Source organism: Onychostruthus taczanowskii, unplaced genomic scaffold (genome assembly GCF_017590055.1).
Source record: "Onychostruthus taczanowskii isolate IOZ18803 unplaced genomic scaffold, ASM1759005v1 scaffold32, whole genome shotgun sequence".
Classification (NCBI taxonomy): Eukaryota; Metazoa; Chordata; class Aves; order Passeriformes; family Passeridae; genus Onychostruthus; species Onychostruthus taczanowskii.
Window position 1 is genome coordinate 6,958,320 of NW_024500572.1, and position 128,307 is coordinate 7,086,626.

A 128,307-nucleotide genomic window follows, 5' to 3' on the forward strand; every position below is an offset into this window, starting at 1 on the left:
CTTCTTGCTCTTTGTTCTTTTTATATGTGTTTATATTGCTGCTATTTTAATCCAGTTTTATTGTGTTGTATTTCATCTGTAAGCAGAAAATCCATCTAAGAGGATAACAACCTGCTGATGCCCACTAATGGAATTATTCTGTTAGTGAAAACAGTAAATGCTTGTGCTACTGATGCCATAGGTCCAATCCTCAGGGATGATTCCCAGGGGCTTATCCCATTTCTGTGGTTTGATGCAGAGATGCCTTCAAGGAGGATGCCCAAGGTTAGGGCAGCCTCTGAACTGTGCTGTGGCCAGAACAAAGAAAAGAGAAGTCAGAAAGCCAGCAGAAGGTTTCAGAAAGGTCAGCACAGGTGGGGCCCAACAAATGGTTTCCCCTGGCAGGCAGAAAAACCCTGTGGCTAAAGCAGGCCCAGCAGCCCTCGGGGTTAACTTCACCAGGAATACAAACAACTCATCCCTGGATGGGACTTGGATCAGCACAGGGATGAGTCAGTGTTTGGATGTTTTACCAACAGCTACAGGGAGAGCAAGGGCAGGTCTCTAGCCTACAACTGGCAAGCAAAGTTTATGAACTTTCAGGTTTGTTTTTTTTTTTAGACAAAACAGAGTAATAAAAGGACATTTGGAACAAGGAAAATGTGGTTTTGAAAAGCCTCTTCCATGACCTCAAAAATTCTTACTCACCATGTATCACCTTCCCACTATTAAAAAAAAAAACCTCAAAAACAAAAAAGTGAAAACTTATTCTTGAAAGAATAACAGAGAGAGGAAAAAAGTTAACATTATGTCATCTGAACCACATGTATTCAGACATACGCTGAGGACTTACTGCTGGCTTTCTTAAAGGAAATATTGATGTCATCCTGGCCTGCTTCAGATCCTGCAACATTTAAATGATACACTAAACTTTTGAGTTATAAAATGATGCTACTTAAGTTCACTTAATTTTGTTTTTATGGAGCAAGAGAGAATACTGGCTTTAAGCAACTCTGGATTATAGCAGTGATTCAGATCTTGAATTTAATCTAGGTAGTGTGAATCACCTACTAGAGGATTCTTCAGATTTCCTTTGACCAGGAAAAAAATGAGAAGCACATTTAAGGTGAAAGACTTGTCCTCTTCCCCAGGCACACTCTCTATAAGCATATTTAAAAGCAGGCTTTGCCTTATCTAAAGCACACAAAGTCTTTATATCATGAATGATTAATCTGTTTCTTAATTTTGCTCTCACAGTCACCATCTTTCTAACTGAAGTAGATTGAAAGAATTCTTTTTAGTAACAGTGGGCTTCACTGGTAAACTGAAATACACCTATAAGGAACTGCTCTTGTTTCCTGGGACTGAATCCTTTTCCCTACTCCTTTAGTAAGGAGTGAGTGAGCCTCTTCAGTACACTGGGACTGAGAATTTAAAAAAAAAATCTCCTTGCAAGGTCTTGTACTTCTTAAACTGTCCCCAAATGGTTGAGACTGCAGTGACAGGACAGTTCTAGGACCAAGGCCAGTCTTCTGTCTATCAGCATGTGAAGCTTTGCCTCTGACAGAAAGCTTAAAAAAAAAAAAAAGAGTTTCTACAGAGGACAAGAATGAAAATGTAGAAAATTCCTTCAGATGTGGGGTATTACCTGCCAGATCTTTGTGTGCTCTAGAACTGCATGGGGTGTGCCTTGAATGCTACAGGGCATTGGAGATTTCTGGAAATGGCTGTCACCCCATCACGTGCAGGGACTGTGTTCCCAGCCTCAGGTGTCTCACAGTTGGTTGCTGACAAGTCCTTCTCAGCACCTTTGCTTTCAGTCATCTGAAGTCAGAAATTTTCACTCTAACAAACGCATTAAGAGTTGCAGATCAAGACACACCAGAAATGTAATTGTAAAGACCTATAAAAAAAGTAATTTCTGAACTGGAAAACCAATTTTATTAACAGTCTCTGGCCCTTTCATTAAGTAAACACCTCAGTTCTGTCCCTGAAGTCACACTCATGAAGCTAAGGGTTTATAACAGCCGTACTAACACTGCATTATCTAACGTAACGCTCTAATAAATGATGATGTATCCTGCCAGAAGGGTTTAATTTGAAACAGATGGTCTAAAGAATGGAAACATAAGCAAAGTATTTCACTGTAATCATTCTCCAGGAAACAAAAGGGGATTTGATATTATTGCCTCAAGGACCACCTGCCCCCCCAACGTTTTTGTCTTAGATAACAGTAAACTTTGATTTTGCTAATGAAGCACAGGTGCTGCTGATAGCTCCCAACAATGAAACAACTCAGGCATTTCTTCTAATCCTGATTAGCAAGTGAGAATTTGCTTTTGCAATAGCACATGCTGCTTTTACAAAGTTGAACTGATCTCCCTTTGCACCGTTTTATTTCTCTGTTTTAGAAAGAAAAATAAATAGTTGTTGTGGTCTTGACAGTGTTGGCTTCTATTGTGTTTGATAGTAACTGTCACTACTGAGCATTTAATATTTAGGCACTGCAGTCTGTAAACCCAGCACTGCTTTTAGGTGCCCTTGCAAACCACAAAAAAAAACCCTGTTCTGCAAAATTCCCTTAGCAGGAAAGAGAGTGCTCTGCCTGCAGAACCATCTGAAACACCGTGACGTACATAATTACACACTTTAAGAGATTTCTAGTTCTAAGGATCCTTTAATGCTTTACAAGAAATACAAAGGCAAAATTCTAGCTCCCTCAAATATTCTTTCCTATCTCTCTGCCAGGAGCTGTTTTAGATATTCCCTGCTTTACTTCAAAAAAGTCACCCTAGGGATGAGCTTGGCACAGGCTGTCTAAATCCTGCTGATTCTTTTTTTGGCAACAGCATTTAAATGCAGTGTTTTCACATACAGGCTGCATTGAGGATGTGTCGGCAAAACCCTGGGATGAAATAGTTTTGGGGGAAGTGATGCTAGCTCCAGGTCTGGAGAGCCTGGGAGATACTCAGCCACACAGGTGACATTCTCTGCTGGCCACAGGGCACAATTAGCAGCTGGGGCAGCGATTTAGCCAGACCAGCTCTCCCAACACTCCCCCTTCAGAGAGACCAAGGCCCAGGCAGAGCCAGGCACTTGCTTACACTGCACCCACCTTTAAATACATGAATAATGTTTCTGAAGGCACTGGACCCTGTCAGTATTGTGCCAGAGTTTAAAAAACGCCACACTGTGCAGGGAAATAATGACCTTTGGAGAGACTCCATATTTGTATTTCAAGCTTCTCTCTGCAATGCTGAAGACTATTTCTTCCCCTCGCCTCTAATGAAAAACTCAGAAACCCCCAAAGCAACCATTTACTTGAGACTGCAGGAGCTTCAGGCCATAAAAATCCCAAGCACTGTGAGACCAGTCCAAATAGCTTAGAAGTAAGAAAAATTAATGGGATATTCAAATCTTTTAACACAGATGTGTGCTTAAGTGTCTCCTACACATTAGTCACACTATCTAGTAAGCTTGGTAGAAAGCCAGGAGCTAAGAAATCTTTAATATTAATGGCTATTCTCCTGAGTCACCGTGTGACCACTCTTCTGTAGTAACTGGCTGAGAGCATTGTCCTGGGTGCTGTGCAGTCTGTGTGAGCATAGACCATGCAGGGAGGAATTCCACACTGCACTCACTGCATTTTTACCTCTAGAGAGAACACCAATGGAAAGGTGAATTTGTCCCAGTGATGGTATCTCTTGAAGAAAAAAAGGGATGTAACATCCATCTGCATGACTGCTGGAACACAGACATAGCCTTGCCTCTGCTGACAGAGGTGATGAGCAGAGCACCAGGCAGCACAGTGCTCTCTCCTGACGGTGTGGTTGTGAGCACTGCTTACACATAAAAGGAGTTACTGCAGTTCCTAGGTCTGATCAGGGTTTGTTTTTGCCTGAACACAAGCTGCAAAGTCCAGAATGGAGGAAACAGAATGTCATTTCAGTTATGACAGTCAGCACCTGGATCCTGTGGAAGTATTCCAAGCTTCCACTAGTCTGAGACCTCTCCTACAGCATAGTACACAAACTCCCAGTCTGAATCTCATAGCTGGGAGGAGCACATAGTGAAGTTATTTCACCTGAGAGGGTTTTTAAAAATTTTTTCTCTCAACAATTGGAAAATCATGGAGAGCATCTTCTCATATTACAACACTCATTACTACACATGCCGTCTTTCTGTCTCATCCTCAACACTAATAAGCACAGGACCTAATTATCCCCATTTATAAATAACTTTCCTCATCCTATCTCTGTCCAACAATGTCTTGGCAGGCATCCTCAGCAGAAGATTTGAAATTATATCCCTGCCAAAAACTATTGCTGCTGATGAATCACAGCACACACAATTGAAAGGCTGTGGTTGGTTTTATAATTATCTGGGCCCATAAATATATATGTAAATGTATGTGTATATTTATGTATGTGTGTTTGTAACAACTTGGAAATTGCTATAGGTATAGATCAGACAAAATGGCATTGTGGCTCTTCCTCTCTTCCAAATTATGTTACTGAACTTATTCCATCAAATTTCCATTAATATATTCATGCATTTCCTATGGAAATGTTAAAGACCCTCAGGTGAAAATCAGCCTGCTGCACTGAGCCAGTCTGAGCGCCACATTAGTGTAAGTTATTCAAGTCACTAGTTGTAGGATTGAAGTGATTAATTTATCCTTAAGCCTAGGATTAGGCAGTCATGGAGCATCCAAGGAACTCAGCTTCAAAAATCAAGTCATGTCAACCCAGGCTAAGGAGAGCACTGCTTTCCCAACCCATGCAGGGGATTGCTAATAATAGTTGCAGAGTGTATATGTATTCTTATACATATAGAACTGAACCAAAAGCAGAGAGCACACCCCAAGTCCCTTATGCCCAAAAAGGACTCTTTCCTTCATTTGTGTCACAGTGCTGAAATGCAGTCCTGCAGCATCCAGGGCTTCAGAGATACATAAACAGAAGCTGTATAAATATCCCTAGAACCATATTAAAAATTCTGTTAAAATGAGGGAGAAATACACTAAATTTCTATGATATCGATTCATATGACGGCTTTTACATGTTTTAAAAAATGTAGCTATTTTGTTGTTCAGTCTAAATGGAAACAATTTTTTTTGCCTTTACTGTTAAATAAACAAACTCGTGTGACTTCTGTTTACACATGGACACACCTATTTTTTCCTATTCCCTAAATCAGGATGTGCTTTCCTTTGTTAAAATCTCAGGAATTAATAATTTCCATCTTATTCCTGCTCCTTGAGTGAAAGACTATCCTAGAAAAGGAATAATTTTGTGCACTAATAGACATTATTCCTTCTTTGACAAGCTTTATGTGCTGTTAATTTGACAATGTAGATAAATGGATACATACTTCTGTATAACACTAAAACAGACACCAAAAAAGACAGAACTTAATAACATTTTTCACATGGCAACACAGCAGCTCAGTCATTGCCCTCAAGAGATGTGAAAGCCTGGGTTTCCTCAGCTGCCCACGACATGTCAGTGGCTGTGGAACTCAGCTCTTGATGTGTTCTGTGCCTCACCAGCACATCACAGTGTCCCCCCTTCTCGAGGTCACTCCCAAGCTACAGCAAATTTCTTTTACTGCATTTCTGCTCAGTCATTTTGGATATTATTATATATATGTACAACTGTTCCAAGAAGCAGGCAGGGGAGAGCAGAACTGCTTAAGGCAATGAAGCATATGGTCTCTTGGAATGAGGATTGTGCTGTGTGGGTAATGTGCAGAGGCTTTGGATTATAGGGAAATATGCAGGGAGTCAATGGAAGGATCAAGGCAGAAATGTCTTTATCTGTTTACTAAAACAGCTTGCCAAAGTCAGCGTGAAATACCAAGATTATTGTCAAAACCACCCATCACAAACATCCAAAAACTTCCTCCTCAAGTACATGACCCAAGTGATGCTTTCATTTGAGGCTAAATGTGTCTCAAATATGCCCTGCTGCTCCAGGATACCTATGGGAGGCATCTGCCTGTCTTCAGCTACAGAGCTGCTTGCAGAACAGCAGGGCTTGAGCCTCTCACAAACACAACACATTTGTGAGTCAGCAAGTCACATCCCCATCCAACATGGAGCAAAGAGGCACAGAAAGACAAACGAGGCAGCAGGAATCTGCAGTGAGTCAGGAAGTGGTGCCAGAATGCCTGAAGCCCATTCCTGTGCCTCACGTGCAGCCCGTGTTTGGAGAAGAACATCTGGCTGGTACCTCTGTCACTGTGAGTCACAGCTTGAAGCTGAGGAGCTCCCAACAGCAGCAGTGCAAAGCATGTGAGTTGTGATGGAGGAGATTGTGGCCAACAACAGAGCAGTTTGTCTCCACTGTGTCACAGTGTGACCGAAAAATTAGTCATAACCAAGTACTACCTATTTATAACTATTTACTTCTCTGGTTTTAAGTCTGTTATTTTAGGTATCTGTCAATGAGACAAGAAGGGCTGATCCTAAGGCCAGATGGATCTATAATATACAGGCTGCAAAAAATGAATTATGCTGTTACTCACTGAATTTACCCAGACACTGCAGTTTCTAGAAGATGAGTTTTTCCTAAGAAAAAGTAGCATTGCTTGTATTTAAAAAAGACCCTCAACAATCCTTTCACCATCTGTTCCAATGACTGTACAAGAGAAAAAGCTGACAGCAAAGCTGTATTCTGCTAAACCACCTGTGCCTGTGGCTAGAACCAGAATATAATGCAATTTTATGAGCTTCCACAGTCAGCTCTGACCCAAAGATCCCCATGGGCTCTGCTCCTATGTAACTGAAAGAGGCTTTCAAGATATATGAGTGTGCAACTGGCACACCAGGAGTCATCCACCTCATATCCATGGGAACAGTGAATGCCGGAGGAAACCACTGCCCAGGAGCCAATCCCCTGCACACTGCATGAAAGGACAAGCCAGAAGGCAGAAGAGCCCACACTGCTGCTCCACCACTAATCCCAAATTCCTCCTTGCTGCCTGCCACTCAAAAATCCCTCCATGAAGACCATCTCTGTTCTGTGGAGCAGGGACAGAAGTTCCATTAAAAACAGAGCTGACCCCAGAATGGATGTATTTATGAAATTTCACTTTTCCCTTTGTGCTGTTGTGAGAAAAAAAAAAAAAAAAAAAAAAAAAAGATTGCAAGCATTTGATTTGCTCCAAGTCAACGGCTTGAAGAAGTCCTAATGTCAGTGAACTACAGCAGAGAGAAAATTCCTGCGGGTGCCACTCCTAATGGCATGTAAAGTATAATGAGGCATTATTAAAGGAAAAACTACCACTGATTTCAGGGGAAGTAAGATTTCAGTGTGAGCTAGGCATGGCACTAATGAGCTCAATATTATTGTTATTCTGAAAACAGGAATTCTCGGCTTAGGGGGTTATTTGGGGTATCAAATCTTGTGATTTTGGTGCTGAAAGCCCTACTTCAAGTCCTCATGGCTGACTGTGGGCAATGGTAAGATTTACTGAAGCCAAAACCACGAGCATGCTTTAGTTCCAAAACAACAGTGCTAACTAAGGACAATTCTTCACTTGTATGGAAGGCAACTTTTCCCTTAGAGAGTTCCAGGCATTGCCATTTCTCTGGCTAACCACACATATCCTTCCCATTATTTCTTTCAGTTACCACTGAACTCAGTGGGAGGGTTTCACACACACACAGACAATGCTCAAATAAATCCTTGAAAGTCCTGCTCTTACCCCATATTGAAGAGATAGATGGATAGTCCAAGCCCCATGTGGAGGCTGGAAGTTAAAAGGTGTGAAATAAACCTTAGAAGGCAGTACACAACCTTTATGGCTTTTACATGGCAGATACTTCACCAAGTCTGCTGAAAGAAAGGTTTTTGAATTACTAATGTTCATAAAAGAATTTTATTTCAGAAAGGGGATATTTTTTAAAATAAAAGACTTACCTGTGGTACTCCTTTTTTTCTACAATGCAACTAAACCCCTTGAAAAGCTCCTGGTTGGGCAGAATCTCCTGCCTAACCCATGTTGTGCACTTCTGCCATGTAGTCTGATCAAACTGGCCCATGCCCACAAAGGCAGAAATTACTTCCATTAATGAGGAGCACATTGACAGAATATCTTAACACAGTCTAGAAATGTTATTAAACCTCAGCATTGCCCAGAGTGCTCACTGTCCATCCCAGGCCAGGGGTATTCTACATCCAATATCAAATGGACAGGCTATGCCAGTGCTTTATAAATTACTGTCTGAAAAATCCACACAGGGGATGGATGTGGAAAAGATGAACAGGATTGCAACACAACTGCTAAGGCAATTTGCTCTTACATATTCTCTACTTTCTCCAAGCTTCCAGCACTGTTTCCCTCCTCTCTGAATATCCCTTAAAATGGTGAGTCTGTCTACCAGTCTTCCACAGCCTGGAACATAACCACTGGCAGACACACTGTTTCCAGTCTACTTTATTTACTTACATGTTTTAAAAGTAATTTTGGTTTTGTATTTTGGTGCTGCTACAACCATTTTTTTTCTATCAAGACAGATCAGTTCTATTTAAAATATATCAGAGAGTGACACCTGTAACTAGTTTTACCTGACTCTATGTACACAGTTACATATACATTATATACATATAGGCATTATATATATACATATGAATATATACACATATATATAAGGCACTGTAAAATGTACCATCACTTCTCCAGGACTGTTTTAATCTGTAAAAGTAGATCATATTTCATCATATAATTTGAAATGTTTTTAAACATTTAAAAAATGTTTCAGGGTTAGAGATATCAGCTGTGAAATAAGCCTTATGTTAAATTTCAAGTTATTGTGACAAGATGAACAAAACCAATTTTGACAGTAATTCTAATCTATTTATTGTAAAACCGATTCTCTTTTTAAAAGACATATTCACCTGTATAAATAGTTTCCTTTGTCTCTCCTTATTATGTTCCAAAATGTGAACCTAAACTTGTCCTGCAGAATGAAAAATAACAATGAAAAAATGAAATACAAAATTGTATAATTTACCCATTACTTAGAGAGAGGAAAGCTGAGACTGCTGTAAACCAAGATATCTTTAAATTAAATGTATTGAAACAAATCATGGCCTTATATAATCCTGGTTGATGTTGGCAACACCCATGGAGCCTGGTGATTACAGTTTGGGCCATTTTATATAAAAGGTAATCTCTGCCACATGAAGACACAACAGCACACAAATATGACTGGCATTTATAATGAACATGCTCGAATGGATCCTTGCTTAATGCAATTAGCCTATATATGCAAATTATGGCATCGAAAATCCTGCAGCAGCTGCAGGGCTTGGCAGCTGTGTGTGTTGTAAGACAGTCTGACAGATCAAATGGACATATTTCCAAAGACTAGAAACAGATAGACAGATGAAGACAGATTAAGAATTGCGCGTGTTTGGGATTTATAAACCCACATGACCTGGACAGAATGTATTCAACAAATACCGATATAAAAATTTTTCCAGTTACTCTGTGGCAGTGATTCAAAACTGTGCTGGACCACAGGATCCCTATTAAACCCACAAGTTAAATAAACAGTACAGAAAACTTCATTTAGTGTTGTTTCATGGACCACTTGCTGTAACCTCCCAAACATGATTCACTGGTCACAACTGGGACACACTCTTTTAAGACTCACTATATCTCCTACTCTACCACAGGCATCTTGAAAATGAGATTTAACATGCAGTCACTTCTTTCAATATTTTGTCAGTTTTGTCCTTTGCACTGGTACTGGCATTTCCAGTTCTGCTCTTCCAGTTCAGGTTTTGCACAAGTGGAAGTGAGAAATGGCAGCGCACCGTGAACCATCTCAGCGCACAAACACAGCTGAGGCAGAAACAGACACTTGAAAATACTGAAGTGACTCAAAGGTTTAAAAAATATATATGTATTACGAGAGCCACAAAAAAGGTTACAGACAGAGCTCCACAAAGCCTGCACAGATACATTCCAACAATTCAAGGTGGCAGAACAGGTGAAATACAGACCATAAAAATGGTTTGACATTAACTTTCCAGACTGTCAGAGACAGAAAAACTTGACCCCATCTTTCCCACACACACAAAAAAATATTGACTATATATATATCTCTCTATATATCTCTAGTCTGGACCACAGATATAGTCCAAAGAAAACCACATTGCAATTTCCATATTAGGCTTGTAGGAGAGTAGGCATCATCTGAGGAACGTCCACTGGAAGGCCCGGGAGGGATCCTCGTGGGCCGAGTTGACACAACATCACGCTTGGTTAGAATCAGAACAGCAACACCCCACAGCTCATGTGCTGCACATGGCTACCAACACAGAGCTCTGTGCAACCCCCCGAGCTGGCTGAACCAAACTGAGTAAATGCATTTGTTTTGCTTAATTAAAAAAAAAAAAAAAAATTAAAAAAAAGAGCAGATGTAAGATATTAGGGCAGTTCCTGCTATCACCTTCCTTAAAAATTCAAGACTTGAAGACTTCTTTAATGTACTTGCTTACAGACATGTTTTGAGACTGTATTAATGATCTTCAGGAAAATATGCCACCCTGAGGCTTTTTCCCTTGTTCACTTCAGGTTATGTCTGCATCCAGTTTTGACATGGGGGCCAAATGCTGGTTGTCTGTCAGTGCAGTATTTGGCCCGGAGTTTCAAAGTCTTTGCTATTCAGACTTTCCTATGAGGTCAACAAACAAAGTAGTAAAAAAAGAAAATATTAAGGCTTCAAGTAAAAATATTTTCTCTCTCTCCCACCCATGTAGTAAGGTACATTTAATTCCATAATACTCAATATATTATACAACTAAAGATATAGAGATCCAACTTTTCAAGGCAGAAAAGTACTACAATGAAAACCTGGAGGCTAAATGGGAGCATATGAACAGGGAACAAACGAATAATAAAATGCAATATGCAATGAAAACTGATGCGTAAACTAAAAAAACCTATTGCTCTTCTTTAAATAAGTAATACAATCCACAGCTACAAATAAAAACATGTTGAAAATATTTAAGACTTTTGAAACATGAAATAAACATGACAAAAATAAAGAAGCTACTTTACAGGATGTGTTAACTCGTGCTGGATTTTCATGGCTGATCCCCACCTACTATAAATTAGCATCAATTAAATGAGTTTTCATGGAGCCACACCAATTTTTACAAGCTGAAGATTTGGCCTGCAGTGTCCATAAAAACAGGGTGTTTTGACAAAAGAACCTTACTGCTGATCTGTAAACTGCTTAAAGAACTATGCTTTAATATGGGCTGGATTCTGCTCAAAAATTAGATTTAATAAATAGGTCCCCAGTCCCACAACAGGAACTAAGGAACAGACACTTACATTTATGAGTAAATAGCTGCAGGTTCAGTGCCTTGGATGGAAATGAGGCTGGATTTGCTGCATGCAATCTCCTGTTAACAGTTCTGCTTAGATTATTCTTTCAGAAAATGTGAATCATTTACTCCAGGCTATGTGCACTGAATTAAATGCAAACCTCAAAAGGAAAAAAAAAACAACTTTGGTACCATTGTAAACCTATGGAAAAGTTGAATGTCTCTCAACTGTGGGCAAAACTACTCACAAAATACGTAATCCTTACTGCTGAACCTGTACTGACACAGTGCATCTTTTTTTTCTCCCTTACCCCTTGTGAACTATGTCAAAATAACCCTGGATATTAGTGCTTTATACACACAATACTGTGTTTAGTCTTACTGAGAAATTCTCTCATGAACTAATGTAGTTAACTTCAAAGGCTCTTTGGCCCTTCAAGTTCCTCAGTAGCTTTTTCATTTATAAATGCAAGAGAAAGAACGATCAAAGTGGAGCATCACTGGGATGCAAATCTCAAATATTACATTGGTGCAAATTTTCAGCCTTGCTTGCATGAATTTCATGTACGTATTCAAAGATACATGATAAAATGTGCCCTTGTCTCACTCCCTAATCCCATGTGTTTCCTACCCTCTCTTTTTAAGGGCTTACATATGGCATACATGATACTTTAAAAACAAGTAATTTTGTGATACTCTATGCACCAGAGTGAATTCCAGTCCTTAAAGAAGTACTGCATCTTCCTGAGGAGTTAACATCAGGGTAGACTGCAGATTAATAACAGTTAATAACAGTTAAAGATGGAAGAAATCTGTAAGGCCATCTGGTCTACCCCTTGTCCCTACAGATTCACCTCTCACAGAAATTTTTTAATGACTTGTCCAAATACAGTTTGACTGTCCTAAACAGTTTGTCCAAAACTCTGCTTGGAAGACTATTCACTGTCCCTTCCTCTCCACCTTTTCTGCCCCATTCTAAATGTAGACCATTGGTTACCAGTGACAACCCTTGGATTTACCTTTGGTTTTACAACTTTTAAGTAACATATTTGTAAAGTTATGATGTTCAATTTCCACTTCATTGCTTAGCCAGTGGCATGTTTTAGCCCTTTAAATCTTCTCATTAGCCAGCCCATCCAGTTCTTTAATATATATTGCTCCATCTATACCTGATCCAGTTTACCAGCATCCTTCTGGTACCATGGTGCCTCCGACTAAAGACAATGTTCTACACACACAGAAAGACTATTGCTTCTCTGCTCTGCAATATCCCTACACCAGGCATTGAAAATACCACCAAGGCAATAAAATGCACACTGATTTCTACTTCGCTCTCTCAGAACTTCAGCCTATTGCAGAAGCATTGCTTTCCATGTTTCTTCCTTCAAGCAACATAGAGCATTACACAGAGAGATGATTAACTTTCTTATGTTCTCTTCAACCTTTGTCTCCAAAAAATAATGTGATTTACAAGGGACATAATAACCATGTATTGCAGCAGATGTCAAGATTCATCAAATCAAAATATAAATTTTAACCAGGCAAAATTAAGGTCAATATTTGCCTTCTGGAATAATTAACCTCAACATACATGAAAACAAATAAGATATTATGAACACATTCTGAATTGCTACCAAATACCTGGAGAGCTTTCCGTTATTGTCAAGGACTGAAAAGGATTTAATCCCTTGAAATTAATATCCTGAAAAATGATGGATTTAGGTCTCTAATCAAAACTATTCACCAAGAGAACCAGGTGGGAAGTTGAGGTCTTGTATGCTGACTGACTCAGTGGTAAATAATAATTTTTAGTGACTTTGGCAACAGTCGCTCAGGATATTCTTAATTGCACACATGATCTGGCAAGTTAGCATTGGTCCAGATCTCAGTACTTTTGACTTCTGAGGTGATAACTGAATGTTAAGGAGATAAGGAATAGAGAAATAAAAATCCATTTGTCCCAAAATTAGCTTGGCCAGAGTCCTCCTTTGACAAAAGTAATGCACCCCTTTCTTGTTTTTTACGGTAAAGTTGTCCTTAAATCCAACAAAGTAAATGTAGTTTTCTGGAGACAGGAGAAAGAAACTTCAAAATGTTAAATAGATTTGATTGATATTATTTTTAAAAGTTGTTCCCCAGGGGGGAAAAACCCAAATTGAAAATCCTTTGTCTAACAGTATTGAAGACCAGAGGGAATGTGCTAGTAATTAGGCAGACAGAAAATTTATATCCTTTAGATGCACGCTTGGCTCAGTTATACACACTGTAAATTCGACAGCTTATGATAACCTTGCTGTGGGATTACACTGACGGCACCAGGGCAAGGCAGTAAACTCTGTTATTGCCTAAATCCAACAGGTAAGGAGGGTGCAGAGAAAGCAGCTGATGGCTGTTTAAAATATGTTTCCATCTGAACATTTCCTTTCTTATCTGCTTGGTTTTGTTGCTGGGTCAGAGAAGCCTTTCAAACCCAGAGGGAGCAGGAGGTCAGAGTGGCAGATCCTCGCCGGTGCTGCGGTCCTTTTCCATGGAGACAAACACGCGCACACACACACACAACTTCACACACAGGGAGGCCAATGGCAGACAGGGAGAAGCTGTTGCTATCCTTTCTCCTGCCCCCATCCGGGACCAGGGAGGCTTTTTAAGAAGACATGGTGTCTGCAGCCCACGTGGCCTTGCCTTGTTCCTTCCCAGGAGGAGGAACCTGAGCTGCAGCGCCCGGGGGATGAGGAGAAGTTCCTGCCCAGTGCAGGAACCCTGCTTTCCATGTCAGCAGGAAAACAGCAGTTGGTCCTCTGGCTCCTGCTGGACACATCGCTGGCCAGAAGAACTGGGAAGGGGCATGGGAGAACTGACTGATCCTGGACTGACTGAACTGTTTCACAGCACAACTGGTACACAACAGAGTGGTTGGACAGACACGCGCGCAATGGCTTTAGCGCTCTCTTGCAGGAAGGAATTCCGCTCTGTGGTGGTCTTAGGTCGTAGCCAGTTCCCGCCTGTCGGTTCAGGAAGAGTCTGATAGACTGTACAATTTTATTATTCCCTCAAGAATAAGGCTGCAGCTGGTTTTTGGCCAAAAGAGAAAGATGAAAACAGAACAAACCCAAAACAAGAAAAGGAGAGTGGCCGACTGCTGCTGCTCCTTCTTTGTTGTTGTTTGAGTCTTCACAGTGCTCCTAGCTTCATGGCTGGCTGAGTGGATGGCTCTTTGTTTTTAATTCATTTTATTTTACACTGAAATTTCATAGGTTGTTCCACCAACTCCAGACACCTTCTTAACATTAGAGTGTCTAGCAGGGCTGACTGGCGTCCCCTGGGAACTTGATGTTGAACCCAACCTGGCTATTCCTTTTGGCTGTCCATTTATTTTACTGTGAGGTGTCTTCAACTGCATGTCATCCCTGCATCAAAAGAAATATCAAAAGATGCAATATTAGTGACAAAGTGCGACAGCAGAATGGCTTCATTCAGAATAAACAATTACCCCTGTCACCCTGAGTTCCCAGCACTGCAAAATATTCAAGCCTGGGAGCAAGCTGGTTGAAGCCAGTGCATTCGATGAGAAGCCACTGAAATGAGAGAATTAATTTGGCCATTAGGTTAGTGGACCACGCCTGAGTAATATTTGTTAATTTAATTACTTGCTTAAATACTTTGTTGTTCCAAACTAATTGCATAGGCATTTGTAGGACGCAGAAGAGTTTAACTGTTACCACTGCTCACCACTGACCTCAAGATAAACTGTTTTAAAATCAGACATAAATGCTCAGAAAAAACCATTTCCCAGTTAAATATCCAGGTAAACAAAACTTTGTTGCTCATCTCTGAAACAACTTGTTTGCACTTAACTTCAGGAGGTCTACAATAATGGTTCTCCCACATTTCAGTAAGTTTTCCAAAACTGTTGGATAACAGGAGAGAGAAACCTGGGACCTTAACCAAAGGCCAGCACAGCACAATAAGTACCAGACACAAAGGAAACAGATATCTCTGAAGAGCAGCCCTCCAGGTCCCAATTAAGCTGAAATACTGCATCCTCAGTGGGATCATGATCTTTTCAGGCTTTTCAAGCTCCATGGCTTCCAGAAGGAAAACAGAAGCACATGGAGAAGCTGCAGCTGAGCATCTTGCTCAGGTGGCAGTTACTGAGGCTTTCGGCACAGCAAATCCTTTCTCTCCATGCTTTCTCACAGAAAGGAAGGAAGCAGCAAGGTCTTAAGGTAATGTCATGAAGCTCTGTGCTTTTATCAGCAGTTCTGTACTATGGACACTCAACACTGCTAAATACAGAGCTCTCTATGCCACTCACTCTCTCACTGCAGGGTATGTTGCACAAGTAGGATCCCAGCTCTGCCTCAGTACCCAAGCAATGTCAAGGTCAGCCTCCCTTCAAGCTACAAAGTAGAACAGTTCCACCCTTTTCTGCATAAGGGGAGGAGTAATCTGCCTCACGCCTTGGAAATAATTTCCCAGTTCAGCTATGACAATGTATCACTATGAATTTACAGAAAAACTGACCACCTGCAGTTCAAGGTACAGTAGAAGTGTGAACATTTTGTCATGGTGAGGTTGCTGTGGGGGTGTGACAAAAATGAAGAGCACCCACAAACCTCCCACCGTCATGGCCCACAGCAAACACCTCATCAGGGTGTGCCTCCAGCGCAGCTCCAGCTCCAGCCCTCGTTCACAAGCAGATTCCCACTGCTCTCAGCCCCTCAAGCAGTACATACCTCTGTGCTCCCACTGACTGCACCTCTGTAATTTCCACAGTGTTTACAAACGACACAGCCTTCGGGCCTCCGTAAGAGGGTGACCTAGGCATCCCTGTGGGGGACGATGGGACCTGGTGGCCTGGGGATTTGTAGGAACCATTGCTGACCCTGCCCTGTAGTGCTTGATGGGACTGCACATTATTATTGGCTAAATCAGCTTGCAGAGAGGTTGTAGAAGTCCTTGGGGCTCTTGTCATTGCACTTGAGAGTGAAGACACTGAGGACTGCAGTATAGGGTTCCTTGTGCTAAAGCTGGTGGCAGCCATCAGATTGTCCCTGGATCCGTATCTCATGGCCATGCTGCGCGGGTCTTCCGAGAGCGTGCTCACTTGCTGCAGGCTGTAGGAGCTGGGCGTGTCATAGACCCCTGAGTCTGCAAACACCGAGTCAGGGTGCGAGTGGAGGAGCTTCTCCCTCTCTTCCATCTCCTTCCTTTCCTGGATGGATGCCATAATTGTCTTGGAAAGGTTATCATAGCGCACTGGGGAGGGGTCTCGCTGATGCGGGGCTGGGCTGCCCAGCACCGGGCTGAAGCTCTGCGGGGGCTGGCGCTGCAGCTCGCTGCCCCGGAGGTGGCACATTTTGGCTGACAAATATGGGGAGTGGTACCCGACAGAGCTGACTGCAGAATGGGCAATGCACTTCCTCCCCGAGGGAGACATGGGGTTCAGCAAACTGTCATAGGAAAGACTCCCATTTCTGTTTGACAGGGAATTGGGAGAAAAGATGCTTTTGTAAGGGGTGGAGGCTGCCCCTTCGGACTTTATTGGATGAAGGGGCACTTTGTCTGTCCCTCTCCTGCCAGCAGATTTCAGGCTCAGGGATCGTGAATTGATGGCAAAGGAATCTATCTGGAGTGGGGAAGACTGATAGGTCTTGTGGAGGGAGCTCTTCCGGTAGCTGGGGATGTCCAAGCTGGGTTCAGACTGGTAATCAAGGCTCCTGCCATCCTCTTCTATCAGAGCCCCTTGACTGTGTCCCTCCTGCAGGGTGATCTAAAACAGAGGTGAATATGAGAAACAGAAGCCAGTGGCACGTAAGTACAGGTTTTCTCTCTCGGTGAGTGCATGGGAAGGACAGAGCTGAAGGTCTTCCCTCTGACTGTCAGCCCAGGTTCATTACAAAAAAATCTCCTGACTCCTCTTCAACATATGGATTAGCACCTTAGAAGCAAGGAGGAGTTATTCACGGCAAGTGCTAAAGAATATTGACATTAAAAGTAAGCTAATACATGGACACTGAAAACGCTGAATGAGACCCAAGCTGAGACTCAAGTCTCAGTCAAGGTAAATCAGATTGCTATCTGATAATACTGCCCTTGGAAAAAGCACTGCACTTCACGTTTTCTACAAATAGCTCTTGAGTTGAGGGATGTCTGGTCTTGTGTGCTGAGACAGAAATACTCTGAGCTTCATTTCAACACACTGGGGACCAGCACACTCTTATCCACTCTACTCTGCACTGTGAATATTCAGTAATTCTGAATTTCTGGTCATAGGTCTTTAAAATTAGGCACTTAACCTTAATTAAAGCAGAGAGGCTCCTTCCCATCATTTAGACAATGAAAAGAAGCAATTTTCTCTTTTTTATTGCCTGTGTAGGAGAAAGTGGCCACATCAGAAAAGGAAACAAAGCTCATAGATTATTTATGTGCTCTGAAAACAGATAGGATTTAATTCTGTTTTAGTGAAAATTGCTCAGAGTTCTGTTCACTTAAAATGCCATTCTGTGCTAAGCAAATATTTTTCGCTGTTATTTTTAAGGAAGAGTTTGCCATAATGCACAATAAATTGGCTACACTGGCTCTGCAAACAAAGAGGTATTATCAGTCACATATTTAATCAAAAATGCAGTTGGCACAGCTTGTTCTTTAGTTTCTTTTAATGGAAAACTATTGAAAAAAATAAACTGAATGACAAACTCCTGGTTTATTGTGGATGTTTTTAAAACGCTTTTTCCTTTCAGCTAGAAGATAGGAAATATGCAAAACAGCTCACTCTCTTCTAGAGCATGGTGCTAAATTTGGCCTTCTCTGGAAAAAGGAGACCAAGTGACAGCCTGTAAAGGAGGATGAGAGCAATGACGTAGCTTTTAAGAATATTTGTGCTCCTTATCCTTGTGTCCCAATGCCTCTTTCCTAGCAGCTTTCACTGCTCAAAAGCAGAATTACACTGACAGGCTGAAGAACTGATACAGAACAGACACCATGGCATTCCTCACACAGCCCAGTTTCTTTCCCTCTGTACCTCCTACTTAGGCTTGGCAGACAAATCCATGCCCTCCTATCCCCTCACCACGTGAACCCCATTTTATGATACTCCCAGCTGACTACTAGAGAGTTGTGACTACTGTAAAACTGAACAAGGCCCCAGAGCCTGCACACCACAAGCACTGTTTTGGGTTAGTATTGAAACAGCAACCCTTAGAGTGAAGGTGCTGTTCCTTGTTATCATTTCACAGCACTGCCCAGTCCCCTGGCCTAATCAGAACCTGCCCTGTATCTATATTGCATCTCTGGCTGTGCCCTGAATGAACACAACAAGCCTACCTTCCTTGGCTCTCTGACTTCTGGCATTATGACTCAGAATGCTGTGGCTTCCACAGCTCAAAATTGCTAGATGATGCCTGTAAATAGACTATTTAGAACTGGATATCAAGCCATTTTTCATGTAATAAAATGAAAATGGTAGGATATTAAACAGTGAACACACTGTTGTTCTTGTGTTCCCTCTCATAAGCCACTCGTTTCTTTGTTAAGTGGACAAATCCAGATAATAAGATTTACTGCAGTAAAACTAAAACTTAAACTTGGTCATAGCTGGAATTCCACCATCACCATCTTTCTTTTTAAAATGAGAAGGATTCAGGAAAAGCTTTCCTCATCATATAAGGAACATTCTGTCTTATTACAGTGGTGCTACAGTCAATTGCTTTTATTTACCATATTTTCCTTTCCTTACTTCTTTCGTAATACTCCTTCCTATAACCCCATTCTTGTTATTCCAGGAGTGATACTGAAGGGCCTGATGAAATTAATTCTGAGAAAACTGCACTGTGTGTGCTATGTGTTTTTTTAGAGTGTCTCCACTGGTGTGTGAAGACTTGGATACACATTGCAAATATACAAGTTAGACCAGTGATTTTCCAAATGCTGTTCTCAGGTCCCAGGGGCCAAGGAGTATTTGCAATAAATCCATGAGAAATAAGTTTCATAACTTCTAAGCAAAAGAGAAAACTGTGAAAATTCCAGAGCAAATCTGTGTAATTGTTTGGACCTCAGTTTTCTTGGTAAGTGAAAATGATGCCAAGAGTTAGGAAGGTGTTTTTTTCCATATAACCCAAATGTACTGAATAGGTGCTAAGGAGGGTCAAACATGAGGAGTCTTCTGTTAATTTTCACTAAAATATCTCTTGGGATGCTTCAAAAGTTCTTTCTATGTTGCAAGCTGACATCTTAAGAAATCAGTGAGTACACTGAGTGTTGGCTAAAGGATCTGATCCAGAGAAGCACTCAGCATGCCCAGCTCCCTCTGAAGGGAATGTGAGGTGGCACCTCTGCCAGGAGAAGCCAATGGCAGGTGACACTTCTCAGCACCCCAGGATCAGGCTGAGACACTGCAGCAGCGGCAGCGCACGCCTGGCAGCGGGACAGACGTGTCAGCAGGGGGAAGCTGTGAAACCAGACATGTTTCCATAAGGAGCACAGTGAAAATAATACACTGTCACACAACAGTGCCAAGCTTTGTTATTTACTTTTACACTCTGAATTCACTAGAGCCTTGCAGTGAATTCCTCCTCAGCTCCACACTGCCTGCTGCTAGCTGGGAGCAGAAATTTGTGGGCTCACCTGCTCGGCCGTGGCGTGGTAGTGGACTTTGGGATTGTTGCTGAAAGCTGGTCGGTATTTGTACATGGCAGGAGTGGGAGGGCTGATAAGTTTGGGTGAGAGGCCACCTTCTGCAAAAGAAAAAAAAAGTGCTTTCTATTAAAATGTGTGTGGACACAAAGCTGTCAGCCGTAATTCCCTGCCATCCATCGTCCTCTGCAAATGGATCTGCTCTGGAGAGAACTTGCAGTACTTTTGTGTAGCATTCCACCAAAATCAATGGGGTCCCTATGGCAGTAACAGCACATTGCTGCCAGATCAGCCATCTACAGAGAAGAAGAAACACAACACAATCTATTGAGTGGGGTGACAAGTTTGGTGAGTAGAAATTTTGCTTAATTTGAAATACTAAATGTTTGGGTTGGATTCAGCTACCAGTTCTGTCTGAAAAAAAATTAAAAGAAGTTTTTTTTAACAGTATCAAAGCATGAACTTCACATTCTTACAAATGAAATAATTCAGTTTGCAATGCCTAAAAATTTCATGCTAGTATTTCTGATTCCTTATATTCCTTAGACATTTATAATTAAAAAATTGAATTAAGAAGGGGTTTAAAAGAGTTTATAAACACTGTAAAATTGACATGAAAAATTCAGCCTAGGCTTGCATAAACCACTTCAAGCTGGCTTTTCTCTCCCTTTCCTGCTGTTAATTCCCCTAGTCTGGAAATCTTATAAATAGAAAAAAATCCTTCACCCAGATCCCATGTTTTGAAAGAATACAAGAAACATTTCCAAGAGGCTAAAATAGTTTCTTATAAACAAAAATAAAACACTGATCATGCAATTATACCTTCACTGGTGCCCAGCTGCCCTTTTATCTCAGAGTACTTGCTTGGATCTCCTTTGGGTGGGAGAGGTGGTTGCACATCCATACTCTTATCCTCCAGACCTTCCAGGCTGATTTTAGACTGAAAAAATCCAAAAAAAATCAATCACTACATGAAATTTGGTTAAATAACAGCATGTGGCAGAGTGCTGAATATACCAAAGAACCAGAACTACCTATACCTATAATTACAAACAGGATTTATCATCCACTGCAGGCAAGGACTGTCACACGTAAAATTAGCATTGTCATAACCAGCCAGTAGAATTTTAAATGCACTATCCTGGTCTACTTGGCAGGCTAAGTACTATAATCATCATGCTAATTAATATGTGGTAGAAGACAATAGTGCTTTCTAGCATTTTTCAGCAACTTTCCAGGTAGCTCACAGCAAGTAACTATCCAAAGTTACTTCCAAAGGAGTAACTATCCACAAAAAACAAGTTGGCTTTGTTTGAATCCACCACTTTTTATGGGACTAAATAAATCCTTCTCTATTATTCATGCCAGGAGAAACTGAAAAGAGGAGAGAAGAGAACTCAGCTTCTGAGTCAATATTCCTTGCCCTGGACCACAAGCCTGCCTGCAGCCTGGAAGCTCAGAGCGTTCTCTGAAGTAGAACAGCTGATCTAGTCTGGTGGTACAAGGGTTCATTAAAATTAATTTGAACACCAAGAGGTGACAGCTCTTGGAACAGAAAATAACTGCTGCAAAGAACATGCAACTCTTCCAAAAGAAGCCCAGAGGGATTCCATGACAGGGCTGCCTGTTACTGGATCAAGAGCTGCTGTTACTGAACCTGTATTACTTTCAGAGCATGAAGTATACGACAAGGACTCAAACTCTAGTTTCTGCAACATCTCAAAGAAATTTGTCAGTGACAGACTCATTCCCAGGCTTGATAATGCTCAGTCCATGCCCTCCAGAAGCAGAGCTTGGAGCTTTCCTCACCTTGCTGCGGTTGAGGTTGGCTTGGATGCCATTGTCACTGATCTTCACTGTGATCTGCCGCTCAGACAAGTCCGGTCTCAGGAAAGGAGGCTTCACACTCACAGCTTGCTTCTTCTTGGGCTCAACCACATACCTGATTAATTGTGCAACAGTCGTCATTAAAATAAACAGTAACCTGAGAACAAGGCTTAAAAATCTTCCCTCTTCCAGGTTATGATTTAAGAATGTGTCAGAATCTAGGTAAGAACCTCCATTTATTTCAATGTGTGTAATAATTAAGCAGCAATAAAAAAAAATAAATTAGTGAGCAAAAGGAGAGGATGCATTAAAAAAATCAGCAATTCTTGAAGCACTAATGGACAAGAGCACGAAGAGAGCAAGAGAAGCCTGCCACCAACAGAAGTGTCTGACTACATCATCCCAGTCAACATGAAACAGCTGCCTGTGGTGGGAGTCAGTGACTGGGGAACAAGACCCAGCACATGGGGAGCTACCATGGAGAAGATGATGTGCTGCCAGTTCTAACTTACCACATGGTAACTTCTTTCATGTTTAGTGTTCAAATAAATAGAGGTAAAAGAGACTGCCAAGTCTATAGGAAGCAAAAAATCTTAGAGGAAATGGCTGACTTTAGATACCTAATTTCCCTCCAGTGGAACAGAATTCTCTAAGTGCAATTGGCCAGTGTCTGTACAATGCCTAAAAATCAATACACACACAAGCTTTCTCTGTTTTATGTAGCAAACAGGACATTCTAGTAGTGATGGCTCAGGGACCTTCAATATACAGAACAGTCTGAACAGGTCTTCACAAAACACAAATGTTCTGCTTGTTACAGTTCTGTGAATAGCCATGACGATGGTACTCACAGCCCCTCTCTTAAGACAAGTGTCTCACAGTATTTAATACCCAGCTTTTCTCATCCACCTTGACTTGATTTTTATGTTTTGGAAGGTTTGAGAAGCAGCTACTCCAATGTCTTTAACAGATGTAACAGTCCTTTAGGACTTATTTGTTGTATAACAAAGGGGAAAAAAGGCAGATAAGAGTGTCAGGGTCTGCAATTGTTCAACACCCTAAAGAGGCTCAAATAAGTCTTGTAGTAAGATTATGAATATGTTTGCAGTCTGGACAGCTCAGGACCTAGAATTATTTATAGTCCATCTGATCTACTGCATTAAGATCCTGATTTCAAAATGTGAAACGATAAATCCATTTCCCCAAAAATAGAAAGCCATATATAAAATAAGTTCCGTGTTGTAGATCTCATTGATAATCTGTTTTATGATAATGAACGTGCCAGTGAGATTGAAAACTACAGCAGCCTTAAATTAGATTTAAATCTTAAAGGCTGATTTTAGCTTCCTTCCTTTTACCCAGCAGACTGGACATTGCCTGTACAGTGTAAGAAGTAGTGTGGGCAATATGGTAACATATGGATATTTACCTTATTACTGAAATCCACTGGGTAAACAAGCTGGTGAAGACAAGGGTATGAGCTCAACATAATGTGACAAGCTCATTCCAAAACAATATTTCTGAGATAAGGGTGGTAAATTACAGATTACAGCCATGCAGCAGGAAAGCAGCTATCACAGAGCTCTACCTTCAGGACTGCTTTGCTTTGCTTTCCTCTTATTCCATCAATGATCCTTGGCTTGTGAGCCCAGCCAAGCACATTTCTTACCCTGTTCCAACAGGGACTCTTGCTCCCTCATTCCCAGCTGAGAGCATCTCTCTTACCTGGGAGCCAAGGGGCTGCAGAGCACATGTTCCACATTTCCACAGCATCCGCGAGTAAAAGGATTCACTCCCCCACGGAATTTCCCTGTCACCTGGAAACATGTTCAGGAGAGTGCTCAAACCTCTGGTTACATAAAAGTCATCATCCAAGCCTCAGAAAGCCAAGAACAAGTCTGACCCTTCTGTCCTTCCCAAACAGATCGTTTTTCTTTGAATGCTGCACTTTTTCTCCCCAGCTCTAATACACCACCTCTGTCAGCTAATTCCAGCTAGGAGGCACTCAACTCAAGATCCTTCCCAAAAGGACATGGCTGAAAGTGACTGGGTTTCAAAGTGATGTGATCACCTCTCCATGCTGCTCCTGCACTGGATTTGTGTCTGCTCCCAGCCAGACATCCTGTTTGGGTCTCTTTCATTCCCATCACTTCCCCTCCTCTGCCTTGGCGAGTCCCCTCCAAACCAACAGCAGTCAAATCAGCGTTCCCAAATGCTGGATAAGAGCAATGTTTCCTCTCTCTGAGATCCCATCCTGAGCAGCAATCACTACAAACCACTGCCTTATGTGGGAGGGTGCCAGGAACTCCCTGGTGATTACAATGTTTGCTTGTAAATGAGCAGGTTTAATAAAAGCCAAGCCTCATTAGACTGGCGGGATCCATTCAAGGCTTCATAAGCATTATAAAGAGTTTGTACTCTACAGGCACATGCTCAAAAGTCACCATATGGGGATAAATGCCAATAAAGCCTGGGAGATTAATAGTGGTTGCCATTAAAAACATTACTGTTGTTGTTGTTTGCAAGTAAAGCATTTTAATCAGCTCATAGTTCTGATCTAGCAACAAGTTTACAGAGCACCAGAAATACTTTAATAACTTGCACATAAAATAACAATGATTAAATGATTCTGCAATATATTATGCTGCCTTGCTGATATAACATAAAGCTCTTTAAGAGGCCGAGAGAGAGGCTGGAAGAGCTGAGATTTGGAAAAGCAACCTTTTGATGAAAACATGGGCCTGGGACATTTGGCACGTCTGCATTCAATCCTAGGCTCATGCTGACTTGTGCCAGATGCTGGCAAAGCACTTCATATCTCTGTGCCCATTTTCTCAAACACAGTATGAAAATAAAATTTCTCCAACTCACAGATTACAGTACTAATTATATCAGTTTGGTTTCTAAAGTAGTTTGAAAATCACTGCTAGAAAGCAGTCTAAGAAAGAAGGGTATTTATTTACTCTATTCAGAAACTAAAAATACCAGGATATGAGCAGATGTTGGGTTATGGGTTATTTTCATTCCATAAAAGAATTTCAGAGGCATTCAGAAAGCTCAGAAACATCTAAAACTAGCCACTATCCACTTTTCAATCACAGTCTGCCTACTATGAATGCTCAGAACTTACAAACTCCAGAATTAATAAATACCAAAAATTTATAGTAAAAACCAAAAAAGGCTGTACCACTGGCCTATAAAATGTACTGGGAAAAGTGAACAAGATAAGCTGAGCATATTGCAACTGCAAAGCTGACAGTAGATAACTACCAGTGTGAGAAAAGAGACTGAGACTGCAGGAGAAAAGAGAATGTTTTAGAACAGTGGCAAAGCCAGGAGCAGATCTCATATCCATCTCTCCTGGTCTGGTGCTCTAATTACTTAGATATGCTTCCTCTGAAAGGACCTCAGGGCTGGCAACATCCATCCTTCAGTTACAGATAACCTCTACATATGACTAAGCAGAAATTAAGACCAGATTATATTTAATTTTCAAAATGGCATGGGAAGATGTAATAAATCTCAAGTGGCTTGGTAGCTCAGGAAACCAAATCAAGCTAGGATACATTTTCCAACGGTTATTTTGATCACAGAAAAATCCTCAACCTTTCTAAATTTTAGTGGGCCACAAGCATATGAAGTTAAATTTTACATTTTTTAAAGTTAAATTTTTCCTTCTTTTTCAGCCTAAAATTTTCATGGAGAGTTTATATCACTGCACTAAGACAAGCCTAAGGCAAACCATCATTTGGGCTATGAGACCAAAATGCCCTGTGTTTCATGCTACTATTGTTAGCACTATCAAATCTAATACTTGGCCAAAATTAATTTTAAAATGAAGAGCAGATGATTCTGAGCAGGACAGAGAAAAGCATTTGAAGATGACAGCTATGGAAGCTTGCTTTGTTCAAAGGCCATGTTAGGCAACTGTTCAGGATGACTTCAGATTCCTTGCTTATGTAAACCTCCCACACTCTTCTGGATAAGAGTTTTTATTGTCTCTTGTGGGATGGAGACAATGTCATCTCAGTTTACGAAGGCCTGGCCTCAGACAGATGTTTTCAATGCTCACAGCCTGCCCAGGAGCCAGACAGCTCCACAGCATGGAGCCATCAGCCCCCAGGACAGCCAAAACAGCTCAGTGGGAGCTGCACAGCACCCATGGGGGCAAGGGCCACAAAAACCCATCTGAAAAAAAAAAAAACCAAACCACAAGGAAAAAGAAGTATGGTGGGGAAAAATGTGAAAAAAGCCCAAATGCAAGGGACACTTTGGAGCTGGAGCTGTGGAAGGGTAAAGCATTGGAATACACAGAGTTCATGAACTTTGGGATGAGGGCTGAGACCAGTGCCACACCTGCAAACTGTCCTTGGGGTGGCAGGGGCCTGTTATTGATGCCATCACACTGATCTCTGTCAGCCACACCAAGCCATCAATGTGCACATGAATGCAGGTCTGCATCAGCCACAGGGACTGTGGCTCATGGACAGTGAGTAACTGCAGGGGAACTGGAGTTTTGCAGGCTTTTTGGCACAAGGTGTCACGTTGGCACTTGGTTTAGAGAAGCAAAGCAAGCTGGGACCAACAGCACTGTCTCTGTGTGTGTGTGTGTGAGTTCTCATGCATGAGAATAAGAGAGAGACACAGAGGGAGACAAAGAGCTAACTCAGAGCCTGTTATGGGCAGTGAGGGCTTGCTGGGGGAGTTCAAAATACCAGGAGAGAGGGCAAATGATTTCGTCTTTTCCTTTCTTTCTTTCACTCAATCTCCTGGATTGTTCAGTCTGACTCATAAAATTTGCACTTCTGGGGTTGATGGTACTTATCACATAAAACCTATTTCAAGGCCATGAATAGATTTTAAATAATAAATAAGCCTGGGGTGATGCTCTGTGGCTAAAAAGGGGAAACCTTTGCCTGCAGAGTATTAAAAAAAAATCTGAAAATAAAAAAATAAGCAATCTTCCTAGATCTTCACAAAAGCTCCAATAAGAGCATTACAGGTAAGATTTGGACCATCTTTTGCTTTACCCAAGCTGACTTGCTGACTTCCCTTCCCACCTCAACACCTCAGCCACAAACACAGAGAAAGGATTGCTTCTTACCTGTTCATTCGTTGTGCGCCCTCGGGCCACTAGAACAATATGGAAGCCAGTGAGACCAATGACTGGGATAAAGAACAACCCAGCCACACACATGACAGCCATTCTGTATCCAAGAGTTAAAGAAACTGGGATGAGTGAAGGGAAAAAGAGTCTGTGAAAGACAGGGAGAGGAAAAGGAAAAAAAAAAATGGGGGAGTGTGACAGTGTCATAGAATGGTTTGGGTTGGAAGGGACCTTAAAGATCCCCTAGTTCAAACTCCACTATTGTCAGGACATACTTCACTATCCCAGGCTGCTCCAAGCCCTGTCCAGCCTGGCCTTGGACACTTCCAGGGATCCAGGGGCAGCCACAGCTTCTCTGGGCATCCTGTGCCAGGGCCTCACAGTGAAGAATTTTATGCTACTATCTCATTTAAACTTGCCCTCTTTCAGTTTGAAGCTGCTCCCCCTCATCCTTTCACTCCAGACCCTTGTCCAAAGTCCCTCTCCAGCTCCCCTGGAGCCCCTTTAGGCACTGGAAAGGGCTCTAAGGTCTCCCTATAGCCTTCTCTTCTCCAGGCTGAATAACATCAACTCTCCCAGCCTGTCTCCAGAGCAGAGGGACTCTCTGAGCACCTTCGTGGTCTCCTCTGGACTTGCTCCAGCAGCTTCACATCCTTCTGATGCTGGTACAGCACTCCAGGAGGGGTCTCATGAGTGCAGAGTAGAGTGTTCCTCACCTTTAGCAAGGTCTAACTAAATTTCATCTCAAAGTTAAGTCCATTTGCTCCTAGTCTGGGTCCTCACCCTTGAGATGGTTAAAAAGTAATGTGAACTCAGTGATTCTGGCTCTATCTTTCTACCTTGTAAAGAATATTTTGCACTAACCTATGAAGAGCACTATCACCCCTCAGAGCCAGCAACTCATGTGCTACACCAGCATGCAGGGGGCTACTTCCAGAGCACACTCCCTTTCTACCTTGTAAAGAATATTCTGCACTAACCTATGAAGAGCAGTATCATAAAGATACTGCTCTTCATAGAGCAGTAATCAGCAATTCATGTGCTACACCAGCATGCAGGGGGCTACTTCCAGAGCACACTCTGCTCCAAAGCACAGCAAGAGTTTTAACACAGCAAACAGCAGTGGGGAGCTACACCTGCTTGTAAGTTAAATTCAGGGAGGCAGCTCATCCTTCTGCTGGGTTGTCATGACAAAGACTGAGAAAGACAAAGGGTCACCTACAGTTTCTGGAGCAATCCATGCTCACACAGGTACAACGTGAACAGAGGAAAACCTGCACTGAGCATTCAGAGGAGGAGAGCAGTGGGGGATCAGGAGAGGCTCCACCAGCTCTTGGAGGACAATATTCAGATTCATTCTTGCCCATTTTCCTCAGTCACCTTGAGTCTGGAAAGACCAACAGGAAGGATACGTAATGGTAGTGTGAGCTGCTCCCAGCTTTTCCATGTGGTTTAGTACGAAGATGAGCCCAAAGGTGAACACTCCAACCATGTGCGTACTTAAGGACAGCAAGAAGAGAAAAAAATAGCGGTAGTTCCTCCGTCCTATGCAATTGTTGACCCATGGGCAGTGATGGTCAAAATCCTTGTAAAGAAAGGGAGAGATAGGGAAAAATATCCAAACAGTGAAAGAAAATACATTGCCTTAGAGATGAATCTGAACCACTGTCATGTAAAATTACACCAGACTAGCTCTGCAGCTTAACAAAATGCTTGACTGTCTTTTATAAGACCTTTTAGGTCCAAGTTGTTTCTCTATCCATGAATGGAGAGGTACTTGAGTGTTTATAGGGTTTGAAGAGAGGATATATCAAACATAAAGGACAGGCTATTTATCTGCTAGCAGCAGAAGCCCTAATTTTTTATCATCCTTAGCATGAGTCAATTACAATGAAGTTATTATAACCTAGAATGGTTTGAAGATGCAATAGTGCTGCAGAATGCCCTGTCCCACATTTCAGTATTTATACACCACTGAATGAGTCCACTGTGAACAATGGACATCAAAAAAGTACCTTTTTATCAAGCAGGTCACAAAGAAAAAGAACAGCAGGATCAGACAGAGGCAAAGTTATGCACAGGTTCATTAAGTTATGTATCCAAACCTATTTGTCTCAGTCACAAGTCCAAAGTCCCTTACAAAGTCAGATCCCTTTTAACAGGAGATTTAATAATGAGGGCAAGCCACAGACACCCTCCAAGTGCCTTTACACAGTTTTGTAAGCATGTAAATCCACTGTCTCCAATGGGATTATTCCTGACGTGAAGACAAGATCAGGTGCAAGAAATAAACCCTTCTTACCTCTGTGTTCTTCAGAGCAGATATTACACATTCTTTGCAGCAACAAATGAACTGTTTATTCTTCACTTTGTGGCAATGCTATTTTTAAGCACTGCTCAATGATGACACAGGGGGTTTTGTATTTCTAAGTTTTGCACAATGGATTTACCAAAAATTTACAAAATACAAAAAAAAATGGATTAGAGCTTTCTCAAAGCACATTAGAAAATGATAGGGGCAACTTAAATATTAAGATCATTTCAGGCTATGTCTGAAATGCTGACATAACATCTGTCTGTTATGCAAATCTGGCTGTATGCAGCCCAAAATACCTATGAATTATGAAACTATGTAAGAACTCACTGCAAACATTTCAATTAAGAAAACAAAAATCTGACTCCTTTTGTCACAGATTCATTTTTGGGTCCCTCTGGTAAGAGCATGCTTTAAGTTTTAATTTGTTTTATTTCTGCAAGTGTTGTCTGCTTTTGCTGTTTATTCATTTTTATCAAATTGGTTCAGAAGTTTTATATTTGGGAAAATAATTGATTGTACATTCTAGACTGACAGTGAAAATATGTAAACTACAACCCTGAGTACATGTATCCTACATGGAAAGCCAGCAGTGTCACTCCTGCTACTGTCTCAAAGCTCTTCTAGAATATGACAGGTGAGTGGGAAATAAGCATCACAAGAATCAATAAAACATGTTTAAGGCCATGATTTATTGATTCAGAAGTCATTAATACTTTTTGCCTATATTCCTCCACAGCAGTAGTAATTTAATGACAAGCAGAGCTCTTTACTTGTGCACCAGAATAGTAGGGAACATTCAACTGACTCGACTATGAATAGAACTTGTGGAGAGCTAGCCAGAGTCACCTTGCCTTTTGCTATTTTATGCAGGTTCCTTTTGGATTCCCTCCCATTTTCATTTTTGCTGCAGAACTGACTCCCATGGAGGCCTTACATCAGCATGAAACTTCAAGTGTTTATACCACTGAGTTTTGAGCAATCTTTTTCTGAGAAAACTTCATTTCCTGAAAATGAATTTTTATGCTGAGCCACCAGGGAAGGTGGAAGAAAGAAACTCCATGGGGCAACTGAGAATTTACCATCATCTAAACAATCCTCAGAACCTACAATTAGTGAAGACATTTATGTTTTAAAACTAGTAACATACGATTCAGGTTTTCTACCAAAAATCCAGCTCTGTGCAACAATTCACAGCAGTCTGAACAAACTGTGTGTCACAACTTACAAATAGCTGTGGCTATTTCCCTCTACCCAGGGACCTTAGCAGCTCCTCACTCTCAGGCTTCTAAAATCCCACATCCTGCTAAAGCCATCCAAAACAGGACAGCCTTGTCCTATTTATCAATGGTTACTAGGCACAGCCCTGCTTCCAGATAATTATAACTTAGATATATGACTGACACAAGATAAATCCAGGCAGCCTTTCTCTCACTTGTAACTGTGCTGCTCTCTTTGGGACTATTCCCTTGCTTATGGCAAAGAGGATTAGGACAAAGGTAGTGTATACAGCATTCCAGCTGACTCTGGTCTTTTTTTCCCCTTCTGATTAGTAATTCCGTTCATTTTAATGGCACAGCTGAATATATTTTAGACATATTAAGATTTCATCTTTCTATTGAAAAAAAAAATAGACCTTGCAGCAGAAATGATCCTTTAGAAGTAGAGTTTTTAGCTCAGCACTAAAAAGTCCCCTGGCAATATACTGCTGTGAATACAGTGCTCTGTACCTACATGTCTGGGAGATGCTTATAGCCTAAAAGCACATCATACTGTTTAGGGTTATTTTTTAAAAATCCTGTGTGACTCACCAAGACCCTAAAGGTAACAAGAATTAAGGAAGTCCCCTAATTCAGAGCAATCAACATTAGAAACATGAATGAGTTCATGCTGTGAGCTTAGGTGTTGAAAAACACATGGGCTCCTTCTATTGACTGGAGAACCATTTGCTGAACCCTGAGTTTGGTTCTCCTGAACTCACACACCATTGTGGCTTCACTGCTTGTCCACTAGTGTAGGCACCAGTTTGCTCCAAATTAAATGATGAACCTTAAGCTCACACATGACAAGTTCAAACGGTTCACCCCGAATTTCTCGCTCTCTTGAACTCTGCACCAACTCTCCCATTCACCCCTTTTTTTACACTCACAACCCCTCAGCTACTTCAAGGAAGATGCAGCCAGCATTACCAATTTTTATTTTAACCACCACTGGCGACAGGGCTGACAACAAGCATCGCTGCATTTGCCACACACATCACTGAGGGCCGCGCTTCGAATGGCACAGCTCAGCGGGCGGCACTGCACTGTGAGCTCCCAGAAGCGGAACTCTGGGCCAAGCCAACAGCGTGTTCCCAGCAGCAGGGGCACGCCCGGCCCGCGCGGGCCAGCCCGGCGGCGTTACCTCCACGCAGTTGTCGCAGACGCTGCAGTGGGAGCAGCGGGGCGGGCGGTAGAAGTGGCAGGTGGCGCACCACTTCATCCGTACTTGGATTCCTTTGATCTCCACGTTCTTGTACAGCGGCGCGCGGAAGTCGTCGTCTTTATCCTCGTCTTCGTCTGCTGCTCAAGGCAAACCTGAGAGTTAGCGCAGGTAGCAGAGGGCAAGGAGAAAAGAGCTAATCCTGTCAGTGCCCGGGACACAGGGACACTGCACAGTCCCCTTACTGGGACAATGCAGAGGACAGATGGTTTATCCCCTCTGCCCTGTTTAAGAAAAGAGTCCATTTAAACATAAATGCACAAAATAAAACCCAGTCTATAACAGACAAATATATACTGGGAAGAAAAAATATTATTCTAGATTCCTGAGATCTTTATTTGTTTCCTCCTGACAGAAAATCTAAGAAGTTCACATCTATTTAACACCTGGTTAAACATTATAGTGCAGCTGCCATTGGTTGACTGGCTCCAAATTAGGTGGAATTTGATAATGTTGTCCCAGAGGAGCATCAATTACTGTCATGCAGTTCTATATTAAATCTTCTCTAGATGTGTTATCATGATCCAATTTCCATTGACTTCAGAGGGAATTTCTCCCTTCACCTAGATAAGCTTGGGATCTGGCTCAGCTACAGTATTTATCTGCAAGAGTATTCTCTGGATTAACATTTGCGTGTGGAAGCTGAGTGCTGTACTGGCACCATTCCCTATAACTTTCCTTCCTAACTAGTCAGTGGGACTCTTAGAGAGAGCCAGACTCTAAATCCCTTAGGCACTTCTATAAATACAGTCTGTAGGTTCTCCAATGCCATTATAAACCTGCCCAAGCTGTGTAATACATGTGGGCAAATGAAAAAAAGACACCGCAACAGCCAAACCATTTAAGCTCTTATAAAAAATCTGACTCTTACAAAAAATGCTGACAAAAAGCCCGTACATTATATATACACCTACATGCATTTAAGCATGTTCCTTTTGCAGAATTCAAACACAGAGTTTGTACAAAACAGATCCACATCAAAAATACTGAAAGCCAATTGTAGTTGGTATAATTAGCCAGCAAAAAACATTGCCAGTCTCAGCTTAGACTGTAAATCAGATTTTTCAAGGCAGCCCCAGTTTCAGTTACTTGATACTTCCTTCCCTACTCATTCATTCTGGTGTATTACTAGAAATTCACTCACACAGAGCCAATACTGATTCATACCAGAAAGATTCAGAGAGCCAACAAATTTTAAAAAAAAAAGTAACAGATCTGGGAGTTTGATTAAGCTGCTCTTCAACAAGCTGGGTTTCTGCAGCCCAACTTTTATAATTTCCCCCTACAGGCCAAGTTCTATCTGCCAGACCTGCAAGCTCATATAATATAGCTAGAAAGTGCTTATTTCCAGTTTCCAGAGACCTGAGCAGAAGAATACATTGACAAAGGAATGTATCTTACTACACATATTCTCATACAGTGATCCACTGACATGGAGCAGCCAAGTCTCATATTTTTCTAACAGACTTTTGGTGGCTTCCTTAAGAAATTGTGCTATTTCATTAGAGTCTCAGCTTTTGTACTAATTATTTATTGTTTTGGTTTTGAAGTAAATTCCTAACCATCAGAAAAGCTAAGAAGCTTGAAAACCAAGAAGACTAAACCTAATTTCAACAGCAGAAAGCAAAAGGAGTGATTGTGTATTCATTTTAAGTCACTCCTACAATTCCTGAACTCCTTGCGCTGGCAGCTCTGCGGGTGGCGTGGGGTGGTGATAAGCTTTTTTTCACATGCACACTTGTGATCTGAAATAACATCTGCTCCTCTTTCCTCCCAGCACTGGTATTTATAGTCTTTTCCATCTTTTCCCTTATAAGTTTGCTTCCTTCACACATCTAAACTCCTACTCCATTACCTTCTCCCAGGACGAATGCCACGTCTTTTCTCTCCCCTTGCTCCCAGCATCTTCCTGACAAAGCACAGGCACAGAGATGCAAGGCCAAGGCCACAAATAAAGTGAAAGACAGTAGAGGGGTGAACTTTAGGAACTCCTCCTCTTCCTGCTTTGCTCCTGACTCCCTTGTGTAAAGGGAGATGGGATGGGAGGGAAGCTGATGAGAAAGTTTCTATTTGATTTCCCTGTGTGTTTATTCCGTAAATGCAAAGTCCAAAATGAAGAATGTGTTTGCAAAAGGAAGTTAGAGAAGCCCAGAGGAAGGTATGAACTGACAATACACCCAGCACTGATCACTCCCAGGGCCTGGTGATGTCCAGCTCTGCTCTGAGGGAACTGTCCTGCACAAACACAATGGATTCTCAGACTGGTAATGTTCAATGTTTAATTAGCCACTGCTATCTCTGCTGTGATAAAGAAACTAACAAATCCAGGAAACTCCTTAAAACTCCACCTGAATAAGTTATTTTAAAAGTCACTAGCATTTGTAGCTTTAAGTACCTATATACTTTACCAGTTGATCTTACACAAGTGACTGAATCTTGCCTCTGCCTTAGACTGCCTTTACACACAATAATTTCCTTAACTGGAGTGCTGCAACACTTAATCAGGGGTTCAGAAGCTTCAACTGAGAGGAATGGCAGAGAGATGCTCATCATTAGACCATGCTGCCTGGAGAAACCTGGCCTTGCTATTCAGGGAAGCCAGCAGGACTGGTACCTTGCTCTTGTCAGGTAGCAATTCAAAACAGACACTGAACTTGGTGAATAGAGGTGAAGAAGCACAGCTTGCAGACAGCACAGATCCATTGGTTTAGACAGACTGCCTAGAGCAGTCTCTGCTGCAAACTGCATGTGAATAATTATTGGAAGACAGATAAAATGAGGTGATAATTCTCTCATTAGGATGTGTTAAAAGAGATAGCTGCACTGTGGTTCCCATTACAAAAGCTGAGTGATCTCTATCCTATTTAATCAGCTGTGAATCAGTACTAATTTAAGCAGGAATATCTTTCTAAATGTATACATTTTTAGACACTCTAAGGCAAGCCTTAATCATTATCTGTTCTAGCATTCAATGCTTCTGCATTTCTTTTAAGGTACTCTGGAAGGACTGCTTTGATGAAACTTGCAGGAAGTTTAGCCTCTCCCCTCTGCCATGCTCTGCTACCTATTGTGAAGACAGTGACTTAAATCCAGTGTGCCAGCATGACAGAGGGGATAGCAATCAAAATCACATCACTCAGGAGAGCTATCCAAGGAGAACTGTTCTACACAACCCTGTGTCCTCGAGTGCCAGCCTGAGCAAGTGCGAGGACACCCCGGAGCTCAGAAGGGAGCTGGAGGGTACCCAGCATTTCACTGCCATCCCACTCCTACTGACACTCAAGTATAGTAAATAAATAAATAAAGTCTACAAGATTAATCAGCAACTTGTGTGTTTGGATACCTAGCACCTCCTTTGGCTTGGATTTTCAATGTCCCCTCTCCCCCCACCCCTGCAACAGTCCCATTTCTGTTACCTCGTGGGAAAACTCCAGGGTCCATGAAAGTTGCCATGCTGAAGTTTGCCAGCACAAACAAGAAAACGAGTCCATTGTACACTGGGATGGCTGGGGAGATGGCTTTTGTCAACCAGGGGCACCTGTGGAGAAGAAAAGTTATGGGTAAGGGCTGTTTCAGCTGTAACACATGGTTTGTTCCTACTCACTACCACCACACAGAGAAGTGCTCTGGGCCACCCCAGCCATGCAGCAAGGCTGAATTTGCAATGTAACAGAAATTTCCACGGAGCCAGTTTCAGTGATCACAGCAACAACAGCCTCTGTAAAGCTGCTTTGTACCAGAGCACAGAAAGCCCTGATTGTTCACAGGGCTCACAGGGCTTTGCCACCCTATTGCCTTATCTGCAACCTGGCGTTTTACTACTCTGTGTAGCAGCTTCATCCCATTGTTGCAATTCTTTTACCTTCTCTACTGCCTTGTTGCAGCTGGGGTTACTTTCAATTTTCCCTGGTGTAAAGCACAATAGGATTCAAACCATTGATCCCCAAAGCAGGGGCAAAGAGAATCACATTTGCTTCTCACTAAGCTTCCATGGTTTTTAACACTCAGAACCAAAACTACAAAACCTCTCCTTGGGGGAAAGCTTTGTCAGACCAGGCTTTGCAGGTGTCAGTAGAAAATGCAATATCAAAAAGAAAGTAGATGGCATATGCCATGTGAACAACGTTCAGAAACACCAGAAAGATTTGTTGCTTACCCATTGAGTGTAACTGAGAGGAATTGAAGATAGAGGGTAAAGGAGAAGAGTAGGAGACTTTGGAAAGAGGATGGGGAAATGCCTGTTAATTAGAGGAAAATTGTTCAAACTGCAAAGAACACTTCCCACCAGCAGAGAAGGGCATGATGAGGCAGAAAAGAGCCTGCCTTACAGGCAGCTTCACCAAATCAAAAGCAGTGTGCGTTCACTCAGCCGTTCACAATCTCTGAACACCCCACCAAATGCATTTCTCCTGTCTGCAGGAGGAGGTTTGGTGTTAGAGGGCCACTGAGGAGCAAAATCGGATCAATCTCATGATACTTGCAAATACAAATAAGGAAGAATGTGGGTCACAGTATGTAATTGAAAAAAGGACCCCTCACTGAGTTGCTCCTTGGATTTCCACTTGTCTTGACAGCCAAGGACTCTCCCAAGGCTGCTGAGCAGGCAGACATTCAGCAATGCCTGCTGCCATTAGCATAAATCTGGCCCATGTATTCTGGTATTTTGCCTGCATTACATCTACAGTTGGATCTGACTGTCTGCCAGGCTGAAGCCTGTGCAAACAAGGAGAAAACAACAAGCAAGCAGCCTTCTTCCACAAATTTGCACTGGGTTTGCTACCAAGAGGCTGTTTTGAACAGCTGAGAATGGTGTTATTGACCTTGAAGGGACACTGTCAAACCTGCTCTTGTGACCAGTGTTAGGAAGTCACCACGTTTTCTTCTCCTGTTTCTTCGTGGGCAGGCAAAAAGAGATTGTTTTGCACTCCCCACCTTTTCACAGCTGGGCTTTTATCACTGCACTGCTGCAAACTACTTTTTAAAGGACCTTTCCTTGTATATGCTTCACTCAGCCTAGCCTGGAGTGAGAAAAAGATGGACAAGTCCTACCCAGGGTGAATGAACTGTAAAGCCACGAGCAAGACACGTGTGTGGCCACGGCCAAACCTCCAGGCTGACTAAGGGAGAAGGAAAAAAAACCAGCCAAAGACAGCTTGACTGCAGGAGGTACCTACCCTAACAACCTTATGTTTCCCAAAAGGTGGAATTTCAACAAGTAGTGAGGTCATACTGACTTGCTGCCTTGCTCAGTTTGCCTCAGAGCAGCTGCTGATGACTGAAAACCAAAGCAAGGCACATGTTTCTCACTTGCCAGGAAAGGTGCTGCTGCAGTGACCTTGCCAAGCAAATTGCAGGCCTGCCACTAACAACAGTTTCTGCCACATCCTCTGGAGGAAAGCAAAATAAGTCCTGAAGTAAGCGGTTATAAAATCAATTCTACTCAGGGAAGAGTTCTTCCCTCTAAATTATAGTAAAATTAGATTCAGTAATGGGCATGACTGACTTAATTTCTTCCCATGAAGAAACTGCCTACACAGAGAAAGATTATGAAGTTACCCATTGCTTGTCAAGCATGGAGGAGAGATGTCCTTGGCAGTAAAGTCACGTAGGTTGGCAAATCAAGGGACAGGAAACCCTTTCTTACAGATAACTAGTTACTCTGAACAAGATTATAATGAGAGAGACTGTCTCAGATGATTAATGTAAGCATTTTTTAACATTCTCATTTGTGATTTATTTTGTCATGTTCCAAACAAATATATCAAAATATTAGGAAGAATTTTAGCCATAAAATCAACTGCACAGCTCATTTAATGGGTAAACAGTGTATCTGAAAAGACCTCACGGAAGTTGAAATAAAGAATAGAGTGAGTCACTGTACATACTAGCCACAAGGTCAGTTCACAATCCTTCCATTTCTTCTTCCCAGAATTGTTATGCAGCATCACAGATTACATAAAATTAGATGGGACAAAAGGGGCCTCATTTGTAAACTAGACTGGCCAATAAAAACAGATGTGGAGATCAAGTCCTGGCTCATAACTGTAAAGAGGTTTGAAAAAAAAAATTCCAAAAGGATTCACCAAAATGATGCAGCCTCCCTGCCCCTCCCTAATGCACATATGATTTTTGGCAAAATAACAGAAATTCTAATCTGAGCCTAGCAGGTTGTTTTATCACTAATCCATCATGTGAAAGCCTCACTTCTGCCCCTCTGCCACAAGTAGAAAGCTGCAGAAGTGTTGAAGCAGGACCTGTAGCAAGTTTCTTTTTACTCTGTGCATATTCTCTCTCCAGGAGAGCTACTTCCAGCAGCAATTATGCCTATTATATAGGAACAATTATAGCTGAACTTTTCCTTTCCTTTTTCCTAAGAGAAGTTGTTATGAATCCAGACAAACAGCACAGAGGATTTAAAACTTCCTTTGGCTGGTGACCCCAAAATTTCAAGAGGCTACAGTTTTGTGTCTTTAAGTCATCTCACAGAGGAATTATGTATCAGAAAGGGTACCACAAATGTTATAGGGCTACATGAATTACATAGAGCCAGGACCAGTGTACAATCCCCTAATGGAGCACCTACAGATTTTTCTCTGAGAGAAAGTAAGTGTACAATGTGTGTCCTATTCCAAGTTAATTTGGATCCCTCCCTTGAATCAGAAGACCTGCAGGATAATGCTGCAGGTACCAGCCATACTGCATCAAGGACTGCTCTGAAGAGAAACTTCCCTTGCCTTTGTTTACTGCAGATTCAGAGCCAGCACAGGCCACCATGGCATGCTGGGGATAATTACAGATCTCAGATTTTTCCAAACAAAGCACACAATTACACAGGCAGCATTTCCCTCATAATTATACTTCTCTGACACAGAGTGATTCTGTTCATAACTCAGTGGAGAGTAATTCAGGGCGACAGATTTAATCTCATTTATCCTATTTGCTCTGGAAACCCTATCCTAATAAAACGGAAAGTTAAAAAGATTAACAAATAGGATCACACAACTTGCTAGGTGTCAGATAGACTTAGCATGATCAGCTGCCTTCCTCTGCTAAATTAAACAACAAATAATCCTTTCTGCTTTTTTGCCTGGTGCTTTGTAGCAAGACATGTTTGTGTCTTACAATTATAGTTCACCTATGATTAAGTAATTGAATAGGACATTTTTCTTGAATCCTGCTCTAAATTAATATTTTGCATTTTTCATTGAAACATTGTTAAGAGAGACAGTAGGACACAGAGAATGGAGCTGGGATTTCAAGAACCAGGTTCTAGTCTTGGTTCTGACATTGGCCCACAAGCCACCAAAAGTCACCTACTCCCCCCAGCCACCCCAGTAACATATTCTGCAAATGAGACCAAACCCCTGTCAGACCACCTTCCCCACTACAGGGCAGAGTGTCTGAAAGTCTTAAAGCATTTCTGTTAGGGCCAGGGTGGTGGTTGTGGTGTTTGTGCCCCTGGAGGCAGCTCTGGGCATGCACCAGCCTCCCCTGAGCAGGGCAGTGGTGTGAGAATGGGTCTGTGATTTACCCAGCAAACAAGGCTGGTTCATTTTGCAGCCTGCCTGCAGCACCACAAGCACATGTGAGCACATCTGGAGGCCACAGACAAGGAGCAGGACATGAGGCAGGAGGCCACAACCCTGCCCTTTCCTGAAGCTGCTTGTGCAGTGCACAGAGATGTGGGAACCTCAAGAGATGGGCATCCAAGCTTTGGACACTTATCCACACCTAACAAGAAGACCCTCCAGGATTGTCTAATTGGCTGCTCAACTACACCTAATATTCAATCTGAGATTGCCACACATCCTTCCCCTCAGCCTCTAACAGATGGCTGATGCACAACAAAACAAATAATTTCTCCACAAATCACAAGGCATGGGGTTACAACACGGAGAAGAAAGCATTTCTCAGCTCAAATGTACTTCTGCCACCATTACAGTGGTAAAAGAGGAATGTGGAATAGCTGATTCAGTGCACACAAGTAGAAGCAGCTCAGCAAAGTAGGAACTAATTAGATAAGAGGGGTCAACAAGCAAACATAATTTGACTAAGAACAAGTACAATTTCACTGGAAACTTTCAAACAATGTCCACTGACTGTAGAAGCCTGTCCCTGATTCCTTTCCAAGATTTTCCAGCCAAACCCTGACTGCTCAGAACATGTTTGCACTGTAAAATCCATATAAACAATTTCTAATTATCTAACCAAAGATTTAACATTTCTAATATCAACCCTAGGAGCTGGAACCAACATCCTGGGCTGTCCAAAAGCTGCCCTGCCCTGTAAGGCAAAACAGTCAGCAAGGCTGAGAGCAGGGACAGGTCCACAGAGGTAAAAGTCCCCCTCAACCAGCACTGCACCAGCTGGAACATAAATGAAAGGGCTATCAACTGTCTGATTCTGAACACCCACACTGCAGAAGGATTTGGAGTTGGATGTAAACTCTCTACTTCAAAAATCATTCCACCAGTTTGAATGTGGAACAGGGAAGGTGCAAGACACATCCTGAAGGCTGTGCATGGCCCAGTCTGCACCACAGAGCAGAGAAGGGCAGAGCTCTCTTAGTCTTTAACAGTTTTAATCTAAAACATTTCTCACATTTCTCAGTCTGGGCGAGATTTTTCTATTTATGTGCTTTTTCCTACCCTGAAATTACAGAAAAGTACCTTTCTGTAATAGTAACAGAAGAAAAAAAAAATTGCTCATTTTCCATTTTTTGTCACTATCAAAGACAGCATGAAGATTATTGTACATCTAAAAATATTTTCCAAGGTGCTGAGACATCTGTATGTTTAACAAGGCATCACTGGAAACAGTCAGAAGAGAATTTATGTGAGTGTCATAACCAATGTGAAACAGAACAGCAGGTCTTGTGAAAATAGCAGGAGGTTCTGGACTGCCAGGTTCTTTGCTCAGCTCTGCACATCAGATTTTGATAAGTGAACTAATTTCTGCACCATATCTTACTCACTGGCAAGACTGCAGATAATACATCGTTGCCATAGCACTACACTCTCACTGTGAGTATGGCAGTTGTGCTGACAGAAAGTGATATCAAAGTAAAGGATAACAAATCCAAATGTTACCAAAAAATGAGAAAAGGACAAGTAAATACTGGAAAATTTATTACTGAAAAGCAGTAAATTATGAGAGCTGAGTGCTACATAGAACAGCTCATCCTGGTGATAAATAGGACCGACCAAAACATCTCCCCTGAGTTTTCAGGTGCAGTTTTCCAGCAGAAGAGGCAAAAAATCACCCCAAATCCCACCACCAAAAACCTCATAAATTTCATGAGTCCCCTTGCTCACTGAAATACAGACGAACACTAGAGATAGAGGTTCAAATCCATCACCTGCTTAACTGTGTTTAATTAATCACAAGAAATGTGCTGGGCTGGAATTCACTCAGGTTTAACAAGAGCTGATGGGGTTTCAGTGAACTTTCCATTACACTCTGGACTCAATCCAAAGGCTAGTGGTTCATGTCTGGCAACTTACAGATCAGAGGAGCTATATCAATTAAAAAGCCAACTTGAGATGTAATGGTCCTTGGTGAAAAATCTTATCTGGGCTATACATCACCCCCAAAGTAAAACACAATCTACCCTTTTCACAAAGCTGCCTGAAAGCTCTGGATCATGTTCCCTTCCTCCCTTTTTTAACAGTCTCCAAATATCTGAGAAAAGCCAGTACTGTCATGTGAACTAATGTTGGAGAAACACAGAAAAGGAACAAGAATACCAATAACCCAATCTGAGTGAGACCACCACAGGTGTGAACCCACCCATCAGCCTCACGTTCAGAAGCTGTCCAGCCACCCCAGACCTATTGTCCAGGCACAGGCTGACCCTGCAGCCAGTGGGCAGCAGGTGCTGTGTGACACTGTGTGACTTCACATCGTGTGCACGGCCAGCAGACAGGCCTGGGCTGGGCTGGACTCAGTGCTCAGGCCTTACAGAGATGCTCTCTGCACACTCAGTGAGCCCAGGAACCTGAAAGAGCAGCCCCAGTCACAGCCAAGCCATTGGCTACTGCCAGGAGCTGCTCTCACACTGCTCAGAGCAGGGCTTGGGCAGGCAAGGGCTGGGCTCACCTGCAGATACACAGCAACCCAGCAAAATCCTCCTTTGAAATGTGCTCCGTCCTGCAGGGGGTTAAGGACCTACTCAGTTTGCACTTACTGACATACAGGAAGGCCCAGGACAGAGGTTTTGATGTACTTGTAAAGGAATATGCTGTAATAGTGCAGCAGCACTTGAAATGCCCAGTTCTTGGTTTGCACCTCAGATGGAAGGCACTCACTGCACACTGATCTGTGGTACAGCCAGGCTGCATTTCAGAGCACACATTTTTGTATGAGGAGAAGGATGATGCTCACAGCAAAGTGAGGGTGTAAGTCTTCATGGCACTTCAAGTGTCTAATGGGCTGTGAGCAGCACCACTCCAAGCAGCAGAGAATGCTCAGGTGCCTCAGGAAAGGAGCCAATTGCCAGTGCTTGGGCAAATCAGAGCAGATTCTGGGTGCAGGCACATGGGGTGAGCACACAAATCCAGAGACAAACACCTTTTGTTTGCTTTTTCAATCCTGGACTTTGTGAAGCCTAAAATGCCACACAAGCTGGAAGAGGCAAGGACAAGTCTAATCCAGGGCTTCTCAGACGTGCATCAACCTTTTATTAGTACCATGCTGGGCAGCTGGAAATGAACTCTGATTTTTGCAGCAGCCACTAAGAGAGCTGAGTGTATGGGTGATGCTGGGTCATGACAGAAAAGAAGGGCAATAAAGAGTAACTGCAAACTAACCACAGCAGGAGATACTAGTTGCCCTGTCACACTGAAAGTTTTAAATCCACCTGGTTTATAAAAGAAGGAGCTGCTACTCAGTAACATTCCTGTGCAGTCCAGTCTGCATAGGGCTGGCCACAGGCATCGCTGCAGTGCAACAGCTGAGTGACTTCCAGCCCATTCTAAAGGTCACACAAGCAAGTCATCAAGCCATGGAAACCTTGCTAAATGGGAAATCAGAGAATTATCTCCAAATGATGCTGTATGAACCAATAATTCATAACACAGAAGATACCTCACAGTGTCTGAAAGGGACACACAGCACTACACAAGCTGACTTTTTCTGAGCATTTCTGAAAACCCATGTGGAATGCAAACCTGTGCTTCCAATTTGTAAACATCAGAACTATGAAATTAATGTCACACTGACTGCAGCAGTGCTAAAAAGGACAGCCCCTCATCCTGAGTCCTCCAGAGTCCCATTTCCCTGAGTAATGAAGAACATGGATTATTTGGTCACCACTAGTGACTCTCGTGACCTTCCAGACCTCTCAGCAATCAATAACACAAGTTTTTGTTGGATAGAAGGAACTGCATTTCCATATCCCAAGATGGAAAAAAAGCACAGGATAGCTCCTCCCTGGCTGAAGGATGTTCTCCTGTTTCTCTCTTGTCTTCATCCTTGTCAATACACACACAATTCCAGCAATGTGGAAAGCTAAGGAGGGCTGCTGCTACAAAGCTGCTTTTAAAAACAAGTTTAAATTATCAGCAGCCTAATTCAGACACACTTGAGGTGATCCCAGCTACTAGCACTCAAGGATTTGTACACTTGCTCACTGTATTCCCCAATACAGTGGTAGAACTTCCAGTACACATTCAGTACTTGAATTCATGAGATAGTGGGGTAGTAGAAACAAATCAGCTCATTTTAAGTATGTGGTGATGAGAGAGAGAGAGAGAAACAAGAAATATTATGATATAAGGAGGGAGGTGGTGACATCAGTGAAAAGGCAGTCTATATTACCCTTGTTGAAAAGTTAATTTGATTTTTTAGATATTTCTTTTCCACATGAGCTCAGTAGAAAGAAATTAAACTTCACAAGATACCATCCCTTTACAGCTACCGGAGAAATTACCTAACTAAAAGACAGCATCTATTAGATTAAAGTATGTGCCACTTAAATTAACAATGAGCCCATATGCATAAGAAGCATTCAGTGTGAGCTCTGAACTCTGTGATCATGTCCTCAGTGGATTAGCAGGGAACAGGGTAACACGATGTGCTTTCAAAGATGCAGGGAAAAAGAAGAAAAGCAGGAACACCAGCAGAGCCAGCCCAGGTGTCTGAGCTGATCCTGGGCAGGCTGGGTGTCCTGGTGCAGTCACAGGACTGCCTGGAGGAGAGGGCACTGCCAGGGAATATCTCACTGGAGGATCTCCCCTCTCCACCACAGGAGCCACTCCTCCAAGAAGCAGCAGTGAGAGCCCAGCCAGCCCTGCCAGGGATGTTGCATGACCAGCCCTGGAAGGACAGGATGGACCATCCACTGCAGGTGAGGTCTGACACTGCCCCCACCACCCAGGTGTCTGACAGGGCAAATGTACCAAATGTACCCAAAACCCAGCTGGCTCTGACAGATCTTCTCCTTGCAAAGGAGGGCCAGGAAAATCCTGCCAGGTGGGTGATAACAGTTAAATTTCTTCCACAACTGGAAAATGCTGTTCAAGAAATTTACAACTAATTGAGAGCAGAGGTTCTTGCAGACCTGTCTGGATCTTGTATTGCCTTTGAAATCTGGAAACAATACCTGTCCATGGCCCGGGTAATGCTTCAGAGCTGCTACACAAGGTCATTCATCTATGCAATTGCTTGCTTATGTGGGGAAAGGAAACCAGTTCCAATGTGAACTCTTGTTTCAAGATTTCTAGACACATAAAGCAGCAAAATTACTGCAGCTATTGCAGGCTTCCCCTGTGTGAACCAAAATGATTAGGGACTTCATATTTTACAGAAGAGATGAACAAAACAAAGAGATAAAGGGACCTCTATTGCAAATAGATACAGAAGATAGGGTAGAAAGTGTAAACATTCTCATATATCAAGTACTGGAGCAAATATATAATAATAAAACAAAAGTCTCTCTTAGAATCCCATCTTTAATTTCCCTCTGGAATATCCTCTTGAAGGGGTTTTATGGAAACCCGAACTGGGAGCATGACATATTTATACCTCATTCTCACCACACTGAACATTTGCACAGCAGGTATAAAGCCTTAATATAATAAGATTTTAAGAAGGGAATGAAAAATCAAAGTTATATTATTTTAGCTGATTTAAGAAAAGTATAATAGACCATCATGTTTCAACATATAAAACTTTGCATTTGGAAAGAACATGCTCCTGTGGCCACCTGCTTTGGGATGTTTCACCCATTCTTCAAGCCACCAGCTTGAAGGTACCAGTCACCTTTTGAAACTCGACATCAGAGGAGAATCATCAGTGATTCAGCCTATTTTGGTAACACCTTTAATCATTAACTGGAACAGACCTAAAATTTATGGCCAAGGTAACAAAACAGACCAGGACACAGCGTCCATTCAGCCCCCTGCTACCACAGACACCACGTGCACACCTCTCCTGGCCACGCACTGTTCTGAAACCCAGCAGCACATTTTTATCTCTTAAAAATGTTATTATCTTAACCCACATCTCTTCCCTGCAGGGCGGATGCCAGCAACAGCAGGGCAGAACTGGGGTCCTCCCAAACTGCTCCCCAGCCCATTTCTGCTGGAGGTCTGGGACTGTTTTGGGGCTCAAGGACAGAGCTGAAAAATCCTCATTTCTTCCAGCAGAGGGTAGTGGGACACACAAGCCTGCAAGTAAATGTGTAAGATTATATTGCAAGTGAGAGATACACACCGTTCAAACCAAACCAAGGGTGCAAAAACACAACTCCACTGCCTAAGCTAGTGGAAATGTTACAAAACTAAACACATTTCTTAATTTGTTTTCATCAAATGAAGAAACACATCAAACTCAGCTTGTTCTCATTATCTCCACCCTCCCCCAGTAACAACATCATCTTCATTCTCCTTTCTAATTTTGGGAAGGACACCCCCAGGCAGCAGCAGAATCAAAAGAGTCTTTTTCTAAACATCTCTACTAGAAATCTGCCTTCTCCTTCCCTCTGTGGAACTATTCTCCTTTCCTTGGATCTCCTTGACTTTCAGACACTGTTTCATCTTCTCTCCCTCCGTTTGTCCTGTTCTAAATCAAATGACTGAGCAGTCCCACACGTCCCCCTGCAGCAGAGCAGCACGATGCAGTTGCTGCTTTAATCTGGGTGTGTGGCCACTCAAGGGCATTCTCAGGTGCCTCCACGGCTCTGGAGGCCCATGGGCAGAGCTGCACACAGATGTCCCAGGCTCAGGGCAAAGGTGACACATGCAGAGGACTTGTGGCTCTTCCCATGTATTCTCTCAACAGATACCAAGAAGAATAACTAAGGGAGAAGAGTCACAGCCTTCTCAAACTATTAAATCACTGTCCCAAGACTCCCTTGCCTGCACATCAATGACTGAAACATCTCTGCTTGCCATCTAACAGGATTAGGGCAAGCTTCTGGAGGCAGCTTCTCCTGCAGGGAAAATCTTATTACAGAACCCATCAAAAACGAAAATGCTTTTGGGGAGCAATAAAAACCTAAAACAGACCACAGTGACTGTCACATTAACAGTCATTTTTTAATTTAAATGATGAAACCTAGCAGTATCACCACCTTAGCTCTAAGTGTCTCTGTCAACTTAGACAAAATATAAAGCCAGTCTTCCAATATTTGTGCTGGAGCACAGGTATTCAATTCAGGTTGACAGAAAACAAAATTACTTTCTTAGAAAACATCCTATGAGGGGATAGCATCTTAATTACAGAGACAGGGAAATGGGATTCAGGCTGGTATATAGATTTGTTTCTTGTCAATCCTACTCCAAAGTGCACAGGGCGAGGATCCACCCCCAGCAGCCACAAAGGTGGGGAAGTGTCACTGCTTTACTTTTGTATTATTGAATACACCCCCAAAGTCAGAACTTTTAAAGGCAGAAGAATAGCTTGCTCACACAGTGTAGTGGACACAGGGTAGCTGCTTTCCCTATTAATCCCTCACTGTTCACTAAAATCCCATAAGTTTTGTCATTTTGGGGTGCATTTCTTTGGCAGAATCACAGAGTAACCAGAAAAGGTACAATTATGCACTGGATGTGATGAATGAAAACCCTTCCAACTCTGTGGCCATAATTCAGGAACATAAGCTAATTACAATTACCTGAGATGCATTAACAAAGCTTAACACTCCCAAGTCAAAATGGGACAATTAGCAGCTCCTGTACCAAAATAGAAAACTATGGAAATGACATATGTGCCACCATCTGCTAATGATATGCAACAGGCAAACCAATTCAGGGATGGAAAAGAAAAGAAAAATAAAAAAAGAAACAGTTTCTTGATGAAACTTGTTCCCATTTCCAAGAATCAGAGTGAATATTCAGCTTAAACATTACACTTTCCAGATTCCCAGCTGGGCCCAGAATGAGGAGCGTCAAGCATCTTATGATTTAACTGTTGGGAAATTTCCAGGCCAAATTTTCAAGCAAGAGGTCTGGCTACAGATCTGAACTGTAGGAAGCTTTGTCTGGAGTTCTGTCCTTGCTTCCAGTGGCAATAGCTTGCACTAGTATGTGTACTTTTTAAATACCCAGCTGTTCCTGAACTTTGTTAAGTTCTTAATTAATGGGTTTTTTTCCTTTTATTTAATTTAAAGAGTAGGGACCATCATTCTGCTTTTCAGAAAAAAAAAAATGAACATGTACTTCTCGCTGAACAGCTGTCACATAAAAATAATTTACTGTTCAGTTTTTCTGAATGAATCCCTTATCCCCTCCTGTCCTTTCTTCCTTGAATATTTCCTGAAAGTCATAAACCACCAGCAAACTAATTTTGGCTTATACTAGAAAACTTCTTTAACTCTGGGATACCTCACTGCCCTTTACATTCCTCTTTAAAAGCAGATGAGTCTGCCACAGTGGACAGGGGAAGTGTGGAGCTGCACATCACAGGAGAACAGCCACAGAGACATAAGCAAAGCTTGCTGAGATGAAACTTCCCCATCATCTCATCTGACCGGGGGAACAAAACAAAAAAAAAAGAAAATCAGAGTAATCAGAAAATCCAAGCACGGAGCTGCAATTCATACTCTGAGGAAAACTTTGAAGAAAACTTGCAATTTTTGAAATTGTAGTACAGTGCACCTGATTCCACAGGTCAAGAACAAGGTAGAAATGAACCATGTTCTGGGGAGTTAAATCCCTGAAGTACCTTTGGTGAATATGAAAAGCAATTTCTTTTTCAGAGCCAGAAGAGTGGCTTTTTTATGTTTTAATTCCAGGATGCACATTTGAGTCATCCAGATAATACTTTTCTCACTCACCCAATGGACCAAAACCAGGCTCTTGCTTATTTACTTGAAGAAGCACAGTCAGATATTTTGAGTGACCTGGTGGGGGGTTATTTTTTTCACCAGTTTGTTTAGATATTCCACAATTCAGCACGGTTTTATTTTTCCTCTGGAAACACCTCACTTTTAACATTAACTTCAGCATTTTTGGGAAGTTTTCCATTTAAAACAAAACACAGATATGACAATAAAAATTAACTGGAAAATATTATAGCCTGTCCCAAGTTCACCAACTAGGGACAGAGATTTACTAAAAGAATGGCTGAAATGAATGACTCATTCAAGAGAGTCCTTAAACAGAGTAAATCCTTAAACAAGAGATTTACACTGCTGCAGTTGGGCATGGAGATGCAGGTGAGGAGTGGGGCCCATCCTCTTCCTCATCTTCTGTCACAACAGCCCTCCCAAAGCTTCTTGCTTGTGGTATTAATTCTGCCATGCTTACAGGCCTGCTTCCACACACTACAGAGAGGAAAAGAGCCTTTAACATTGTTTATTCCTTGGACATGAGTGACACACTCATTTTATCAGCTCTTCAACATCTGCTGTTCAACAATAAACAGAGATATCAGCAGGTTTTATTTTTTTTTTTACAATACCAGATCCATCAAGTCATTGACAAGTTAACAAATGTGCTTGCTTTTCATGGTGTTTTGCTTTGATTTTTTTGTAATTAAACATAAGATTGTTTGGATCTTGTCTTTTCCCTCAAAATGGAGCACTGCCATACAGCAGTTTAACTCTGTATTTAACTTCTAAAGCATCATATTTTCTCTTCTCCCTCCACACAACAGCTCAAGGCAAACCACAGTCCCTGGGACATCTGGAGGTTGGGGTTTGACTACATCCCTTCCTGCCATGAACAAAAGCAATCAGCTTTGCTGAATTAATAATTATTTAGGAATTGTTAGTATTTCTGAATTGCAAAACTCCATGCTTGCAAAGGCTGTAGAGAACACAGCCCTCCTTCAGAAGGTTATTAGAAAGAAAATAAAAGCTCCATGTTAGTTGTCTTAACTGTGTAAGATGAGAAAATCCATCTGCCTTGTTTCTTTAGTAACTACTATGCAGCAGCTCCTTTGGTATTCCTTGCTTCTCTCAAATTCACATAACCATGGCTTAGTTTAACCAGGGGCTTTTTGTGGATGTTGGAAAAAAATAACAACTAGAGAGAATGATATGGTTATGCTAAAGATACAGTAAACACAGCCTGCAAGAAAATGCAAGTATCCTCATTCTGAATAGGAACAGATGCCAGGACAGCAGAACCCTGCCTTGAACTGGAAATGTTTTCAGTTATTCACAATTTGTGCCAGCGAAACAAAAAAGAGGTTAAAGTGAATTCAGAACATCCTAATAGATGTAGAAAAAGCAGAGCCTGTGCAGAGGGTGTGCTCCCACTGGAGCCCCTGTGCCAGTGCTCCAGACATTGAGGGGCCTCTCAGTGATGGTTTAACTGATGGTTTAACTGTACCCGTGCAGTTAAACCATCCTGGCAAAGCTGTGCCCTTTGGAAAAGCCAAACTGGGTGTGCACTTCTGGCAGAAGGGCTGCCCGGGCAGAGGGAGGAGCAGCCAAGGAGAACAGATTCTCTTTCTACCAGGACTTTGTTTCCTACGTGTTTGATTCGACTGCGAGCCCTCGCCTGCACAAACACGCGGGCGTTGAATTGTTCAAATTACACAGCTTTGTGTTGCTCATTTACAACAGCACAGCCAGTGACAAAGAAAAGAACTTAAAGTGCTCAGCGCCCTTCAAACAGGAAGAAAGCCCGTGGTGACAGGCTAAAGAATGCGTGACTTGTTTTTCCAGCACCCCACGATGCACACACACACCACATGCAGTCCAGAAAAGTCTGCACTCAGGCTCACAGCTGTCTGCAAGAGAGTTAAACCTCCAGCTCTCCCTCCCCGAGTTAGAAGCACAAGGCACGAAAAGCAGAACCTCTCTGGAACATCTCTCTTGCAAATTGTTGTAATTTCCCATCTGTCTTCAGCTTGGATGACTTTGCCAGGTCCACAGGGAACGATTTCCAGCATTGGTTTTGGATTAAGGGTTCCCTCGCTGTGACTCAGGAGGCAGAGTAAATGACCTGCAGCTGCCTCACAGAGCCATGCCAAACGGTGAAAGTGCCAGCCCCAAGGGGCTCTGCTAGTGGGTCCTAAGCCAGTTAAAATCCAGCAGTTACCACCTGATCTCAAATTATAGGAACCAATGACTCTGTCAAGTTGATTTGCAGACTGATAACAATGTGAAAGATTTGTTGGATAACCTCCATCAGAAAGGACAGGGTTTGTTCATGCTTTTTTTTGTATAACTAGCGAAGTTGTTGGCTGAACCAATCCGATTCATTTTTTTCTACTAGTGAAATCTATTGTTTGTCATTTGCTTTTGTGCTGAAAACGACTTCTAACACCACACCTTGCTTTGTGTGCAAACAATATTACTAACAGTTGTGTTTGGCTTGACACCTAGTCTAACTGCAGTGTGACTTCACAGAAGTTCACAAAGACTAACAGGCATAATAAGAACAACATCTGCTGGATCAAAAATTGTTTTCACAAAGGACACATAAATTTGCTCATTATTTCTCTGGAAGCTTCTGGGTTTTGGAAATTTCTGGACTTTTCCTACTCTTTGTAGGCACAAAGTCCTTTCACTTTTTCTAGTGAATAGGAAAAACGTGTTTTACCTTTGTCTTTTATGATGGCATTTTCTATATACTCAGTGAAAGCCAAGACTACAATACTGTGTTACTGTACCTTCCCCTCAATTTTCAGTTTCCATACATTTTAGCCAATCAGTGTTGCTGTCTCCAGTGCTATATGGACTTTCCTGTACTGTAACACTCACAAGTGAAGGCCAAGGCTGTGAGAGTCACCTTGAAATGTTTTGCTCCTTAAGCACCCCATCTCTGCAGTGTGGATACACCCTCATAAGTGGATGCTGCCAGCCAGTATTGGGTAATTAACTGCAGTCTGGTAGAAAAATTTTATTAGCACAGCCAAGCCTAACTTCGATCTACCAGGTCAGTGCAAATCTGCAATGCAGATGCAGAAGTCTATTTAGTCAATTTGCTTAAGTATTTTAATTTCAGTAACTGAAGCAACTCTATCAGTTTGCTGCTCAGCATCTTCCACACTGTGGCAGACTCTGCAAAACTGACCTTAACTCTTGGTCACTGAGTGCTCTGTGTTGAAACATCCGTGTTTGAAACAGAGGCAGTGCCTGCAGTGTGTGCAGACTGCTCAGAGACTCAGACACAGCAACTAAATAAGTATCAAGAAACACAGTGCTGTGGGTATTATAATCATTTAGTGCTCCCTCATCTCCTGCCACTACAGCTGTGTGAGAAGAAAATGGGTCAAGGAAAGATACACCCTCAACTTTCAGATATTTCCAGTTATGCCCTGTCTTAATGTGGCTGCAAACTCTGGCCCCTCAAAGCTTTGGCAACCACTCACTGTAACTCCACTGTGTCAAACTCTACTCCATATTCTCATTTAAGCCAATTGCAATGTGGACTTTGCAATTCATTGACAACATAAAACAGACTAAGAGACTAACATGTTGCCTAAGCACAAAAGAAGACAATTTTCCCTGGGTATAAGTGCATCCCTTCCTTCTGATCAAAGATCTGACAGGAACAGGACTGCAGTACAAGCACAGGAAGCAAAAAAATTTTTTTTTGCACAGCTGGAACTGAGCACCAGCTGGAGCCAGCCTTGAACCCGGTCAAAAGGACAGACAGAAGCCTCAAAGCTTTGCCTTTTAGAGAAGATGGGCACCAGCACTGTCACCAACATCCTGCTTACCAGCTGGCCCTGTCTCCAGAGGAGCACACAGAAAGGAAAGCAGGACTTCTATAGCTTTTCCTACAACTTCCATTTGCATCAAGGAGTGAACTAGTTAAACTACTGCTCCATGCCAGGTGATAAATTCTATTCAGAAACCAAGTAAGCATTTTGAAAAAGGTTTGAATAGAGCTGCCTGGGGGCCTGGCAAGATGCAGGAAACTTATGTGACCCACTTATATTGCTGATCAGAAGCCTCTTCCTAGCACACGGTAAGATGGTGCAGGAGGAGAGAAACTTCAGGGAAAAGCTCTGTACAGAAATATTCTGCCATTCATTGTCTCCAACTTTCATTACCATCATCACCATGTAGCATCACAACTCTTCTGGGCCTTTTTCCTCATGCAATTCCTCTAACTTTTGATTTGAACTTGTTTCCTTCAATGGAGCTTTTTCTTAACTCTGAAAAACTCAGCACACTAATAATGTTCAGGAATCCTCCCTGTGCATAAAGAATTTACATACTATGCAGCAAGAATCTTTTATAATTGTTTACTTCTGACCAGAAAGAAGGCTCAGAAAGAAGCCCCTGATGGCTCATAAGTGGCAGCAGTGGTGAAGTAGGACTAAAATTCTGCAGCCATGAAAGAGAAAAATAATGTAGTTGAATCATGAAGTAGATGCTTGGAACATATGTCAAGGCCAGATCAAAACAGCCAATTGTTGCTATTATCTACTTAATCTTCTGTTGTGTGGAAAAGGGAGTTAGGAAATTCTTTTCAGCCAACGTGTCTGTCTAAGCCAATGCCCAAGGCAAATAATGCTCTAAACAATAAGGCATTTTGTTTAACTCTGCAATAAATATTAAATTTGCAAAGACAGCTGTTTGGTTGCAGTCTACTCCTCCAATTTCCAGTCAATGTTTCATATTTACACAAATGCATAACACAACATAATCCCCCCATCCTCAAGTCTCAGCTCCTTGAGAGAGCAGGCAAAAGGGTGGAAACTGGGGCTTAGAAATTTAATCCTTGAAACAAAAAATTAGGTCTCTTCCTTGATAGCTGCCACATGGTGTCTGTTTGAAAAAGTGACATTTGTAAATTTTTACTTTAGAGTTACTGAAATCTTTTCACAAGATTATCAGTCACAGAACAGTTTCACTGCAGAAGGATCTCTAGCAGAAGAAGAAATTGCCAGGAGCAGCTCTTGTGGCATGGGAACTTGGAACAGCCATAGGTCAGGGCAGCAATCTTTAACCTTTGTTTTCAGGGGAGCCTGACCTTGACAAATTACCAGCAGCATCTGACTGTACCATGAAGTGATCCCTGATCTTTTAGCACTGTATTATTCATACAGGAGATCAACATTATTGTTTGCCCTATTGTTTGATTGTGAAAAGCTAATAAATCAAATTTGGCTGGAAAAGTTACATGCAAATCCATGCTATTATACTGAAGATGTCAGTAAAGCAAGTCAAATCCAAAACCAGAAATCTTCATTGAAAGGGACACTACCCTGAAGGTACACTTCTTCTAAACTCAGTAAAGTTCTATCATCTCTCTCTGACCACTGGGAACACAATATTCATTCACAGGATACAATATAGACTGTAGAAAGACAGAAGCATGTAAGTTTTAAAATATTTAATAGCCCTCAAAATGCAGGGTTTGGAAGCTCACAACTCTTTGCCAAACAGTTATCCATTCTTGCACTCACACCAAACTCTGCTAAGTTTTCCATTGTAAGACCACCAGAGTCCCTTGAATAAAGATGAACAGACATGGCTGTTTGCAGACACAGGAGCAGACAGACAGAGCCTCTCCACCATAAGCATTCCCACCCATGAGGAGATTTCTGCATGATGGCTCAGAACACCAGAGATGCTAATCAAGTCACTGCTGAAAACTCTGAGGATAAAGAAGTTTTGAATCTAACATCATCCTTCTGAAAAAAAAATAGTATTTTTTTTCTATGTGATTCAATGCAAGGCACAAGTCCTTGTATTCAGTGGGATGAGTACAAATCTTTAACTTGATTTGGATCCTCTGCCATTTCCTTTTAGAAGTTAACTTGCATATGGCCACACTAAGGCTAAAATAAATACATTCTAATGGAACCACAGACTATCCATGGACTGGATCTACAGCACAAAAACTCAGGTGTCTGATGTGCTACTGAAACTGCAGATGCTTGAAATGTGAAAGGAGGAAAAGCACGTGAGCCCTAGCACAGCTCTTGCTTCCCCTTCCCTCCTTCCTCAGCAGGCACACAGCCCATGCCTTGACAAGAGAGTTCTCCCAGTTTGCTTTCCTGGGAGTCTCTAAAGGCTGCACACCAAGCCAAATTTTCACTTTGCTATCAACATAGCCAGGGGGCTTAGAAATGCTCGCCAACCCTTGTTCAACCACTGTTTCTGTTTTACAACATGTCATGCTTGGTGATACTGAAAGGAAAAGCCAATAAAAGGAAAAATTAATCTTGTGATTAAACAAAACACTTTGGATTGCTGGCTGCTGACACTGGCACCAAGCCACCTTCTTCTTCGAGGACAGAATAGAACCTGCCTTCTGTCTTCACCAACAAAAGGATTTTTACAAAATAAGGGTGTCTTGCTATGAATGATCAAAATGAGCAGCTTGGCAAATGGACCTGGCCAATCCTCAATTACAGCTTTCTTCGACCCCATCTTAAAAGATAATTTTGCTCAGTTCCAGAATTACATGATCCTGCTCTTGCAGAATTTCTGCATGCCATATAAGTTACATCTAAATTAAAAAACCACAGAATTATAGCAAATTTGTAAGAGAATAAGAGTCTGAAAATTTGTTTTTAAGGTATTTGCATGTGTCAATGCAGTGTGTACAGTTTGGAAATCAGAATCCTCAGGGCTTGCTAAGCACCTGCTCCCTCAAATGCAGGCTTATGTGCCATTGAAAGATTTGTGCTGGCCCTTTGGAAAGGGATTAACTCCTTTTCAACTAAGAATATTTGCATAGGGTACTGTGTTAGTTATGCCAAAGTCCTCTTTGATACTTGCATAAACTGTAGATTTTATCATCATTTGTACAATGTTCCTTCTTATTCTGGCAAATGCTAAAGTTTAATTTAAACACTGCTTAGTAGGTGTCTCTTAGGCAAATTCAGATATGCAAATAAAATTAATGAAAACAAAAGAGCTCATAAACACAGTCAAATCAGAACATGCTCCTGACTGGCTTCTCACTATTGCTGTGCTAGAGAAACAGGACAGAAACTCCACACTATAAACAGCAGGGGCTGGGTCTGTTGTTTGAGATAGAAGATCTTTCCCAAATTCTATGATCTATGTTTCTATCCACATCAAATCATGTGAGCAACCAATATAACATCACCACCAGAACCATCAACACCACCTTCACACAAAAACATTTAAAATGTTATTAAATCCAACTCCCAAACACTCTAAGACCTCTCATTTTTTATTTCAATATGGTTGCTGATGTTGCAGTGTACCCATTAGTCTTGGCAGCACCAAGGCCCTTCAGTGGATCAGTGATGAATGTCACTTCTTACAAACCAGCTTTCTAAAAACCAGTTCCATCCAGCAGCTGTACACAGCTGTCTCCCAACAAATGTGATGGCGAAGTTGCTTTCCAGTAATAAATGGTAAAGATACCACTGCCTCCCCAAACGAATGCTATCTCTATGAAAACCTCTCCATTTGTTTTTTTTATGATCTTCAGTCATTCCTAAACTCATCACAGGGGACACTGGGAAGTTTTACTGAGATGCAAGTTTATGAAGACATAAATAATTTGATCAGAAGAAAACTTTGACCAAATCTTTGATGATGAATAGCAAAATACCAGTTTCTGGAATCAATGTCTCAAACTTGAAATGGTTGTGGCAGACAGAAATGGTTCAGAGACATAAATCCCATAATCTGACATGGAGTACTACCTGCCTGTTTGTGTGCTTCTCCTACCAAAGGAACTGTAAGAAGCTTTTCTGCAGCTCACCAGGCAGGAAAAATCATGTGTTGATAGAAAAGTTGTGCTACCTAATGCTGTGAATCTATAAAGGTGATGAATAGCCCAAATGTTGATGCAGCTGGTGAGAAGATGCTGTCAGATCATTAAGCACAGCCAGGTGATTTGTCAGTGTTCAGAGACGCAGAATTTCCTATCTTCCGCTTCCTCCCTCAGGCTCCTTGCACATGCACATGTCCTCCAAAGCCATCTTTCATTACAGCCTGAAAATCATATTTTATCTCCTCTTCACCCAACTCACAAATCTGCCAGGTTTTCAGGGATGATTTTCAGCTCAGTCTCTGCTTTCACAGAGAGGCTGGGTCTGAGCACAAACCTTTATTAGCTAGTTTAGGCTAAAACACCGCACTGTGATTATCATGTTCACTGCTCTAAGGAAAGTCTTTGCTGCTGCAGTAGCTGAATGCATGTGGATTTTTTTTCTCCCTCTCTTATGGCTACAGACAATAAGCACTGCTGATGTGTGCTTTTTACAAAGCAACAGATTGATGTTAGATTAATTCTAAAACCTATTTTATCAGATTAGTTTGATTAGCTTGGATTTCACATCTGTTCTGCAAGACATACACAAAATCTCTCTCCAGTTTAAGTTCTGTGAGAAAAAGCAGTGAATTCACAAACGTATCCTAACAGAGACATAAAGCTCCTCCCAAAGAAAAATCCAGAAGTGAGATGCACTGAGGCAATGACAAATGGAAGGAGTAAAAGCACAGATAAGCATGAGGAAAGCTCCAACAACACCCTACCATCACCAGTGTGCCCATGACTTTGTTGAAGCACTGCAAGATCACATTGAATTTTTTTATTCATGTAAGCAGTCCTGCTTGGGCCAGAATGACTGAGCAACCTGGCAGGGATGTTCATGGCTTAGTCCCACAGACATGGGTAAGAAGGTAATTGGAATATTCTCCATGTTGCTCACAGGATGGATGCTCTTCTGACTTATCCATAATGCTTTAAGTGAAACATCTCACTGGAGACAAGAGGAACAGATACAAATACAGTGTGAGAAAAGGATCTTCAAAAACACCATACAGAGCAAGTGTTTGTCACACTTGTGCAACTAAGGTGATTTCTACTGGAAAAATCCATCCCTCCTGCAGGCTAATATATTACACATTATATATATATTATATATCATATATATTTTGCATATAGTGAACATAACCATGAACATGGAAATTTCAATTATGATGCAGAAAAACAGATACCTTTACATTCTCAAAGCAAGCAAAGTTTTGACTGGCTAGGAGAGAACTGAAGACACAGGAACCTCATTTTTTGGTCTCAACTGACTGCCTTCCTGTAACTCAGCAGCAGCTCTGCACTGCATTAATCTTACTTTGCAAATGCTCCACAACATGGACTGGCTGGGCTTCAGGACAGTCAAAAAATGCTCAAGTGGAAACTGCTTGTGTTTGCTCAACACTTCATTTTCAGGCCACTTGTCATCTTGCTATTAACAATGCCATGGTAATTCTACTGTGGAAAAATTTCTTATAAATATGGATTTCCAAAACTGAAATGCTGAGATAATAAAAACAGCAGAGACACAAACCCACAAGTAGGATCATGTTTAAGACTGGTTGCAAAATGTGACTTTACTGACAACTATTCTTAACATCTTTATAAATTTCACATATAAGAAATATGCATTTAGACAATACAGTGAATTACAAAATAATTGGAAGACTCAAATGAATGCAAGTCACAGAAATGTAAATAGAGTATTTTATTATTGCACTACATTTTCAGGCTGCATAAAGAAGTGTACATATATTGGTGGCTGTACTAAGCCACTGTGACAACTATGACTTTATTGTGGCAACAAAATGCCAAAAAATCCCCGGAGATTTAGCAATATTTTCTGACACCACAATCCTGCAGCGATCTCCACAAGCAATTAAATGAAAATGCTGCACTGCCTCCTGCTACATTCCAGAGAGCTGTATCAGGCAATTCAGCCTGCCTAAGCAAAACACTGACAATGTACAGCCAGTGACTGACAGCTGTCAATCAGCCACAACATCCTGAAATGGTTCAGATAGGCTGGCAAGAGAAATACTACACTGCATTACCCCACAGATGTCAAGAATACCTTCCAAACAGGTTAAAAGGAAAACTATATTCTTCAAGGGGAAAAAAATACAGTTGTGGAAGATGCCACGTTGGTTTGCACTTTCTGTGCCAACCCTCCCTGCCATCTCCACCACAGAGAGAGAAACTGGGCCATGGTGTGGAGAGCATGGCAGCAGCCACCAAGAATATCCAAAGGGAAGATGCTCAGCTGAGTTCAGTCAGGCACCCATTCTATTGCTGTCAACTTCTTCCTCAGCTGGAGGAGAGGGAAGCTTGCAGTTGGCTGAGATGCACCAGTGCTGGCAGTAAAAGAGACCCTGGGAAGGGAACAGAAAGGATATAGATGTTTCCCAGGGAATAAAGCAAAAACCCAAGTTAGAACTGACTGCCTTGGATTAAGTGCGTAAAGGAACAGTAAGCAAAAACAGGGAGAGATGTAGAGGAGAGAACAGTGAGGCCAAAGTACAGAAGACAGAAAGGACAGAAGGGTAAAGGAGCTGGCTGAAAGAGCTGCAAGAAAACAGTAAGCCTGTTTTCCACAGCAGTGACATACTGAAGCCAGTGTGGGTAATTTTTGTTCCAGCAATGGCTTTGGGGAAGACAATCCTTCCACCTTCTTTCCTTCCAGTGTGATACTGCTCAATCAGGCACAGTAAAAAACCTCTGCCTCAGAAGGTCTACTGGGAACCATCTAAGATTGTCCTTAGAATAAAGCAGAGAGCTGAACACAGAATGGCTTGGCATCACACAAGACAAGTCATTGAATGATGGTAAGAAATCTTGCACATCCTCAAGCTCAAAGCTACCAAGGGCACTTCCACAGTAAATTTACAGCATTTCAGTGGTCAAGTCAGAATCATGTAGCCTTTAGCTCTTAGAGGTTATTCAATATCCAGCTGCAAATTTTGGCTTCTCTTTTTTGGGAGTGTTCTCCTGCCTAGTTTTGGCTCTGTGTCCACTGTGAGTTAGGTTAAGCCTAAATAGTTGATAGCTCTGCTTTGTCATTCCAGAGCTGGAGTTCACAGAGGTGCAGCTTGTATGTGCATGACAGCCCCTTCCTTGGGTTGTTCAGGCAATTCCTGTGTACCAAAGGACATTTGCTATGCAGGAATCTGACACACAGGAATTGATTCTAACACATTATCTAGGATTATGTCTGTTTTCATCATGCGTTTCTATTACAAGCAAAATTACTTTCTGGAACTATTGAAGGACCTGGCATCCTAAATAAAGCAGAGCCTCAATTCCTGCCTGGAGGATCCATGCTGCAGCACAGACTCAATCAAAAGGCAAAGTTTGCTCATAGACAGCCAGACTTTTAAACTTCGTTTGCTCAGGCTGTACCAGAAGCATCCAGCACTAATACAATTCTAACAAACATAACAATCATTTGTTCTGCTTGACAAAGGTCACCAGACATCAGCTTGAATCACTGAAGTCCTTTGACCAAATTCTGCTTTCAGTGGCAGAACCAAAGCTGGTTCACAATGAGCTGGGCCCCATTTTTTACAGCAAGCAGTCAAGAACGTTATGTGTTTTTTATACTATGCAATTTTAAATTTACAGGGTATAATCCTGAAAACTAGGATTAAGTTTAATATGCTTTGAATTCACATGATCTCATTACAGGATGAGATGATTCTAGACAGACTCTGCACAACTGCATGGTGAATGTACTCAGGGGCCCAGCATGTGACAACTACGCACGTAACTGAGCAATTCTGCCTGGAAAGGAGGGTTTGTATCATTTTACTCAAAGAACCTTTTGATTTCAGTCTTAGTCTTTTGGCTAACTGGCAAATTCTGAACACTAAAGTAGCCTGCCATTTAGCAGCAACTTCCCTTAAAGCTCTTAGATTTTATTCTGGGGCACAAAAAGGCACACAGTTTTAAAGAACTTTAAGCTGGTGTCTTTCACTATAGCAAGGTATCAACTTGCTCTTATCTTGTAGTAGGATTAGCAAGGTTACAGCAGGTTGATACCTTGTCTAATTCACAAGTGCAGAGTTATGTGGCTTGTGTGTCTAAGTTATACATGGACATTTCCAACTTTCAAAGGGGAAACTGTGATTTAAGTACACGATTGTCTGCCAAATTCCTCAAACAATCACAGATGTTTCATATATGTCTGACTTAAGAGGGCTGACTGCTGAAACCTAGACTTATCCAAACCACTACAAATTCCTCTACAAGCCATTTGTCTAGAGGCAAAGGACGAGATCTAGATTTATGGATCATGACACAAACTTACAAATCTTTGCTCTTAGTTTACGATTTAAAAAACATTTAAATATGGAGTTTGTCAGTCGAAGCAGCTTTTGGTCCTTTAATTCTGAGCTCCAGTTTAATGGAGCAGAAGCAGCACTTGTGTTTCCCTGCCTTAATGTGCACTTACAGGTTTTGTACAGTGCCAGTGTGCAGCATGAACACAAGTAACCAAACATGCAGAGCTGTGGGAATGCAGCTGCCACCTTCACCGTGGGGAATAGCAAAGATGAGGAACCTTTCCCCCCCCAGCCTCACCAGTGGGAGGAAGAGCCTGCAGGGTTCCCTGCAGAAAACACTGTTGCTGCCACAGCAGCAATTGCTTCTCCATCCTCCTGAGGAGGTTGCCTGGCATGGAAGGAGCAGACAGGCTCCTGAAAACCCACCTGCCCAACACACAGAGTCTGTGCTGTGTCAGTGTCACTCAGCTGAGGATGGGGTTTGGTTTTTCAAACTGCTTGTCTTGATAACTGTGGAGCAATCCCAGAGCTGCCTCATGTTCAGCTTCTATTCTACATCAAGTTGCCCTCAAATCACTGTTGCTAGACAATTCAAAAAAAAAAAGAACCTGCCTTCAGTTTCATCTAATGTACCAAACTTCAACAATTTTGGGGTGACTGAACATAACATTTTCAATCTCTGACAAATGTCTTTTTCAGTTAATTTCTTCAATAAGCAAAAGAAAACCACTTCTTGCCCAGTTAAAATCCAGTAACTTAATCTTTATGATACTAATGGTGATGATGTTTGGGGCCTAAAATTTGGCAGGGTGTTGCCACTGATTTCTTCAAACCAAAACTTTTAATCATATATTATCCCAAATTTAAAATAGCTTTAGCTGGTTCAAAACACCATTTTTTCAGTGAATGAGCTATTCAAAAATCCTAATCAGGGACCCATTTTACTAGAAACTGTATAAACACAGCTGCTAGAAAGGCTCTGGTACAGATTGCAACATAATGGTTTGAATTCTGTTTGGAGAAGAACCTCACAGTGGCAATTTAAACATGTCAAACACACTTCTGTGGCCCCAAAAAGTAATGTGATATGGTTTGATTAAAAATAAACCATAACAAGTGAAATATAATACTGAAATACAAAGAGCAGAAGGTGGAGCCAAAGCAACCATGATGTAAGTTTATGAGAATTTGCTCTTGAAGAGCAACACCCACGAGTAGAAGCGGAAGAAGACGAGCTGGCAAGGAAAGACAGCTCTGAGGAAAGAGAAGTGAAAATAACCTGAGGCAAAACCAGAGCCAAGGAGGCCACCTGAGAGGTGCTCTGCTTGTGAGAGCACTGCCAGCCCTGGCCATTGAAGCATTTGAGGAACCACTAATCCTGAAGGGAGGCTTTCAGGATATAGCATAACATGTGGAAGACTCTTCAAATTGCATTCTGCTTCAGTCAGGTCATTTTCATTCAAAAGAATTCACTGCTTTCAGGGTTCAGGAGAAATCCATTGTGGAGTCAAAACCAGATGGGAAAATGCTTAACAAAGTGCAGAGTACTCAGAAAGGCCCAATGCAGCTATTTGGAGACAAGGCTCATGAGGCTGCAGGTGGAAAACAGTGAGAGGGCTGCTCCAGGTAGCTGCTTCCACAGACTCTTCTGGATGCTGCAAAAAAACCATCAAAAACAGGTTACACACACTCTGCAGTGGTTTTTACTGAGTGGGGTGGGGAATGGGAAGGTTGTTTGGTTTATTTGCTCAATGTTGAAATAGCTCTCAGTTGCAGCTACAGAGAGCTATAATCCCTGCAATCATTTTATTGTGTCACAGAAACATATATTTGAGGTAGTCTGGCTGGGATTTATTCAGTACATATAACAGCAGCAAAAAGGGGTTTGTGGCTGGATTGATGGACATGTAATCACTTCGGAAGGCAAGATGAATCACTCAAACTAGTGGGGTGAAGCAGAAATACACACTGAATTCCCCTCAGCCAAGGAAACAAAAGAATAAATTAACACATTCTACATGAACTGGGTAGAAAAAAAGGACCAGAAAATTTTCCAAGACAACTGACTTCAATCAGCATTTGAATTTCATATCCAAAGGATTTCTAGGAAGAATCGTTTTGGAATGGATGTGAAATTTGTAATAACTCACTATACAGCTTACCTTCTTGCTGGTACTTTAGTTCTCATTCCTAGGAGAAAAGAGGAACGTATCAGTGTTGCATCACTGGACTGAAGCTGGGGGTGTACTTAAGGGAATTTTCAAAAAGATCTACTTACCAAACTCTGTGCCTCTCAGGAGAGCAAAGTCCCTGTAATTTGGGGTCTTTTGGTCATCTTCAATTAAAAAAAAAAAAAATAAAAAGGGGGCTGCATCCTCAGATTGCAAATGCTGGAGTTACCCCACTTGAACAATCAGCGTTGGCTGCTGCAGATGAAATTGGCTATGGCAAAGTATGCACCTTGCATAGCAGACGACTTAAATCTCTTCTCAGGCCCGCCTGTACCATACAAAGAGGGGGCTGCATTCAATTCAATAACCAGGCTGGGTTTCCTGAGCTTTTCCTTGGGTATTTCTGCTTGTTCCTTAAACTTATCAGCTCTTTTGACTGGACAATTTTGTACAGAATAAATGGTTCTTCCAAAATATCCATTATAAACTATGGATTCCCTCCCCTCCCCAAGATTCTACTTCTACTGAAGTCCAAGTCTTCTCTTGGACTTTCCCTGCTGGCAAGGCAAGAGATCATTGCTGTCCTTTGGATTGTTTTTGCTTGCTTGTTTATAGGAAGCAGTCTGGACTTCCTAATAGGCTGCACCTGTGAGAGATTTGCCCAAGCAGCAAAATCAGTCCCAGGAAAACAGTTCTTAGCCACAATACTTAATAATGATCTTTGGGATGCACTGCCTGAACTGTGGATTTCAGCATGCTGACTCACAAAATGTTTCCATGAAATGGAGCTTTTGGTCTTATTATGAGGATATTTCTTGCTGGGAATGATCTTGATGCTCATTTTCTTTATGCAGAGATTGCTAATTTGTGGAGGGAGATGAGGATAGCCAAGGAGAGCTCCAGAGGTCAAATCAAGGACAGGAGTCAGGCCACATGTAGGGTAACTATAGATCCCTGTATTTTGTACATCAAGCACTGCATTAAGAAATCTGACACAAAAGCCACTGTTCGATTCTGGCAACCTAAGTGAGCTACAGAGCCCAAGCCCAGTAGGAGGAAACCTCTACAATATGTTTGACAGATGTTTGTTCTTACACAGCCCCTCCCTGTAATGGCACCCATAGACTCCAGTACTTGAGTGCACGGCTCTCTGTTTGAGTTCAGTTTTGGAAGGTATTTACAGTCCTGACAGAGGATCTTATTCCTACCCTAACAGCTACTCAGACTCTCTGACAGGACACAGGACAAGATGATTTCAGGCATAGATTGACTACAGGAGAGATCAATGTGTTTATTTTGCAGCTTTATGAAGAAAACACTGATGGATTTTCAATGCCTTATCACATCTCTTCCACGGCCATGTGGCTGGCATTACTTTGGACCTTTAAGCAAAGAAAACTTTCAACTCCACTAATAGATATGAGCCAAGAAATGTTTTTTGGTGACCTCACAGGACTGCTTACCTGTTAACTAAATGCCTGTAATTACTGATAAATTCTTATCTGGGGTTGAACATAATTAAGATTTCTGTTGATTATCCAAATCCTTGGAGACCTCTTAACTTTGCACAGTGTGTTTATTCCAATTGACATAAGTCAGTTTTCTTGAGCCTGTAAGGAAATCCTTCTGGGATGGATGCTGAGTTGGTCAGAAGTGTTTGATTTGATTGTAGAAGCTGAGGACTTCTGCCTTCCTCAGTGCAGTAAAATACAGTCTAAGTTCAAGTTTCTATACTTGCTGTGACAATTTGTCCTTTCTATCCATTTTTTTCTTGCTAGCAGTCTTTGCATGCTTTCTCAATCTCTCCTGAGATTAAGCTGCTATACTTTAACAGACAATACAAGCAATATTCAAACCAGTAAGTTAGATATGATGGGACTGCTTTGCTAACAGGATTTTTCAGGAGGATAATGGAGATATTTGTTCCAGTCTGAAACTCTAAAAGTTAAAACCTGCAAGTTAAAACTTTCTCGTAACTTCTCTGACTCTCAGCCACTGACAGCACAACCAGAAGTATTGGGGGTGTACAGTTTGATACTGCAAGGGGAGAAGATAAAACTGTGTGGCTACAGTCAAGTGCCTTTCCATTTTCATAAAATAGACAGAACCTTGTCTGGTTGATTCTTTAAAGAACTCACCTAAGGAATTAGGTGAAAGATTAAGTTATACTACCTTCTGAAGTAGAAGAATGAAGTTACAAGTGGGACATAGATTGTGTCAAGTTTTGATTTTTCCCTATTTAAATCCTCTTGCCAAATATAATTAAAACATTGTTTAGGTTGCACTTATCTTTTTTTCATAGTACCAGAGTACAAACACAAATATAAATTACCTCACAGTTCTCAGTATTATCTTAAGATGGAGCTTAAAACCTTCTTTCTAATATATACCTTTGATTATCTTAGGTTTTGATTATTAACAGCAAAGTTATTTTTGGAGAAGTAAATGTTAATTTCCAAATTAAAAAGACAAAAAACGTTGCTACTAAACAAATTGCTTTTCTCAGTAATCAAATTCCCCCATCTAGACTGACTCTCAAATGAATGACCTCTTCCATCAAGACTCCAGCAATAAACAGAGACAAACTGACCATTGTCACAGCACAGAAAGGGTCAAGTTTCCAGACTTTTTTACCACCCCATTTCACAAATAGAGAAGGGATGCACTGAGGATATTAAAATACTTATCAAGTATGAAGGTAATACAAATAAATCTTCTTAAAATGTTGTGGGCCAGCTCCTGCAGCTGGGATTTAACTTTTATGTTGAAAGACCTTGGTTCAATCCCACAAACTCTTTTGGGGTCACTGCATAAGTGCTTTAAGTTTCCAAAGATAAGTAAAAGATCAGGTTCATGGTCTGTTCTCCTTAATAAATAACAGTAATAATATGAATCATTCTCCCCTTTCTGAGTCAAAGCTTCCCAGAATCATTCCAAACTTTCCCCCTCCAGCCTTATTTTCTAATAGAAATCCCTAGTAAAGTAAAATGAGGAAATTCAGTGATTATTTGCAAGAAGTATTCCCTCCCACAGAGCCAGCATTTTTCCACCCTTGGAAAAACACTGCTTCCTAAAATGGGGCACTGCATTACATCAATATCCCTGTACATGAACAGGCAGAGGCATGAATTCCCCGTTTCTGGAGGGCAGGGCAGCCCCCGGTGTGATAAAAAGCCTGAGCCAGCAGGTGTCCACTCCCAGCCCAGGATCAGCCCAGGTATCTGGGGGCAGAAGTGCTGGAGCTGTGCTGCTCTGCCAGGGAACTGTGCAGGCCAGTTCCCCACCAAGCCTGTTCCACACAGGCACACACAGTCAGTCTCCTGGGAAACCTCTTCCTGCTTCAGTTCTGAGAGCATTTGAAGCTCTTAATGGAGTGTTCAACTCAGCCTTAACATAATCAGATTGATCAGATGAAGATGTAGAAAATGGTTACCAAAAACTATTAATTTCAGTGTTTTCTCTGGCAGAAACAAAAATAAATTCTGGTAAGGATGAAGATGTCAGGGGAAAACATCCCCAAAGGATGAGAGAGAACTGGAGTCATAAAGGCAAACACATGGTAGAGAATCAGAAAATCCTCTACTGGCTTCCAGCTCCTAAATTAACAGTTTTCTGACGCACGCCGGAGAAAGGCTGCAGTGAGACAATCTGGTTGTTCCCTTTATGAGATGAAAACAATCTCTTCTCCTTGCTCAACCTTTCACAACAATCCCATAAGGAATTGCTCCAGCCAGGCACACGCAGAGCCAGCACACCCACCCAGCCAGGCTGCATGAGGCAGGTTTTCCCCACCACCAATCTCCTGGGTCCAGAGGGTCAGTCCACAACCTCCCAGCTCTTCCAGGGACTGGAGTGTGCGTGGAAGGCACAACTGTCAGACCTGTAAACCCACCTGCAGGACTCCGTGGCATGTGGGAAGGGGAGGAAGGTTATCTTTTGACAGTAGAAAAGAAATGCAAACTTTAATTGCTATATAGGCAGTGCCTAGCACATGTGAGCAGGGATGATAAGGAAAATACCTATAGCAGTTCAAATTGGGTTTTAAATAGAAAGGGCTTAATCCATTTCTAATTAAGTCCCACGAAGTAGTGAATTGACATTCTAAGTGTATGTATGCAAAAACAGCTGAGAAGAGAAGCTGGGTAACTCCTCTCAGCACAAGTTGGATCACTTCTGCAATCTGTAACTCATCTACGGACAGCACTCACCGTGCCAAAACTCCACGTGGCCACTTGGAACTGGAAAAGAAGCCAAAAGCAGAGGACAGGCATCCAAAGGGAACACAAAAGCAAGATTCCAGCAGCTTTGCTTAGGGGCTCTATTCACGCTGCTTAACCCCACACAATGCAGCCTGGCAGCCCTTGCCTGACCAAATTAGCAGCATGTCCCTAATGAGCCTGACATGTCAGGATGCTGCCATTAACCAAGGAGTTGATGAAACTTCCCTGCTGCCTGCCCAGGTGACAGACCTGTCCCTCTCACACATGGCCACTTCCTTACGGGCAGGCTGGTGACCTGTTACAGAGGGTTGTGATTCTGGATTTTTACAGTGGTGTTTTCAGTTTACAGATAACTACAGCCTTAAGCCAAAGGGCAGAGAAAGAACTCAAATCGTCCTAGATTTGCTGGAATTACTTCTGCCCAAAGAACTGTGCTTAATAGAAAGATACAGAACGGGAATACCCCTGCCTTGATCTCCACTCAGACACTGCTCAGCCAGCAGCTGTCCAGGACTCTGGCAGCCAAACATCGTGTCCTTCCTCAGGGAAGCAGCCCTGTTGCTTGGTCTGATGTTTTTTGTAGGGACCTCCATCCCTCCACCCACTCCAGTTCCAATCTCCAATGTCAGACACTAAAAAGAAGAGCCTTCTTACAAGCATTCCCAACAAAAAAGGAACTGATTGGTAGATCTGAGCCTTCTTGACCTTGAATTTTTTGATGGACATATGATTCAAGATGGGCTAGCACCACACTACTGAACTCCAAATCTAAGCTGTGAAAAGGCTTGGATAGAATTGTTCAGTATTTAATTACAAAGTTTAGTCTCCTGATATATGATGTTATCTAGATTCAGAATTCCATGGTCTACTTCTATTCACCTCTTTCCTCCCTAGTATGTATTCAAGGGTTCTCACAAACAAAATTTTCATAAAAACAGAACCATCAGCCTAAAGGACACTTCAGCTCTTACAAACCTCCCTAAATGTTTACAGTGCAAATGTAGCATGGGAAGCTTTCTTCTCTAAATTAGAATTCAGCTGGGTTGATCTCTAAAGCAGTTCAGACAGAGATTGTAACCCCGAGGTTTTTCCTAGGCTTCATCCTACAGCTGGCTCTTTCACTGAAAGATGAAGCGTTATGATACTGCACTGCAAATTCAAAAGCAGGATACTGGGCATAAGATACACATTCAAAGTGCCTGCAAGGATCAAACATAAAAGATACAGAGCACAGTGCTGCTTTCAGAGATATGAAAGATGATGATGATATTTGTTCTATGTTAGATTAAAATCTTCCAATATCAGGTCAGCAGCACAAGACTTGGGAATGCTGTAATGACACTTTACTCACACTCTACACACTGGGAAGGCAATTGCCACAGTAAGGAGACCTCAGCTATCCCAAACTGCAGCCTCTTTAACCTGCATTAGTTAAACTGCTTTCCAGCCTGTGGTTCTCTCCTCATTATTCAAGCACAGACAGGAGGAAAGTGCACAATTTCAAGCAGGATGGAAGTTGAAATAGCTCACTGAAATCCAGAGTGACTCCTGGTCATCAGAACAGGATCTTCATATCTGTGTGAAACATGGGCTCCAATATGTCAAAGCCAAAGTTTCCAGCTCTAAGAGCCTCATTCTCCAAGAGACAAATTTCACGGATAAGAATTGCTTCTCCAGACCATGACTGTCTTTCTTTCTCAAATCCTTGTTTCATCTCACTAACAAAGCAAACAGTACTTAAGCAGCCTGGAGATGTCATGCACAGAGAGTTAGGCAGTCTCATGGAGCTATTTTACATTTTAAAAAGCACTTATATTTTTACATGTCTAAATGTTATGACTTACATTAAGAAAATAAAGTCAATCAACATTTCTATCTGTTAACACTACAAAAATGTTTTTAAATTTTACATCGGATATTTTTTCTTAAATTCCTTTGAGCAGCAAGTTTCAAAACTAATCTCAGTGAAATTCTGGGCGGACAAAATTCTGAACAGAAGACATTTTGCTATTTGCCCCAACACTGACAAAAGTGTGACAACAGCAAAGCATACAACTCACTCTGTCCAAATGACACTTCTGCTCACCTTTTTTTCGCACTTTTTAAGATGCTATGAGAAAAGTTGTAAAAAAAGTATCCTGATACATAAATCCTAAGTAATACCAAAAATAAGGAAATATTCCTTCAAGGTAGAGTTCTTAAAAAGCCCCAAGCAAATCCTTCAGTTTCACCTATATGTGAGCTTTCTAAAAAGGAAGCATTATTGAAGAGTCTTATCTCTTATAAAATGATCTGCAATTAAAGCAGAACAATAAAAAAAACCCTCAAACACTAACAAAAAAATCCTCTAAACCACTTTTGTGACCTTTTTGCACTGCTGGCTCTCCAGAGGGAGGACTTCAAACTAAACACATCCATGAAAGCAGCAGCACACATTGGTTTCAACTGGTTTTGAAATCTCACCTCCTTTTCTACCAAACAAAAAAAACACCCTTTTTTGCTTAAGCCAACTGAACAATAATTTGCTTTCACACAAGCTCAGATACCTTACAATAATTGCAATAATAATTCGAGTCTTGATTTTAGAAGTTAATTCCTCAGCCATATTGCTTGGGGGAGGAAAAAGGGCAAAAGAAACCTCCAAAGCACAGATAATAGCAGTAACAAAGATATTTGGGTTCAGATTTCTCTGAGATTGTCAAAAGGGTATGTGAGGCACTAACCTAACCTTACTCTTGCTGGTTTAATGGCATTGCTCATCCTTGCTTCCTACATCTTGCAGAGCAAGAAGATATGGGAGGAGATGCAGATTTTTGTCTCAAATCTGCCACTGTGGACTTTAGACCAGAAAGAACTTCTGGATGGAAGACAGAGAGAGAAGATACATCCCACACGACACAACCCAACACCACACAAAATACAACCTTACTTAAGGGAGAAAAATACAGATAGGAAGCTGTATTTAATTCCTGTTCATTTTACTAATTATTCCAAAGTGTATGTCTGTGCTCAGTGCTGCTAATCAGAGTGTTCAGAAACAATACCCTCTCTGCACTTAGAGCCAAATTTAGAGGTCTGCTGTCCAGTTCATAAAGTTTAGGGTTTCTATGAATAAGCTTAATTAAGCCTTGGAGAATATCCAGCCTTCAGGGCATAATTCCCACACAGATTCTTTGAACAAGATTTCAGCATCATTCCTCCAGGAGACAAATGGATTTGAGTGATATGGCATCATATTTTTTTCTCCTTTAACCTGAGATAGCTTAAAATGGAACATTGTTATTGAGCAGGAACCAGCTCTTCCTTTATGTATTTTGTGTATTATGTCCTGGAATTTATCCAGATCCATCATTAGAAAGCATCCAGAAATAAAATGAGGAAAAGAGTATATGAGCAGCCCCAGGCTACAATGAATAGCACCTTACACTTGTTTTTAAAAAAATTCATCCCATGTACCACCAAACTGCTGGAAAAACTCCTTCTTCCCAAGCCCTCTCTTCTCCCTACCTCATCACAGTTTTCCATTCAAGGCCAGTGACTCAACACCTCAACAGGGAAAACAGTCCAGGCTGAAATTTATACCCAACAGCATGGGAGAATGTTAAGATCATTTCAAGGAGGAAGGAAGGAAGGAAAAGCCATTAACAGTCAGAAAGGAAGCACATTTCAATAAGGCTCTTTTGTCTTTAGAAAAGGGAAAGCAAGCTAAGAAAAGTTCTCCCCACTACACAGTTGTGCTTACATAGACTTATTGCTTGGAAAAATCTTTGAATTTGGCAAAAACAACACAACAGAAGAAAAAACCTAAACTGCTTAAGAAACCTTCTAAATAACAGTAACACAGATCTGTTCTGGAAGAGACCTAAATATTTGCACCTTCCAAGTAAATAGGAGGAGTCAAGGCCTGAAGGTGGCAGATAAAGAACATGCACGGAGTCATTTTTCACAGAAGCAATGACAGACTGTCAGACTGGCTCTGGGTGAGTGGCAGGGCACACACCAGGGACACGGTGCTGGTCCTTCTTTTCTTTTCTGTCTCACAAAGAACATAAGAAACAACTCCCCAGCACACCCCAGAGGCTTCTCTGGTTGCCTCTGTGAGCCCACCAAGGTACAAGAACTCTTTATCATGGAACTGTCCACTCCAAAATGCAGAATTCAGCAGGGACACAGGGCAATGAGGTGCTGCTGCAAAGGAGGTAAGGCTGAGCTCCCTAGTACAGGGCCTGCAGCACACTCCAGAGATGTAAGACTTGGAAACGTAAGTAAGTCTTTGATGCACTTTTCTTCTTCTACTACAGTGAGCAAATCCTGGAAACAGGCAAGCGTACAGAGCTGGGAGAAGCGCCAGGCAGGTTCCTCCCCGAAATGGCATCTCCCTGAGCTGCAGGGGCTGTGGGACCATCCACCCACTGGCACGGAGCTGAGGCCCTGAGCAGAACAGCACTGCTGTCCTGGTGCCCCTGCTTGCAGCACATGCCTGGGCAGCTTTTCCAGAGAAGTTGCAGCTCCTCCTGCAGCTGTGCCCGTCCATCTGTTTCCTGCCTTTGATGAAAACTCTGCAGCTTGGCTACACTGGATTTGAGCCTTAACAGGGATTGTTTTACTTTCCTCCAACCCTCTCCAGTGGAAATCAGATGCGTAAGCACAGCTATCTCTCAAGATCACAGAAGATAAAGTATTATGGGTTATCATATTAGCTCCCTTCCATCTGACAACTCCAAGAATAGGAACATTATGTACCTGTCACTGCTTGTCCCCATTGAACAAAGCCACAGTACTTTATGCTTTCATTGATAAGTTTAGGCCAAGAAGAACAAGTTCAAAGCACCCCCAACCCAGGCAGTCCAAACCACCCAATGGTGGGTGGCACCAGCTGCAGCCCAGAGCACCTTTGCATGCACTGCAGACACAGCTTGGCCTGGTTCGTGCCACCGCACATAATGTGCTCTTCAGAAAAGGGCCAGACAATAGAAGATTTGTGAGATAATGTACTGGAGCAAAGCTGAGTACTTAACATTTTGAAAAGTACAAGGGCCTGATGGGGCTGAGCAGAGGCACGCACTGAACAAAACCTTTCAGAGGCAGACTGGAGCTGCCCACATGTTACCAGCTACCGGCCTCCGACAGGCACGAACTGAGGCTCGATTGTGTAACGCAGATCAGAGGCTTTCACCACAAGTCTGGCAAATTGAAAAGCTCTCTTAAGTTTTCAACAGTGGGGCTGTTAGAAGGAAACACAGTTCATATGACCCTCACAGCCTTCCCAGGAAGAAAAGCACCAGCATAGAAATGCAATGGAGAGTTGGGATCAGCACTTCTGTGACAGTAAAACAGATCCTAATAACATCTGCTGCCCTTTACTTTATTTGAGGAGGCTTTTCCTCTGCATATTTCAACTGCTTTAGCTGAATAGTTTTTGACTACAGAAGATATTCTTATTTAGCATAATTACAAAAATTATTTAGACTAAGAACCCATTATTCTTCAGTTATGCCCAAAACATAATATTGCTTGAGCTCAGGAAAGCAAATTCCCTTCCCAAGCCTGCTCCGAGTAGCTGTGGGGTGGGACTGCTGCCCAGGACCTGCTGGGGATGAAGCAGCCACATGCTCACCTGAGCAGACTGTCCCTCCCAACCTGGGACCAGCACAGCTTCTCCATGGAGACAGCTGGGGCTGGATCTCCTCACTCCACACAAGGAGCCAAAAGCTGGCAGCCCCAGCCCTGGCATGAGCTGTGCTGCCAGGGCACTCTCTGCAACACACTCTGTGATCCTTGCCTGACACTGTGCAAAGAAGACACCACTGCTGATTTAAGAGCACTCTGGGCTGCAGTTGTGGAAATCAGGGACAGTATTCTGGCCAAGCATCTCATCTGGCTTGTTCCAGCACTCCTTTTCAGGGAACTGCTACTGGCTACACTCACAGACAGGATATAGGGCTAGGTGGACCCAGCACAGCTGAACTCATAGTTGCAAAAGAGCTGTGTAAGAGGAAATACACATCAACACAGATTAAAATTTTAGGTGTCATACTGGGAATAATTTGGCCTGCAGAACTTTGGCAACAAGGGTTGAATAGCATGCTGTGACTCCCAGATCTGCATGCCTGACAGAGCTCCTCAGTCAAACAGCAATTCTCATCAAGAGCCTCTCTGGTCATTCACTGTGAAATATTCTCTTCAGAGGAAAAACTACTTTCAAGTTAAAGCAGGGGTTTTTAATTTAAAATTATTTTTAAACCTATTGCTTTTTGGCCTGAAGCCAGTAGACAAAATTCCATTTGTATTTATAGATCAGATTACCTCCTCATCATTCACACATCCATCTGTTTAGAAGGTGCACTTTTCATTTATACCTTCTTAGGGGAAAAAAAACAACAAAGCCCTTTAATTTTTTCAAAGCCTTTCAATGACTATAACTGAAATTAACAGCACCCACTTGTGCATAACTTCATTTCATTGCTATTTGTCATATAAGCCTACATACTGTAACTACAATAACTTAGATGACAGCAAGAAGTAAGGAATTGGACAGAAACCTGTAAAAATATGAACAAGTCTGTAGAAAGATGAATAAACCTGGGGTGGCTTTGGGCCATCTGATTCTGAATGGATGGGGAATGGAGCTCCTGCCTGCCAACACCCTGCTCGCTTCCCACGCTGCCACAGCTTAACACCACACCACAGGCTGTAAAACCCAAACCAGGAAAAAAGGAACAGGCCAACACACTCCTGTACAACTAACAATCACTTTTAATAAACAATACCTTGGATGGATGCTACAATCAGAGAGTTTTAATATTTGGGTTTGGTTTTAGGGTTTTTTAAAGTAAAAGCTCATCATCTGCCTCAGATACATAATGGAAATTCATACCACAAACAACAAAAAATGTTTGGATAGTTCTCTCTTCAGGTGTACTCACAAACAAGAACAGTCTATCAGTATCGCTTCACACAATCCCTTTGCAGTTATCTCAAAATAGTTCAACCTGTAGAAATTCAAACTTTAGTATCTGCTGCTACAGTAAGCAAGAGAGAACCATGTCTAAAATTGAAATGTTGATTATCAAAGTCATTCATGCTTTGGCCCAGATTTTGGCAGTGGCAGCTTAAATCCTGCCTCCAATATCTCGCTGCTGCCCCTGTTTCAGCCCTGGCACAGCCCCACTGAGCAGAACAGCCCTGAGCCAAATACCCAAAAGCCAGGTCCCCCACTACAGCTCTTCCCAGAACCACTGTCATTCTCCATTCCCCAGGCAGATGAAGGATAATAACACTAACATAAAGGAAAATATTTACTTAATGCTGTAACCTCAACAGTGATTGTTCTGGAACGAGCAGTGGTAACAATGCCTCGATCACGGTGAGCAAACGCCTGTTTTGCAGAGCAGCCTTGGAAGCCCCACCTGCAGCTCTGAGCTCACCTGCCAGCAGCTGCAGATGCTTAGTCACCTCCTCAGCACAGCAAACAAGCCAGCAGCCTCGTCTGTTCCTGCCTCTGATTTCATTTGCAAAGTTACAGATGTGCCTACTCAAAAGCACCCTTTACAGGCAAGCTCCTCACAACATTAAAGCCCCTTTACACCTTCTGAATAATTCTAGCTGCCTGTACAGCAGGGATGTTATTTGTTATCCCATCCTTAGGGATTACAGTGGAATTACTTTGCTGTATATTATCCTCTGCCTAAATATGCAAAAATCACGCTGACTGCTTGTCTGTGCAGGAAGTAAGAGTTTCAGCTGTATCAAAGGGGAGGAAAAATCCAAGCTGTGTCTACAGTGAACCTCCTCTAACATCCCTCCCCCCACCTGGTACTGTGCAATTTCAATGTCAGCACTACTGTAGCTCAGCCAGACTGCCAAAGCCTGCTTAAAAACTGAGCAATGGAGATTAGAGATGGAGTGGCTCAAAAATGAAGTTAAGCAAAACCTTTATGCATTTATCATAAAATGATAGGCTTCATAGTTCATGAGGATATTATTTGGAAAACAATCTGCAACTGTGATGAATTTCCTTAAGCTTCTGCAACCACAGGTCTGTACAAAATGGGATTAATTCAAAACCTTATCAGCAAAAATTCATATGGCCCAGTTCATGGATCCTGCTTTACAGGGTTAAAATTTAAGCTGTGTGGTATACTATGGAAGAAAAAAATTGTTTTTATAGCCACACTTATGATTCTCAGAGCACAATTCTGCCCTTGAGCAGGTTTGGTATTTCACTGTTAATAATGAAAGGCTAAAGGAAAAGCTCAAAGGAACTAAAAGGAAAAAGAAGAAATCTCAAACTATTTTTTTTTTTTTTGCATTTAAGTCTTCTGCTGACATTGCCATTTCCCCAAAATAAATATTTATTATACTCCTTAAGCAAAATAAGATTTAATCCATGGTTCAGGTTTGAGATAATACTGAACATGCTATGGGTCTTAGTTCCAGCCTTGTTTTCTTGAGGTACAAGCTGTAGGTGAGAACACCCTGAACAAGTGTTTCTTTTGCTGCTGATGTAGAAAACAAAGCTTGGGCATCCTGGGGGACTTTTTTCAAGTGCAGTGAGCCACATGCCTGTCTCTACAGTGATATGACAGCAACGGCCTCTCCCATCACTCAGAGAGGCAGATCCATGAAGCAGCAGCTTGTGTTCATGGGCCATCAATTGGATTAATCCTGCTGTGAGCAGATGGCTCTCCCTCACCTTACAGCATGGAGGCTGTGATAAAGACATCAGTCATGGATAATTCAAGTTATCAGGAGCTCCATCAGAAGCACGTAAAGGGTGCTGACTGCACACCAGCTGCCTTCAGGAAGTGGGTTTTGACTCAAGTTTGCACAATTTTGATTTCAAACCAGCCTTTTCCAATTTTACAGAAGGCTAGCAAGATTAGTAAAGGCAGATTAAGATTAGTAAGGATGGATTTATGCAAAACTAAAATAGACTTATTTTAAACTCCATGACGTTCTTTCCACAATGTAACAGATTCTTCTTTCAAAATGACAGTTAAGTGATATACATTTGCAAAGAGGGAAGCCCTTGAATATTCTGAAACTTCCCCAATATTATCTTTCAAGCAGAAAAGTAATCTCATCAAATCAGCTCTACTTCTCCTCCCAAACCCTCAGTGTGTGATGTTAACAGTGAGATCCTCTTCCCAAGATACTGAGTCCTGGGAAGCTGCTGAAACAGCCACTGAACTTGAGAATCTAAAGCAAGAGATCAAGCTGAAATCTGCAGTAACCCCAGTTTAATTTTTGGTTACGATGCCAGGCCAGTTTCTCCACTCAAGGAGCTCTAAGATTTAAGAAATGCACATTAAGTTTAGCTGAACTGTGATGAGCATTCCTATTAAGAAGTGCATGCTGAGTTTAGCTAAACTGTGATGGACATTCCTACCTGGGAACATTAATTAACAACATCTCTTTCCACTGAAGAAAACACAAGAAAAAACTAGACTTGTGAATCAAAGTATCAACAGACTTCAAGTACAAACACGGTCCTTCCCAGAGATGCTGACCTCTGACAGGCACTTGGAACACAGAAGCACAATTACAAGAGTCACCCATGTCTTGATGGAAGCCAGCAGCCTGTGATCTATTTGAAAGACTTCCCTCATCCAACACTTAATATATCAGCTCCAAATTTTCCAGTCTGTTTGCAGTTTTTAACAGCATTAACCAATACTCAGCCTGCAATGAGTTCCTTTTTAAATGTAAATCTCACTGTATGCAATTCTCCATGGTTCCCAGAAGAAATGACTTCTAACTTCATGCCTTGGCCACTGGAACCTCATTTGTCCAAAACCAGTGCTGGACTGAAACTGAAAAATTTGCATAGGCTTCTATTAAAGGACAGGAAGGCAACTAATGGCAATCTCAAGGGGTTTATGATACCAGTATTCAAACAGAACTGATTTCAGAATTTGAAATCATACGTTTGGCTGGTAGAGTTGATTAAAACTTTCAAGGCACGTGACTTACACCACATGATATTCTGACTACAAATTTGGCTTGTGTCAATAAAGCACATGCTAAATGGATTAAGGTTGGCTAACTGACAGATCTCAAAGTAGTTGACAGTATAAAGTCACTGGGGAATGAAATTGCTTTAGTTTGGTTTTGCATTTATCAGAATTATTCAAATGCTCATGCAGATACATAAACATGCTTAAGTCTAGATATAACCAGTTCCTTGGAAGAAATGTTCTGCTAACACACAGATTGGCAGAATGAAATAAAAAATAAAAGTATAAAGAAGAAAGAAAAATGTGCACATATTCAGTTCACATCAGTTAAAACAGGCAAAGCCAGAGACAGACCCACACCTCTGGTAACACAGAGCAGAGCCAACTGCTCCAGGAAAGAGGATGTCTTAAAGAACTACAGCATCCTGGCAGGTGAGTGACTCAGGAGCAGCCACTGCCACAGCACAATGAATAAATGACTCACAGAGCCTTCAGCTTTCTGAAATAAGGGAACAGAAAGTCAGGATGTGATTCCATGGCACCACTGATGTATTACATTCAAATCTTAGTATCCAATTTTTAAAATTTGCATTGGAAAACTGAAGGTGACAGAAAAGAAGCCATCATGAAAAAAATCTGTGTTGAAACTGTAAGTTTCTATAGGAGGCTTTAAACATGCTTTCTGATGGGAAGTGACCATTATAAACAGCAAGAAGTAATCCTGAAGAGATGCTAAAGGACTCCTGATACAGTGGGGCTCAGTCCCACAAGCTGCTGCACAGTTCAAGCAAGACAAATTACAAATATGATACCAATTTATGGGTGAGGCGAATTAATTACTAGAAGAAAACAAGAAGTAAAACAGCAAATCCTTCACTTGGTGTCATCAGATCAAAACAATCAGCTTTTCAGAAAACTGTACTTTAATCAATAAGGAAATGGGAATGTCCATGGGTGAGAGATGGTGAAAGAAGATAATTGTTCCTTTTAGCTGTACCTTTTTTACATCTGTGCCAGATCGTGCAGAGACTTTCAGGTATACTTGTGGGCATGCACACCTGTATCATTCTAGTAAGGGATGGATATGAAAGAAACATTGAGTTACTTCAATATTAGATTTGAGAATGGAGAAAGAAAAGGAAGTAATTCAAGGCTATGATGATGACAGGGACAGAAACATTAAGTAATTAAATTAATATTGACATTTTCTAAACAGAATTAGCACTTGGGAATACCAAATCAATATTAAAATCTCCCCTGAACACTACAGGGGACAAGAAGGTATTAAAGCTAGCTGGATTTTATATACACATTTACATAATCTTGCAGTCATTCCCTTAGACCCTTATCACACTGTACCTTTAAACATTAAGTTAAAGAGCTATGTTTTCCAAATTTCACATGCATTTTGAAAGCTTCCTGTACCAGAGCCTCTTAATTACATATTGTATGCCTACAATTAGGTATTAAAACAAGTAAGAATGAAACAGGAAGAGAAGCAAAAGCTATGCAGAAAAAACCCAGCAAAACTACCTGCACTTATTCAAAAACAATACTGCAAGGCAACTTTTATGTTTAGACTACTGGGCCTCAAATTTCCATTATGTGAAGTTTCAATTCATAATTCAGTAGCCAGTAGTCAGGTTTTGTTTGCAGCTGAGCTAAGTCTTAGCCTCTTCTTGGATTAAATCCAAACTCTAAAAAGGGCAAGGAGGCCATCTCTAAGAAGGCAAAAAGACATTTAATCTATTCAGGAGCTTTCAAGACCTGTCAATATTAAAAAGCATCACATGTTCCTTGTCCAAGGCTCATCCAATATGATCCCCTAAGGAGTAATGGAAAAGTTTAAGACCCAAACCTACTAAACTAGAATATTTACAAAAGAAAAAAATTAAGAAGTTTAATTGAGAGATTATTCCACTCATATCTACCCTGGATATTAAGATACAAAACACTGCCTCCCTTTATTTCCTTATTAAATCAGGAGTGGACTCATCATCCAGTTAGAAACAGATGCACCAGGATTATGTAAATGTTTTTACTGCTCATGAAGCTCTAATGTCAAGAGATAAAGTGACCCCATATGTGTGTCTGTGCAAGTGTTTGTAAGATCAGATTTTTAAATTCATGAATGTTAAAGTCAGGAAATTTTAGACATTCAAATTAATCAAGGAGGGAAGAAGAGCAGTGAACCAATAAATCAGCAAACTCAGAAACTATTTATGGTGAAAACATTATTATTCATAGCACCAAGCTTAACTTGTTTATTTGCAATTTCAGATGTTCAAACTGGTCACATTTGCACAAGGGAAATCTAGAGATCTCCCTAGAAACTCAGATATTAGATAGATGGTAGATTCAGTCATTTACAGTCTTAAACCTTGTATATACAAGTCCCAATTCAGTCTTTTTCACATCCAGTCATGCCTTCCAAGCAAAACAACAGAATCTCTGGTTAAGATACAGACAAAGCTTTAGCTTTGCAAAGTTAAAGATAAAACCAAACATTTTATTTCCAAGGTGGTGTGTAATGAAGCTCTGATCATCTCTCTGCACACCTTTCAGGTCTCCTTCAAAATATGAGCATGATGGAGCAGCCTCCCATTTCCACAGATATTCTCTGACACTTGAGCACAATGGAGGAAAAAACCATTTGCCAAAGCTGCTTCCCTAAGAAGTCCAAGGGATAGGGGAGCACGGCTGACAGGAACAATGTGCAACCATCAGTCCTTGGGTGAAGGGAGCCAGCATGAGGCAACATGAATGCTTTGTATGGAATTGCAGCCCTCCTCTTCAGCCCAAGCATGATGCATTACAGCAGCCCAGTCATGCAGGACCCCCCTCCTTCCCCTCCTCTGCTTCAGAGGGAGAGAGGATTTTCAAAATTCTTAAGAAAATAACACTTGTTTGATACCAGAGCACGAGTTCAGCAGGCTCAGCCTCCCGTCTCTGACAGCAGCCAACAGCAGATGCTTAGGAAAAAACCCCTAAGAACTACTCATTCATCACTTCTTATCTATTCCAGCATTCTTGTGCCACTGACAGTAAAGCTCAGGGCAGACAGAGTCAGCAAGCTCATAATTTAGCACCAACAGTAAAATGTTCCATTCTCATTCAAAGCAAGACATCTGAGCTATCAGAAATTTGAAGCAGTTCAAGACACAAGATGAAGGGCAGGTACATCTATCAATTGTGCTTTTGGTTGAATGCATGTTTTTCATAGCTCTGGATTTGATGACCCATGAAGTTCCTCCCAGCAATAATATCAAATCAAACAGCACTTTGTTTTCTTTGACTTCAAGCAGTGAGACGAACCCCAAAGAAAAACAACCCAAGGATCACAGCTATATTTCAGAGGAAATGTGTTTCAGGTTTGAGGTAGGCTCCTCTTTGTCATTTGGTCTCATTTGACATGCTCAGGTATTTCTTACAGCTCTTCCCACTGTTTTAGAGATATATGTGTATATAGTTAATATATAAAGAGACAAATGTGAGTAAAGATGAGCTGTCCACACTGGCCAACTCACTGGTCAGCTCCTGCCAAAAGATGTGCAACAGCTAAATGCTGCTGCTTCCTCCTGAGCAGAAATGTTCACTTGTGTCACCCTTCCATTTCAGAAAGAGCAATGCTGTTCTCCAGGCTTCCAGCTCTCTTCTCAAACGTGAAATCTGCCCAATGAATTCAGAAATTATTCAGCTGACAGGCCAACTGCAAAATCCTGGCATTTCCTTAGGAAGCAGTCAAAACAGAGTAAATAGCCTTATACAGGATTCAAATTCAATCTGGGCATCTTTGGTTGGAATACCAAAAATAGTAAAGAGAGATAAGAAGTTGCTCAATAGAAATGTCTTTTCAAAAGCAGAAACTAGGAATGTAACATTTGCAGATATCTACGAAGCTGGGAAATACTAATATCTGAATCATCCCAACAGCATCCAAGCTCTAACATTCAGTGGTTTTCAGCACCAGACCTCTGGCAGGTTAGTTCTTACCATCAGAGAGCACCCACCTGGACACAACTTGCCCTTAGTAAGCCATTTCAAACCTAACAGTATATTAATAGTTTCCATTGTCTTTTAAGGTCAATTTTGATTTAATCTCTTCTGCAGAATCGGATGATTAGAACCTGCTCAAGAAACATTTCTCATTAAAAAAACCAGACACCATAACTAGGCTTCCTACAATAACACCACACAGCATGCCCAGGTATTCACATCTGTAGTTTTCACTTCTTACACAATTATGTAGCCTGCTTTGTGTGTTACTAATTAGGCGATTTTACCATTCTACTGCATTTTATATAAGGGCCATTTATATAACATCTAATCTCACTAAGTGTCAGAACTAAAAGCTCATTGTTCTCAGGCAGGAAGGTAATAAAATGATCCCAGCAGAAAAGGCAAAGGCCTCCAGGGTCAATTGCCAGGGGCCACTAACCAAGCACCTCCAGGGTTTCCACACACCTGAAACAAAGCTGTGCTCTGGAAATGGGTCTCCTTACCAAGGAAACTGTGCAAGGTCAGAAAGCAATGGCTGCCTCGGGACCTCAGGTTATCACTACAGCAGAGGCTATTTCTGTTCTTCTATTCTTTTCACTGAGATGAAAGCAGTTGATGGAGACACTGATTAAGCCTACAGACATTTTGTACCAGTTATATCACAGGTTGTTGTTCTAAGATTTATGGCACATGAGCAGTAATACAGAGACACTGACAAACTATATCAAAGAAACAAAAAACATTGTTAGTGAAGGCCATGATGAAGCAGCATCAGCCATTTTTCTGGGTATGCAAATTTTAAAAAAATCCTTCTTTCTGTTGTGAAATAGGACACAATTTAACAATTTATTTAACCAAATACTTTCAGCTCAGGAGAGAAGTTGTATAGGAATCAGGCACTCAGATTCCATTTTAACTTACAGCTCAGCAAGTGGGGTGCAGGTGTGGAGGGAAGTTTGAACCCAGATGTCTATTTGTTTAGATAGCTCACATTTTGGCATTCCTAAAGGTCTCAAATACCCACAGACAGTGAGCACTCAATCTTGCCTTTCACTGCCTTCCTGCCAACACACAAAGCACAGCAGATATGACCTCCAGAGCTGCTGCTTATTGTATCAGTCTTGCACAGTGGAAGTGAGAAGCAATTGCAAACAGTCCAATATGTTGACTTCCATTATCAAAAGTGGAGGCACACCCTCCATTCCCTTCGAGCATCCCTGCTGGCAAAAAAATGGCCTTGGAGGGCAATGTCATTTTGTAGAGTCAACTAGGAAACAAAATAATCCCCAAGTGAGGAAAGCTTGCATCAAGAATCTTTCCCACCTCCAAATCTACATCTCAAGCACCAACACCAAACATATTTCAGAGCACACATCAGCTGTTGTACAGAGAATTCAGGCTTAGTCTCCTAGCAGCACCACTATTAATAGAATCTGTTTAGATTAATCTTCAGTTTCAACCTTACCGAACTCTGTGGACTGAATTCCAAAAGCCAAGATAATTTAGGTATCCATAACAAATTTTTCCTCCTCAGTTCTCTGCAATTGATGTATGTAATGTCAGAATAAGTCTAAACAACAACATCCTCAATAAGTGGCTGATTAGTCCAAAAGACCAGAATAAGAATATTTCACCTTCATTACAGATTAACTGGCTCACAGGAGCTTGTGTTTTTGCCAACATGCCTGTTCTATGGCAGAGATGTTTAGGAATTGTATAGTTCTACAGAGTTACTTCTAGAATTAAAGCAACTCTAATGCTAGCGTGATGCCTTTGAAATTAAAAATATACACATGCTGACATGTTTTCAAACTTGTCAGTTCCCATCTGGAGCCGCATTCACTCATCTCTGCCTTCAGCTTTAAAAAGAGTGCTGTTTGTGGAACCACAAATGGAAAAGCACTGTGTGCACAACCCTGGGCCACACAGCCCAGGGATGGGATCCATTTGAAGAGTGCAACAGAGACAGCAATTGCAGCTGTATCACACTGATAGGGACTAAGACAAGTCTGACCTCGTCCTACCCAGGCTCCCAGACAAAACTCTTTTCCAACTGCTCTCTAATGCTCCCAACTCCCAGAAGGACATGTATTCTAAGCTCCAATGGCTTTTAGGTCTTTGGGAAGCAGAGTTCAGTGGAGAGGTACTAACTACAAACAGCCAGTTTCTACTTAATAAACAATTAAAACACATGCACACAGCTGCTTTTCCCCCATGGTTTTAAAGCACTCAAGCCACTACAAAGCCTTCGTTCCTTACAGCCTCTCGAAGTGTCTATCCCTCAGCTTAACCATTTACATATTGCTCAAAACTGTCACTAATATCTCTTTGTTTTGGCTGTTTCCCCTTCAGTTCTACCACACCTGAATACCATTTATGACAGCTAAAAATATACAGAGATATTACTGTTCTCTGAAAGAATCTCAGAGCTGCCTCTTACCTGCAGTCAAGCGTGCAGGAGACAGTCATGGATCTTTTCTTGGCAGCTGTTTTGCTTACTAAGCTACTTTTGCTCCCCCTATAAAGAAAGGGTTTCTTTCTTCCACTCCTCTTGTATCCTGAATCTTGAAACGTTGGTACCCTCTGTGTCAGTGTCACCATGACTCTGGAGCCTCCAAACCAGCACATTCTGACCATTGGTATCTGTTGGTGCAAATGACTTTTATTGCATTGCTTCTTATTCAGATGGATTTTTCGTTATATCTGCAGTGCTCTGTGCATCTTCAAATCCCACCTACTGCACCTCTTATATCTATGACACCCTCATGGCTCTCTTTGGTGCCTTACATCCACCAAGCATTGGACATTTCTTTAGGGTAAAGCATATTCTACCTCTTATTAGGCACAGGATAAATTATGATTACATTTTAAAAGGGACACTGTCAAATTCAGGCCCTCAAAATTTTAGACCATTTTCATATGATCATGAACTAGTGATATTTCTTTTGCATTCTTTCACTGTTTTACCCTCTCAATATCCAACAGCACCAAACACAGACTCACATATTAAAGATGTAACCTACTCCTGGGATCACTAGTTCCTGTGATGCAGAACATCAAGCTCCATGAAAATCTTATGTTGTTTTAGCTGGCCACTGAATCACAATTCTAGAAAATGGCTTATTGGTTATTTTATACTCACTCTTTAATGTAAAAGATAAGCCTTTCTGTAAGTCAATATTTATGTGAAGCATTAAATGAGCTCCCTAAAGGCTTTGGACAGGTCCTTTTATTTTTTTGTTGTTGACTTATACAGCCAACATATGACAAATGCAAGTAATTAATTCAAATATAAGTCTATATGAATAGCACCTGCATTTTAGGGGTGAAAAAAACTTAGCTCTATAAGACTGACACTAACTAGACACAAAAACAAAGGTGTTTTTGATCAGCCTCCAGCTTAAAGGCTTGACACTGAGAATTTCAGTTTAAGTGGGGACACAAATCACTGGGTACGTTTAAGTACTATCTGCTTGGCTGCCTTATGCCCCATGGAATCTAGGAACTGACATGTTCTGAACCACTTGCAAGCCTGGTCGGATTGTATAGACACAGAAGAAAGAGTAAAGAGCAGAAAAACACCCCATTACAATCAATTCACCATGTACTTTCTATCCACTTCAATTTGCAGGGTGGCACTTTGCTCTGAAGAGGAGGTAAAATAAATCAGCAGCCACCTATACAAAATCCCCCTTCTTCTGAGTTCAGTTTGAAGCCTAGGAAATCCAAAGGAGAAGAACACCAGTATTTAAGCTGAAGAGTGAATCTCACCCTAGATAAAGCTAACCCACCCCATCAGGTCTGACTTTTATCCATAGTTGAAAAGATACTTTGAAGAGAGAATGTTTTGTATTTCAAATGCATCTGTTTTGTATTTCAAATGCATCTCAATTCATACAAAAGACCATGCAAGGCAGGATGTCTCCTCACCCTCTCCACAGAAGACTGCTTTTCTTTACAAATCAAAATGAGGACTGAACTGAACCCTGGGATGTGGGTAAACCTGAAGTTCAGACACTTTGGGGTTTTACTGCTCATGAGTAAATCACCTCCTGGGAAAATGGGGAAATAATGCTTCCTATTTGCTGTACTTCCATCAACAGAGAGTTCGGTTTTTCCTGTAGTGGAGGGACAAAGGAAGGAAAAAGCCCTCAAAGAAGTAGGTGGCGAGTAGAAAGAATTGGGTTTACCACTTATCTATGCTTAGTGGGACAATGTGCTAACACCTACTGGACCCACATAAACCATCCTGAAAATCTCTCAGGTGTTTGCCTGGTATGTTTGGTTCCATTTTCAGTATCTATCCTGTAAACTCTGTCCACCTGACTAAATGGCTGCCTCCCTTTCCAGACCTTTCTCTCCCGTGCTTTAAGAGGGCTACAAGCAGAGGATGTTTCAGAACATCAACAGTCAATTACCACAAGCATTTCCTTCAAAAGTGTCACCGTGGCACACTTGGTAAAAGCTAATTTTATGTTGAGCATAAACTATTTTATTGACAGAATAACAAACTTCAGCTTTCAGCTTGTAAGACTCACTAAATTCTCAAATTCTACATTTGCATTTAGACATTGCTGGCAAGAGACTTTGTACAGATCACCTAATGCAGAAAGTTTTGTATTTTGCAGGCACACTTCTTGGGAAGGAGAAATTAGGTCCACCAGTGTACTGTCCCTGAAAGGAAACAACTGGGGAAGTAAGCAAACATTAGGCAGACTGCATCTGATCACACCTTATGTCATGTGTTTCAAAAGGCCAAGTTATTGCATTATTTTGGGGGAAATATTAGGGAAATAAGGCCTGCAGTTTTGAAATGTAGGCCAAGTTTTCAATACTTGAATGTTAAACTAAGGCAGTGTTCTATATTGTTTCAGATATAAACTCCAGAAATAGAATATTCAATTACGTGTATGATCGATATTTAGTGCCAGGGAAAGCCCATTGGGTATTTTATGGAATTTAGAAACAGATTTACAGTCTTTTAGGAATGAATACAGAGATACAGACTCTCCGGAGAAACTGATGCATGCTGTGGGTACTCCACAGGACTGAAGCACAGAATTTGGGACTAAGTTTCAGAACATCTGAGATGTTAAAAAGGATCTATTAAGCAGTTTTCAAGATTTCAAGTCCAGTGAGTAGGGATAGCAGGGAGAAAGTATGAATCCATAAGAATTTGTTTTGTCATCACCCAAACACACACACAATGTTCTGTAGAATCTTACCCAGCCATCTTGATAAGTACCACCAAAAAATGGCCTAAAAGTTCACTCTAATCTGCTTCAAAAGTTTAAATATATTTAATTTTATATACAGATACCTAAATAAGCAGTAATTTTGGCATTATTACTCCAGTGTATCCCTGATTCAGCTCTGCAACATTTGGGATTCCTTATGGTCCAGGTCTCAGCACGCGAATAAGACAGAGCGTTTGGTCTGAACACATTGGCTGTGACTGACACCAATTTACTGTTGGATCAGCTTTTCCCAGGTCTAAATTAATAATTTCAATTCCAGAAACAGGTTTAAACCCATACTGTTTGAGAAGGTTTAGAAAAAGACAAAACAGAAGCTGAGCTCTGAAGGAAGCAGAATTACTACAGACTCAGAAGCCTATGCATGATCTTATTTGGTTCAACTGCATTGTAAATCCACCCACCATCCCACAAAAATAACAGATTGCACTATTCTGCTCTTGGACGAGATTTTAAAGTACTTTTTAGTTGGCCAAAACACACTCCAAGACTTTTACTAGCAACTTTACCAACAGAAAAACTGACACGCCTCTGGTAGCACTGAGAGCAGCCCCAGTACGAGATGTGTAATAAAGCACTCGGCCTTTCAGCCATGCAGGCAGTTCAAAGTCAACACTGCCAAATACCCATCTTGAATGTGTTAGCAAAAACACTCCCGGCCAGCAAATGATCTACAGAGTATAACTGCATGTTTGCATGAAGCTTCCAGATTTAAAAAGTATCCACAGGTTTGTTTCAATGTACTAAAATTGAGTAAAAGCCCTTTTTTTAAGTATAGCACTCCTTATAGATGAGACCTTTCATTCCTTTATTATATGGCTCATTATAAAATTATACACAGCTTCAATTGTGCTAACTCATAAAGCATACATTTGATTTCCTGAACACTAAGATCTGAAACTATGGGAAGCTGGTCAGCAGTCCTAAACCAAATCCTTCCCACTATTACACCTTCCTGAGCTCTTCTGCAGAATTTTGCCACCACAATAAAGACACATTTTGAAAAGAGCTCCTTTTGAAACATCTCTGGAGTGGAAGCTCCCAGGCTAGAGCTGTGTGAAAATACAGGAGTCCTGTAAAGTGTCTCCCTAGGCCAGTACTATGCAGTGTAAACTGCAAACTTCTACAGAAAACTGATGAAGAAATAACACTACTTGGTACCTAATGAAAGCACAACCTGCTATTGAGCCAATGAAGTCCTGTATTTCTCCAGATCAAAAGGCAGCAGCTGGTTATGCTCATCTATTGACTGAGATTTGGTTCAAGCTTTGCAGAGGGCAGCCTTCACAGCCTAACACCCTTCTGCTGCATTCCACAGCCAGAAGATTAATACAGCAGCAGGGTCTCTGCTAGGTTAGGAAGCCAGAGTAATTACCAGTCATTTACTGCTAATGGCTATTCAAACTCTCAAGGTACTGTCAGAAAAGATATTAATTCAACTCCTGCTTTTTGCTAACCAAAGGCCAGTGAGTCTGCCCTGTGTTAGAGTGAAGAGTCTATTTAAATCCCACTGGAAATAATGGGGCTAAAACACGACAAAGAGTTAAGGAAACAGAACCCAGACTTTAAAAGAAGCATAAGTATTGCTTGAGCCTTCCTTGAATGCAGGTTTTTTTCTTGGAATGTCATCAGCCTTGCATAGCAGTCTGAGAAAAGCTCACTACAGAAAAAGACCTCTGGAAGAATTCCTACCTCTAGAAATCAAGACTTCAGCTCAAAGCCCTGATATATCAGGGATATACAGGAAAGAACATGATGTGGCTTTGAGCCATTTCCCATTCTATCACCGTTTCTTCCCACTGATCCTGAGGAGTTCAAGTTTGCCCAACAGTATTTCAGTTATTGCTTGAATAAAAACGCTTTTGCCAAAGCAGAACAGAGAAATCAATCTTGCAGATTTTTCTATAACTTTGTCTAGTACAACCACTTTCATTGCAGTCCAACCTGAAATTACTACCCAGGAAACAATAACCTTTTGAGAAAGTCACTGTAGAAGCATATACAGTCTTGGTGTGTTTTAGGACAAATTGCAAACAAGTTGAATCATCGTCAAGAGTGATTTTTTAAGAATTCCATTGCTTAGTTGTCCTGTAGCATCTCATATTCATGGACTCTCCTTAAAACCATCAGGGGAATTTTATCACTGACAGAATATTGAATGTAATCACAAAGATAACAACAGCCTGTGAAATAACCTGGAAGCAACTACAAACTATCTACTGGAAAGTGTTAAGGCCAGTCAGCCAGGGAAGGGGAAGAAAAAACTGAAGCTTTTTTGTATTGCATACAAAATGCAGTTCATCTGGGTCTACTTTGCTGCCAAGATTTTATCACGGCTGAGTTTGGGTTTTGTTTTTCTCTTCAAAAGATTAGTGTCCAAGCATATGAATACATGGTATTTGTTTTGCTGTCAAAACATAAATACCATGTGTTTTATCCAGCAACACAGTTCACTTCAAAGATTCATCAGAAATCGAAGACATACCATAGGCTAAGCCATTCCTCAATAAGGCAGCAGAGTCTGAGGCAAAATTTCTGACTTCCAGCTCAACCTCTAAAGGCTGGTTATTTCATACTCCACAAGAAAGTACTGATACATTCTTTGCTCTTCTGTTGTTTGAGATCCACTCAAAGTCTCCCAGTGCATGTGTTTTCTTTAAAATTTCATCCCCATCCTTAATTACGTTCTCAAAGGCAACTGTCAATGTGAAGAGGCCCATATATTTGCTCGATTTATAGCCTTTTATTAGCTCCCCCTGCATGTGATGCCAAAGGCTTTTTTTTGCCAAGTCTCTTCAGTCCCTGCTTAAAGCAGAAGCAGATGCTGTGCATTGTCAGCACAGAAATATATGTTCTGATTTAAGCCACCCTATCCTATTATTTATAGGTAATTTCAATTCTTGCAGAAGCTTGAATACCACTTTCTCATGGATAGGACAAGAATGGCTTAGGAGTTTAAACTGACTTGTTCCCAGATCCCCTCTCACTATGAATTATTCCCTCTGCATCTACAAGCAGCCCATTTCAGAGCAGAGCTGAGCAGAGAAGGATTTCCCCCAGCAGCACAGCCCAGACCTCTGACTATACTTCTGCTGAGTGTCTGGCCAAAGCCCTGCCTTTTCCCCAAGTACAGCACAATTAAACCCTGAGGCCATTACATGTGCTGGTAGACTGGAGAGCCCTAAGTTACCAGTGCTGCAGGTGCACGCTGTCCTCTAATTTTCTTTTACACAGGTAGAGTTCCACACTTCCTGCAAGTTCAAGTCTGCTCAAATTTCTTTCTCCTCCTTCAGAATTGATTTCTCAGTCTTGGTACAGAACAGCCATGATAAAGAGCATGTGTCCATCCTCAAGGACACAAGAAGAGTCCCATTCTTTTCAAAATCTGCTTGCCAAGCAAAGCCTGCAGCTTCAGAGCCAGCAGCATGCAGCTCCTGGATTAGCAGTCAACCAGCTCCCAGCCACTGGTAGACAGCATTGTGCACATCCATTCAATGGATTCCATTCCTTTCCTCAACCAGACAGCAAGTCCACAGCGCATGCCAACTTGGGTATTGTTCATTACTCCTCTTTTCTCTGTGTATCCTTCTCATTTAGTGATCCAATTAGCTCCACTCATAAAGAACAAGTAATTTGTAGCACAATCCAAAATAAAGATATTAAAAACAATTACTGGGTATGTCCAGTAACATCACGATCATGTTAGAGCTTTTTCAGTCAAGTTTCCTATCCAGCATATTGTCCAGACACCCACATCTTCTTGTACCCCTCTGGACCAAAGTCAAACTGTACATTAAAACGATGAGCACCTGAACACACCTGTAACACTCTGCTACAGCCTCACTTAAAAATTTTCCATAGGATCAACACAGTAGCTCCAGTTGCCTTGGCAAAAATCTCAGTTACACAGGCTGAATGCTTAAACTCAGAAAAACAGACCTCAGCCATCAAAATTCACCCTGGAGATTTTATTACTAAGAGCAAAAAACCCCACAGCTTCCTTTTCCAAACCAAACAAAATCCTGGAGTAGTTTCAATGTACTAGTCCAACACCTGAAAAGTTCAAAACATTATCTCCTGTTTGGACATGGCTTTCACTCACACATCCCTCATAGGCAAATTATTTAAAAAAACCATTTAGGTGCAGCAGAAGGAGGCAACAACAAACTGTGCTGGATCAAACACAGCAGTGAAGAAACAAAGTAGAGAGAAATGCAGGTCCTGCTTGATGGGCTTGAAACTGCAAAGGATGAGGAAAAAATTGAACCGCTGACTCTTCTGAACAAAGTATAATTGTCCTACTTCTATTATGGGTGTTTTTATCTACATATATACATGTGTATGTATATATTTCATATATATATGTGTGTATATGTATGTGTGTTAATGCTGCATAAAACACGGAAAACACTACAGAGAGAAGTTCATTTTCCCAGCTCCCTACCCAGTTACCTCAAACCCTTACTGAAGAATCTTAACAAGTCCCAGGAAGGCAAAAGGCATCCAAAATGACATTTGCTTAAGTGTTTTAATTCCAGAAACATCACCACAAGAATCGGGGTTCTATTCACAGCCCGTTTAGACCTCAACCAGTGGATCTAGCAATCTTTTTTAAGACACAGAGAGTCATGAGAGACAGGATCTCTCGTCATTCTTTAGTAATACTGAGGCTGCCTGGAACTGAGCTCTGCAGCAATGCATTTCTACTGATGCTTTATTGGCCCAGCAAGCTATTTAAAGGTTTTGACAGTTTTTGACAGTTATAAATTTGCAGTAATTTCTCCCAGCAGCTATTTTCTGATCTTTTCTGCATTCTGTCCCCTTCCTTCCCACCTGACTCCTCCAAACATCCCAGCAGCTGAACAGCAAGTGTACGAAGCCACATCTTAATCCTGCCTAATAGACTCTTGAGCAGGGTACTAAGAACGAGTGGCTCAAAAGCAGCAACCTTCAGGAAGGCATTGCAGAGGTGTTTACGCAACAGTGCCTCCCTCAAAGAACATTATATAAGCACAGTGATCACAAGGGCTGCCAGAAGAGTGAGGCATCAGCAGCTCTTGATTCCCCAGTCCAACACATCTGTAAGCTAATTTTACACCCAAGACTGTTTAAACAGTTATGACATGTGTGAGAATACTCACCAGTGTTCCAGCATTGCCTTTGATACAACTCAAACCTTATGAAATTGTAATTCTCAGATGTACATTGAAGACATGCACTAATTCATACCCAAACCCACTTGACTGCAAAGAAACTATCAAGAGTGTGAAATTGGCCTGGTCAGTCAGGCCTACACAGATAAGAAAACAGTTTCCTAAAACACGTGTCCTAAACACATCCTCCCACTTACAATATACTCGCAAAACAATCTGATACGATGGAAAAGGAAAAATTAACATCCTATCTGGGCAAACCATTTCCTAGCTTTTTTTCCAGCAAGGGAATATATTGCCAGTTTTGTAGCTACATCTATGCTGCTCTTTGTTAGAAACACTCCTCCAGTATCTCAGAAAAACAGTAAATATGTGAGAGACACAGGAGGGAGACGTTGGCAAAAACAAACTTAAGAAAAACACACAAAGAAAGCCAAAACATGCAAAGTCTGGAAGATCTTACAGTTTTTATACCAGTACTTTGTCCTGCTTGCTTCATGATGGGTGTTGAAGAAGAGGGGAAGGATGTGAGTATAAAAAACAACAGAAGCTTGGGCTCCTGGCCCACAGGAGTGGAACTGAAGTCTAAGATAAAGCAGAAGCAAACTACAAAAGAACCCAGATGTGGCCTTGCTAGAAAGAACTGACAGATGCTGAGGTACCGCCCTTCATCATCTCTCTGCTAAAAATATGGGCCAGATCCAGAACTCTTTCAAAATGACTGGAATCACTCCACTTTAATTCAGTAGGCTTTAGATCAGATCTTTAATTGGGCCAAAAGCAAATTCACCATTTGCTGATCAAAGCTGAATAAGAGCTTTCAAAATACATACTTTCCTTGGTAAGGGCAAACAGCTTCTAAATTCTCAAAGTTACTACTGAAAGCAACTACCAAGGCAATTGTTGGCTGATTCATAGGTGTCCCCTCACTGTAGCTCAGGAATATACAAAAAATCTTTGTGTATCTGTTCTTTAGCGCTATTATAAGCATATTGACTGCACCATTGCCATTAAATTGAAGCAATAAATAAGAACTTATTAATACAAATAAAATTTTTGAAACCTTAGAATTGTAAAAATCCTTTAAAATTAGTATCCCAATGAAACATTTCTCCAAGCTGTAACTTGGACAAAAGGCTCCGCTTATATAGAGTGGCTTTCTTTTTATTTGTTTAGAAAGCTTTACAACTACGGTCTGTTAGAAATCTTGAAAAAGCAGCCTCCCCATAATGCACCTTTACACATAATTTACAGTCCTGCTAAAGCAGGGCCTTTTCCTGCAAACACATTCTTGTGCTCCATACCTAAAGAATAGGATATTACTGTAAAACATGTGTGCACAAGGAAGGAACTGTTATGTTTCCAATACAAAGTGAAGTGCCAAAGACTACACAGAATATCCTCCCAAAAAAGAAAACACTGTTTAGCTTCCATAAGAACCCACAATGAACTTTGCCCAGTGGACTGGCTGGCACAGAGGTATATGACCTCAGTGATACTAACACAACATCATTAGTATGAGAGTGAAGCCATTTCTTCCATTGGATATTAAACAGCAAAATATTTCACTGCCTCTAGTCCTTCCCCTAGAGGAAGATAAATCACTGCTGATGTGAAGTTTTCCTCCAGAAAATGTTTTATAAAGCATACTTTAAAAAAATAAAAAAGTGCTGCTAAGCTGTCTTATTTCTACAGCTCTGCCAGAGAAACTGCTCTTGCTATAAAGCTCTTGTTCCCTTGGACAAAATATTCATTCTTAGCCTCAAAAAGAGGGAGAGTTTCTTACCTGCACAGTTTGTGCAGGTATTAAAACCAGTTTAAAGCTCTCTCACTGAAAGGTGAAACAGCCTGGCAGCTGGATCTGTAAGCAAAACGAAGCAAGTCCAGGAGCAGGGTCTTCTAGAGAATCCTCAAGTTTAAATGGGAGATGCTGCCAGCCTGCTTTTGCCAACTTTTGAGGGGGAATCAGACCCTTTCCACAATTAGGCTGTGTAACAGCAATGCAAAATGCTTTGGTCAAACCAAAAGTGGTGTGGCCTTTATTAGGGACACACTGGAAGAGACTTAAGGAAAACAGCATGTCTGTCCTTCCCCTTCTTTCGTGACTGAGGAATTGTTTAATTGTTTCTACAGATAAAAGTGTTAGAAAAAGGAGTCCAAAGTTAGTCACACACTTGTACAAAATTGTCTGACTACCTCCTAATAAGGCGAATTCACAAGTGGAGAGGAAAGATGAGCTCTCTGGCCCACACCGCTTTCAGTAACTCAAGGGGAAAAAATCTTCATCAGTAACCCACAGATCAGAAACAAGCCAGAGAAGGGGCAGGGAGGGCTATAGGGTCTGTAAAGCACAACCCTGCCAAGTTTAAATTTTCTTGGTTCCAAACCACTCCAGTACTCCAGGGTTTTCACCAGAATAACTCATTTCCAATGAACAATAGCATTCTAACATTTTTATGGTCACACCTGCACACACATTTAGGAGGTTCATTTCCTGCCTTACTGTATACAAGCACAGAGAAGCTCCTAATTTGTTTATTGCTCTCCAGACAATATTTTTACACTTATGGAGAAATAAGATGTCCAAAGTCATTTAAAAAAAGAAAATAAAAATAAAAATAGACAGGAAAGATAGGAATTATTCTAAATGCTGGTAGCTCAGGAAACGTCTGTGATTTACAAGTAGGCAGCCCAAATACTTGATGTGGAGACAGCCACCTTTGCCAGGAGTCCATTTTTTAATTGAACTACCCAAAACTCAGGCACTGCAGGACCTCCAGCATTAGAAGAACTGTCAATCATCCAAAATACTACACAGCACCCAAGAGATCTTATCTTCCAGGTGTATGCAAGCATCTTTTGCTTAGTTCCTCCAGCCTCAAGATTCCTGAAAAGAAAACTGGCCAGGGGAATGCCTCTCAGGATTCTCTGCTGTGCTTCTCCCCAGACTTTGCCTGGCAGACTCACACAGAGAAGGAGACTTCCTTCCTCTGATGGAAGAAGAGCAGCACAGGAGCTGGACATCACCTCATGGCTGCAAGAAAGGAGAGATCTTGGCTTCTTTCATATTCCCTGCACAGGAAAAGGGATTTCCCTTTGTTGATAGAGACACATGAAGTAGCCTGGCAGCTGGGAAAAACTAACTGCAAGGAAAAGGGAGGCTTTAGAATGGTGGTGACCACAACCACTACCTAGATAAATGCAGAGAAATCAACAGCACATAGATGCTACTACTGAGCCTCAAAGCAGTTGCAGTGTTGCTGCCTCTCTACATTTTCCATCACGATTTCTTAATACTCCTCCACTCAGAACAAAAATAGCCTCTTCAATATGCCAAATGTGCATGGCAAACATATTTGGCTTCGACATCTCATTTTATAAGCAAAAAATTAGGAAATGGGACTGATCTGTGACAAACAGCAAGACAGTCCAGTTTAGCATGTTCTCTCTTCAATGTAAATTTTTTTGGGAGACTATAGATGTAAGGACTTAGGAAAGGATATTTTAGCATAGCATCCACAGAAGTAGATTTTTGACAACAGCAATAAATGAAATTAAAGATTTCCCTGCCATCAAAGCTGTCAGCCCCTTCTAAAAATTATTACAAAGACACAATATTTTCCAGGACGACTATCATAGCTCAGCTTTGCGAGACAGTGTCATTCCCTTCTCATTCCTCTTTACAAACACAGGACTATCAAGTTCACTGAATTTTATTAGTTGTGCCTCTAACCCCAGCTACCTGACTACCATTCTTTAAACTCAGTTCAGATAGAGAGCAGCAAGTTTGCTTTAGGGAGACTGAAGCTCTTGCTGCCCAGCTACCCTGCACTGTTCTGGAACCTCAGCATTGGCTTACAACAAGACAGGATGAAGCACAGAGTAAAAGACAGGAAAGTATCTCCTGTGGGTGGCCACGTGCTTGGAATGAGCAGCTCATCACTTCCTGGAATTCTATCATTTGTCTCATCTTGTTTTCCTCAAAGTCACAAATGAGCTTTAAACTAGATTTTGTCCTTTCCTACTTTTACAGGAAGTCACACCTCCAGCTGGTTAGTATTAAGCAATTCCCCCATTTATAACCCAGGGAAATCATTTCAGTAGCGTAGCTGCATTCACAGTAAGAAACTAGCACATCTTAATATGGCTCATCCCTTACGCTATTTTTAAGGAAGTCTTTCCTTCTAATTTAATTACTTGGAAGTGACTCCAAGTTCAGCTCCCTCCAGCAAGCCTGAACTTAAAAATACCTCAGACTGGTCATTCATCAGTGGCATTTCTGTTGCTCTGCAAGGCACAACAGCTTCTTTTTATCATTTCTGATTAAGTTGGAGGCTTCTTTTAACAGCAAGCAAAAGAGAGTTGTAAACTGAACTGATGCTCAAAATCCAATTAACATTTATATTCACCAGAAATACACATGAGCTCTATTTGTTTTTACCCTCCAATGTTGTTCTGTGTCATGAACAACCCACCAGCCAAAAAGTAAAATATTTCCACTTCTAAAGCGCTGCAGTTTCCCTTCTGGATTGCCCACAAAGAATTTCACACAATAAAACAAGCCTTTCTGCATGCCAGACAAAGAAAAGAAGTATGAGCCCTTCTTTCAGCCATTCTACACAAGATCTGATGAAAATTTGGAACCATACAAACCAAGACAATTATTTTAAAATACTGCAGTATGCTGTTACTCAATGGAAAAAGCCATGCAATTCTTAGTATATTTGGTACAAGTTCAATGATTATTCCAGGCTGTGAAATTTTTACTCTACACATTCCTGGAATGAGTTCTTTTAGAGGTAGAAAGTTGCCATTTGTTTCTGCTAGAAAAAAGGGATGTTTCCTTTAGCTGAACCACTTAATGTTTGCAATAAAACACTCCAGGGTGCGGTGACAAACTGTCTAATAACCACCACACCTACCCCTGAATGAAGTCAGTGTGTCCCAGCACACATTAGGTGTGGCCAGACTGGACAACCTCATCGTATCCTGTTGTAAATGATTACTTAATGAAAAAAAGCATAACTGGGGGCAGGGAGGGTTAAGCGGTGTTGGAGTCTGAAACAACTCTACACATACAGCACCCAGCATGGAAAGACATGGACGCAGACAGAAGGATCCATGTGCATCATTTCCATTTGCAAAGTTTGCCAAAAAAATCCTTTCCTAAGTGTAGACTGTGCAGACTTTTTCTTCCTTTTTCCTCCTCTTCCCCTGTTAGAAGAGGTTAGAATAGGTTTTTTTTTCTGGTGAGATGATTCAACACTTACTGGGCTTTTACATTTCAACAAATAAATTACATGAGAGGGAGGAGGACAAGCAATAAACACACGAAACTATTACAAACCCTCCTGAAGTCAAAGCAATGCTTAATTTGGTATTGGAGATCATCTTGACATTGACCAAAGCTCATTATACTTTTTCTTACTAAAGCCAAACCAGGTTTAACGTTTATATGAAATTTAGATTAACAGCAAACTCCTGACATGCAGGAATTGAACAGAAAAACCCCACAACTATGGAAAGGGTGGCTTGGCATCTTAGAGAATATTGTGCTTCATTCTGAAACTTTTCTTTCCAAGAAAAGTCACCCTTCCCTGAACTGTTCCTCTAGCTCGAGTTCTAACAATCACAATTTGAACTCTTTACCCATAATCCTACAGAGAAAAGAAACAGGACTCCTACTAGAGCAACAGTGATTTAAAACTTGTGACTGTTTCACAACAGACGTTCTCAGTCTAAATGTTCTTTTTCAGTGTCATAACATTTTTCATATGTTTACACTTGAATCAATGTAATAGTGTCAATTTTAAGCGGCTGCTTAGAGCAATAATTATCTTTCAAAGTAAACGGTCCAAACATTTTCTCCTGCCCTCTGGGAAATGAACAAGCTTCAAGAAGATGGTGGGTTGCTCAAACAGCCAAGAGACATGGAGGCGACAGCTGTCAATACAGACAGAAACCCACAATTCTCATAATGCAAACCAACAAACATTAGGATATAAAGAAGTCTAAATATAAACCAATTTGATTTCTTTTCTTCCCAAGCTTCTTTCTTGCTATAGAATAAAGAAATTTTGATTATACTATTCCAGACTGGAATTGTAACCACTTTCTCAGCAGACAAGCCCTCCCACTCTACTCCTGTCCATCCTTCCCACTGCTGCTACTAACCCCAGTTTGATTCCTTTGGGAACAAAGTTCCTTTCTTAGCCATTTTTAAAGACTGGAATTGCATGGAACCCAAAATGTTACCAGATTTTTAGCCCATTTAGTCTTCTCGTACACACTACATTTTTTATTCTAAAAACAATTCTGAAGATTTTTAGAGAATTACATTTAGACAAGAAAATATTTATGCTTATCTCAAAGACTGAGAGACATAGAGTTTGGCTTTTTCTTTTTCCCTAATCCTTAAAAGTACTAGAGGAAAAAAAGATATCTTAAATCTGTGCAGTAGGACTTGTAGGACACAATACCTTCCTTGTTTCATTGTGCCACAAAAACATGGTGATTACTCCTTCTCCCCTTCCCATCAGGGACTGATTTATTTGATCGATTAATAGCTTTGCCTGTAAGAATTTGAAATCCCAGTTATTTCTGCCTCAAATAGTTGCCATGATTGTAATTATTTCAAAGAATAATAATTACTTTCACCCAATCTATTTGAAGTTATAAAAAATCCACCAGTTTTTGAACTCTAATCCATAAAGCCACAACTTGTAAAGTCATAAAGGATTGCAAAAGAGTAAAACTTATGAAATATTATACATAATGGAGAATTCAAGGAGGCCTAAGGTTTTGTTCTTAAAATATAAGACATATTTATGATACTGCTTAATAAATCATACAAGCCCTTTTTAGAAGTGAGAGATGGAAGCATCCAAGATAGTCTTGCAGAAATGTGACCACAACAAACTGAAACCCATAATTCTATTTGTAAAAATAGGCTGTAGGCTAAGATTAATAGACTTTACTGTAATTCCTGGGGAAGCAAGCGTTTTTCCAAGTATTTCTGCATGCAGTTACATCTTTTACTTGCTCCAAGATCAGCTGTGATGATTTTGACAATAAAGAAGAAAAATGCTTTGAAACAATCCAGATCAATCCATGGGAGCCCAAGTTATTCATAACTTTAAGCTTTCCACTTTATAGATATAATATTGGATTTCTCACCTTCCTCAGACTAATAATTGAGTGAGGAAAAAAACCAGCCCCAAGTCCAACACTTCTTTTTGCAACTTGACACTGTAAGTTCATATTCACCATTATCTTTTTAAAATACATTAAAGTGACAACACCGGCATAAAGGCAAGTGCTCAGAAAATTGGACTGCTGGAATAAAACTGTCCATGAATCTTTAAAGCCACTTGCATGTAACAAGAGGGCCAAATTTAATCTCTTTATTGCCTGTATTCCCTAGAGGGCTGCTGCTGCTCTGCATGCTGGCTGAGCAGGTACTGCTCAGGATCACTGTACCCCGCCAACATGTGGCCTCGGGCCATACTCGCTGCCTGCCGTGCACATTCTGTACTCAATATAGAATTGTTCTCCTTCTGGGATGTTCTGTTATAATTAACCTCATATGAGTGCTTTGCTAACATCAGCATTTATCATTTTAACACCCCGGGAGTTGTTATCATCTCTCCATCTCAGTCGGATTTTGCAGATGGGAACCCGAAATGCTGTGTGTCCCTCAGAACCTGACTTTTCAGGGACCTTGGCATTGACAGTGAAAGGGGCACTGCCAACATAACATGAACTTGGTGTTTCTCAGAGCTAGAAGTTCAAAATGACACTACTCTGCAAACAAACCAAGACTGCAGTCACTGTGAGATGACTGACACCAGCTCACCCAGGTGCTCACAGGCTCTTTGCCTTCCCCTGCCCAGCTCCCTGACTGCCCATCTTAGAAGCACTGACAAAGCACATGACTATTTCTGAAACATCTGCTTCTGCCCTCATTTCTGCTGCTTGCAGGATCCAAAATCTGGGCAAACAGTCCCACATCTCCTCCTCAGTGAGCAGAGCTGCCTCCTCAGGCCAGGGCAGAGGCCCTAGGCACAGGTCATGCCCTGTGAACATCAAGAGACTGTAGCACTCTGCCCATGAACACAAACCCCACTGCTCTTCTAGAGGCAGAAAAAGTCCAACCACAAAAGCAATCCTGTTGTCCCATTTCAAGTCCCTAAAGTTTAGTCTTGCTGAACTTGAAGATTCTGATAGGCAAAACAATTTTTTTTTTTAAATCATTCTGGTTTAGCCTATGCACACAAAACCCCCTTGGTGTGAAGTGTATTTCTTCACCCAAACGGCAAATTTCACAGAACTAAACCTAAGGTCTCATAGTGCAAGTGTTGGGGATAATTACAATTAAGGTACACGGCAACCTGCAATTTAAATTTCAAAGCAGTGATTTCACGCACAAGGGAGGTTAAGGGCACAGTTCACAAAAAACTGATGCCAACAGCAGAGAGAGCACAGAACCAACCCTCTCTGCTATTGCTTACACAGGAACTGAACCACAACAGCACACCTGATGAAAGCCACCATCAGTGCTGGCACACAGTGGGTGTAAAGGGATGCCATAGGCTGTATGGTCTCGTGACTTTTTCAGAAGCAGCACAGGGTAAGTCACCTTCTGCAATCATAAACAATGTCCCAAAAACTATCAGAGCTTTTAGTAAATTCCACTGGTTGCTTCTGTCTTCCACTCATGTCATTTCACTGCTTTCCCACATTTTCCCTCCTACTGACAAAGTACCCAAAGTGGCCAGCAAAAGTTAGAATCATAGCCTAAATATTTTATTTGTTCAGTTTCCCTATTTTGGAAGCTTTCCAGATGGAAGGCAGGAAAACAAGTTTTAGAGATAGGAAATACTGACCAAGGGCTTAAGAAGCATCTGAAAGTACTTGCTTTTAAGAGGACTGCATTACAACTACTATTTTTAGTCCAACAGTAGAAAGCTGGGCAGTTTTTGATCCAATGCAAGCCTTGGTGGCAACACAGAAAGCTCTGATTTGGATAAGTGATCTGCACTACTTTGACAGAGCTAAATAATACAGAAGCTAAAAAACAGTAAAAAGAAACATTAAATAATGCCTTGCATCTCCTGTCTCATTAACCTATGAGAAACCTGGGAATGTCAGACAGAAGGGTTCCCCCTCTGAAAGTGTTCTATTTTAGAAGTAGTACATAGCACAAACAGTGGCTTCCTACAGCTTTAGTCATCTCATTTCCAGACAAGCTTGCTGCTCAAATGGGAGGACAAAGAGCAGAAATTACAGCATCACTTCACACTGCTGTGATTCTCTGGAGCTGTGCACTCTGCTCCCTCATGCCCAGGCACCAGTCCCAGCTGCTGCAGCTTGAGGGTCTGCAAATGGAGCTGCTGTGGAACGGCACACCCAGACTCTGAAGTCCGACTCAAGAGTGAAGTGACAAGGTCTGCAAAAATTGCATGTCCTTTATTTTAATTAAACACATGCAGGTCAATAGTCACTCTTCTAAATATGCATAGTCTTGATTTAATCAAACCAGTTAGTTCTTTTCTTTCCACAGCAATCAATGAAAACCATTTTCATTAATTAACCCAACGGCATCCTGGCTCTGAAGAGTTTCGTATAAGCTGAAGCACCGAACAAGTAGGCAATATACAGGGGAGAAGAAACCCACACGTCTTTAATCTATGAAGAGGAATTACTTGAAGTTCTGTTTGCTTTCCAAACAAGGCTATGCTGAAAATAACTATGGGCCATAATATCTTTTTTTGTTTTCAAAAGAACACTCGGCACAAGTTTATCAAGACCGAGTACTTACTCCCTTTCACCACAGAGGAGATAAAAAGGACAGACAAACTTCCAGCAAGTGAATTGCACTTTTCATTAAGAACATAACTTTTGAGAACCTGTATTTTCAAGTTTTGTAACTAGAATATAAAAAACATACAGTAAACACCAGTGATCAAAGAAGATGCAAATTACAACACAGAACTTTCAGTTTTGCTCTCCATCCATGCTAGCACCCACTTACAAAGATTAGTTGCTCACACAGCTACAGGAATGAGACTGGTAATCACTGTAGTGCAGTTTATCACTTTTTTTTTTTCAGATGAAAGAAAATGAGCCAAATTAAAAAAAAAATAAATTAATTTGTTCTGTACACATCTGCTGTTCAGTGGCAGACCAGGTATGCAAAAAACCCATATTGTAACTAGGTATCCTTTCTTGTGTTAAATACTGTGACTACTTCAGTCCTTTGCATTATTTGCTCATTCAAGTATTCATAACTCTTTCAGTATCACACAAAGAGACACATCAGTTCCACTAAAATTTCAAATACTCTTTTGCACTATCTTAAATCAATGAAATTGCTTGTATACAGAAAGAATTAAAGTCACCAACAGGCACATGAGAGTCACTTCATTTTTCTAATGTGTTTTAAAATAGCTAATGAAGGACAGGCTTTTTATAAAGCTTGGCATGTGTGTAAAAACGGTTAAGCCTTAGGATCTGTTTTATTAGCCTCTTCTTTTGGACCTCTGACACTGCCCACCTGTCTCTGGTCACTCTGGATCACATTTCACCCCAGAAACAAAACAGGAGGCAGCAGGATAGACTTGCTTTCTTCCTGCCCAAAGACTTCAAAGGAAGGTCTCTCATGCCTCATTCCTGGGGTGCAAAATCTCCCTGCCAGCCCCTGAGCATCTTTCTGAAACTGCCAATGCTAAATGAAAATCCACAACAGTGACCAAGGCACTCTTATTCACTTTACCTCTCACTCCCTCCTCTCTCCTGTGCAGGTTTGTCCTGTAAGCCAGAAAAACCACTGTTGTGAGGAACAGCACTGTTGAAAAAGCACAGATTAAACACCCACTGGTTCCCAGTCACTCCTCCCCAAAATGAATTCATTTGGGTCTCACCTGCTTAAGCAAAACCCACTCAGGTGAAACAGGGATAGTCCAGCACACCCCAGAACGAGACAACAGGGTTGGGGTACCGTCAGGTGCTCAGAAAAGGCCAGAATCCTGAGATGCAACTTGGTACACAGGGATCATGTTTGTCTGCCTCAGGAAGCTGCAATTCCTGCTTGTAACAGAGTAGGTTTAAGGTCCCTGTGAGTCATCCCTGAGCAATATTGTCCTTCCTTTCAGCAGGTGCTGCAGGTGCCAGCCAGGGCTGTGCCTCAGAGGAGCTGCTGCTCTCCGAGCAGTTTCAGCACAGGAAAGGGAAGGAGCATGGTGAGCAAGACGAGCACTTTGCAGCACACAGCTGAGCACTGTAAACCCCCCAGACAGACAGTGGGCTGTTAAAGCATGCACAAGGACATTCCTCCCCAAACTGCTTAAACAATCTCCACTCTGTCAATAAGGAACAGGAACGTTCTTCGAAAGCCCAGGGTGAGTTTGCTACAAGGATTTTTATGCTAATAACTTAGTGAATGAGCCAAGTAGGCTCACTCCATACAATTTGGGCTTCAGATACTCAATATATTCCTGGCAACAACTCTGCTACGTACTGAAGGAGCTCCTACTCCAGCAGATATTAGTTCCAGTTGTAATTTTAAAAAGTAATTCATTAACATGCTGTCATGGTATGATAACAATGTTCTTAATAACCTGTAAATCATTTAAATGCCTACATTCTTTTGAAATTCAGGAAGATTTAACTACTGCCCATAATACACAGGGCTGGCCAAAACACTGACAGAAGAGCTATTCTATACTGCAAATCAATTTTCTTCTCCAGTCAGCCTTTAAAGCTCATTTCTAATATTAGCTTTGGGACTGCATGAGATTTTAAAAGTGAACACAAGAGAGGCACTTTTCAGAGGCACATTGGAAAAGTTTGGTTTCTTCCAACAGGCACTGAAACAAAATTCTCCATACTCTATGTCAGTGAACTATCAGCTGCAGCAAAGCTTTTGCAGTGGCTTTGAGATTTGGAAGAGCAGGGGAAAAGGATGATCACTCTTCTGTATTATCCAGGCTGTAAGAAAGAGTTGACAAGTTCAGTGGCCTGAGCCTGGACAAAAAAGTGATAGTGAGCACCAACTCCTTGCCAGCCAGGAGTAACTGGGGCAGGAGGATATTCACATGGGCAGGGAGAGCAGATGAGGCAAACTGGCTTTTAAACCATTTGGAGACAAATTGTGACTTTAAGCAGCAAGTTTGATTTACACAACTCCAACCTTGCACTATCAGGATTATCTCTTAAATGTTTACAATAATTCTTGTGTTTCAAAGCAAACTTATAATTTATTTTATGATTCAGTCTTTCTCCCTCTGTGGAAGATATTTCTATCAGAAATAAAACATTTTCAAAACTGTCTTCCAGTTAATGAAGTCTGTGCATCAAGCTAAAGGCACTTCCTTTGGGAAAGAAAGTGTGAAGAGTAGGAGATTAAACCCAGTGCATTAAAGTGGACTGAAAGGCCACCAGCACAGTAAAGAGCAGCTTATATCTCACTTATATTTGCTCCAGGCACTCACAGCAGAATTATAACTTCAGTTCAATGTAAACAACACTATTAGCATATACTTGTATTTTTTTGCATCTAAAACATTAACCAGATTTCAAAGTTAACCTGGAATTCATGCTGCACAGGTAGACAGCAAATTAAAATGGTTTCTCATCAAGTCATTATGCTTAAATATAGATGACCTAATGCAACTGGTGATGTTCACAACCACAGGTGTTGATAAGTCTGACTAATGGGCATCACAGTAGCAAGGATCACTCTATCATGTGCTAAGGAAAAACTGCTGCTCAAGCTTAGCTTAGGTGGCATTAACTATTACTGCAAGCCAGAGTCTGACATAAATACATATTTAGAGTGCACCAGCTTTTTCTATCCAGCCATGAGGCACTGCAATCTCAGAGAGGAGCCTCAGCTTGTTAGACTGTGATATAAACATAATTCCAGCAGTCTGGATGCTGTACCAAAATAAACAGAGGCATTAAAAGCAGTTCTCCAGTATTTTTAAAGGAGCCCAGGAAGGACAGTCAATTTTGTTCACACACAATGTGTTACTGTTTGGCATTATTTCTAAATTAGGGGGGGAAAAAGCTGGTGGACCTGAGCAAGTACTAGAAGATAGGCACCAGCCACCTCCTTTCTGGCAGGGCAAAACACATTGCTGTCACACTACCAAGTTCAATGCCTAACAGTGTCATCTCCTGACAGGTGTATTATGAGCAAAGGCAGTTATGATGGAGCACTTCAGGACAGGAAAAGAGACAACTGCGAACTGGGCTGAAGCTTTAGTGCTTCTGCTCTGGAAACTTCATTTCTCAAGAGTTTTTGACCTAGTCACTTTTCCTGACATTGACAGAAGATGATTACTTCTCCTTGGCCCTTCCTATGTATCCAATAATAGGGTACAGCTGCCAAAGTTACCCAAACATATCCCTGTAAAACTGTGGTAAATGTTTCACATTTTGTCCTTCTACTACATGGATGTTAGTGTGGGCAGTTGCCACATCTTTAAACCTTTTTTAGTCCCCAGAGAAGAGGCAGCTATTTTCTGGGAAGTTTCCTCTAAAAATCTCAGCCCTATAACGAAACCCCAGCATTTAAGAGGGGTTAAAACTAACCCCATCAAGTTTTCTCTGGGATTAGCAGGAGGGACAAAGCTTTTCAGCAGCAATGCAGTTGGCTCGTGAGGCTACACAGAATTAATTACCTGTTGTCAGCCCCTGGTGTGGAGATGTTTTCAGCCACAGCCTCCCACCAGTGGACCCTCTTCACCAGCAGCTTGTAGAGCGCAAGAACAGATGGGCTTTGTGTCCTGTGCTTGGCCTCCAACAACCCCCAGACCATGACAGAGAAACTACAGTGTAACACGCAAATGGAGGATCCTCGAGTCACAGATAAAAGAAGCCACATTAATGTGACTCATAGAATCACAATGGAAATTCTGAGGAATTTCATAAATCAGAGTGAGCCATTGCTGCACTCTGACATTCAGCAATTTTCCTGAAGAGACATTGTTAAGCGCTACTAAAAAACAAGTCTTTCACAGGCAGAAAAAATGGGCAAATCCATTTTCCTCCCAACTTGTTTGACTGACCTTGAGGTACAGGTGGGGATGATGAAGGTCAAAACCGTATTTTTTGGTAACAGTCTCCTTCTCCTGTACATAAAGACTCATTGAAATGTAGAACTGCTGGAACATCTATGTAGCAATGTTTACTCTTTGGGGTTTGGGTGCCTGTTCCAGACACTGAGGGCTGCTGGGCCTCTGTGAGGGGAGCCCTCAGCCAGGCCGCGGCATCTCAGGAAAGGGCAAAACCCTCATGGAGTGTGGGGAAAAGTGTGAGAAATGTCCCTGCGGTGAGGGGAAAAGTGTGAGCAATGTTCCTGGGAGTGGCTGTGCTGGATTCCCTGGCAGCCAGCACAGAGCAAATCCACACTGCAGCCTGTGGCACAGCCTGTGCTGAGGCAGGGGGGATTTCCTGAGGGAACACGGCAGTGGAGAGGAACCACAGGCCATGGAGAGCCCACACTGGAGCAAGAGAGGGGCTGAAATGGACTGACCACAGCACACATTCCCCCTCCCTTCGGCCCTGCTTGGGGGCAGGAGGAGGTAAAGGAGTTGGGAATCGAGGAATGAAGCTGAGCTTGCAAAAAACGGGGTATGAGGGGAAGGTGTTTAGGTTTTATCTTTGCTTTTCATCATCCAAATGTAATTTAATAATTATTAAATTAATTTTCCCTGAGTTGAGTTTGTTTTGTCTCTGATGGCAACTGGTAAGTGACGTCCCTGTCTTTATCTCAACCCACGAGGTTTTTCATCCCATTTTCTCTGTCCTGTGAGGGGGAGAGTGCCAGAATGGCTGGGTGGGCATGCAGCCAGCCGAGGTCACGCGGGAAGGGCAGGGCAGAGGGAGAGCTCGGAATGGGAACTGGCCCAGGCTGCTCCACGCTGGGCTGCGAGCAGCATGAAGCCCTTACACAGCACTAACTCCGCTTTGTAGCGATGGCTCCAGCACCTGGAACAGACTCCCTGCACAGAATATTTCCAGTATCTGCAGCTGTAATCCAGCGATTCTATAGGAAACATAAGCAAGGGTGCATTTAAACTGCTGTCAACACCAGCTCTGATCTTTCATGCTGACATTAACTACCCTCACAAGGCAAGACTGAAGGAATAGATGGAGGAGTGACAGGTCTTACACAGAGCACTGAGGAAACAACAGCTAAAAAAAAGGAAAAAACATGCTTCAAAGCAAAAAAAAAAAAAAAAAAAGAGAAAGATGATTTCATCAAAAAACAGCCAGCCAGATTTTATTAATCCTGACTGTGCTTGCAGGATCTCCAAAGGACTACAGACTAGTGTACTCCTTATGTAATTCCTGCCAATCAAGTCTTCAAGCCAGAAACACCAGACAGAAAACAATCTTACAAAAAAAAAAAAAATTAAATGGGGAAAAATTCAACTTTTTAGCTTTAGATTGAATAAGATACTGGACTTAATGAGGATACAGGGAAAGGAGATAAGAATCAAGAAGAAGTAAAAAGAAAAAAAGGCAAAACCCCAGCATTTGTTTTGAAGACTGTTTATTTAAAATTGCTGCTGACCATAAAATGAACAAAAGTAACAGGAAATAAAATATTGCTGTATCTAAGTGCCATGTTTCCATGATAATATGGAACAGCATCATATGCTGCAATAAAATGTTTTAGCTGATCATTTCTTGTCTTTTTGGCACTCTGCTGACACAGTTTTAAAGTGTTAATTAAAAAAAGAACCATATCAACACTACAAATTGGATAGATTTGTGCCCTACAAACAGTCTCTTCTGACCAGTAATTTGTGGAGCTGGGGCTCAGCCAACTTCCAATGAATCTGTGGAGTGTTTCCAGCAAACTGTCATCGCAGCAGGAAGCAGTTCTTGATAGGGTGATCATACATGGCAAGTGAAGTGATGCTGAACTGTCACTAAACAAGTCTATTTTGCTGTGCCTGAACCTTCCTTTAAGGCTCACCCAAATATGGAAATTGACAGTTTATATCCAGATAAGCATTTATACCACAATGCACCCAAAGCCCCACAGTATCCACATGAAAACAAGCTTTTTGGGTGATTGTCATGTTGTGGGAACAACAAAGAACACTGGACCAGCCACAGCTCTAGAACACAAACATTTTTTCATATTTATAAATCAAATAGGCCATGACAAGAGACCTGAACACGCAGTACTTTCCCCTTAGGGGTTCTGACTTCTTTCCCTTCTATTTTCTTTAGTTTGAAATAAAGAATTTTAGATTTAATATATATGAGAGCATTTTAAGTGTGCCTAGCACAGCACTCATCCTGGATTCATCTATTGCTAATACTTTTAAAAGGCTATTTCCAAGATACAGGTAAATAAGCACAAAATAAAAAAGCTAATCTGCATGTAGAATAACAGTAATGTGGAAACTCAGTGTAGATGTATTGACTTTTGACAGGTTTCTGCTTTCTGAACACAGACCCAGTCAAGGCTAGGCAAATACAGAGTAAGAATCAGCAGTCTAAGCCTCCCTTGATGTACTTTCTCTCCAATAGCCTTCAAAATATCACAGGTAATATCAGAAAAGTGACAGTGAAGTGTTTGTGTACTCTTGGAGAAAATAGAAAATTCCTTCTGTGTTACTGCCATGGAAATCAGAATATCCCTGCTCACCCTGCAACTTCTTCCTTAGATACATAAGATGGGGGGGAGGAGGAGGGAATGAAAGAAATCCTTGCCTACAGCACAATACTTCATAATAGCACTATTTTATATTCTCCTGTCTTTCCATCCTGCCCCTACCACTTAAATGGGTGCAGACTGCAAATTGTATGAAATGTCTTCTAAAAGAGATAATTTAGCTTAAAATCACTGTTTTCTGAACTCAGAAGAACAAAAAGAGTAAACAATGCATTTTCAAGACTGTCACCCTATGGAAGAAGCAGATTTAAGAGGACTGACTTTCAGAGGGAAAGCTCAGTATTTCCTAAAATTTAGAACGACCAACTTGAAAACGAAGGAGCGAAGAGAAGCATCCGAAGACTAGCAGCCACTGGAAAAGCTGATGGAATGTGTTTAGATATCTGTTGATGGGACTGAGAAGGCACAGGTATAAAACAATATTGCATATTTTCCATCCTGAATCACTTTGCCAAATTAACTGTTAGGCTGCAAACTCTCTGCTACCTCTGCCCTTCAACCAAAGTATTTGTCCCAATTAAGGCTTCAACCAAAATGATTCAGATGTTTCCAAGAGGAAGCTGACAAATGTTATTCTTTTTTCCTGTTGAAAAGCTCATCCCTTCAGAGCTACAGAACAGGATCCTGTCCCTGGGCCACAGACAGTCGTCTTTCAGAAGGGTAAGGCCCAGGACATGTGCAAGCTAAAGGCTGCTCAAGAAACACAATCAGCCAAGCCAGGAGGACCAAGAGCCCTCCAAGGGATCTAAACCAAGCATGCATCCTTGAATACCTTGGAGTAATCACTTTGCAGTGAGATTTTAATGGGCAGGTCAGGAGATCAGGTACAGGTTCTAGCTTTAGATGGGCTTCAACCCATCTCAGTAATTCTTACACAGCTTCACCAGGTTATTTAAGTAGGCACAGTTAAGGAAAAGTGAGAAGAAAACTAAGAGGAGAGATCTGAATTAATGCAGGCTGTTTAATTAACTAGCTCAATATAACTGTAAGGTTTCTTTATTAAAAAGGAAAAGAAATGCCTTCCAAAAGAAGAGGCCAAACTGGGACTAAAAGACAGAATGTATATTAAAACCTCAAGTTTTCTAACTGAGGAGTTGGCAGGACTCACATGCCCAGGGGAATCAATCCCTCATCAGACATGCAAGCATTCACCCATCACACACGCATACTGTGCTGCTTTGGAGACTTATCACAAAATACACAATGGCAGAACCAGCCCAAAAGAAATGTATTTCTAAGGGAACCAAGAAAAAAACTGGCAAGAAGAGACACTTTTTTTAATGATGCCAAGTCGATATTACACTCAAAATAGCTTTTTCTCATTTCCAAAACAGTTGAAGCAACAAAAATAAATAACGTCACTCTCAAAGACACAACCAAAGGCACGAAACATATTAATCACAAAAATGCAGGACCAGTGCCTCACTGCACTAAACACTCCACTAAACAGGGCTCTCTTGTGTTCAGAAGAGGACAACGTAACCGGCAAATTGCTACACATCTTTTCTCTTTCGACCAGGCAGCGACTCAGCTTACTGCTCTGGAGCAAATAAATTCACAAAGAATACAGAACTTCTTAGTGGGGAAGAAGATAGAAATACTGGTCAGCTTCTTTGGAGAGGATGCCAAATATGTGTGAGTCACAATAAAGACAGTGGCCCACTGAGAGCACTTACAGTTTCAATACAGAAGAGTTGTTTCATCAACCCCTAAAAGGCACCCCAGCTCAACAGATGGTATTAGATTTTGAATTGCATCTTGTAAGATGCATTTTCCTCCGGCATTTCAGAGGGTAAACAAGCAGTGGATCACCCTTTGTGTGATTGGGCAAAAGGGCCTTATCCACCTGAACAGAATGAACTGGAGATCACCTGTCGAGAGAGACAGAACGGCAAACAACCAAACCAGAACAAGAGATAGACAAGATGCAGCCAGATAAGTCCAAGAAGGTCCAGAGTGATGGAAAAGACCGAACATAGGAAATGAGAGATGCGGTCTGTAAAGGGCTCATAGCTTAGTCCACAGCCATGCCTCTCCCTGAGAGGTGGAGTGGCTGGAAGCAGCTACTCAGGACACTTTAAACCCCATAGTTCTCCATTTCCTTCTGCTGTCAAGTGCCTCTGAAAGGTAAACCATGTACTTGGGTCATGGCAGTGGGCTGTGACAGCAGCTGTGACGTCCGGGGTCAACACAAGCCCTGGGGCCAGATCCTACAGAGGATAAAGAGTCTCATGTGGGAAATGAGAGGTGGAGAAAATGTGTGCCTGGAAACCTTCTTCAGGAGCACTCTAGGGCCCAAAATTCACAACCCCCCTGCATCCACCACAGGAACAATTAAAAAATACCCCACCTGCAAGTAAATGGAGAGATGATAGCTGGCTCCGAAGAGAATGTCTCTTATCAGAGATGAATTATAAATCAAACACAACAGGCTAGAGGAGGAATCATTAATTTTTCAGTTCTCAAACCACAGATATCATGTTTAGCACTATCCCACTAGTCACTGTAATACAATGCAAGAAAAATTACTTGCAAAAATAACTAGCCATTGTGGAATCATATGCAAATAAAAAATTAAAGACTACAATGTTACCATTAAACTTTTAAAGAAAGACAACAAAGCTTTTGTCCATGTATTTCTCTATTCATACATTCATGCAGTGTTCAAGAAACAAAAGAGTCCTGCTGCATGATGGATGGCCCAAAATGACATTAGATGGAGTAGAAACTGTAGAATTAAGCAAATCTTCAGAAGCCCTCTCCAAAAGAATGATCTCCATTCAGTCCTGGGCTGACAGGGCTTCAGCCTGGAGTTGGCACACCTGTGCAAAACATACTAAGCACCAGCACTCCAGTTGTACAGTGCCTCTCTGCCTCAGTTTAAGAAGTAAACAGGGATCATAGCACTGATGACCTTACCCACAAGTTGCACTACGAGAGACCAGTAGGGATGGAGACTTCCTAAGGAGTAGCACAGCTTTGCCCCAGCAAAGTCTTCTCAACTGAAGCAGAGAGGGAAAGCAGATGTTTTCCAACCTGTTTATTATCATCAGCAGGCCAAATTCAATGCCACATGTAAGACCTTGTATCTTATTATCATTGCAATCTATTTCTCAATCTATGCCTTATTCTAAAAATACACAAAGACGACACAAGCAGAACCATTTTATGTCAAGGAACCAACCCTTCCAACATTATAGAAATCCTCCTCCACTGTCCACCAGATTCTTGAGAGCACTGCTCATACAGACTGGCTTTGATTTCAAAATTAATAGATTATGTAAGATGAGAGAACATTCTCAGCAAAGCTCTGCCTAGAGGAGCTGAGGTGGTCTTGGCATTTTATTTCTGATACAAAACTATTCAGACAAGGATTAGAAGTTTTGCTTTACAACTAAAAAAAAAAAAAATAAATCACATTGATTCAATGTCTGCACCCAGAAAGTCCTGTTATTTTAATCCTGCATTTTCTTTGCACTGAAATTTCTGTAGCAGATATTAATTTCCTTTGTTGCTGCAGATGCTACAACTTCCATGCATGGTTTAGAAGTCATCTTATCAGACTCAAAGGCTTCATATCTCCTTCTGTTTGACTTGTACTATGTATCAGAAAGCAGCCATTTTATATACCTCTTTCTACAGAATTCTCAAAACCTAGTAATTAAAAAAAATCTAGTGCCTGTTGATGCTCTTACCCTTTTTGCCACAAAGACTCATTAGCCATTTACACAAGATACAGCGTTTTTGCCACAAAGACTCATTAGCCTCATTAGCCATTTACACAAGATACAGCATGTGCAAAGCCAGCTTCAAAGAGAAAAGAAAGATGCAAGACTTATGCACCACACAACAGAGAAATCAGACAAGAACCTAGAGATCTAGAGTTACTGGTCAAAGCCAGAGGTCTGAGCACATGAAGATGACCAGAAAGACATCCTCCAGACCCTGCTCCATCATTGTGTCCTGGAATGTTGGAGGATAAGCCAAGTTAACAGTGTGGTTCCACAGGGAAGTCTCGAGGCAGCGGCTCCTGAGCCCAGTGCCAGACACAAACCCCATGGAGGGAGAGCTGCCCACCTACACAACTCATGGCTCCTGCTGCTTGGAGCCAGGAAGCTGCATCATCAAATGCTGGGGCTTGGTAAAACACAGGAGGTGGTTCAGCAAGCTGCTGACAGCAGACAAGGGTTAACCACAGCATTATTAGATCACAACACATCTGGAGAGTCTTATTGCTGGGGCAAACATTAATCTTCAGAGAAAGCTAAACGTGCAAAATGAGATCTCACTCATGAGGAAGAACTGAAAGGGACGTTATACATAATGAAAATAATCCTAAATAACTTTTGAAACTGAAATGGCTGAAAAGGGAGAGAGGAAGTGTTTTTCCATAAGAAAATACCTACCTCTCCTTGCTGACTGGAATCAGAGTAAGCAGAAAAGTTTTAAGCTGAAGTTTTCCATTTTGAAGCATTTCTATGATTGACCCACGTTTAAATTAAAATGATGCTTGTTTATAGAAATGTCCAAGCTTTCCTTATTCCCAGAACTGTACTTAAATTGTGTTGATATAGATATTACATTACATTATTTCCCTGAAGACATGAATAAGAGCTAATGTAAATGCCAATTTAGTTTTAAGAATCCTTGGAGAGTAAAGCTTTGTCTGGCTTTATTTATGAAGGCCCTTATATATTTAAGCAGTCTCAAGTTTGCTTTGTTAGGCTCCAACTTAAAAAGCAGTTTGTTCATTTAAGAATATTTTGCAATTACTTTAGTCTGAGAGAGTACCAAGCTTTTCTGGAGAGTAATCATTTCATGGTGCACACGTACACTGGAAACAGCTGCTTTGGTGTTTAGATTTCAAATTCAAGAGATATTTTTCTTGCACCTGGCACCCCTGTCTTCTGTTGCTGGATGATCTCAACACACAGCAGCAGAGCACAGGTATTTCATAACGATTTCACATTTGAAGTGCACAAATTCTGTGTTTACACTCCCACAAAGAACCATGGTAACCACTGCAATATCTAAATATGGGTTACTGTACAATTTATTCCGTAATCTCCATCCTGAGAAAAACATAGAATCAGGTATCCACTAGTGTTTGCATAATAGTTTAGAGTGCAGAATTTTAGGCACTTTGGACAGCTTTGAAGCTAGTCTAGCTAAATTGCATTAGTAATTGCAAAAAACCAATCAGTGACTAATTAAATCCTCTTTCTGGACACAGATTACTGACTGAAGATTTATGTAGTAGACACTACACTGTGGTGTACTCACTGGAATTAATTTTTCCAATCACCAAACAAGGATTCCTAAAATTGCCTCTCCATGGTAAAATAAGATCAAGGCTGTGTAGGTTTTTCCAATCTGTGGTAGTTTTTTTCAAAAGAACAATACAGAATTTCCATTAAAAACTGCAGCATTTCTGTCTCAACCCCCATGCCTCTTCCTCTCAATTTCATTAGCTGCTCCCAGTGACAAATGAGCAACTAATAGTATCTCTGTAACAGTGCAGCCAAACTGAACATTACTCTTGGATTACAGAGAAGTAAGTGTTGTATCTACTGGCTTGAATCAAAGGACAGTAAATCAGTGTTCCACTTCTGCACTGATTACACAAGGGTATCTCGTGTAGCTTTACAATACTTCTCCCCCACTCCAGTGTGCATCTCCTTCATGCTCTAAATTGGCTTACTCACTTTACTGCTGTATTTCAGACATCTTCCAATGCAAACTGAACAAAGTTCATGGTTTCCCTTTGTTGGCCTTGAAAAGTTTCCTTGTAGCTTATACACTACATGAGCACAGAAATCCTGTTCCAGGTCATCTCTCACAGGTCCCCCAGAGATCCCCACACCACAGGGCCCTACAGCTGATTTCAGCTGAGAAGCAGGTAGTAGCAGAATAAGTTGTTTACACAACAATGTTATGTGTATAATTAGTGACTATCCCAGGTAATGAATCTCAAAAATCAGATCTCCAAGGTCACCACATGTATTTATCTCTCAGTTTAAGTTTTGTGTTTTTGGCAATAACATTCCTTAGTTGACATTACTAACAAACCAATTGAGCTTGAACAATCTTGTAGAGATTGTTTTTATTTACAAAAGGATACACATGTGGCATACTTGGACAAACAAGGACAGTATTTAAATTAGCATCTTGAAAAGGACTTCAGGAAAAAAAAAATTGCTTGTATATTCTTGTACAAAGGCTGGGAGGCCCACCCTGATCTAATTGAGACACTCATTCCTATTTCCATATGACCTTACTCTCTGCTTATTAGGAAAAATAGAAAGGAGGTTGCTACTGGCATAAATCACACACTGACTACAGCTGTGGCCCACGTACAGCAATAACTTCCATTCCAGTAGCTCTTCTGCCTTTTTCAAAGTGGATCTACAGTGAGCACTGAAATGCCACTGCAGTGGCTGCAGAAAGCTCTGCATCCACAGCTGAACATAGGTAGCCAAACAAACATGATTCTTCTTTTCACTTTCTCAAAGCACAGGAAGAATAAAATATTCCCACTGATAAGAAATATCAAGTTTTCTCCTAAATGAATGAATTTTAGTAGCTTTCAGAAAGGTTCTGTGCTGCCAACTTTGCTGTTGGAAGCAAAGATCACTGCCCTTGGAAGCAAAGATCATAACATTAACTAGCTAAAAGGAGCAAAACTGAAGCTTCTTATGGCATTAAAAAAAAAAAACCAAAAACTTTTCACACTTCAGTTAAATATATTTTCCTGTTGAGACTCCCCGTTTTATCTAGAATGACAAGCTTGTCTAGATTCTATTACCAAAAATTTTATAGCAAGATGAAATTGCCACGGCTTAAAAGGACATTTCTTTGTCATAACCAAAGTAAATATTTTTCAGAAGATTACAGACATGACAACTGAGATGACTCAGGTCAACCAGGCAAGCGTTGCCTCTTTTGGACTGCAGGTAGAGTGGACAGGAAAAACCTGCCATTAAAAATGCATTTAACATGGAAAATGTTAAGGTATCTCAGGAGGCCAAACTGCACTGCTTGAAATCAGTATGTGACTGTGAAGTCAGTTTTAAAATTCACCTGATTAAACCGATCCACACTTTTTTTGCATGTTCTTTTCCCCCTGTACGTTGTCACCTGCATGGCTGTCAGTGAAGCTGCTCTCTACCAATTGCAGTGATTTCTTGTTTTGGCATATGGAAGGCAAAAAAATAAAAGAAAAAAACAGAAATACATTAATATTCCAAGTAGTGAAGAATGGTATGGAGAGAACGTTCAAGGAGGGGGGAATTTGTTCTGTTTCATAATTAGCATTACCACTATGAAATGGACCCCTAGCTAGAAACAGACAAGGCAGAGGAGCTTTGTGCTCCAAAGTTTTCAGAATGCCAAGGATATTTGATATGACCATCTGGTTAGGATGGGGGGAAGTGGATTTGTGGAGTGGCAGTGTTTCCATGTGCTCTCATCCAGACCACAGCACACCTGGAGCTTCTGGCATCATACAGCACAAGCAACTGCCACCAGAGCTCTCCCAAATCCTCAAGCAGCCTTCAGCAAGTTATTGGGCAGAAGCCAAACTGTAAGAAGGATGTAAGACCACACTCTAAGGCAGAATTCATGCTGTCCAGCAGCATATCAAGATAAAACAATCTGAGCTACAATTTTATCTTTATTTTCTTTTTTGTGCATCTACTTCTCAGCATTCAGTTCTGTTTCCTCTAGGCTGGTATAAAACACACCTGTGTTACAGATGAAGCTCCACAACATCGGCAATATACATTTTAAATCACATTTGATCATTTGATCTAACTGAAATCAGAACACTGAACTGGCAGAAGTGAACATCTGCACATCTGGAACTAAACATTTTAGGCAAGGAAAATATCTTTGGATACAAATCAAATCCACTAAAGCAAAGATGATCTTCTATTAGCTTGGCCTTTGCTAGTGACTTAACAAACCCAAGTGAAAACAGCAGACTGTATTTTTTCCTTTGTGAATATATGCAAGTCATGGGAGGAAAAGATCTAACAGATAGTTCAAGAACTCTAGGTACACCTATCACTATATTTTCATTAACTACCATCCAGGATGGTTATGATAGTTTTGAACTTTAAAGTGCTATTATCTGTTTATTTTAAGGCTGTTCCAGTGCAGGATCAGACAACTGCAGGAAGGGGGTAGTGCTTATGATTTAAGGGGTGAATGCTTCATAAGTGCATCTGGATTCATACATGTCTAACTACAGAAGTGCTGAGTGTTTTTAGTTCATGAAATGCAGTAACACAATATACAAATGTAGGGGGAGCACCAATTGTTCTTTAAATATTCATCAACCAAAGCCAAGCTTTCCTCCCTCTTAAGGTAAATCCAGCAGCCCTGCTATGGAGCACAGTCTACCAGCTTCCTCCTTGTGCCATCTGAACAGCACAGGTTTAGGCTATTTCTCTATTTTCTTTCCATCCCTACTGCGACTTCAACTTCAGTTGCTCTTCCACACCAATTTATCACTGCTCAGTTGTTTCCTGAAGATTATTAGTATCAGACTCCCTGTGCCACAGACTGCATTAGAGTGCCAATTGCAGATGTCTGTGGTGTAAATCTATGATTATCTCCCATTAGGACCCTTAAGAACAAAGTTGCTCGTATTTTCAGTACTGACTGAATGAGTTTTCACCTTATTTGTGCTTTCACTTCACCCAGAAAATTTTATTACCCCATTTAAAGAAATAATATACAGCAGTGTTACTACCATTACATCAAAGAAGTAGTGGCACCTAGACCTTTGTTATGAATTACATGTTTCCGCTGTATTTCAAAGATGCTCAAGAGGCTTCATGCTACAAAAAATAGTCTGAAAATGGGTATTTTATGAGAAACTTCGGGCCTACAATATTCAGTGAGAGAATGATGAGCTTTTTTCTCCTTACTAAAATGAGCCACAGTTTCCCCTTAAAACCATATGCTTTCAGCTGGCTGTGTAATCTCCAGACAGAGGCACTGCAGCTGCTGAACTATCTCAGAAGTTCTCAGCACCAACACCTACAGTAAGCAGCCAATTTAAGCAGGTTAAGAGAATTATTAGCTCCAGAATAATTAGAAAATCATTTAGGTTGGAAAAGTCCTTTTAGATCGCTGATTCCAACTGTTCACAGGTGACATTCTGCTTGCTGATAATTAAGCTGCATTCTCTGCTGACACTGAAGTTGCACAACCTAAAATAAGGTGGGAAGTTCTTGAAACTCAGGGTCTTTAAATGAACACAATTAGGTTTACATCACAGCACTTGGCAGTCCAAGGCATAAGAGCCCAGACTTCACTGAAATAGGTTAAATTGCTAGCTCTAACAAAAAGTCATATGAGAAATATGAAGAAAAAAGTATTTTAGTAGAAATAAATTCAGGTTTGCTAGAACTGAATGACTGCATTTGTCCTATGTTAAGAAGAATTAGTTCTTCCTTCATTACACCATTTGATTTGCTCATATAAGTAAATTAACTTAATCATTCTATACAACATTATTGATAAGTTCCTTCATAATGCTTAGAGTTAATGCTTATTTACTCTCCCACTGCGACAAATTAGACCACCTACTCAGACACTGTATTTATTTCTGAAGGAACACACATGGAGTGCTAAAAGCCTGCAATAATACAACTCCAATATTTAGTTGCCTTTCCAGGCAATAATCTTGATAGCTAAATAGTTTAGTTCCCCCTCATAAAACCAGAAGAAATATAGCAGTGATACAGTGAATCCTAAATGCTTAGCTGAGGGAAAAAAATAAAGGAGAATCTAAAATGGAATTTTTCTGAAGTATAACAGTACCAGTGATCAGCACCACGATGAACTAATAGCAGACACTGTGTATTTCAAACACTCGTTATGTGCTGCTTTTTAGCAAAGGTGTTTGGAGAAAAAGCTAAAAATAAAGACCACATTGCTAAAAAGCTAACCTTCAAGTTCAAAGAGCTTTTCATCCAGCAGAAGACACTCGTAATGTGAGGCATGAGACCACAAACGTGTCTAGAGAAAAAGCCAAGTCAGAAGCTGTTTTCGTACACATTACTCAGAAATGTTTCCAGTGCCCTAAAAAGCTTATTTTTTCTATTCAGTAAGTGGTTTAAAAATAGTTATTATTGAATTTTTCCACATATATTATCCTCTATTATTCAATTCCACTGCGCTGAAGTTGCTCTAATCCCTGACATCCCACTGAGGTGATCTGCACCCAAAATTTGATAGGAATCCTGTCAATCATCAGATTCATAACCTGTATTTATACACAGGTTACTTCATTAACAGACACAGCAGCCTTAGAGCTTAATGACACAAATAAGTCATTAATAACACACATGTAAATCTTCATCTGATTCAGTTCTTGTGCTATGACAAGCAAGCATGGATTGTATCAAAAGCACTGCTAAAATTGCTAAAACAATTTTAGGCCAGTATTTCAACTGCTGCATATCAGACCTCTATCCAACATCAAACGAGTTGAACAAATCAACACACCTGAAAATTCAGGTCTATCTCAGGCTTTAATAACATATTACAACAAAAAGATCTTCAGGAGATAAAGCACTGCCTGTGGAAAAAGATAAAAAATGGAAATGCTCAGGAAAGGGGAAAATACCCACTGCCACACAAAAGAAACTAATCACATGCATATGGCTTGCTTTGATTTCACAACAAAGATTTTACTAACACTGCTCAGCATGAAAAACAACACCAATCCCATACAAATTCATCTGAGTTTTTTTGAATGGACAGGACTTCAGATTCTGCCTGACAACAGTTGCTCAATTATGTGTTAGTTTTATTACACATAAGACTTGGCAGCAGCAGAGAATGTATGTCTGGGACAATCCTCGAAAAATGTACTAGCACTTCAAGATACACAGGCCAAGTTACAATATGGAGAGATCCTTAAAATACTTCATTTTGCATGTAATTATTCATTGATAACAGAGGGAAGAGAGTGAAGTTTCAGATTCAGTAATAGATTAGAAGTAATTGTTTCTCCTGTACAAATTGTAAAACTGAGATGCTGAACATCTCAGTTGATGTCCTGCTGCCAAAAGGATGTTTCAACAACAATTGTGTTACCAGGAAAGTCTTACATCACTATTGCACCTCTACACTGGAAGTATCACATGAAAACAAACACACAGCTTCCAAAACAACCTTAGCATACATCCATTCCTCAAGCAGACAGAAAAATAAATGCTGGAATAAAGGCCTCTTTTTTTCACCATTTAGTATTCACCACTCCAGTGTCAACCAAGTTCATCACAAAAGCCAACTTCTGTCCTGTGTTTGACTGTGAGCACCAATCTATATCAAATGCACTGAAAACAAGCAAGGAAAAGAATCAACACACATTAAGTCAAGAGCAAAACTCAGTGTCAAAATCTGTTCCGATTTAAGAACCTGTTAGACAAAACAACATTTACGTTTTATTCTGAAATCCTACATTGAGATTACCATACCAGTGATGAGCATTTTGAAACATCGAGAATCATATCACAGCCAAACCACAAAAGATAATGACACAGACACATACTCCCACTCCTATAAAGCCTTCTGCTTCCAACAGCTTCACTAAGCTCGGTTAAAAAATAGCAACGGCAAAACAAGGAAAACAGAGTTCCAAAATAAGTGAAACAATAAATCTTAATATGCAATAGCCATGTTTTCACCTTCCCAAAGGCAGCTTAGTCAAAGCTCCTTTCAGAGCAGTTTTGTAGCATCTCTGGAAACACGGACACCTCTGCAGGGAGGGTAGTGCCACCCCCGCACAGGAAGGGTTAGCGAGCTCCAGAACTCGAGTGCATGGAGAGGGAAACAGCCGAAGCACTACAGCTCTCACATATTAATATAACTACAGGGGAGCTGCAAGCCGACAGCCACAGCTCCATGCCGCATTTAAGGGAGAAGGGAACGAGAGAAGAAACAGAGAGAGGAAAAGTTTCCTCGTCTTTCCTTCAAGCAAATGTAAATTTGTTCATTAGCTCCTCAAGCTTTCAGGAACAGTTACATAAAAATATGTAAAATCGGTAATGCTTAGAATAGGATTCCTTCCACTTCAAAAAGGCTGTGCCGGATAAACCCTGAGACACTCGAGAGATTGACGGGAGAGGCCAGCTCTCCCTCCTGGAGCACAGAGACTCCGGCCAGCTGAGACACGGGCTGGATCCACGTCTGTCGGCAGCGGGGCGGCCGGGGCTGCGTTTCTCTCCCGTGCTCCAGCCCTGCACAGACGGGCTGCGGGCTCTGGCATCTCTGATGCACACGGCCGGCAGCTGCGGGAGGCTGATGGGGTTTTACGTGCCATGAAATGGTGGATCTGACTATCAGGCATATTTTATGATAGGGAGAGATCGTGAGCCTCTGCAAAGCAAAGCCGGGCAGGGATAGCAGGAGGCAGGCGGGGAGCAGGACCAGCAGCGGCAGGGCCTGGAGGACTGTCAAGCCCAGCCGCCTCCCGCCTGTGCCGGGCGGCCCCAGCCCGGGCCCCCCCTCCGCCAGAGCGGTACTTACGTGAAAACAAAAAATAAAGTAGTCGAACCCACTAATAAGGCAGCTGCTGTGGAGACCGGAATGTATTTCGTAGGTTTAAACCTCTTTCCAGTGCTGCTGGGCATCCTGTAGTTTACACATCACTATGTAAATCCAACCCGAGAGGAGGGAGCCGGGAGGATGCGGGTCCCTCCGGCGCAGGGAGAGCGGGACCCGGGCGGCTGGGAGGGACGGCAGAGGGACGGGAGCAGCTGACCTCCAGCACAGGAAATCCCACCCACACCGCCCAGCCCACTCGGCTGATGTCAACCAGCCCCTTAAGGTAGCGCTGCGGGGAGACGGGAGCGGGGCGCGCAGCCAGCGCAGCCCCGCGGAAGGGCGGCCGAGCCGCGGCTGCTCGGGCCGCCCGCAGCGGGGCAGCCCCTGCGGATGGGGGGGGGGGCAATTATATTCTTTCTACAAGACAACCCCCCCTCCCCCTTCTCCCACCCCCGAAAAGAAAAATGGCAATGCAGTGAGCTCCACAGGGCGCTGTGTGGGACGCCGAAGCTCCAGCAGCAGCTCCCTGAACAGCGGGGCTCTAGAGGGGGCTGCGGACGCGGCACCGCCGCAGCATCCGCGGAGCGCTGCGGGTCCGCGCAGGGAGCGGCTCCGAGCGGGGCCCTGCAGGACAGAGCCAGCTGCAGGCGAATCCTGCCCTGCTCCTTCAGGGAATAAACCCTACTTTTCATTCTGCTACACCCAGAGCCACAGCATTAAGGGAACTGCTGCACTCTGCCAAATGTAGCTGATTCCAAGATCCATAACTGAGTGCAAACATAACTAAAATTACACTATACTCTGTTCTTTTAAAATCTATCCATTAGCATCAGGAGGCAGACAGAAGAGGTAATTTAAGGTAACAACAGAAAGTTCACTGAACCAGCTTTCCCAAGAGCAGTGTGAGAATGGCTCCTCTGTTCACACTCGGGGGCACCACCCAGCAGCTCGCCTGTCTCAAGGAAACCCTCTGATGGGAAGAAGGGTTCAAGGCCACTTGGAAGTTTAGAAAATGAAGACCAGGAGCTGCATACATCCTGCTCCCTCCCTCCTGCCTTCTTTCTCAGCTAATCCCTTTTCTGCAGCTGCCAACATGCAGATAAAGTAACCCTGCTAACACAAAAGCCACATTTGCAGCATCTGCTGGGTGTTGTTAAAAGCAAGCTTGCCCTAGAAGGCATACACTGCAGTGCTGTTCAGAAAGGACATTTATCATTTCTCATTTTAAGAGACTTGATTAGTTCCACAGTCCTAGAAGTCTTAAGAACAGAACAAGTAAAGCCTGACCAAAAATCTGTAAGGGTCCTCAACTTTGCAGTTTGCAAAAAAATACAACCACAAATCAAACAAAACCCCAAATTTTGAGCCTCAGCTTTAAGAAAAGCCAGCAAGTTCCAGCCTGAGGATGTATGGCTATGTGAAATCTCAGTTTTGCTAACAACTGCCCTGCTTCAAAAAAAAAAAAAGAAAAAAAAAATAGAGAAAACAAAAATCTAATCCAAAAGGAACTAAAGTCACAAGGCAATTTAAAATAATCTCCAGACTTAGATTTTTAAGGAACAGGAAAGAAAACAACTACCTAAAGTTAGTTATTTTTGCATGCTTGGGGGGCTGAATGTTTCCTATGCTTCACTACTCTTTGTCATGCCACTTATTGGAATTAATTATTCTCAAACCCCTTGTAAGTAATCAAAAGGTCAACAATTTTATGCAGAACCAGGCTCTGTGTACAAAGCTGAAAGGCTTCAGGTGCAGCTACATGAGCATGTTAAATTAGATCAAAGGCACACCTGGGAAGCAAATCTCTCCATCACCTCCACTTACCAGGTCTGATGTGTATTGCTGAGGGGTCTCCAAGCAACCAACTGGGTCTCATTTCAACAAAACTGGCCTGGAAGATCCATTTCAGGAGCACACCTAATGCTCTGGGCCACAAATTAGTTTAGCACCACTTACTTGACAAAAGTAGAGACTTCATCACTTACATCAGTTTAATCACCTTCCTCCTTCCCACTCAAGCAACAGTCTGGGTAAAGAATTTAAGTTGCAAACAGAACTCCGAATAATTTTCTAGTGATATTTTTATTTTAATCTAAAAAATGTTATCCTGAGCAGCATTATAGACTGTTTATGAAGTTGGGTGAGTGTCCTGTAATGGACAGCATGAGATTTACTCAAATGCATTTCTTAGGTCTTGAAAAATGTAAAGAAATTCTCTCCCAAGTGACAGTCATATCTACATTTTTAGCATGGACCTGCAAGTTTCCTTTCTAGGTGAGCCACAAAAGCATCCTGTCAAGTTTCTAGCATGAGCTGGGAATAGGCACAAGTTCATTTTAAAATACATATCTGGAGTTTGATGATTTATTTAAATTTCATTCTTTTTAAAGATGAAGCCTTTCTGGGACAGTAACATTCCCTCATGTGAATTGTGGAGTTATTCTTAAGGAGACTATGCCTCCTCTGCACCTCATTATTTTCAATTGTATTTTCCCCTAAGGACTCTTTCCTCTCTAGAAAGTCTGCTTCTCAAAGACAGCTTTGCAAGTGGGGAGGATTCAGCACTTCTGCTCATTCCACTCTTCAGAATGGTTTTCCCTTCATCACTCTGACACACTGGTGCTGATCCAATCTTGCTGTATCAGCCCCCTTTTTTTGGGCCAATCTTTCAAGTCATTCCTGTTCTGAAAGGAGGCTCTCAGCAGCAAGCAACTTTGGCTTTTTTTAATATCCCAATCACACAACACTTCTCCAGAGGGAGACTAAAGATAACTGAGTTATCAGGACAGAAAGAGTTGTACCTTTCATAGCAACAAGAAGAGGTGCATCTCCAAACTGAACAGATCTTGGAGATCACAGTGCCAGCCAGGTTGGGGCTGCACAATCATCCTGTGCATCACGACACCTGTGCTGTGCAGTCATGCAGACCCAGCATTTCCAAAAGAGGCTGAGACATTCCACATTACAAGGCTAGTGTTATGCTGAACTGGGCTTTGGGATTACTCTTTTCTGGTGCACACTGTAGATTACCTATCACAAAGCAGTAATTTTCTGTAATTTTGTGTCCAACAGTTCCCACAGCTCACCTCATTTCCTTCCCACTGGCACTCCAGTTCTCAAGAACGCTCTGTTTTCAAGCCAGCACAAAGCACTGCTGAGCAACACTCAATCTTGTTATTACAAGCCAAGTATATTTAAAGCAGTCAGATGACTTTACCTGTCAAACACTAAGGATGTCTGAGGAGGACTTGACTGAAGCAGAACAGGCATGTCTCAGAATTGCTCTCCTGGAACACCTTTATTTCAAGGACTGCACTTTCTGGATTCACACTACCTTATTAGTGTGCCAGAAGATTTTGGCAGCACTGAGGTAAACAGCAATGGCAGCATGAGTTAGGGAAAGATTTAATGACAAAGAACAAACACAGCTATGAAGAACAATCTAAAAATAATCTGGCAGAGCATGGCTAGTAATTGCATGTCTTCTTGCAAGATTTTACTCTGAGGTTTTACCCCAAAGGAGGAAGGGCCAACCACAGAAGCTGTGTTGGAGCCACATGGCAGGGTACCCCTCTCAGAGATGGTAAGATGAAAGGAAACTTACAACAGAGCAAGAATCAAGAAAGCCTGAAAGCCATGCAATTTTCATATCAAGTCACTAATTTTAGCTGGAAATCTTAGCTACATGATTAAGAAAATTATTTTATTTTGCACACTTGAAAGTACTGAATATCCCTGGAATATTTTATTGGTCACTTGCAAGTTAGCTCCTAGCACGAATTTGCTGTTGCCATTTAACAGTGACCACGATAAATAATTATACTTTTCTTACTACAACTACAAATGTTGTTGCCAGGGTCATTGGGAGAACCTTCAAGGATCACAAATTCGTTGTTTAACAAAAGCTGTTTTCCCCTCAAATTTACAGTGCTCAGAACAGAGAAACCTGCATCATCTTGTGCTGCACAGTGCTGCCAAAAGTCCAAGCAAGGGCCAGACAGTTCTGGGTACAAGCCAGGCCTAGTAAGTTACCCACTGGAACTTTAATATGACAATTTTCATTTAATTGTTAATTTCTTACCAGATAAATCAAGAAATTATTGCCTAATACTGATCTCTCAGTAGCCTTAACAGATTTATGACAAGATTTATGACAAGATTTTCTAGATGATTCCAACAGATATTTTTTGTGGGATGGCATTTGCTCAGAACAGATCTGGTGTATTTCCCAACAGCAGTGATGTGGCATGTCAAGTTGCATTTACTATGAGACTTTAGAAACTCTCATATCGATTCCTAAATGATCCCCACAAAAAACTACTTACATCAGAATGAGGTAGGCCTCCAAGCAGTTTTAAAGATCCTGTTTAAAAGCATTAGTAAAGTGCAATTCTCCTCCCCTAAATGAAATATCACTGTAAATGATGCTGCTGAAACTCTGCAAGCCAACAGTGTTCACAAACCAGCAAACAAGGTGTTAAAACTGATAAGCACTATGCATATGAAGCAATGTAACTTTAATTATACCTGTTAGAATAGTCTTGAGAAATATCCTCCAAGCATACAAAATATTCAGTCATTTTAATGTCCAATCCATCTTTGTTGATGTTTACAGTAGCCATAATTGCTTTTATGGAAAAAATAATTATAAAATTATGAAATTTAAACTACTTGAAATGAGGCCAGCCAGCCAGCACAACATGAATAGGCAAGAGCTCATGACATTGTTAGCTTCTCTCTTAGGTGTTAACATCTTGATACAACAGTTCATATCTGTTCAACAGTTCATATTCACAATACAGTGAATCAACTGATGTAAATTTGTAAAGACTGATAAACAATGAGCAGGACTTTCCCAGTTTGAAAGTTGGAAACATGTTTAAGACTGTAAAGTTGATTAAATACTTGTGGTAGTCAGACATGTTTCACAAAATAAAAGAAATTTGCTGCATGCAACATCTAATCCAGATTTGTGCTAGAACCTTCTTTGTACTTAAAACATTATATTGCTGTAACAGAAAATAACACCCCACAAACATTACCTGCACCATTGATGCCTTAAAAAAAGTTTATTTCTACAAATGTAATTTAGTTATTATAGAATTTATTCTGATGTAGGTTGCATTTTCATTAGACTACAGCAAACTAGTTTGACAAGTCTTACAAACATGAACAGGTCTTAAGTCAATGGTTGGTGTCTAACTGACTTAAGTGGACAAAGATATTCCATACCTAAATTTGCATATTATATAGTGGTCACAAAATCTGATGTATAGCTGTAGACACACTCGGCTTTTACATACTAGGAAGATTTTTGCTCCTGTGCTTGTCAGTTTTCACAACCTCAATATTTATTTCCTTATTCTTACTTGCACAAGCTGCTTACTTGAGAAGCACCTTGTTTTCACACAAACTAGAGTCTGAGAAATCACTTACATGTGGAATCCACTCTAGAGCTCAGCTCATTACTTCAAACTTTCCTTCCTCAAGCATGATAATTCTGATCTGTTGCAGTTAAATTTTCCTTAGCTCCTTACTCTGAAAATGATACATTGTCAAAGATTTAGTTAAGGTTGGTAAAAAACTAGTAATTCCTCTTATTTCTATTTTAAAGAGTAATTCTAGCTAAATCTAATTAGGAAGACCTTTAAAGTAAATCCTAAATAAACCATCATAAAATAAACCAAAATCCTTTATACACAGCTCACTTGACTGAACTAGTGTAAGTTTACACATGACCTCAGCAATGTAAAAACACTTTGAAATTAGTTTGGCTAATCAAAATTAAAACATTGGTTTGCCATGGATACCTCAGAAAACACAGCTTGCTAGAAACAACCTGGAGCAGCCAGGACAGATGGGTGTCCTGGGAACAGGAGGGCATAAATAAAGACAGCAATGCGAAGTTAACTGGAGAGGTTTGGGTTATTTAAATAATCACCCACTCTTTAAGCCAATGGCAATTTGTACAGATCAAAACCCAGTAGTGCAGTTTGTAATGTAATCTCCACCATTGTCTCCACTTCTACATAAATAGGTGCAATTTAATATTACTAAGGTGTCAAGCTGAATTTTCTGAACTCCGATTCAGTATTTTCTTTAGAGAAAGGTTTCCAGTAACATTAAAGTTTTTCACTGAGCTATGTGAAGGAGTGCTCTGAGATGGAGCAGCACAAGGCCCAGCACTGGTGAGGGACATCAGAGTTCAGCACAACTCACTGTGAGCCACACACAGCACCCACCAGAGGACTCAGCCTGGTAACAAGAGTTAGCAACACAATCCAAAGAACTACTCAGACTCGTATTTTTCCCCTTTACATACAGGTATTCCTTGAGCATGTTGCCTCAAAATTAAGAATTTACAACATTCTCCTATCTGTATAGTGTTGAGAAGAATTTTAATTTTCTGAGGTTTTGGTATCACTGAGAACTTGTATTTGATACAAGCTACCTTATTATAGAGAGGGGAAAAAAATCAACATTTAGCATTAAAACAACAAATTGGGAGTGTTTACAATCTGTGAATGAGACATTTAGTGTTACTAATACAAACTTATTCCTGGAGAAAAAAACCCCAACAGATTAATGTAGTCTTCAAAATAATTAACACGGGATCTAGAGGGAACTAGTTTGAATTATTTTCTATAATAAGTAGGCTTGTTTAAGACCTCAACTTGCTGTTAAGAAGATACTATTTTGACGCTTGTCAAAATGTCACATTTTTTTAAGTTGAATTTGTCACTGAGGAGTCCTCAGACATTCATCCATTCAGCACAAAAAACCATTCATACCACCAAAGACTGGATCAGTAAGCCTGGCTATATAGCATCTTTCTAAACCGGAAGCAAGCAGAAAATTTGTATGAATTGTGGACTTTAGCACCCAACAATGCTTTATTAACCCTGCTGTATTTTCCTTCTTTATAAAAAATGGATTAGGACTTTTTAAAAATCTTCACCTGGCAGTCCACTTTACCTGCAGGCAAGTTAAATCATTAGAATGACTTGCACAAAACAACAAGCCTTATTTCACTGAGATAACTTTAAAAATACTTACTGCTTTTTAATGTGTAGAACAGCTAAAGTGACCAGAACACTGAATGACCATCCTTTAGTTTACAGGACTAAAACATTCTTCAGCCAAATGTTACCCAGAGAAATTATTTTACTGAGTGGTCTCTCTTAATTTTGCTCTTTGAGACTGAAGACTTGCAAGGATGGTTGCAATCCAAAACTGTAAACACAGATCAGTTCACCTAAACAAGAATGGAAACGTCTGGAAGTCATTTAAGCATGCTGAAGTAAGAGGGGAAGAAGAGAGGGTAATAGCATTAAGCAGGAATCATCAATAACTAATATTAAGACAAATTAAGGCATTCAGGTGCTGCCCCCTCCCTTTTGTACAATGTCTGACAGTGAAATGCAACTCACCCATTTTGCTGCCTTCATCACTTTGCCCATGCAGACTAAAATGCATTCCCAGTAAGAGTTCTCAAAATAAAAAGCAAATCCTTTAAATGAAAATTTAAGTTTATTTTGAAATTTTTAAGTAATTTCTATCAATTTAGACACAGTTTGACATTATCAGATCATTTACAGTGATTCATGGATAAAAGATTTGGCTTTTACATTCAAATGTTAAATACTTCAAAATAGCTTTGTCTTGTTACTTCCAAACCAGAAACACTAAAGAGCATTTTATTTTGCCTTTCAGCCATCTTTGTTAATTAACAGACTTTTGATATCTGCTGTAGTTGAAGGGGAACGTGCAAAACACCAAAGGAATTATTTTGTTTGAATGAAGTGAGTACCTTAATTACACTTCCAGATTTAAGACTCATTCACTGTAGCATCAAAAGGCAGTGCTAAGAAGAAAGACATGATTTATTTTTAAAAAATATATTTTCCTTAGGTAGACTGCAGAACCTGACTGAGTGAAAAGCCTCTTTATGAAGACCAAAAAGGTCTTGCTATCCCATGTTAACATCATTCAGTCTTACAGTTTAGCAAGTTTTGTCCAGTTTTCATAATTATTTTGGAAACTATTATAAAATTTCATCTTTATTCCTAACACAATCCTTGTATTAGTGTTTAACAACGAAATTCAATTCATCTACCAGACTTAAATTGTGTTGATTTTATTGCTTACTATAGCTTATTTTCTTA

At 41.2% G+C, this 128,307-nt stretch overlaps 1 protein-coding gene across 3 annotated transcripts; it reads right to left on the reverse strand.

The window, feature by feature from the left end:
• Positions 1–8,475: 8,475 nt before the first annotated feature.
• Positions 8,476–120,334, reverse strand: ZDHHC8 (zinc finger DHHC-type palmitoyltransferase 8). 3 transcript variants are annotated; one of them, XR_005953081.1, is made up of 12 exons: positions 120,125–120,334; positions 35,107–35,228; positions 31,613–31,770; positions 28,308–28,480; positions 26,893–26,995; positions 23,514–23,605; positions 21,771–21,903; positions 20,784–20,901; positions 19,953–20,062; positions 16,064–17,100; positions 12,969–14,734; positions 8,476–11,488 (listed from the first exon to the last, which is right to left on the reverse strand). XR_005953081.1 is itself a non-coding variant. In XM_041410266.1 (11 exons), exons 1-11 carry the CDS (start codon positions 120,226–120,228, stop codon positions 14,563–14,565), a joined length of 2,322 nt encoding a protein of 773 aa, XP_041266200.1. In that variant the 5' UTR covers positions 120,229–120,334; the 3' UTR covers positions 8,476–14,562. The 3 variants fall into 3 exon arrangements, 1 of the variants encoding a protein (XP_041266200.1); XR_005953082.1 differs by having other exon boundaries at positions 8,476–10,669; positions 11,335–14,734; XM_041410266.1 differs by having other exon boundaries at positions 8,476–14,734.
• Between the last annotated feature and the right edge of the window lie 7,973 nt (positions 120,335–128,307).

Bases quoted from the DNA above. Each gene is read 5' to 3' on its own strand.
- ZDHHC8 (XM_041410266.1), bottom strand. From the start codon at position 120,228: ATGCCCAGCAGCACTGGAAAGAGGTTTAAACCTACGAAATACATTCCG. The intron at 28,481-31,612 runs GTAACGCCGCCG...TTTCTTTACAAG, and splicing joins TCTGCGACAACTGCGTGGAG to GATTTTGACCATCACTGCCC. The intron at 14,735-16,063 runs GTATGTACTGCT...CTTTTGATGCAG, and splicing joins CAGTCAGTGGGAGCACAGAG to GGATGACATGCAGTTGAAGA.